The 144,179-nt window shown below is 35.6% G+C and overlaps 1 protein-coding gene across 1 annotated transcript; it reads left to right on the top strand.

Moving 5' to 3' along the window:
* The first annotated feature begins 34,716 nt into the window (after positions 1 to 34,716).
* On the top strand, positions 34,717 to 115,552 carry POT1 (protection of telomeres 1). The gene is made up of 20 exons (XM_047096412.1): positions 34,717 to 34,985; positions 35,482 to 35,666; positions 43,886 to 43,958; positions 47,803 to 47,894; positions 59,138 to 59,251; positions 60,008 to 60,055; positions 62,913 to 63,027; positions 77,129 to 77,259; positions 80,455 to 80,745; positions 85,167 to 85,322; positions 90,903 to 91,072; positions 92,196 to 92,284; positions 96,940 to 96,996; positions 99,084 to 99,240; positions 100,602 to 100,807; positions 104,055 to 104,190; positions 108,124 to 108,212; positions 110,068 to 110,159; positions 112,300 to 112,405; positions 114,421 to 115,552. Exons 2-20 carry the CDS (start codon positions 35,544 to 35,546, stop codon positions 114,531 to 114,533), a joined length of 2,358 nt encoding a protein of 785 aa, XP_046952368.1. The 5' UTR covers positions 34,717 to 34,985; positions 35,482 to 35,543; the 3' UTR covers positions 114,534 to 115,552.
* Positions 115,553 to 144,179: the final 28,627 nt, after the last annotated feature.

Genomic DNA, 144,179 nt, shown 5'->3' with positions numbered 1-144,179 from the left:
AAAACAATATTATATGAAACCAATATTACAATATCTGTTAAGTAACTAGAATTTAAATAAAAATTTGAAACAATACAAAATCAGTTGTATTACCTTAGGTATAAATGAACTCAATATGCTTATGACTAAGTGCAATGAAAGAAAGAATTTGATTATCACATAAATATAAAGTGTTTGCCATTAGTTTTCTTAAAAAGCCAGGATAGAATTGATGCATAATTACATCAAAAGTTGCAAAGCAATTTCCAGTGGTCACCCACCATTCAGTTAAGAGGACTAGGAGGCTACTTTTGGCCATCTTTCCAATGGTTGCCATTTCATGTTTTCTTATTTATTTATTTTTCTTCCTGGTTTTAAAATGAATCCTGACAAATTAACGAATTAATTAATTAATTAAATCCTGACGGCTAGTTTTAAAACTTCTTTCTCTCATTGGAAAACTTGCAAACAGAATCATTTGAAATAATAGTTAATAATAAAAGCATGCCTGGCATCATGTACTTGAAAAATAATTTTACACTGAACATTTTACTTTTCAGATATCCTTTTAAAGTCCTTATTGATATATCATACACTATTTTGTTTCTTAAAGATTGGTTGAGATGCACGTAGAACTTAAATGAAGTTGTTTTCATGAAAGTAAGGGTTAAGTTGTATTCAAATTCATTGGTACCCCTTCTACTTTTCACACATATTCAAAGTAAAATTGAACTCCAAAATAAGTTTATCAACACAAAATTTAAGATTAAAAAATATATAAGCCCCCAAATTGGGTAGGGGCAATTCATGAAAATATACATTTTTTAAATCATTCTCAAGAATGAAAGAGACAGAGAATCAGAGAAAGAAAGAGAGAGAGAAGGAGAGGAAGACACAGAGAGAGACAGAGTGCACAAGCATCCAGGGGAGCTAATTCTTTTTCCTTTAGAAATTGCTTACATTTCATTTTTGTCCCAAAGGAACAGAAGTGTCATATGGAAAGTTTCACTTTGACAGAACTAACATCTTAAAACCAAAGGCAAAATGTGACAAAAATGTTAACAAGAGTGATTGAGAACTCTTTTTAATTTGGAGCTGCATAATGAATCAGGATGCAAGAACTTACAACTGGAGGAGAGAACAGAAGAGTGTTTTCTCAATAAATATCTTCCCAAGAGCTTTCAGAAATAATGCTCTCCTCTATAGATTATATGTTGTACATTAGCATCATCTTCCTAATGACAGGTGGCAAATACCACAGAGGAAGTTTAGGAGCTGGACAAGAGAATATAGAAAGAAGTGAAGTAAAATCCTCTGAAGTATATGGCAAATATTTATTTAAAAATAAATAAATAAATAAATAAATAAATAAATAAATAAATAAAAGTAAGAACCGACTAGAAATAGATGCCCAAACTTTAAATTTTCTCTTTGTTGCTCAATCCATTAGACTATGTTATCTCTAGGGTGTATCGAATTGAGCAATTCTTATTCACAATGCTAGAAACAAATGGGGAAATGCTGATTCTGTTTTAAGCCTGAATGGGTGTGAACCGACGGGTAGTTTGATGAAGGTAGTCATATGATGACTCTTTGTAAGAAAATGTTTGACAAGCTGTCAAAACTCTTTTGGAGAAAAAAATAGTGGATAGAATTGCTCTAAGGAATACATGTCAAATCAGTTATCTTATTTCTACATCATATTTTGATGCTAGATGAGTAGTCTCTGTGGATCTCATGCTAAAAATCAGGTTAAAGTGACTCAGATTGATTTTGAAGCATTTTGCTAATGTTATCAGAATATTCATGCCAAAATTTTATCACAGGGTAAGCTTGGTTTTACTAAGATTCAAAACAAATATTGATAATATACAAATACAATCTTATGGCTTGATCAAGTAATTCAACACAAACCCTGTTGTTCAGAGTTTTATGTATCAAATGTCAAAAGTTAGAATCTGAAGAGAAAAACTGTCAGGGAATAGGGATGAAGGGTAATTCTCTGAAACAGACAAAAACCTGCAATCTGTCATCTGGGTAATGAGAACAAGAAAGAGTTGTATAGTTGACATCTTAAGTGGAATATGATTAAAAAAACAACTCTATCACTCACTAAAATTTTTTTTAATGTCTTATTTTACTTTTGAGAGAGACAGAGACAGAATGCAAGTAGGTTAGGGGCAGAGAGAGAGGGAGACACAGAATCTGAAGCAGGCTCCAAGCCATCAGCACAGAGACCGATGCAGGGCTCGAACTCAGAGCTGTGAGATCATTCATGACCTGAGCCAAAGTCAGATGCTCAACCAACTGAGCCACCCAGGCACCCCTCACTAAAATATTTTTAAGACTTGCCATTTCTCAAGGAATATCATGCAACTACTTTAACTTTGGCATTCTAGGCCCTCTGTGATCTCAATGCCATGTGTCTGTCCTCATTCCCAACATTCCAGCAGACACACTAGACCTCTTACCTGATGTCTACCTTTACTGTCTAAAGCCTTCACCGCTAGTCTCTTTGCCTGAATTCCTCTTTCTCTCTGATTGCTGAGACCTTACCTAACTTTTAAAGCTGAGTTCACATACTCAAATCTCATATCTTCAACACTTCTGATTTCTTAGTGAGAATTATGCTCTCATTGTACATACAGATGTTGACTCTGTAATTGACTCATCACATTTTGCCATAAATTATGGTTAATTTTATATATCTGTCCCTTTCCTATATCTAGTCCTAGAGCATAGGAACTGTATTAGTCACTTTGTATCTCATTTATATTTGAAAGGTTTGTGGAATTTGACTAGCACTGACCCTTGAACAACATGGGTTTATACTGTATGCGTCCACATATAGGTGACCTAGGGTTTCTTTTTAATAAATACAATACAATACTATAAATGTATTTTCTCTCCCTTATAATTTTCTCAATAACATTTCTTTTCTCTAGCTTTTTTCCTTGTAAGAATACAGTATATAATACATATAATATTTAAAAATGTGTTAATCAACCATTTATGTTATTAGTAAGGCTTCCAGTCAACAGTAGGCTATTAAAAGTTTTGGGAGAATCAAGTTATATGGGATTTTTGAGTGCGTGGAGGGGTCACTGCCACTAATCCCCATGTTGTTCAAAGGTCAGCTGTAAATGAATTAATTAGCAGATTAGCAAACCACAGATGATGTTTCATTAAAATATCCTGTATGAAACAAAAACAAAAACCTCAAAAGGGCTTTGCAGACCTTGATTTCCCATTTTATATAAAGGGGGAAACATCCCCTGGGGTCTTCGGCCCCACGTCTTCTTTGCCATTTGAACACCCAAGTATTATTCTAGAGAAATAATGTATCTTTGAAAAATTCTCAGACTTGCCTTATTTATCTCCTGGATCTTGACTATAGCATCACATATTCATTTCTGTTAGCACCACATATTCCTTCTCATTTGGGGTAACAATGGTCTCCAGGCAAAACACACAGACTATACTTTGAAGGCTGAAAATTAAAGTTGGAGGCACGAGATATTGACAATAATTTTTATATACTTTTATATCTATGTATGGTTTCAGACACTAGACTAAAATGAGGAGTATTTCTTTACCCTGCCATAACTGCAGGGTGTTTTGCAATAACATTCTGAAGTTTCCTCTGTAGTGAAAGGGAAATGTATCTTTGGGTTTACTGATTTAAAAAAAAAAAAAAAAGACTATGTTGGAGTTACAGTCCAACATAAACTCAGACCTCACCAGAGCTCTCAGCAGTTAACATCTTCTAACTAAGCCTTGTAATGTTAATATTTTATGAAGAGACTGGCTTAAATAATCAATATAAGAATTACGTCCACCAGAAAATTGGCAGATTGCTCTGGCAATCTCACAGTACTCAGTTATTTGTTTTTAGATTCTAATGCCTCTATAGGCATCCAGACCAGAGTTACTTAGGCCTGAAACATCTTTCGTGAGACAAGAATAAAGAAAGTTGAGATTTGGGGAAACAAACAACCTCGGCTTCAGAATTATTCCTTTTGTTTCTCATTTCTCTGGCTGTGTCTCCGTTCGTGAGTTACATCACCCTTGTTCCTTCAATTGATGAAGATGTCTGATCCATCAGAGTCGTAACCAACCCATCTCCTACTGCTGCTTCAGTTTCTTCAGATCTCCCTGATCCTGATTAATACATGAAACTTACACCTCCTGCTCTGCTTTGTCTCTTATTCTACTTACCTGGGCACTGGATACTTCCCTTGCCTGGACATAGCATGTTTGTCTGTGTTTGGCTTCCCTCATTACACTTCTTCAAGGAGCTTCTCTATCCACTGCTTGAAGAGGCAATCACAAATAATAGTTTTCACTTTCTCATCTCTTCTCAAATACCAATTGGCCATCAGCTTATTAAAAGCATTGATAAAAATTTTCACTGTAAGGAGAGGATAAGGGAGAAGAATGACATATTAGTTTTCCAGGATGGCATAAAAAAATTACCCCGAACTGAAGGACCTCAAAAAACCAATTTTTTCTCCCCCAGTTCTGGACGCCAGAAGTCTAAAACCAAGGTATCGACAAACTCTGATGGAGATAATCTGTTCCGTGCTTCTCTCTCAGGTTCTGGTGGTCCCTGGCAATCCTCAGTGAGCCTGGTTTGTAGATGCACTCGCTCCATTCTCTGCTTTTAACATTTCATGGTGTTCTCTCTGTGTGTCTTTGTCTCTATGTCTCCTCTTTTCTTCTTATAAGGACACTATATATATTGGATTAAGAGCCCACCTGACTCTAGTATGACTACATCTTAATTAATTACATCTGCAACAACTCTACATTCAAATAAAGTTGCATTCTGAAATAGTTGAGATTAAAATTTCAACATATCTTTTTGGAAAGCACAATTAAATTCATAACAAATGGTTATAGGCTGACTGGTCACATTTGTTAGCAGAAATTTAGGACTGTTCAAAAGTATTAGAATTTCTGACCTCAGATAAATATACCCCTGCTTCTATAGGTACGGTTTCTCTGCCTCAAATACAGTTCTGTTTTTTGTTTTTTGTTTTTTTCTTTTTGAGAAGAGAACTTCTCAAAGTCTTTGTCTTGGGTATATTAGTGGGATTCAGGGTGTTTTGTTGTTGTTTATTTTGTTGGCTGTAACTGCAAATACTTTCACATTTGTACTATAAGCAGGCATATACTTTATTCAACAAATATTTACATCTCTATTTATCATAAAATACTATTTTAGGAGAACAGGGGTTTACAAAAATATATAAGGGCAACTCATTCCTTCAGGGATGTTTTAATTTAGAAGACCACCTAAATTTTAATTCAGAAGACTATCTAAATTCAAAGGTATTTACTAAACTTCTAAAAATTGTACAAACAAAGCATTATAGATTCCAATAGAGGTGAAAATGACATCAGTTGAAGAAGTGAAACAAGCTTCCCATGACTACAGTTTTAAGTTTAGGTGTTAAAGAATACGTTAGGAGAAGAGCAATGATTACTGGAGTAAGTGCAAGTGTGTATATCTTGCCCCAAAATTCTGAACTTCTTTGATTCCACCATCTTACAAATATGAACATAGATTGATAACGGGCAACATTCCAGGCAGAAGAAAATCAAATTGTGAATCACTGAAAGACGGCAAGGAGGGTACATCTCAGTGTGGTTGGATTAGAGCTAAGGGAACTAATTGGAGATGAGACTGGAAAGGTGGGCTGTGCATGACCCAAGCTAGTTGCTAACAGCAACAGCTGAAACTTCTGCTTTCAGGACCAATCTCGATCAGAAATAAGAGTTACAAACATTTCCCAGCTAAAAATCTTAAGTCTCAAATCACCTTTGCTGTAAGTTCTGCCTGCTTCCTAAGCCCAGTCATGTCATTTGTGTCTCAGTTTGCAAAAACCTAAAAGAGCACTCTGGGGAACGCATAGTCCCTATGTATTACTAGTGAAAAGTTAAATTGTTAGATGTTTGCAGAGCAATCTTACAACATCTGTTAGAAATGAAAATATACAAATTCCTCTATCTCTTTAGCATTAAACAGCTAGTAGATAAAAATCTAATAGAAGGATACATGGTAGCATTGTTAATAGTGAAGAAAAGATTAAAAAAAAACAATGTGAAAAAATAACCATTAACGGAGGAATGATTGAATGGAACAAAATTTATTAATGACTTAATTTTGCAGGTATTAGGCTGTTTTTTGATCTATTCAAGTTGATCTGATTTCACCATTCTGTTTGGAAAGGATTACTCTATTACTATTATTAATAGTGTTCTTATCTTGATTAAAATCATGAAGACAATTCTTTTTCTGCTTTCAATACCCTTTATAGAAGAAACATGTATTATAGAAAATAGAAAATGATATAAGCAAAATTAGGAAAAACTTTACTTATTGATAAATATTATAACCCTTTCAGTGTATATTGTCCCAGGAATTTTTTTCCTCTGAAAAATATTTTTTCACTAATATAAGATCATACAAAATGAGATGTTGGGTGATAAATTAGTTTCCTATTGCTGTTGTAACAAATTATCACAAATTTAGAGGCTTAAAACAAGACAAATGGACGATATCACATTCCTGGAAGCCAGAAATCTTAAATGGGTTTTGCTGAGCTGAAATCAAGTTGTCTGCAGAGCCATGTTCCTTCTAAGGATCCTTAAGAAGAATCCACTTCCTCACCTTTTTCAGCTTCTAAAGGCTGCCTGGTTTCCTTGGCTCATGGCTCCTTTCTTTATTTTCAAAGCCAGCAAACTAGCATCTTAGAACCTCTCTCTGAGTATGACCCATTTTTTTAAATCATATCTCCTCTTCTGAATCTGATATTCCTTCTTCCCATTGGTAAAGACTCTTGTGTTTAAACTGGGCCCACCAAATAATCTCTACCCATTGTAAAATCTTAAACTTTCTCATACCTACAAAGTCCCCTTTGCCATGTAAGTAAACATATTCATAAGATGCTGGGATTACAACATGGATATCTCTGGGGGGGGGGGGGGAGTTGTACCACAGATGAGTTCTCCAGAAGCAGATGCTGAGATGGAGTTTTGGATGGAAGATGTTTTTCAGAATTTCACCTGTGAAAGTGAAGGGAAAAACAGCCTTGGGTGGAGGAAGAAATTAAGCTTTGTCAGGTCTGAAAAACCTCAGCCAACCCAAGGAGGACTTCTAGAGCAAATCTTACCTTTCAGGGTGGTTTATGTGAGGTCCAAATTGTCGAGTCCCTATACCCCAACCTGCATCAATCACTGGGTGTGGGCTGCCCCAGGAAGGGAGTGAGGTGAGGCTCTCCAAAGCTGAGCTTGACCCCAAAGGAATGGACAGCTGGAGGCTGTCTACCAACCACATTTCCTGTGACTGAGCAGGAAATCTATCCTTGAAGAAGGGAACTGCATGGCATGTCCCCATGTCATCTACATAATGTATTCAAGACATTATCTATGGATTACTCTTTCACAAATTACTTTTTTTTTCATTTAATATATTTTAAACATTTCCCAAAGGACTGCATAATTCTTAATGTCTAATACTCATGGTATCTATAACAGGTATCTCATAGTTGAACATTTGTGTTATTTTCTTTTTTTCACCCTTATGAATAATTCTGCCATGAACTATGAACGTTAGAAATATTTAATAATATTCACCTTATACTTGCTCTTTCCTACCTGCCTAAAATACTAATCACACACCTTTTTTCCATCTCTCATAACAATGAGACATTGGAATGAGACATGGTAAATCATTCAAAGCCTAACCTCGGCAATTTATCTTTCAAAAGTTGTATTTTAGGACAGGATGTTGTATTTTTTGTGGCATTAAGATTTGGAGTGTTCCTTATGGATATACTTTTACCCTAAAGAATACTAAGACAGGAAATCTTGTCCAAATTTGTAAAAGCTAAACATTAATTCTAAAAATAAAAATCTGTAGCAAATCTGACATTCCTTATTTATAGTCAACCTGCCTCTCTATTTTAGGTATTCCAGGTGCTCTCACTTCCCATTGACTCTGTTTTGTCAATCCCATTGTCATGATTTGTTTGTCTTAATCCCAGGGACACACAAAACACTGTTCTCCCAGTCCTTGAAATTTAAGCCTAGACCTGAGATAATACCTTAAAATCATGCAGACTAGGGATATTTATACATTCTCTTTATATTAAGCCTATCCTGAGTGCATGTTTATATTAACTGAGGAGAGCAAGAATTCTCCAAACACCGAGTAAAAAGTGGTTGGGAGATTAACAAACCTCATCTCTCTCTGGACCAAAAGTTAGTCATTTTAGGAATTATGTCTGCTTATCTTCCTGGCTAATGTCTTTATCCAGATGCACTGAGAAAATTAGAACACATTTGGGAACAAATTTGTACCAAACAGGGAAAAATTTGATAATGTTTTCAAATACGAATCTCCTTCTACATAGACAGTTACAGAAATAATTCTGCCAGCATTTGGAAGTAAAATTGCATTCATAAAAATAACTTTTTACATCCTTAAAAACATCCTACTCATAATTGCTCAGTACAGAATGTTTATTTTGTGCCTGTTTCTTTCACTTTTAAAAGAACACTAACTTTCAAAATTTAATTGGCTACTAAACTGTCATGTCACAGATTATATGGCCACATGTAATTTTTAAGAATACTATAAAGAAACATTCAGGGCAAATATTTATAATGTTAAATGCTTAGTGAACATGTATTAAAAATAGTTTTAATTTTGTATTTTAAAAATTTCATGTGCCTATACTGTCCTTCACTTAGAAAATTAAAGTGAAATATTTCTGAAGACACATAAAAAGTTCTATAAAAATATTCTTGAGTATGAGATAATTCATTAGCAAAGTAAGTGCAATTATTTTTTGCTAGAATTTACATGTCTATGTCTGTGTACAGAATTTTTTATATTCCAAAGTAAGGAATATTACACCTGAATATAGAGCAGTCACTATGACAGATTATTGATGAAAACAAACAATAAGCTATTGCTTACTTTTATGGAAAAGCGTTGGGTGGAAATGAAACTAATTGAAGTAAATACGATCTGACAGTAGGATGATAGTTTTGAACTAATTAGTGTAACACTAAATGAAAAGAAGGCATAATTGGGTGCCAAAAAAAGATATCTCATTTTAAACAAGTGCTTCTGCATTCTTTTAAAGTATGTAAAGGAAATGACAATCTCCAAATGAATCTCTCACCTACCTTATAAGTTAAGACACTAACGGTGAAAATGGAAAAAAAAAAAAGGATCACAAGCATCGGTGAGATTGTGGATCACTTAGCACTTCTATTTAAGTTGCTATGTTTTTTTTTTCCTCATTGTAAAGCCACTTTTTAATAACCAGTAAGACAGTAATACCTTGAAACATAATAATTGTGTAATTATTGTTATAACCTGCTAAAGTTTTCCATCAAAGCAACTGTTATCAATGGAATTTATTCAATATATGGCCATGGTAGACCCGAGCAGTATACAGGTGAAAGATGATCATTCTCTTCAGATCCTGGTTCTCAAGGAGATATTTATGGTAGGAGGAATATAAGCCCTCATATACAAGCACTCTAATTCCCCATTTTTAGTTGTTGGAACAGGTTATAAATGTCTTGAGGGACCTCATAGAGGACTGGTTGGCAAGGAAGGACAGACTTATGTTGATAGAGCATTTCTAGTGATAAATGTTGCTTTGGCTCATTGTTCCCACAATTCATTATAGAACCAGGAATTGGTCCCCAAGTTCGTAATGGTATTGGTTGGTGCCAAAAGTTTGGCAGTTTCTTAAAGCCCTGGACCTTCATCTGAGGCTGACTCACTCCTATATTTGTATCTAATGAGGTAGAATTTTAGTTCTTTCATCCCTGTTAATGGCAAAATGTCTGGACCTTCTTTTCTTGCTCTTTTCTCTTTTCTTTTTTCCCCTTGAGATCTATTCTTGATTTTATTTGGCTCTTCCTGCTCCAAGAGTGTTGCCCTGGAAGTTACAGAAGACAATGGCTTTGATATTCACCCCTTGTTCTCCGACTCCCTTTACCTCTGGCCGAGCCAGGGAAAGAATGAGAATCAGAATCAAGGAAAGTTTGCAAGCAAGAAAATGATGTTAAATAACAGTCAGGCAAGGCAATAAAGACAGAAAAAAGATGTGAGCTCAAAATAGTGAAAGATTAGAGACAAATTAGAATGTGGTGGATGTAATATTAGGATTCAGTCTTTATGACAGTTACCAAGAAAAATCCAAGGATGCTGCTGACCGCTTATGTGAAATGCCAACTGCATGTCACAGAAAGGAGCCAGACAGCGTGTCCCTTGGAATGTATTTGTTTACCCCCACCTCATCTGCCTGAACAACTATACATTCCTCAGCTTCCTCCAGTGGTCGGTCTCTTTCAATTATCTTCTTATTTCTTTGATAGGCTTTGCCACCATTTGAAATTAATGCATTTTATTTATTTGTGATATGTGTTTATTATCTCTCTTTCCTAACAGAGTGTATGCTACGTGATGTTAGGAGCCTCTTTCTGGTTTACAGCTATAGCCAGCAGTAATGAACAGTGCCTGGCACAAAACTGATGTTTAATAATTTTGATAAATGCATGCATGCATGCCCAAATGGATGAATGAATGAATTCAAGATCTAGTTCAAGCATTATATCCTTTGTGAATTTTTTGCTATATAGCTTAGTAATTTCTTTCTTGTTACAATGATGGCACCTTCTATATACAATGGTATTCTGCTTTAATAAACTCATTTGTTTACTTCTTATCTCTAATAAAATGAGTCCCTTAAAGATTAGGTCCTGTATCATTCTCGTTAGAACTCCCAACCATTTAGTATATAGTTTCGTGAGTGAATGAATACTTTTGAGAAAATATTATTAGGTTTCCAGAGCCATATTGACCACATGAAAAAACTTAAATTTTGTAAGTTATCAGATGTGGAAAATACAATTTTTTACAATTCAGATAGCAGAGAGGTTTATATTATTTGCTTATGGAAATGTATCATAATTTAACTACACGTTTTCTCCTTACCTAAATTCTATAGTTAATTTTATCCACTTCTTTGACCAAAAAAAAAATAGCTGTTCAATATAGGCAAATGCAAGGTTAAGAAACATTTCTGATGTATTCTTTCTAAGAATTGGGTACTAGTCTTAGAATTTCTTTACCTTCTTCAACTTATCAGATGCTGTGATGTTTGAAAATAATTGTTTCTCTAACATACTTAATAAAAATTCCAGGAATACCGGAGACTTCCTGACAACAGATGTTAGTTTAAAGCAAAAGTCATTTTCCACTGCTTTGCAAAGTTTTCACTTAATAGAATAGATACCCTACATTTAAACAAATTAGAAAGAGGCTACAAAATATGAACATTTTTTAAACAATAGAAATAGAGAGCTCAGAGTAAGGAAAACTGTTTATATTTTTCTCCATTATGGATATTAAGTTCTTGTCTTTTTGCCTAAACATTTACTTAAGTGAATTTTCAATCAAAAGTGTAAAATTTATATGCTTTGGCTTTCTTATAAGAAACGTGATATTATTGAGCAACCACGAATCCCCGGTGCCTGAAGAGTTTCTTGGGATACAGGACTTTGAGTGCTAAAATCAGGCAAACCAAGATGGTTGTTCACCCCAGACTGATAGAACAATTTTTTTCTTTTTAACTTGAATAATATACTTGAAAGAGTTTTTAGAATTTTACAAGAATACATCTCTAAGGTATAGTTAAAAAGAGAAAGGTAACTCATTTTTGTTTGAAAGGTTGACACTTTTATGTTTCATTTTTATCCCAAGATGATGATGATTATTTATTTATAATAGTTGTAAGGGTACATGGCACTTACAAACACATAAAAGACAAAGCTCCTGTGAGATTTCCCATCTAACTCGATATACAATATGCCATGTAAGAGCAAAAGGGGAGACAGAAAAAGGTTGGAGAAAAATCAATACTGGAAAGCTTAGTGAAAGAAATGTGTTCTAAGCTTTCAAGGAGAGATGTCAAGGAATAAAAGGAAGTTTATTCAAGTAGGACTAATCTAGTTTTAAACCTTTTGAGAATTATACATGCATAAGTAATAAGAAAATGGTTTTCTAGATCTTTTTTCTTATTATATTGTCTTAGTAAAGTAGTTTTTTTAATTTATAATTTTACAATGACTCTCTTTAACCTTACTAATGTTTTCTGCCTTAAACTATTTTCCCTGGGAGTTGTATAGCTACACCAGCTTCTTATGGTTAATATTTTTCAGATATATAATTTTTATTCCTCTTACTTTCAAATTTACCATGTTACTATGTTTTAGATGTGCCTTTTAAAATAGGATACAGCTAGAAATTTGGAATCCAGTCATCAAATTTTCACCTTTGAATTGTCAAGTTTATTGCAGTTTCCTTTACTGTGTTTCTTAGTATTTTATTTCTGCCAACTTACTTCGTATTTTTATGTTCTTTGTTCCTTTACTGTCCCAGTTGCACTGACCAACGAACTGTCTTTATTCCATTTTTTTCCTCTAAACTATTGGAAGTTACACATTATTTTTCTGTTATTTAGCAATTCCCCTTAAGTTTCTAATATTTGTAACCTATGCTGACAAAGTCTGATATTAATATTCTTATACTCCTCACCCATAATATAAGTAACTTCTAATCCCTCCCCTGTAATTCATGTCTAATGTTTTAGTTGTCTTATTTTTAAACCACATGCAATTAGTTATTGTTATAGTAATTTTAATTTAGATTACCTCATATTTTTCAATATCCATTCTTACCATCCATTTTAAATCCTGCTACTACCTTCTGGGTATAATTTTCTTCTTCCTACAGTAAATTGCTGAGTGGTAATTTAAGTGATGGAAGGTCTCTGGTGAATAAAAAAAAAAAAAATCCAGCAAACAAAAAGTCCTCCTATCTGGAAATATCTCCACCCACAACTCTTGAAGAATTATTTAGTGAGGTATAGAACTCTAAACTGGTAGTTATTTTCTTGAAGCACTGTGAGACTATAATTTATGCTTTATTTTTTGAGCTTTTTTATTATTTTTGACATACCTGCTGTGGTTCAAATGTTATTACTGTGTAGTTAATCTCTTCCTCTCTCACCTTTTCTTTCCTGGTAACCTTCTTTCTCCTGATTGTCTTTATTTTCTCATTGCCTCTAGGGTCCAGCCATTTCTACTAGACATTATTGGTAAAACTTTATTTTTATTTAGCCTGGTGAGAAATCATTTTGCTTCTGGACTGTAAGAATTCTTATTTTTCTTCAACTGGGAAAAACTTTTAGCCATTATCATTTCAAATATTGCCTCTCTCCTACTTCTTTAACTTATATGAATATATATGTTGGATCTTCTCTTCTGTCCTCTATGTGTCTTAATCTCTCTTCCATTTGTTTAATCTTTGCATCTCTATGGGCTACATCCTGAGAAATTTCACCAGCCATCCAATTCAACATTGTCTCTTTGGCTTTATTTCATCTACTATTTGGCCTGCTCATTGCTCATTTTCATTTCAAGGGTCCGTAAATTTTTTTAATTTTTAGAAGTTTTAAGTGGTGATTTTTCAAATCAGTCTGCATTTTTTTTCCTCGTGTCTAATTCTTTTCTTATGGTTTCTGTTCATAGATGGATTTAACTATATTAAATAAACTCATTTTATTTTCTGTCTCAAACTGTTTTATTATTCTTTTATATATTTCAAATATATCTGCTGGGTCTCAGGTAGATCATTTCCTTGTGATTTTTTAAAATATTTGATTGTGATCTTAAGTTGCAAACCAACTACTCCATAGGCATTTTGTGCAGCGTAGATTATAGAAATATCTCTTGGAAGTAGTTTTACATTTATTTTTTCCAAGTGTGTCAGGAGAAACGCTGACCCACAAATAATTTTTTAAGCATCTTTACTGAGATACAGTTCACGTACTATAAAATTCATGAGTTTAAAGCGTATCATCACAAAAAGAAAGACTGTACACACATTAGAAGTTACTCCCCATCCTTTCCCCTTCCCCAAGCAACCACGAATACACTCTCTGTCTCTAAGGATTTGCCTATTCTGGATTTTTTTTATATGTAAATGGAATCATGCAGTATGTGGTCTTTTGACTTCTTTGGTTGATCATGTTTTCAAAATCCATCCATGTATCAACACTTTATTCCTTTTTATCACCAAACAATATCCTGCAGCATAGATATACTGCATGTTGTTATTCTTTTTTAGGTGATGGATATTTGGGTGGTTTTTACCTTTTGACTATTATGAATAATGCACTTATGATTATTCATGTGTAAGTTTTAGTGCAGATGTATGTTTTCATTTCTCTTTGAGTATATACCCAGGAGTGGAATTACTATACCATATGGTAACTCTATGTTTAGCATGTTAAGGAATTACCAAACTGTTTTCTACAATGTTCATAGCATTTTATGTGCCCATCAGCAGTGTTTGAGGGTTCTGATTTCTCCACCTCCTCATCATTTGTTATGATATATTGTTTTTATTATCAGCCATCTAGTGAGTGTGAAGTGGTATCTCATTATAATTTTGATTTGCATTTCCCTAGTGGCTAATGATGTTGACCATCTTTTTATTGGCCTACTGGAATTTTGTATATCTTTTCTGGAGAAATGTCTATTCAGATGATCATCCCATTTTTTGATTGTGTTATTTGTCTTTTTATTATTGAGTTATAAGTGTTTATATATTCTGGATACTAGTCCCTTATCAAATAAATGATTTACAAATGTTTTCTCCCATTCATTGTGTTGTCCTTTCACTTTCTTGATGGTATTACTTTCAGAAAAAGCAATTTAATTTTGATGTAGTCCAATTTACCTATTTTTTCCTTTCGTCTATGTTGCTTTTGGTGTCAAATCTAATAAACCATTGTCTTATCCAAGTTCATGAAAATTTATGTCTTTACTCTTATGTTTCCTCTAGGAATTTTACAGTTCTATCTCTTACTTTTAAGTCTATGATCCACTTTGAGTTTATTTTTGTATATGGTTTAAGGAAGGGGCTCAATTGCACTTTTTTGCCTGTGGATATTTGTTTTTTTCAGCACCATTTGGTGAAAAGGCAATCTTTGCTTTTGACTTGACTTGCTATCTATGATGAATTTTATGTGTCCACTCGGCTAGACCATGGTAACCAGATATTTGGTCAAACATTGTTTTGGATTTTTCTTTGGAGGAGTTTTTATATGAGATTATTATTTAAACAGGTAGTTTTTGAGTAAAGCAAATTACTCTTCACAATGCCCATTAACTATAGCCAATCAGTTGAAGGCCTTGATAGAACAAAGACTAATTCCCACCCACCCACCCCATCCACCCCCTCAGCAGGAAGGAATTACTCTAGCAGATTGCCTTTGGACTCAAGCTGCAACTTTTCCCTGGGTCTCCAGTCTGCAGGCCTACCTGAAAGATTTTGGACTTGTCAAGCCTCTACAATTGTGTAACTGAATTCTTTAAAATCTATCTGTGTATCTGTGTATCTATGTATCTATGTATCTATCTATCTATCCATCCATACACACACACACACACACTCACACACTCACACACTCACACACACACACACACACACACACACACACACACATCTATATTACTGGTCCTCTTTCCCTGGAGAACCCTGACAACCCTGACTAATAGAGTACCATTGTCAAAAATTAACGGGCCTTAATTGTAATGGTTTATTTCTGGAATTTCAATTCTCTTCCTTCTATTCCATATATCTATATGCCTGTCCTTATAACCCAAACTACCAATTTTAATATTTATGCTTCTATTTCACGATGCACACACATAGGATTCATGCATATAAACATTAATTTAGGATCAGGCTTCAAACGCATGCATGGCACACACTTGGCTTTGAATTCTTGTGAGATATTTCTGTTTTCTATTCAGAGAACTAAACATACACATGATAACTCGATTCATTAGGTCACTGGAAACATTTTGTAATCCCTTTATCACCAAAGGTAAAAAATCAAAGGACCTCAGATATGTGCGGGTGCCTTCATTCCAATTTCATGTCTTAATTGCTCCCAAAGTCTCACCTCTGTCTCTGCATGGCTATTAAACTCAAGACTTTGGGCATTGTAACTCATCTCTGAATTTGATAATCACCTCCTAGATGTACAGCAACTTGTGTTCTTAATTGATCTGTATTTTTAACACTTCAAGATCTGTATTTATTCATTGCAAACACACTTATAGATATATGTTTTTATATTTATATCTGTATCTATCACTTTGAGTTGCAATTTATTATGTCTTCTAAGTATTTATGGGAGTAGAGACATTTTGGTCAAAATCTTTGCTGGAAGCAGAGTTCAAATATACTGATTATTTTTCTTTGACAACTTCAGAGGTCCACACTGAAAATTCAGATGAAACACAGATGAAAATGTTCAAATATGGATTATATTCTCCTATGAAGACAAAAAATAAGTACTCTAAATTCTATTAACATGAATACTCTGAATTATTTATATATTGAATATGCAAAGCTATTATCAGGATTAAATGAGATAGTCTGAGCCGGTGTATTAGTAATTAGCATAAGTTAGTTGCCACTCAGTAAATGGAATTATTATATTAATTTTGTTATTAGTGAATTACATGTGTGTCTGATTTACTTTAGGAGTTACTTAATATTATATTTCTTTCTTGATAGGAAAAAATGCATTCTGAATAAAATAACTAATTTACAAATGGATTTTGAAATAAAAAAAATTGCTATCTGTCATTCTATAGTATATATAAGGCTCTATTTACTTGAAGCCATTTAGTGAAATACAAAGGCAGGTTATAGTGTAGTGAAGCATACAATTTCTAAATGTTGTTTCTCCCTCATTGCAATGAAACATTCATAGAGATGCATGATTTGAATAATTGATTTTTAAGGTCTCAGAACAAAGTTTCCAGAGAGAATTTTAACTATTTTACTGAAAAAAATAATTAGTTATGGAAAACTTTCCAACTTCAATTATTAGTGCACTGAAGTGATGCAACAAATCACACTAATCTTAAGAACATTTATCTTTAATTTTTGAGATGGACTATCCATCCTTCATTTCTAATGAAGGGACAAAAAATAAATACTTATTTCTAATATTTCTAATATTTTAAAGCCCTAATTTTACTTATATTGATGACATTATTCTAAAGGTTCATCTATGAAATATATTTTTAAACGTTAAAAAAATTCTTTAACATTTATTTATTTTTGAGAGACAGAGAGACAGAGGATGGGGGGGGGAGAGGGGCAGAGAGACAGGGAGACACAGAATCTGAAGCAGGCTTCAGGCTCCCAACTGTCAGCACAGAGCCTGATACGCGGGGCTGGAACCCACGAACTGCGAGATCATGACCTAAGCCAAAGTTGGACGCTCAACCGACTGAGCCACCCAGGTGCCCCATACTAAATATATTTTTAAAATAAAATTTTAAACATTTAATTTTTTTCTTGTCAAAATGTCTTCATTTCTGGAAAGCCATTCCTTTGTTGTATGCTGTCAAAAGCATTTTGAAAATAAATAAATCAGCATTTTAACACCAACATTTATTTTTTCCTAATAAATATTCTAATAACACATTAATTACAAATCAGAGGTTTTCTTCCAAAGCACAAGTGATTTCACATAGCCCAAGAATATTTTCTAGCCATGCAACAACTTTGACTACTACCATCTTACTTGGTTAGAGAGCTAGCAAGTTTGGTATCTGTATTAGATTTCTATGGGTTTATTCAAGAAAGACAAGCAAAACCAAAGAAACAAAATGCACTTACTATGCATCAATTTATCAATATGGCTTACTCCATCAATTAGAACAATGGCTAAGCTATGCATCTCATAAGTGTATGTACTATATTGCATAACCAGAATTTTTCTTAGGTTCAACACAAAGATTTTACAGGAGCAGATGGCTGTGTCTATGAAATGTAAACCTGTCTTATTTTACATAAAATGTTGAAATTATTTCATGCATTTTTGAACTTGTGGTTTGGACGAAAGTTGATCTCATTTAAGCACACTTCCAGTTTATTAAAATAGATATTTGGCTTTCCAGAATTCTATATGTTTGATGTAGAATGAAGCTTTAAACACACTTTCTCAACATGATTAACAGCTGATATAGTCTGCCTTAGCTGTGTGAACTTATTTCATAAAGAATTGTTTTGTTCTGTTGCATTTCCCAATAGATGTCATTCTCATTTTCTCATAATTTAATCTTTTAAAATCTTTAGAAGTGCCATTTTTATCATGTTAATTAATTTCTAAAGAACATTCCCAACCCCCCCCCCCGCCCCCGGGGAAATATAATCTGCTCATTTTCACATTTAGGTGAAAGTGTAAGATTTTTATTTTTAGGATATCTGTTTTTGTAGCATATTTGCTTTTTTATCATTCATCATTTGAAAGTTTCCTTTGAGTTGTTTGATGTCAAATAACAATGGTGCCATAAAATAAATATAAAGGGATTTTTGTTAAATATATATAAGATCTAATAGTCTATCAGTTATTGATAAATAAAAACTACATTCTCCCCAAAATGCCAGGAAGAAAACCCTCACTATATATATCCTGGAACTTTTTTCTGTTAAGATAAAGGGAAAAGATATGACTGCCTGCATTACCCATATTTTTTTTTTTTTTTTTTTTTTTTTTTTTTTTTTTAAATTTTTTTTTTTCAACCTTTATTTATTTTTGGGACAGAGAGAGACAGAGCATGAACGGGGGAGGGGCAGAGAGAGAGGGAGACACAGAATCGGAAACAGGCTCCAGGCTCTGAGCCATCAGCCCAGAGCCTGACGCGGGGCTCGAACTCACGGAACGCAAGATCGTGACCTGGCTGAAGTCGGACGCTTAACCGACTGCGCCACCCAGGCGCCCCTGCATTACCCATATTTAATAGGTGAAAATTCACAGTGAAAAGTTAAATATCTGGCCCATCCCCACAGAGATTTTGAAAATGATGACTTCATTTTCTAGACATTAAAAATTAGTCCTAAAATAATTCTTAAATATGTTGAATTAGCAGAACTGCAAGAATAATGTCAAGTACAAATACAACATATGAGTTTTTGTCACTTGTTATGTTTACATTTTTTATAGCGATTCTCATTGGTGTTATAGCTTACCTAGCAGTTTTCCTGATACATGTGTTGACAGATTTTGAAGGTTGGTAAGAGATAATGGCTAACCATTAGAAATGAGAGTATGACTCTGTTTTCATCTTAAAATAGCTTCATTTTTCAGATGATTTACTTTAAGTTTCACATGAGCTCTGAGTATGAACAACAGATTGTGCAGGCATGCTCTTCTCTGTATAGATTTTGCTGTATTTTCAGTCTAACATTCCAGTTACCAAATAGTAAAATGGCGAGCCTCTCTGGCCGCAGAGATGGGCTTTGTGTATCAATCAATGCACTCGCTTCTTGTAAACTGCTATGAAGCCAGACAGCCTGGAACAATTTAATACTGAGAGAGAGGTGTGAATTTCTTCTACTTATCTTAATAAAGTGTTAACTTCAGAATAGTTAAGTGCTTGCAGTTATATTCCAAAATAAAAATGCTCAGATTCAGTTGTGGAAACTTAATGAAATAACTTCTCATTTCTTAGTTCTTCCTTAGGTTCTGCTATTTAACTACTACTATTTTGGGGGCACCTGGGTGGCTCAGTCGGTTAAGCATCTGGCTTCGGCTGAGGTCATGGTCTTGTGGTTCGTGAGTTTGAGCCCCGGGTCAGGCTCTGTGCTGACAGAGCCTGGAGCCTGCTTCAGATTCTGTGTCTCCTCTCTCTCTGCCCCTCCCTTGCTCATGCTCTGTCTCTTTCTCTCTCTCAAGAGTAAATAAACTTAAAAAAAAAAAATTAACTACTACTATTTTTGAAAGGGTTCTTAAAGTAATTGGTAAAATAGATTTCTGAGCATAAACACACAAAAAAGAATTTTGCAATACTGACAAAGGTTTTATGAGTAGTGAAAATGAATAATAATTCATCTATCATGTAATAAAACTGCAATGTTACTATAGAATAATACATTGGCATAGAACAGGAATTTAGCTTGATTTTAAAGTGATGAGTCTGGAGTGAGATTTTCTGGTTTGAGATCTTGGCTCTAATATTTACTATCTAAGACTTTTTTTGGGTAAATTATATAACCACTTTGTACCTCAATTTAGTCATCTGTAAATGGAATGATAACGGTACTACCTCATTGAGCTGTGATAAAGGTTAAATGGGCTCATATTTCTATTTGGAACAGTGCCTGGCATATATAAATATTCTATATGAGTTCAAGATGTACTTGATCTAATAATTTATTATTATATCATGCGTCGAATAACATACATTTCCAAGTCTGTGTTTTCTATCATCTTTCTGGATATTGGATTATTCTAGAGAATAACTAATCCTAGTCAATCTTTTATTTAGAAAAAAAATAAAAGACAAACTTATCAAATCTGTTACTAACCCAGAACTGAAATCACAGCTCACACTTTGGAGAACACACTGACATTCAGAAAGAACTGCTAGGAAAAAAACGAGCTGATTATAACCAGCTAAAATTGAATCAAAAAAAAAAATGTGGTTCTATGTTCAGGTTTTTAAAAGAAAATGCCAAGTCTAGAATGGAGGAATTTTGTTTACCAAGAAAGAGAACTTGACAGCACTATTTGTCACCATACATAGTTCATTCTAAATTTACCTGGTAATTGATGTGACCATCTGTGTTAGTTAACTGGCTGTATCCAAAGGAAAAACAAACTTCTTATATATTTATGATAGGAGGTAGTCTTGCAACTTGGAGGGAGGCAGCCACCTAAGTGAAGCTACAGAAATGGGGAGAAATAAGGGTGCTTGATAATTATATTTTAGACATGGCTCTCAGGTCCTTGAGAGAGACAAGTTGTGCCATAAAGCTGATAGGGGGTCTATTTTTCATCTAAAAGATGTATATACATTTCAAAGAGACAGAGAAAGGACTTACAAGTTTTCTCAGTAAGTTCTCTAAGAAAATGGTGAGGCAGTCTCTTATTTTCAACATGGAGAATTGAATCTGTTATTTTTAATTTATATTTGCCCTTGCAGTAGAAGAGAGAAATTGGAAATGAAAAGGAAAAGCAAAGACAGAGTCCCTGCCATATATCATCAGACTTAAGATGCAGAAAATACAATTGGCTAAAGAGAGAAATCAAGAATATTTATTTTTAACTGCTTATAAATGAGTGATATCAAGGCAGATGGCTTTCATTAAGAAAGGAAATGTGTACCATAATGTAATTTAACATTATTTGAAATATATACCATTTATATCTAAGGTAAGTTCAGCCCAATAAAATTATGCTTACAAATGTGGTGGGGAGGGGGGATGGGGACGGGGAGAAAACTTTCTTTATTTGTGTCCAGGCTCCATTATTTATTTTCCCAGGAAGGTAACTGACATGCTAAAAAGAATTGCATTGGGAAGATTTGTACGTATTACCACAAACCCACATCTGAAACACATTTTCAGAAGTGTGCTCTGGGAAAAGAAGAATGCATAGAAATAGAAGAGAGTAAGTGGGAGAAACACTTCTTTTACCTTCCTGTGTTGAAGGTTCACAAGGCATATTTCCATATTAAAAGCTTCTATGAAGCTTTTAAGAAGTCCTTTTAAATTTGTAGAAATAAGATAGGCTTATTTTTTTCAGAGCTAGCTATACTAAGGGAGTCAGCCACTATCATTTGTCTGCTGCCTTTACAGATAAACAAGAATCTAGAATAATACAAAATATTTAGTCACACTTCCTCTACTTGAGGATTTTCGAGAATTGTTTTACTTTGCTCTCACGCTGAAAAATGCTGTAGAGAAGGTTGAAACCAATCTTATGAGTGCTTCAAGATGAGTTGATCTTTTATTTTACTTAGTTTTGGTTTCTTGTGTGCCATAGAAATCTTTCTTTAGTTTTAAGTCCAGGAAATTTATGTGAAAATGTCACAGTGTTAATAAGTCTGAATCAATTTTAATTAGTCCACCTTCAATTTATTGAGTCAAGTGTCTTTTTAATTTCAGGAATTTTTTCTTGATTTATATTTTCAAGTCTACTTTCTGTCCTAATTGTTGTTTTCTTTTTTATGTGGACCCTGGGTGTGTGTATAATGGATCTATTTTGGGCAAGTTTTCACATCTTTTTCTTCCTAATTATTTAAATGCTTTTTTTTGGGGGGGCGCCTGGGTGGCTCAGTCGGTTAAGTGGCCGACTTCGGCTCAGGTCATGATCTCGCGGTCCGTGAGTTCGAGCCCCGCGTCGGGCTCTGTGCTGACAGCTCAGAGCCTGGAGCCTGTTTCAGATTCTGTGTCTCCCTCTCTGACCCTTCCCCGTTCATGCTCTGTCTCTCTCTGTCTCAAAAATAAATAAACGTTAAAAAAATAAATAAATAAATGTTTTTTTTTCTATTACATAATTTAAGGTACTAAAATTTGTCCTTCGTTTAGGTAGATATTTATTTTCAATGGTGTGGATGCTTCATCTGTTGCATCACTTATATCACTTATATCACTTATATCACTTATATCACTTTGTTCCCACTTTTTTTGTTGTATTATTATTTCTTCTCTGAGTTCCTGTATTTTCTGTCTTGACATCTTCATGCATGGGGAACTCTTTTTTTTTTTTTTTAACAAAGCTATTTGATTCCATAGGAAAATACTTCACCAAGGTTTTTATTTACTCTGTGTTAAAATATTTTGTTGGCCATCTTTGTTTATGGCTTTTCATGGTTTTTTTCTTAATGACTTTTTGCCTTGTATGTTCCTTTTATAATGCTGCACACCTGTGAACGTGAGACATTCTTTCTGGCCCCAGTTATTTACAGAATTTGAAGTGGGAAGAGACCATATGAGTACTTTGGGCTAACATGAAGAAGAGCGTGGTAAACAGCTTTGTTGCAAAAATGGAACATACGTAGGTTTTTTTCCCTTAGGCTCTAACTCCCTTGCCGCTCCATGAGAACAAAGGATTGGGAAAGCTTCTTCAGCCCACACATTTGAGCCTGATTTCTAACACGAGAGTTAATTTCCCACTGGCTGGCACCAACCACTTTGGAAACCTGCTGCTCTAACAGGTTTGCTCGAGATCTGAAGTGGTCTGTGATCTCTCAGCCTTCTATCTCAAAATGGTCCCTTGTTCAATGCACATCGTATCCTTTATTAAAATTTTTTAAAGTTTGGGATTATCTGTGCTAAATGTCATCTAACATAAAATCTCTACTTCCTATTTGTCATTTTCTTTGTTAGAAGTTGGCAGACATTTTGTTTCTCCTCCAGCTTAAAAGTGAAATGTCTTCATTGTGTATTTTTTAAGAGTAGTTCTTTTATTCTCTTTTCCATTTTATTTATAATGGCTCATTAATTCAGTTTCTTTCACTCTAGAGCCCATTTGAGCAATTTATATTTCCCCCCAAAATTATCCATTTAAGTTAGCCTTTAAATTTTATTGGTGTAAATATTAACACCAATTAATGTTGTTTCTTTGAGCTTTTCTTTAATTTTTAATTTTTATTATTTTTTTTAAACGTTTATTTATTTTCGAGAGAGACAGAGAGAGCACGAGCGGGGGAGTCCAGGCTCTGAGCTGTCAGCACAGAGCCCCATGCAGGGCTCAAACTCACAAACCGCAAGATCATCATTACCTGAGCCAAAGCTGGACACTTAACCGACTCATCCACTCAGGTGCCCCTGAACTTTTTTCTCAATACACGCATTATAGCATAAATTTCACTCTAACACCTGCTTTGGCTGCATTCTGTTTTGAGACATACCTTTTTTTTTTGAGACATATTTTGATTTGCCACTTGATTTCTTATTTGGTCCATTGCTTGTGTAGCAACGTGTTGTTTAATATTTACATATTAGATATTTCATATTTATAAGTAATTTTTACACCAAGTGTTTTATACTCATTTAATATTCTACGTCTATAATAGGTCCCTTTTTTCTGATATTTTTATAACATCTAGACTTACTTTGAAGATGTTAATTACATTCCTTTTAAAGTCTACTGTTTGTTCTCTAAAATCTTGAGATTAATTTCTTGTCAAATTGGGTTTGGTGACTTATGTTAAAACATGTTTTCCTCAAAATGTTGGTGTTTTTTTTTCACTGGCTCCTCATATTTTTGTTTGATGATTTGTTTTTGCCTGGCTGTGGATGTACATTCTGACATAAGAGCTGGCCTCAGGAGATTGTGGGAGCAAAGTGCTGGTAGACTATGCCAGAAATTTCTGTCTGATTATGTCTGGCTTCAATGATGCAGGCGCTCACCCTTGACACTTTGCTCCAAGGGCAAATGTAGCTGATGCCCAGGGAAGGAGAAGACTCTGTCCAGCTATTCCACATTCACTCACCCAAATAATCCCTTCTCTGGGGGCCTCCCCAACTGTTTGAATGTGTTGCTCTGGGCTTGAAGCAACCTTTGGTACCATTTCACATCTGCTGCTCAATCCCATTCTGTAAGCCTTTTGGGTTGTGGTTTACATGAGCCTCTTTTCTCTGTTTTCTCTATTTAATGGATTCCTCAAATGACAAGACTAATTGATAAAAGATATTCTAGTTTTCCATCACCATTTTAGATTTATTATTTAGTAATATCTTTGGGCACTTAAAGGTGATTTGGGGGCATCTGGGTGGCTCAGTAGGTTAAGTATCCTACTCTTGGTTTCGATTCAGGTCATGATCTCAGTTTTGTGAGTTCAAGGCCCACATCGAGCTCTGCACTGGCATCACAGAGGCTGCTTGGGATTGTCTGTCTCTCCTCTCTCTGCCTCTACCCCACTCATACTATCTCTGTTTCTCTCAAAATAAATAAATAAATAAACTTAAAAAAAATTAAGGTGATTTGGTTTGGAGAGAGTTCTTAGATTTTGTCAGCCATCTTCATCCAATGTCCTTGTTCAGCACTTCTGTGACTACTGATTTGAACCTGTTTTACTTTTCTGTGGCCTGGATTAAACGTTTCTAAGAAGGTAATGTAGTGTCTGTATAGATTTATCTTTTCTAGGAATCTGGAGGTTTGTTTTAGTGGCATTTTTTTGGAAGGGAATTTGTCACTGGCAGAATGTTTTTCCATGTCTGTTTAAAGACAAGGCAGCTTATAAAGGCCATAATGGTAGAAGACTGACCTGATTTTACCTTATGTATAATTCATGGTGCAAAGATCTGAAAAATGTTGTTAGATATTTTATTATCTAACAGTCCTAATTGAAAGGGCCTTTTGTAAATTTTTTAAAAATTATTTATTTTTTAAAACTTAATTTTTTTTTAATTTTTTAAGTTTATTTATTTACTTTGAGGTGGGGGGGGAGCTCAAGCAGGGGAGAGACAGAGAGTGAGAGGGAGACACAGCATTGAAAGTAGGCTCCAGGCTCTGAGCTATCAGCATAGAACCCGACACGGGGCTTGAACCCACAAACAGCAAGATCATGACCTGAGCTGAAGTCATATGCTTAACCGACTGAGCCACCCAGGGACCCCGAAAGGAACCTTTTTAAACTTTTGATTTAGGTTACTTGGGGGCTTTTACATATTTAGTGGTGCCCATGTTCTTCATCTCTGTGGTAGTCATCACCACAGAATGCAAATATTAGGGTGCAGACATAGTACAGAAGATGCTATGAAAAATGTGGCTGTTTGCACTCCAACTTAAATGGCTGTTGTTTTTGTTTGTGTTGAGAAGGAAAAACTTTCTTCTACCATTGAAGATTCTTTTGTGTAATCTAAGAATCAAATTGACAAGAGACAGATTAACAGGAGAAAATAAAATTTAATTGTACATATACAGGGAATCCACATAAACATGAGAGACTCTAAAGACAGCAAGGCAAAGTGAAGTATATATATATATATATTTTTTCTAAACTAAGGACAAGGGGGTAAGGAGTCCGGGACTTCAAAGGGAAGGAAAGCAATTCACAGGAAAATAAACAAGAATGATCAAATGTTTGCGGATTTGGTAATCAAATTGTTGCTGGGCCATTCTGAAACAAATGACATACAGAGAAATTGTAATAGATTTTGCTGAATGCCTTTCTGTCTATTATACTCAGCTCATATTATACTGTAGTTATTTATGGTAACAGCTCACTTTCTGGAATATGTCCTCTATCTGAATTCTTTTAGGCAGTTGGGGAGAAGGTGAAAAGTTCATCCTGAGCCTTCTGTTTCTTAAAAACAATCAGCCTAAAATAATCCACACGCCAAAGAGACATATTTTGGGGTGCCAAATTTTGCTCCCACACATTTTCTTGCATTAAAAAATGGGGGATATGCCAAAGATAACTTGGAAAATCATATTAAATCTTGGAGCTATCTGAATATAATCAAACTATGCAATTATAATTAGAATATACTTAAACCATCAATCTACAAATGTGACTCTAGCTGTACTGTGTATTTTACTATTTGGTTCTGAAGAAAGCTAAAAAATTGTAAAGTTTATATAGGCTTATAGAAATTATCCCATGTAAAATTTCTGGGAAGTCTTAGAATTTTAATATTTCATCCTTACATTAATTTTTAAACAGGCTTTCCAGGATTTATAATTGTACTAAAATACTATGATAAATAATTGTATTTACTAAAGGGTCCTATGAAACTGGAATTAGATTAACAACTCATCACAAATCCCAGTTATGTCCTGAAAAGTGTCTTTGTTCCTGTTTTCTCCCAGATTGCTTATTTACCCTCAAAAACAACCAGTTTGAATTAGGTTTGCTTTGCCTTGAGGTACTCACTGTCTGGACTTGTTCTTTTTTATTCAGTAATCCCTAAAGGGTAAATACTTTACCTCCTAATTCATATCCTGAAATAGTTTCAAAGTAGTCTTCAAAAAGTGGAAGAAAGATTCCTCGAAAGACATGCCATATATTCTCCCTGTGTCTTTCCACACCTTCTTGCCATTCTGTTTTGACCTGCTGCCCGGTTCCTGAGAAGGCTGACAGGTACAGACCACATTACGGCTATCCCATATCCTCTGGCTTCTGGATGGCTTCAGCCAATGGTAGCCCTGGTCGTAGATCTTAGGGACTATGGATCTGTGGGGTGGCCTGAAGTCAGCCGCCTTACTACATTGAAGTCCTATCTGTGCTCTAGGCAGCCTCCATTTAGCAGAGAGATTGAGGGGGTTATTTGAATACAAAGGTGAAGAGGTGGTGGGAGGCTAGATTCTTTCTTCTGGGTTGATAAATTTTTTTAAAAAATATTGCATAGAGGAGTGTCATTTTCTAATTATATTATAATTTATTTATTTAATGTTTATTTATCTTGAGAGAGAGAGAGAGAGCGCGCACGCACAAGTAGGGTAGGGGCAGGGAGAGAGAGGCCCTTCACTGTCAGCGCAGAGTGCAATAAGGGCTGGATCCCACCAACTATGAGATCATGACCTGAGCCAAAATCAAGAGTCAGATGCTAAACTGACTGAGCCACCCAGGTACCCCTAATTACTTTTTAAAAGACCACTCTGGGTCTTATGTAGAGCATCAAATGTAAGAGAATAAGAAGTTTGGAAAGCATCCTGGATCCAGGATGGATATGTTCTGAAGATAGAGACAACTGGACTTGCTTACAGATTGCTTATGGGCTTTTATAAGAATTAAGTGTATCTTCAAGGCGGCTTGGACTAAAGTGATTAGTTGCATGAAGGTGGTGTAGTTTGTTGAGTTAGGGAAGCACAGTATTAAAGAGGAGCAATTTATTTATTTATAAAATAAGATCGAGTGTTCTTTTTTAGGCTTGGTATGGTTTGAAAGTTGGAAATATCTTCTAGACATCTGAGTGGAGATCTCTAGTATGCAGTTGAAAATATAAGTCTGGAATTCATAGCAAATATGAATTTTGGAAATATGTCTAGCATAGAGGACATATATTGGGAAGTCATGAGCATGTAACTGCTTTGAGAGTGGAAAGGGAGGGATTCAAAAATAGAATGTCAAGGTGTTGTAGGATGGTGGATGGACAAGAAGTTAAAATCAGAATTCTTAGAGGCTATTTTTTTTATTCTCTCATTTAGTATTGGATTTTGCTAAGGGAAGATTTTTAGTGATGTTAGATGTCTTGTATCTATGAATTCAGGTGCTCACCTGATTTGACAGCCAACAAACAAAAACCTGAAAACTCAAAATGATTTAAACAGTAAGGAAATTTCCTAGCTCATAGACCTAGGAATTCAGAGAAATGTCAGGTTTCAGAGTTAGTTGATTCAAGGGCTTAATACTATCATCAAGTTCGCATAATTAAAAAACAAAATCCAACATTCTGCAGAGTCACCATAACTGGCTTCATCTTAAATTTGGTTCCTTTTTAGTCATGGAATGGGTGTCAGGGGTCACTGGTCTATGGGTTTCCTCACTTAGTACCAGGAAGAAGGGAGGCTGATATGTCATGTTATCTCTACAGAGAGACCAAAAAAAAAAAAAAAAAAAAAAAAAAAAAAAAAAAAGCCTCAGCCAGTAGTCTCCAGCAAATATCTCTTCTTGGATTGCATTGGGTCACATGCTCCTTCCTGAATCTGTAACTGTAGCAAAGAAGATAGGATTTTTTTAATGGAGGAATAGGTAATTTAATATAAAGAAAATCATGCAGAAATGGGAGGTGGGGAAGAGGCACTTCTAATATAAGGGAAAATTAGGGAGGAGATTGATCAAGCTTAGTATCATTAGCACTTGGAAGTATAAAATGAATAGAATTAGCAGATTACTTGGAGTCATAAAAAACTCTTAATGGTCAGATATAAATGACAAAACAAAAAAGAATATATTTCGTTTTTATCTTTTTTTTAAAACTCTAATACACTTACGAGACTGTTAAACAAACATGCCTCTAGACCTTGGACCTGTTTACACCATCTTAATATGAAAATAAGTAGGAATGGCAGAGTATTTGTTTTTATCCATCTGTTCTATTTCTTTGGCTGTGCCAGACTCTGACACTGCACTCTGGTTTGAATGTACCCTAATTAAACAGAAGTTTTTCAAATGTGATTATATAGTAATCATTTCTATTCTGCTCTAATTATAGGAAAGATGTCTTGGACTAATTTTTTACTATTGAGAACTAGATAAAAGTAGGGCCAACACAAATGATATTTTATCCTCTAATTAATACAGTAGCTACAACTTTATCATCCTAACAACATATAATCTTTGATGGGCAAGTTGTGGGAAGAAAAGATACCCTGTCACTTAGCCATAAAAAAGTCTGTTATTGTACACAAGTGAAAAATGAATAAAATACCCTCAATGCTCATCAAGGGAATTCTGTGATGTTAACTTTTCCATTTCCGAAAAAAGGTGTGAATATAATGAATAAATGCAGATTCTATTTAAACTAATAGAAGATCTGACAGAGTTACAAAATGTCTTTCTGTGTTAAAAATGCATTTTGAACCTAAAGCAAATGGTTCTCAATTATTCCAAATAACTGTGATGAGTTTAAAAAAATATGCAACTTCCTAATCAATTTTCCATTACTTACAACCTTTCGTTATAAAGGGTTTTAAAAGTGCCTATTTTGGGTCACCCAAAAAAGAAGGGAAAAAAGAGAAAAATATCAGGCTAACAAATAGCTACCTGCTATGGTGCTCTTCAACTTCTAGACCATTGACTTTCCAAAACAAACATCAATGCAATTATTTATCCTAAGATTGCCTAGAAATAAGGTTCTAAATGTGAGTGTTATTGTATGATTTTTCGGGACACACCCTCATGGTATAAAATATAGGGCATGTAGAAAAGAGGTACTCCAAACGCTAGACATAAACCTTTACTTTTACAGTGTTAAGAAGTTGAAAGATCCTCTAATCTATCCTACATGTCTGTTAATTTCCAGCAGGTCTTTTCCTCTTATTTTTCTTCATCTGCCTTTTGTGTATGCTGCCTCAATTATAACTGGATCAATCGGAACATAAACCAAGTTCTTCACTTCCTTACTATGAGCTGAATAACTTCAGTAAAGATTATTTTTTCTTTTCAGAATGGGTGAATGGAGGACAAGACAAGCATCAGAGGGTATACACCTTCTAGCTTTCTTATGGTTCCTCCTCAATTTCTCTCTTCCCCACCTCCACAGAGAAACCTGAGGAATCAACCATATTCTTAGGCAACATGGTTCTTCTCACACATAGACCCCCGTGAGTCTCATTTTTTTCTATAAGCCAGCTTGTCAGAGAATCTTTTTCTGAATTAATACTCATGTTAATGTTTGTGAATGCAGGTTTTTTTTCATCTCAACATGTATCATTGGTGTAACTCAACAGAAGGCTATCTTTGTTGAATCAGCCTACCTCAAACTTCTTATACACTGTGAGCCACTAAGTGCCACATGGCATGGTCCAAAACAGGAGAATGACCCCTTCCTCTTCATGTGAAAATTTTGGCCCTTCTTGCTCAGTCTGGGCCTTGATTTACACACTCGGATTCCATATTATGCTACCTTGGTGTTTAGTCATTTATTTTCTGTTTTCACTAATTCACTTTTCCCTTAGTATATGGCTTGTCCCTTAGCATTCCTCTCAGACAGGGCTTTTTGCCAAATTTGATTTGAAGGAAAATGGAAGTTATGCATGTAAAATTTCAAAACTTTGGCGCTAAAATACATAAGTTTTGGGGTGATCTCTTCAATAGACACTGATGTTTTTCTCAGTTTATGGTACTCAATATTATGATTTTAAAAAATCTTTATCTTCTTAATACACCCTGATTACAGACTTCATTTAATTGTAAATTAAACTTATAACTTACACCTAAATTTGCTATAAATTTGTTTGAATTATCTTGTTTCAAACATAGAATATAAAAAGCTGATACTTCAAATAGGATTTTATACATTGATCTAAATGTTCAATAGGATTGGACAAAAACGCCATTAGGTCACCAGGAAATGAACTCCAACTGATGTAGACTAGCTAGGAAATCTGCTAGGAAATCTCAGAAAACAGTAGCAAATGATATTTATATTTCATATTTCAATATCATTTGCATCCATGTAGGGATGCAACATGACAACAATGGCTTGCAGAGAGATAGTAAATCACAATGGGAATGGGTTAATGATGCAGCAATTATTGCAAAGAAAATAAATATAAAGTGTTGGGTGATTAGAACATGTAATTCCAAGTCTCAGGTTACAAAGTAAATAGTAAAGAGCATTTTGAAAATACTAAAGAGGGAAGAAGTATATCAGGGAGACACTTAGCATGTCTGACTCCAAATCGCTTCTATTTCTTTTGCTGCTGTGACCTATGGCTTAGAAACTTCTGCTTAACTCTGCACATAGGCATGTTACAGCTAAGATCTGTAAAAACTGCTTTTTACCCAAAATCTATCTCATCCAAGGAGATAAGGAAATACATACAGAAGTGATTATGCTATGTTTAAGATTTACAGAAATGGCATGACCAGATTTCTGTATGCAAAGATCAACTGACCAAGGACAAAGAAGTTACACAACCTTTACTTGGATGTCTACAGATGTCAGTCACCTTTTGACTTGAACTTCCTCCTACTTTCCTCTTTTGCTAACATCAAAGATGCTGGAATTTCATGCCAGGGGAGATTATAGTTTGGGACAATACTCCACCATCTCCTCAGTTTGCTGGCTTTCCAAATAAAGTTGCTTTCCTTACCCCAACATCTTGCCTCTTGACTTATTGGCTTATTGTGTGGTGAAAGAAGGAGCTTGGACTCAGTTACAGAAGTACCAGATATTTGCAGATTAATTCCTTTAATCTCTGCTCAATTACTTATAAACAGCACCGTATCTTTATATTTATGCTTTTATTAATAAAAATACCCACCCACTTTTAATGCTTATTATTTATTCGTGAGAATCTCATTTTAACTTTTTAAAAATTAAACATTTCACATTGTAGTTTGAAAACTTGACATGACCGCAGCCATTCTGAAATAGAGCTCGAGTGGCCACAGCAGAGAAAGTGCTTATGCTGTCTTTGTTTGAACTGGGCCATAACTTTTGCACTGAACAAAACAGAAATTGTTCTAAGCAATTGCTTGAGAACAGACATCCTGATTACCAACTGATTGTTTGAACTTTCTGAAGATACAATTAGTAGCCAATGTTAAACCTAGAATTACTTGTTAACACCCACTGATAACTTTTTTTCCCTCTTCAACTCATGTAATTGGCTCCCTTTCTTTCCCTCATAAAAACTCTTATAATCCACAACACTAAAAGTCAACTGACAGAATGGGAGAAGATATTTGCAAATGACATATGGGATAAAGGGTTAGTATAAAAAATCTATAAAGAACTTATCAAACTCAACACCCAAAAAACAAATAATGCAGTGAGGAAATAGGCAAAAGACAAGAACAGATATTTTGCCAAAGAAGACATCCAGATGATTAATAGGCACATGAAAAGCTGCTCAACATCACTCATCATCAGGGAAATACAAATCAAAACCACAATGAGATACCACCTCACACCTGGCAGAATGGCTAACATGAACAACTCAGGCAACAACAGATGTTGGTGAGGATACGGAGAGAGGGGAACCATTCTGCACTGTTGGTGGGGATACAAACTGGTGCAGCCACTCTGGAAAACAGTATGGAGGTTTTCAAAAAATTAAAAATAGAACTACCCTATGACTCAGCAATTACACTTCTAGGTATTTATCCAAAGAATACAGGAGTGCTGATTCGAAGGGGCACATGCACCCCAATGTTTATAGCAGCACTATTGACAATAGCCAAAGTATGGAAAGAACCCAAATGTCCATCAACTGATGAATGGATAAAGAAGATGTGGTGTGTATATATATACACACAAGGGAATATTACTTGGAATAAAATTTCACATATGAGTAAAATCACATGATATTTGTCTCTCTGACTGACTTACTTTGCTTAGCATAATGGATTGCTTTAACATTTAATCTCAGTGCCTTAGTTGGTCCACTCTTGTGTTTCTCTCATTATCTTAAGTTGTATTGTATATCCATATTTAATGTTCAATTTTCTTCACTTGTAGAACAAACTAATTGCTAATGTGAGGGAAAGCTGTATAGGCTCTGGAGTCATATGTACCCCGGCTCTACCACTAACTGGGAGACAGTAAAGAAGAAACAAGACTGGAAGTTACTTGGATGTGTATGAAGTGTTTAGGTCCTAGAGAAAGAGAGAGCAATCACAACCAAAAAACCAGTTATAGATATCGTCATCAGGGCAGAATATGAACATTTATAGGCTAACTGGAGGAAGAGAGAAAAACTTTAAAAGATTCAGTTGATATAGGATGAGGTAAACTAAACATGTCAACAAAATGAAAATGTTCAGAAAGATAAGAAACACTAAAGCATGTAAAGAGTGCCCTTTGGCTTAGCAACAAGGAGGTCTTCAGTGAACTTGGCAAAGGCAGATTCAGTGTAATGGGTGTGGAGGTAGGGCCAAGATGGAGAGGAGGAAGCCAGAGGTGAGGAAAGAGAACACTTTTTTCTGAGCATTTGTTCATTCAACAAATATTCAGCCCCTGCAGTGTGCGAAATACTGAATAGGCTCTAAGCATATAATAGTAAACAATTCTCCCTGCCGGTAAAAAGCTTAGGCCGTGGAAGAATATGTTTAAATGCCAATGGGAAAGAATAAGACGTTGAAAATATGTTGAGAGAAGATACATAACTGATTGTAGGAGGTGAAACAAAAGCGGCCAGAATCCAGAGCCAAGGTGGAGGCCTTCACTTAGGGAGAAAAAACAGTATTTCTAAGCTGGGTGAGGCTAGGGTACGAACAAGGAGAGGATCTAAGCCTCACTTAGTCTAGTTTTCTACAAATGGAGAGCTCAGCTTGCGAGTTCAGACTCCCGTCACCGCGGGTTTATGCAGGATATGTGAATACAGGGGGGTGAGGGGAAGGTGCGCTAACGGAATGCTTCCTCCTAAGAAAATAGTTTAAGCAGCTATTTCCTCCTGCAAATAAGTATCTGCAGCAGATATTTTTGTCCAAATTAGCCTTGGAAATATTTATGTAATTATTACATCAGGTCTTTGCACTGAGGTGGTTTCACTTTCATCAAATGATCGAGAAATACAAATCAGAAATTAGCAAAGAAATCACATTTAATAATACGTCTTATTAATTATACTCCCAAACCATAGCCCTATAGATCAATGAAGAAGTTAATCCGATCTATCTAAAAATAGCATTACCCACTGATGGAATTATTTCTTCGCAAAACCTGCCTTTGGTTAATTGTTTCTGAGGTAGAACACCTGCAGTTAAAGGAAGTGCCCTGCCCACAGGAGCTTCTAATTTCAAATCCCGCCCGGGTTTGGGGAAGACTTTTTATTGGTTGCGGGATTTATGAATCGCGCTGCGGACCGCCCCCGCTTCCCTGGCCGGCGCCTACAGCTCGACCCCAGGCGGAGCTAAAAGGGAACCGGACAATTCCGAAAAGATACTGTGCCAGCCCCCCACGCCACCCCGGGCGCGGCGCCGTCTACTTATCCCGTGAAACGTCCAGGACACTTTATGCCTGGGAACCATCATGCAGTTTGTCCTCCGCGGGCGTAGGAGCAGTAAGCGTAGCCCTGCAGACCGTGTACGCATGCGTGAGACCTGGGCCGTCGGCGTGCGAGTGGCGTCACGCGCGCGCCCTTCTAAACTTCCTTGTTTTTCTCTAGAGTGGGTGAGTGAAATTCTAAGTCGGTTTGCAGCTCGTTGTCTGAGTGCAGGGTGGTTCGGGTTGTGAACGGGTATCCCAAAGAGGCTGATTTAGTTTAGATCAAAAGGTGGTGTAGTTATTGCAGAAAGACCCTTCATACTTATCTATAGCGTGAGCCTGCTGTGGTTAGTAACTTGCTTGGCATTTTGTGAGCAGCTGACTTGAGTTCATCCAAGTCCCCGCCCTCACGGAACTCAACTGGCTTGGGGAACGTTGGTGCGCACACATTAAAATTAATATTGACACTGGTGGCTGTCCCAGTCAAGAGGTATGACAAGTAAGATTGAACCTAGGAAGCACGATTTAATATCAGTTCAGTAGTTCTTTCGATTATGTATAGGGGCTGGAGAGAGGAGGCAACCGGTATGTTTTGGAGTAATAAGCTTTTGGTGCCCAGTTTGCCTACACAATATTACCATGGCCAAGGGGATTAAAAAACAAAAATTCAATTCCCCTCCCTTTCCCAATAGTTTGTACATTTTAAAGCACAATTTTGGTAAGAGACATTGTTAGTGTGGTTTTCGCAGATCCTAAAACTGGCTTTTAGAGGTAAGTCTTTAAATAGAAAACTAAATAGAAAAGGCTGGAGTCTCAGTGTCCTAGGGGAATGAGTGTATTGATCTTTGTAATAAAATTATGGACTAATCCACCCCACCGCCAACAGTGATTACTAACTTAGAGGAAAGGAAAAGCAAAACTAAGTCAACGAAGCTTAAAGCAATTTTTGACTGCTTTTTGGATAAAACGTTGGTCTTTGTTTTCAGCCGCAAGCTGTCAAATTCCCTAGTTGAATTTGCTCTGGACAGCATTTTGAAGCAGATCTGATATGCCCCTTGAATTAATAAAAGAAGTGAATGGAGTGCCCGAAGTTGAGCTGCTAAGTGAATTAAACAAAGTAGATTTCAGATCTCTACAGCCAGGTTGTGATTATAGCAAGAAATACATCCAGGTAAGAATTTTCATAACTCACAATGCTTTTTGTCTTCAAAAAGGGAATGCTAATTTTTATGTTGAGCTTATAATAGTTGTTTTAGAAATGGTTTTGTGTGTGTCATAACGTGACTATTTTGATGCTGTTATTCTTACTTAGCAAACATTTATTGAATTGTTTTGTGATACACTGGAATAAATTTTGAGGGTACAGAGATGAATGAATATGGTCCTTGAACTAAAGGGGACTGAATTTTTGTGGGTTTGGACAGGTAACCTAATCTCTAATTATAATAAGTTGGTATTAGAACTATGGTATGTGAACATTTAGGAGGGAACTTGTGGTTCTGACAAGTTAGGTCTGGAAACTAGAGCTGGAACTTAAAGGGTGACTGAGAGTATACCTTTTATTTTGGGTGTAATAGTCCTAATGTGCATTTTGAAGAACTTAGATGTTACCCTAAAAACTATGGGAGACCCTTAATAGATTTTAAGCAGGACAGGGACATGATTCATGTTGAGTTTAAATTACTCTGCCTTCTGGGTGAAGAGTATATCAGAGAGGGCAAGATTAGAGGAAGGATAATTAGTTAAGAGGTAGTTGCCATAATCTAGTTTAGAGTTGATGCTGGTCTGAAGCAGGAACAGAGGAGATGATAGGAAGGAGACAGACAATATCATAATAAAATTATAATAACAAAAATTAACATTGAGCTCTTTCTAGGAGTTAGGTGGTATTTTAAGTGTTTTGCATATATCAATTCATTTAATCATCACAAAACCCTGTGAGTTAGGTCTTATTATTCTTCATCTGTAAGTGAGGATACTGCATTTCCAAAAGGTTAAGGTTAATGATTGGCCTGAGATACAGCTCGTAAGTAGTAGAGTTGGAGTTACAATCTAGACCTTCTGCTTTGGAACTGACAGAATAAAGAGGTAGAATCAACAGATCTTGGAGAGCAATTAGATGAGAGAGGTCAAGAGTTCAGGAAATTTCCATGTATTTAAGTCCTGTCAGCCTTGGGAAGATAATAGGAGTCACACGTTTAGGAAGAAAGAGGAGTTAGTTCAGTTTTGGATGTCTTCATAGGTTTTTGGAGGTATCCAAGTGGTGATGTCCTATAGGCAAATGGATTTGGGATTCTGGAGCTTAAAGGGTTTCCTTCTCTGGGAGATTTGGTCCAAAGAATAGAATGAGGAGTGTTGAAGGATTTCAGTGAAAGAAGGTAGCATGAATAAGAGTCTGAGTTGATCCAGAGGTGTAGGAGAAAAACTAGGAAAGAATGGTGTCTTGGATATTTAGTAAGTTTCAAGGAATGAGTAATATTAGTAACTTTTACATACATTGCCATATTGTAAGCACTCTTCTAAGTGCTTTACATGTATTCCCACTTTTAATCCTTGAAAGAATCCTGTAAATAGATATTATTATTCCCATTTTATAGTTGGGAAAATGGATACAGTTTAAGTAATTCATTCAAGGTTAGATCCAAGGTTAGATAGTAAGTGGCTGAGTGTGATTTGAATTTTCATTGTCTTTGCTAGTAACCAAAGCATTATATTGCTGCTAGATACTCAGTCTAGTCTGAAAAGAATGTTTGATTTAATAACCAGAAAGTATAGATCATTTGGAAAGACTAGTGTTGCTGGGTTGGCTTTTTAGTGGTTTGAGAATTGAATGTGGGGTGAGAAAGTGACAGCAGGAAATGTCTTTTGAGGAATATGTACTGGTATTTTGATATTTTAATTATGGTAAATCATAGTCCTGAAATGGGAGTGGAAGACTTTAATTTTAGCCAAGTCAATTTTGCAGTTGGTTAACAGTGACTGGCTTTTGCGCCACCTAAAATCAACTTCATAACTAACGAATGCACTAAAGTGAAATAAATTCAATTTTTAAAAATTTATCCGCATTTCCTTTTCTCTTCTGTTCTCCTCTCGTCCCATCCCTCTTCCACCAACACACTTCCAAACTCAAACTCACAGGCCCTGGTCACAAACTTACTCCTATAATAGTTTAGTATTCTAAAAAGGAGTGGAGGTCCTGAAGATATGCTGACTGGATTTAAGCACAGATCCACCATTTACTAGCTATGTAATTGGAAGTGATTTTACCTGTTGATACCTTATTTTTTTCATTTGTAAACTATGAATTATAATAGAACCTACTTCATAGAAATACAATGAAGATTAAATGTAACTTGCTTACTTAGTAAATTCAAAGCATTTGGTAAATGCTGGTAAAGATAATGATATCATCAACAACATGCCTTCGGGCAAGGAATTTACCTGGTATCGGTTTTCAGTGAAAATAATGTACCATAATCCCATTGACCAGTGACAAAATTATTTTGCAGTTAGTAAAGTTGAAGCTTCAAAGACTACTTGAACAAGCCCTTCTAAGCCCATGTTAGGGGTCTTAGAAATGAATTTACATTTTCACATATTTGTAAAATTTACACAAATGGGATGTTTTAACCTAGAGTGGTTAAGATTGGTGTCTCTTTCCATTTTGACTTCCCCTCCATCACATTTTTTGTCTTATCGAGTGGCCTTTGGAGTGGCTCAGAACATTTTTGGAAGGTAGTTAAGGGGAAGTTGACTTATGGAATAATTTTAGTGAGATATATTTGTGTGGTTTGCAGTTACTTCTGCTTATAGGTAGCATATGCCAGCTCTTCTGGTGTAGGAATGTTTTCCAGGAACATTCCAACTCACTGGGTAGTGTAGGAGAAAAGTATGGGGACCGAAGTTGTACCAGGGTATGAATATATACTGTCACACGTAGCATTGGGTGTGTGTGTAGTTGGTGGACAAAAATAAGTACTGAAACTATGGAATCTGAAGCTACTTTGAGGACAATTGTTACAAATCTTACAGCTTATATAGGAAAGAAACTCAATAGAAATTTTTTTCAAACTTGACAACAGTCCTAAAAATTTACACGAGGTTACTAATAATGAGTGGTGAAATTAAATACAATTGTTGTAAACTGTCAATAAAAAAAATAAAATTTTAATCAACTATGCTATAGGAAAAACGGAATTTCTTTATATTTTATGTAGAAACCATACAGGGCTTAATCCCACGAACTGTGAGATCATGACCTGAACTGAAATCAAAAGTCAGATGCTCAACTGACTGAGCCACCCAGAGGCCCCCTATTTTTCAATGTTAGCCCTTTATTACAATAATTCCTTTTAGACATAAGTGAACATGTTAGTATTCAGTAGGGTTAAACCAAGGAAACACCTTTTACTCATTTCTCATGATTATCACATTTTCATGAACAATGCTCATTTTTAAAAGTTAGGTCAAAGTATATAACCTCCATTCTTTCATCTATCAGAATGAATCTCTTATTTTTCATATCTCAGTTTGAATCCTTAACCCTTTTTTAAATTTAAAAATACTTTATAAAAAAGTTTATTCTTGAGAGAGAGAGAGCACTCCTGCGAGCATGGGGGAGGGACAGAGAGAGGGAAAGAGAGACTACCAAGCAGGCTCTATGTCAGCACAGAGCCCGACACGGGACTCCATCCCATGACTGAGATTATGAGGGGAGCCAAAATCAAGAGTCCGATGTTAAACCGACTGAGCCACCCAGGCGTTCCACATAACCTTTTTTAGCCTGCAAATATCTCTTACTTATGTTTCTTGAATTTTATTAAATGCATTTTACCGCTAAATTCACTTTTCAGTATACAGTTCTGCAAGTTTTGACAGATGTATAAAAACATATAACCACAAACATAATTAAGCTGCATAACAGTCCATCACCCCCCAAAATTTTATAGTCAGGTGCTACTCTCAATTCCAACCCCTGGCAACCACTTTTTACCAATTTTCTGACCTTTCAAGAATGCCATGTAGATGGAATCCTGCACTAAGTAGCCTTTTGAGGCTGGCTTCTTTCACTTAGCATGATGCATTCAAGATTCTTCCAGGTTGCTGTTTATTAGTACTTTTCCTTTTTATTGGTGACTAGAATTCCATCACAGTCCATTTCTTCGTTCCTCAGTGTAGCAGTATTTGGATTCTTTCCAGTTTTTTATAATGATGAATGAAGCAGCTATAAATGCTCATACAAATTTTTACATAAACATAGGTATTCATTTCATTTGGGGTAAATGTCAAGTGGCCAAATAGTTCTGAAGCAACAGTGTATAATCCAGCTTTTGAGTTGGTGTGCAGATTTGGTTAGTCAGGAGACAGGGAGCCAAATAGATCAGGTTCCTACTGTGCACAAAAGCATTTGTATCCCTTTTGAGAGGCACTGACCTTAAAAAACCCCACTCTTATAATGATGGGATGATACATTTTTAATATCTAATACTAATTGACTTTTATGCTGGAAGCTAGCAGATTTCTGGAGTATAAGCCAGCTATTATTTTTACTCTCAGCAGTGACTGCATCAGTTTTCTATCCCCACCTTCCTCATTCAAGACAGTACAGTGAGGATCAAAAGTCTTCCTGTGTGTATAAAGGGGATTTCTTGTGCTGTAGAAAAGGAACCTTGAAATTATGAATCTGGGAGTTTATATAGGATAGCTACCCAGCTTTACCTTCCCCTCCTGAGAGACAGAGAGAAACCTAATCTCCCTAATGTACATACATCGTTTGCAACGTAGAGAAATGTCTCTAGGTTTCAACCACCCCTTATTGAAATGAAATGTAAACAACTGGGGACATAAATCCCCCCTGCAAGTCTCTCATTATACAGTCATCCTTAAACTTCAAAGCTTAATCTTTAGTTCAGCCTCCATTTTTCTCTGCTCACTTCAGCTGAAGACAGGAACAAATTTTGTATTATCGTTCTAATGGAATAACTCTTACTGTGAATAAAACTGCCCACTTTATATATAACTGGGGGCCGCATAATCAACTGAGGGTGTTTTCTTAAACTTTTGAATATTTTTTATAACTATCCCTAGGAGCAAATCATACTGTTTGTTTTTAGTTAATTTCTGCTTTTCACACAGGAAGCACGATACTAAGGGCATACATGCTACCCTTGGAAACAAAGAGTTTACAGTTGTTAGGGGTCCTCAAGAAAGGATGTGGATCAATCAGGCAACATAAGTTAACAGGTCCTCTGTGTGGTCTGCCAGCTGGGAAGCCCTAAGGCCCCCAGTTTATTCCTAGTACTTCAGTTTAGTCCTTGTGTTCAGAGAGACTGCTTGAGGGCAGTCACTTAAATCTGGCCTACTTGTCCAGTTCATTTGCCCTGTAAGTTGTGGAATCATTTGAAAGTATCTTCTATTGAAGGTACAGGAGCTGGGCCATGCCCCTCAGGTGGGGATGCAGTTAGTTTTCAGAGTTTCCTATAGTTTGTGAGAGCAGCTCCAGGACCTTTCCTTTGTGGTGAGGGGACGGCTTCTGGAATAGTTATGAAAGACAAAGATTAAAATTCCTTCTTTCCCCTTTACCTCCTGATGTTTAAGGAGTTCCTTTTCCAGTTTGGGGGGCTTCTCCCCAGGTGCTGGACATCTCTCCCTAGTTGCTTGAATTTTTTGCTCTCCATTATTATAGACCTGTGTATCCCATTCCAGAAAGCATAACATCACATTTTTTTCAGTCATTCTGGACTCTCACTTAGAGCGTGCATCCGGTGGGATCAGGTGCAAGAGTAACAAAAGCATCTGTTTTGAGTTCAGTTTGATTTATTTAACCTGATTGAGGTTCTCTTGATTGCTTTGTGTCTTGACAGTGTTCTTTCCTGTTTGTTTGTTTGTTTGTTTTTTTAATGTATGCCTCTGTAATTTGTTGTTGTAAACCCTGGCTCTTGTGAAGAGCAGTGGAAACCATATTCAGTAGTTTTTATTCCTGGAAAAGTGCAGGCCTTTCTGCTCAGCCTTTTGTGTGGTGTTGAGTTAATCCAGTTAGAAGTTGAGCGAGGTTTGGGATTTGTTGTTGTTCTGGTTACTTTGGTGCACTACAAGCTTTTAATTCCTTTAGAGTTACTTTGTATGTAGGATGGGGTCTGGTTGGCCAGAGGGGTTTTCTCATTGTCTAGTTTTAGGTCTTTTCTTTGTGCTTAGCCTCAGCTAAAGTTTCTCTCCCAGTTCTTTGCTTCTGTCTCAATAGTGGGTCATGTTGATTTTTACTGGACACTTGTTAGTCCTGCGATGAGTGGATGTTCTCTGTTCCGGTTTAGCCTCAGTCTTGTCGGGCAGTGCCACCTCACTCTTGTGGGTGAGGTCTTCTTAGTGATTCTGGCCTGTCCTTAGTTGTAGCTCTGGCCCTCAACACCTGTATACTTTTTCCTGCTTATCGCTTGAAGGGGTAGAGAGTGGTTTTTTTTCCTACAGGAGGTTTTCACTGAAGCTCTAGTAAGATACGTAAGTTTGTTGCTCTTCTCCCAGAAGTTCAAGGACTTTGTTCTGAGAAAGATGGGGAACATCCAGGCAGGGTTTCCTACTGTAACTCCTACCATCCTTGTATCCCCACCCCCTCTTGGCCTCATCTTTGTCAGGTTTGTGGAGAACAGCTTATAAGCGGGTGAGTTCCCCTTGTGTTTGCAGCTCCCAGAAGCTTCATGTCCTGTCACTACCCACACTTGGCCTTTAGCAACGTATTAAAAATGTTAGACAGGGGCACCTGGGTGGCTCAGTGAGTTACGTGTCTGACTTGGGTCCAGTCATAATCTCGTCGTTTGTGAGTTTGAGCCCCCATATTGGGCTCTCTGCTGTCAGCGCAGAGCCCACTTTGGATCTTCTCTCTCTCTCTCTCTCTCTCTCTCTCTCCCTCCCTCTCTCCCTCTCTCTCTGTCTGTCCCTTCCTCCTTCACACTCTCCCTAGTTCAAAAATTAATAAACGTTAAAAAAAATATATTAGATGAATTTTCTGACACATGTCAAGCAGCTTTACCTCAGGTGAGCAAGTGGTTACCGCCCATCTCTCCCTGAAGATTTTCCCTTTACATTTCTGGTAAGTTGGTTGCCTTGTGACCTCAACTCCCTGTTGCCCCTGTCTTATTGGAAGTTTTTCTCTTTTCCTAGATTTCTGATTAGTTGGTTGTCTTTTGACTTCAGTTCTCTGGTGGGTCAAGAAAGATGTTGAAATTTGTACATTGTCCACCTTTTTGTTGTTTTTTCCAGCTTTCTGCCTCCTAAGTGGAACTATTTACTTTTACTTTTGACCAAATCCCGCACAACTGATAGCGTTATTTTAATTTTTTTCGAATTCCTATCTTATAAGTAAAATTGGTCTACACACATAGTTTTTTGTTGTTGGTGGTTACATCAAAGTCTAGAATATTAGCATGGGAGATATGTTTTACGTGATCCATTTTAAAAGTCTTTTAAACTTTTATTTCTATATGGAAGTTTTCAAAGAAACCTATAATGTATTTATTGATAGAATCATTACATTATAGAGCCAGAAGAAATTACAGAAACTACCAGGTTAAATACTTCATTTTGTCTGAGGAACTCTGATTAAGTAACTTTTTTAAGCAGATAGCTGGTTCATTACAGAAAACCGAGGACTAAACTTGATGTGTGCCTTCGTCCTTTGCGTTGTCCACACAGACCTTACTTACGAGATGACCATTCTGCACTTTTTAACCCTTCTTTATGTATTTAAAAATTTTTTTTTAATGTTTGTTTATTTATTTTGAGAGAGAGAGAGAAAGAGCACCAACAGGGGAGGGGCAGAGACAGACCTGTCTCTGTTGTATAAGTACTTGTACACATATATATATATACACACACACACACACACACACACACACACACACACACACATATATATATAAGGACGTTATATAAAGTAGGACAAGTACAAAGAGAACTCAGAGAGAGAGAGACTGTTGATCTCCTGAACTGTGAGATGATGACCTGAGCCGAGATCAAAAGTTGGACACTTAACTGAGCCACCCAGGTGCCCCTTCTTCAAATTAGTGTTTCTTTCTTTCCAGGAGCAAAATTTTTGTTTTTCTTTAGTAGAGTATAACTTTTTAGGTTAAAATGGAACTGAAGGTGAGCCTCTTCACTTTATCTGTAAAATGAGGTATTGGATAATATTTGACTAACAAGATTGTTTAACAGTTAAATTGTGAACCTAAATAATTAGGTCTTTGGACATTGCTCTAGTAAAATCACTTTCATGTCTTAAATATGGTGACATGAACACAGTACCTTGTTTTTTTGGGTTTTTCCCCCTTTTTTCCTTATTTCTTGCTGTTATAATAAGCTCTTTTGGCTCTTCTGTATAACTATTTTTTCTCATTTTAGGGAAAACTCTCAATTATCTCTTCTTTAACTTCTGGTGGAAATAGAACAGCTGTTTTGAAGATTGCATTACAAGGTATACAATATAATACGACCATTTCTGCTTAACCTTTTGCTTGTAATCTGCAAATGGATAACTTCATATATGTACATACTCACATAGGCACAGTAGTGTAAGAAACTATAGGATGAAATAATTTTTTTCCATTAAATTTTCCCCCACTATCTATCCTCTCTCCCCTCTCCCATTGCTTCTGTTTCATTTCAGATTTCTTTAATCTCATATCTAGACTGTTAAATAGCTAACTGATGCCTCTACCTTCTAGTTTCACTAGTGTGACCTAAACAGCCTAGCAAACTTAACTTTCTTAAAATACTACTTTCAGCATGTTATTTGTTACCTAGATATAGTTAGGAGATTATTCCTTCTTCCTACTAACCTTCAAATAATCCTAGTAAGCTAGGAAGAGCTACCATGGAGTATTTGAGGACCAAAATAGATCTCATCTAAAGCCTGAAATTGGTTTGAAGAAGGGTCTGCAGCAGTGAATGGGAAACAGACTTTGAACTACAACATTCTGTAACTACTGAAAACCAGTTACATATGAGATACTGTTTTAGATATGGGAGATACAGCAGTGAGTGACCAAAACAAAGCCCCTGCTTTCATGATGTTTACATTGTAGGGGAATAAATAATTACAAAAGTAGTTAGTATTAAGTATAAATGTCTGAAGAAAAATAAAGCATGATCAAGTGGTAGGCCTGATGTATCATCCTTTTGATATATTGTTAGTTTGATTTACTAATATTTGGTTAAACAGTTTACGAAGGATGTTGTTCCAACTCTGTCTTTTCTGTGGTGATTTTGACTGTGGTATCAGAGTAATGCTGTCCTCCTGAAAGGAGTGTTAAGTGCCTCCTCTTATTTTCTGGATGAGTTTATCTGCTTTTATTTCTTCCTTAAGTATTTGTAGAATTCATCAGTGAAGCCAGCTGTGCCTGGAAATCTCTATGGGAAACTTTTAAACCCTATGTTCAATGTCTTCATTTTTTATGGGGCTTTTTGGGTTATCTTTTTTCCTTAAGTAATGTTGATAGTTTGTTTCTAAAGGAATTTTTCTGTTTCATCTTAGTTGTCAAGTATATTGGCATAAAGTTATTCCTAATATATTTTTGAAATACTTTTAATGTTGGTATGGTATACTTTTAATGTAGTGATGTCCTGTTTCATTGATTCTCTCTATCATTTTTTTTCCCCTGATCATTCTGGCTAGAGATTTGTTTTGTTGATCTTTAAAATCAACTTTTCATTGATTCTTCTCTGTTTTTCAGTTTTCTGTAACAGTTTATTCATTTTAATCTGTTCACTCGGTATACTATTAACCTCTTTTTTTTTAATGTTTTAAAATTTTTTAATTTTAAAAATCATTTTTTTATGTTTGTTTATTTTTGAGGCAGAGCGAGAGATAGAGTGCAAGCCAGGGAGGGGCAGACAGAGGGAGACACAGAATCTGAAGAGGACTCCAGGCTTCGAGCTGTCAGCACAGAGCCCGACGCAGGGCTCGAGCTCACAAACTGTGAGATCATGACCTGAGCTGAAGTCTGATGCCCAACCAACTGAGCCACTCAGTCGCCCCAATTCTTCTTTTTTTTTTTTAATGTTTGTTTATTTTTGAGAAAGAGAGAAAGAGTGTGAGTGGAGGAGGGGCAGAGAAAGAGGGAGACACAGAATCCGAAGCAGGCTCCAGGCTCTGAGCTGTCAGCACAGAGCCCAATGTGGGACTCAAACCCATGATCCGCAAGATCATGACCTGAGCCAAAGTTGGTCATTAACCGACTGAGCCACACAGGTGCCCCATATTAACTTCTAATGTTATATTTTTCTACTCAAAGTTCATTTTGAGATTTTTTTTGCATCTTCCATTTTCTCTTCACGTTCATGGCTGATAATTTTTTTTATTGGATGCTGGATGCTTAGAATTTTATATTGTTTAATGTTGGGTTTATTTGCTATCCTTTAAACACTATTTGTCTTGATTTTAGGATGTATTTAATTTTCTTAGAATCAGTTTGATTAGCTTTGTTGGGGTGCGTATAGAACAGCCTTTATCTTCAGGCGAATTTGGCCTTATCACTAAGAAAATACCCTTCCGACAACTCTATTCTAGGCTTTGCGTATGAGGATTCCATTCTGTCTGGTTGGAACCAGAACAGCTCCTAGCTCTATGTGAGTGTCAGAACTGGTCTGCCTACTCCTTTCAAGTGGTTCTTCCGCTTCTTGACCTTCTTGCCTTCATGCCATTGGAGATCAATATTCCACCAAAGATCTGTAGGCACCCATCTTCCTATCACCAGGGCACTCTCTGTCTGTGCTGCTGTCTTCCATTCGACACTCTTCTCTGCAAATTCTAGCCACCTTAGTATCCTTGTATCTGAGCTCTTCTGAATTCACTGAGGCTGCTGAGCTTTGTTTGAATTTGAGCTCCACTTTCTGCTGCCTGGAAACTCTCCAGGAATTAAGCTAGGGGTATTGCCTTATTTTCCTCCTCAAAGAGATTGCTCTCTGGGGTGCTTGGGGCACTTGGGGCACATGTTCAGTCCCATTTGGGCTCAGGTCATGATCTCACAGTTTGTGGGTTCAAACCCCAAGTCAGGCTCTGTGCTGACAGCTGCTTCAGATTCTGTGTCTCCCTCTCTTTACCCCTCCCCCGCTCATGCTCTGTCTGTCTGTCTGTCTCTCTCTCTCTTTTAGAAATATTAAAAAAAAAAGATCGCTTTCCTACACTTACTGTTGTCTGATACCTGAAAACTGTTGTTTCATATTTTTTTTCTTAGTTTCCTAGTTGTTTTAAGATGAGAATAAATCCAGTCCTTATTAGTCTATGATGGCCAGAAACAGACCTCTGATAGGTCGTTTCAAATATTAACAAAGTGTGTTATATTTTGATTAGAAGCCACTATGTGTTTGAGAAACATTAGTGTTTCAATTTATGTATATCCTTGCTTTGAGGAGTTGAAGAGGTAAGTGAAGGGAGGTAATGTGCAGCCATGTGTAGTTATTTGACTGCTCGGTGCCACCAGATCTGACAGAGTAGCAGACTCAACAGTTCTGACTCACACAGAGGACTGTCAGTTTGGCAAAGGTCTTTCATGCACTGCATAGATTCAAAAAAATCTGAAATGATGGCAGTTTCTTGGAGTAGTTGAGTACTTGAAAGCTGATATGAATGAGACTTTCCTCAGATGGTGTAACTGAGTCTTAGCATTTGGCCCTACTGTACTGGTTACAGGAGGTGACCTCTGGAGAATGCAGATTGTGCAGATTCTTTTCCAAAGCCTAGAAGATCCAAATGAGGTTACTTGTAGAATATTCATTCCTTATTTCCCAAGTAAATTTCATTTTCAGAGTCACAGATACTTTGGTCTTTACACACACTCTATTCTTTTACTCTTCCATTTGTGAGTGTGGGAGGAGAAAATCACTTCTCTAGAATAAAACTTAATGTACTGACACTGTGGATTACTAGAAGTTCAGTAAAAGTGAACTGCTTTGGGGATGATATGTTATACAGTATAAAAATTGAGTAATTTTTGTATTTCATTTCCTTTTATTACAAACATGGAAAATAAATAGAAAGTGGTTATTGTGTGCTGTTAATGTGATATTTATGGAAATTTATAAAGTATATTCTAGTTGAAACTTGTTATAATTTTGATTTTGGTACCTAATAGCATTCTGTGCATTATTTTTGCAATACTTAAGGTTAACCTAAAAGTGAATGATAAAATTTTTAACTCTTCATAATTGCATTTTGAATTAACTATTGTTTTTAGAATATAGCTGTCATCAATTTTCTTGTGTGTGTAAAACTGCTGTATCTAATTTTTTTTTTTTTGTATGTGTGTTTCTCTTTGTAGAACAAGAAAATTCAGATTCAGACATCAACACCATCAATGTATTATTTTTTGGAAAATTAGCAAAGGACTGTGCAAAAGTTTTCTATGAAGGGGTAAACCATTTTCATATTACTTTATTGTTCTAGAAGTAGATTGAAAATTATTGATACTATATTCATCCTATAGATATTTTTTTAATAGATTCATTATATATTTGTAGTTATGTAAAAAAATGATATTAAGCAACATCTTTAAAATTGCAACATTCTTAAGAGATTGTAAAATTTATCATTGACATAAAAAGCGACAAATTTTCCTCTCACTTCATTTTAATGTTTAATATTCAATATTGAATATAGTCAGTATTCAATATATATGTACATAATTAAAAATAATTCTTAATAACTAAAAAATAATATAAGCTATAACACTCTGTATTTTTGAGTTATTTTCTAATAATTGTTTCAAAATACATGCCTCCTAAATCCAACAAGATACTACCAAACTGAACCCAACGACATATTAAAAGGAATTGACAATATGACCAAGTGGGATTTATCCTAAGAGTGCAATTTGATTCATCATACAGCAATCAATCCTTATAATACATCACATTAATAGAACAAAGGGAAAAAACAAATAGTTGTCTTAATTGATACACAAAAGGCATTTGGTAAAATCCTAAACCCTTTTATAATCAAAACACTCAGGAAACACCACGGGATAGAAGGGAAATCCTCAACACAATACAGGGCAATTATGACAAACCCAGAGCTAACACCAAACTCTGTGGTAAAGGAATCAAAGCTTCCCCCTAAGAGTAGAAACAAAACAAGGTTGCTCATTTTACCACTGCTCTTCCATGTTCTACTGAAAGTTCTAGCCCCAAAACAAAAGGACAACTATTGTGTGTTTCCATTCATATGAATATGTGGAATAGGCAAATTCAGAGTCAGAAAGTAGATTAGCAGTTATCAGGGTCTGGGGATGGGAGGAGGGGATGGGGAATTATTGCTTAATGGTTAAAGAATTTCTGTTTGGGATGATGAAAAGGTTTTGGAAATAGTGGTGATGGTTGCATGCATCGTGATTGTAATTAATGCCACTGAGTTACACACTTAAAAATAGTTAAAATGGCAGAGCTCCTGAGTGGCTCAGTTGGTTAAGCGTCCGACTTTGACTCATGTCATGATTTCATGGCTTGTAGGTTCAAGCCCCACATCGTGCTCTGTGCTGACAGCTCAGAGCCTGGAGCCTCCTTTGGATTCTGTGTCTCCCTCTCTCTGTCCCTCTCCCGCTCTCTGTCTCTCTGTCAAAACTGAACAAATATTTTTTTTTAAAAAAGAGTGTTTTAGACCAGGAAATTGCAAGTACAAACACTCTGAAGTATGAGTGCATGTTCCAGATGCAGTAGGGGGTCAGAGTGTCTAAATCCTAGCAGGTGTGACTGGGGCAAAACACTTAATTCCATTCAGCCTTTTTTATTTTAATCTTTAAAGATTAAAAAAATTCTTAAAAATTTTTTTATTAGAAAAATCTCAAGTTAAACAATAAAAAATAATTTAAAAAAATCTTTAAACAAATCGTAAGATAGGGATAATAATACCTACCTTTCTGGATTGTTGTTCGGATTAGAGATAAATGTGCCTACTGCTGGGAATAGGTGGGAACTCAGTACTGGCAGCTGTTGTTACGACTCTTTTTATCTTCTCTTACTGAAATTAGGTGCAGCCCCAATGAGGAAGAGCAGGGTGGAGAAAGGGCAACTGAGTCTGAGCCCCAGAGTGTGGCTTCCAGTTAATTACTGGATTTTGAGTAACCATTGATAATCTCCAGATATACATTTAATCAAATATGAAATGAGAATGTTGGATTAGCTGTGAATTCTGAATCAGTCCGACATACAGTAGTTTCAGAAACTGGTGATGTATAAATAGTTCTGTGGACTTGAGAAATGGTGCTATTTTGTAAAATCTGTCTTTGGAGTCTAGAATAAAGATCTATGTCAAGGAAACTGTAAGAAAATCTGCCTTTTATTTATTTTTTTTTCTACAAGCATTTTGGGAATAGATTGCCAAACTCAAGTTTTGTCTTTTTTGCTAAAACTTCTGTGAAGAGGTGGTAAATCGGTTAATTTCTTCCTAATTTATAATGTGAAAGAAGGGAAGGAGAATCAGCATAGTGGTTTTTCCCTCCTGTGAAAAGTTGTTATTACATCACTGGTATATTTTAAAATCTTACTTTTAGAATTTAAGGAAATAAGGTTTTGCTGTGTAATTTATGTACTGAAACTCCTAGTACATTTCATCAGACTTTCTCTCAGAATGATAGCTAGAGTAATTTGGGGTACAGTTTTAAAAATTTGAGATATATAGTTCTAATCTATTTGATGTGGTACAGCAGAGTTCCAGAAGCAAATGTACTTAAAAGTGAAGTGTTACCTGACTGTCTGCTTCAGGCCGCTTGGGTAGGGTAGTAAGCAGTTGCTCTATACGGCTGTTTGTATAGAGCACTTTTGTGGGTGCCTCCAGTAAAGGCATGTTCTTCTTCTAGCCCTTGAAGACATGACTTTATTTCGGCTTAGGTAAAATAATTAATATTCAGGATGGCAGTTCTAAAAAATTCAGTGCTTAAGATCTGAAATCATGCCATTTTTTAAGGGAGATATTCTTCAGAAATGATGAGGTGAAGGAGAAAGGAGAATATGGATGAAAGCGAGAATATTAAGTAGGTGTTTAACAAGGGAAGTTTCACTTATTTGGGGGAAAAAAAAACCTTACATATCCTTTTTCCTCTGAACTAGAAAATGGTATGTTACAGTACTTTGTTAGATAGGGAAAAATGAAACAATGCCAGTTTGGTGACTAATTTGCATGTGAAACTAGCTTTAACAGATAATTTCTCTGGCTCTTCATCCTTGCAAAAACAAAACAAAAACAAACAAATGCTGTTAATGCTTCCTCATTTTTTATGCTACTAGGTATGCATAGGCAAGTTTTGCTCTAATACATTGAATTAGTAATATTTAGTGTTCGTGGATTACAGGGGATATGAAATACATATGAAATGTAGTTTTATGCTCTTAATTCAGATGAACTCTTTCCATCTGCAAAGAGGTATACTTTTAACAGAGAGATTTTGGAGATTTCACACACCAGGGCCAGGAAATTATAGTCAGCTTCCTTTCAACTTGCTCAGATCATTAAAGTTGCCTTTGCTTTCTTCTCTCCTGATATTTTTTAATAAGTAAGACATTAAATTATCTGCTTTAAATTCCTGCTGCAGAGAAAAGACAATTTTAATGCATGATCAGGAGGGAGGCTCTATTATCCTTTTTAAAGAGTCAACTAGCTATTAAATTAAAGCCTACTTAATTTTTGCGAAAGGACCATTAGTTTGTAGATGAAGATGAGTATTCTAGGATGCAGAGATTTCCAGTGAGCCCCCAGCAGTGTATAGATCATCAGAAGATGCTTTTGAATCAACTAAATGTGTATGTAAATGTACATGTGCCCCCCCCCCCCCCCAGAAGGCCATTTATAACTCATTCTGAGAGATCCATGAACGCACAGCCATTAAGAACTGCTTTTTAAGGGCAGAATTTCATATGATTCTATTATGGTATATAGTTGTGTTAATATTGAATTCTTTTTTTTTTTTTTATTAAATTTTTTTTTTCAACGTTTTTTATTTATTTTTGGGACAGAGAGAGACAGAGCATGAACGGGGGAGGATCAGAGAGAGAGGGAGACACAGAATCGGAAACAGTCTCCAGGCTCTGAGCCATCAGCCCAGAGCCTGACGCGGGGCTTGAACTCACGGACCGCGAGATTGTGACCTGGCTGAAGTCGGACGCTTAACCGACTGCGCCACCCAGGCGCCCCAATATTGAATTCTAATAGTAGTCAGTTATGTGACCACATTATACAGAAATGATAATGATTTGATATTAGAAATGAGTATCTTGTAAAAATCCTGTATTATTTTTAGAAGAATTTGTGAAAGGTAAGTGCTAATATGAATACAGTGTTTTACATTCTTAAATTCTTGGAGCGCCTGGGTGGCTCAGTCGGTTGAGCGTCCGACTTCGGCTCAGGTCATGATCTCGTGGTCCATGAGTTTGAGCCCCACGTCCGGCTCTGTGCTGACAGCTCAGAGCCTGGAGCCTGCTTCAGATTCTGTGTCTCCCTCTCTCTGACCCTCCCCCATTCATACTCTGTCTCTCTCTGTCTCAAAAATAAATAAACATTAAAAAAAAATTCTTAGAAACATTTTTAAAAAACAATACAAAAGTGTATCTTTGAGGGAAATGTTCTAGGTAGAGTTTGTATGAGAAAAGTGTGTGTTATATTTTTTATGTATACATTTAAAAAATTATTTTACTTAAGTGTATGGATCTCTATCTTATACTTCCTCTTTACTCCAAGGGTGTTTCTGTGACTGTGTGCACATGCATGTGTGTGTTTATGTTTTTATAAAGGGGTGGTTTAGAACTTTTAAAGAGGTTTTCTGGCTAGCATAGTTGGTTGCCTTGAAGTACAATGATATAAAGAAATTGTAAATATTGATTTCTAGTGATTTAAGGAAAATGAACATCGGTGTCATCTATTTTTTATTTTACATAGTTCAATAGCCAATGATAATGGCTATACTTAGGAGACTGTTAGCTAGATTTTGCTTAAGAAGTACGTAATAGAAAACATTTTTTCTTTTTCAGACATTTGTGATAGCCAGCTTCTACTGTTTAACTAGTGTTTTTTTTTTTTCCTAATCCTTTTATTTAGGATATTAAATTTGTATGGAATTTTATGGATTACAAAGTGCTTCTATATATGTTTATCATTTGAACTTTTGATAACCCTCTCTGCTAAGGGTCATCATAGTTTTAAGAAGATAACCACTGTGAAGCTAAGATTTGTTACAGGACTTCTAGTAGTAAGTGGAGACATGACTCTCTCTCCACGACTGTATTCTTTTCTTGCCTCAGGAAGATCATGTGGACTTGGGTTAAATCTTGTAAATATTTGGTTTAGAAGATTGTGTTTTTCTTGTCTGGTCATGGTTTTATTTATTTTTATTTTTATTTTTTAACGTTTATTTATTTTTGAGACAGAGAGAGACAGAGCATGAACAGGGGAGGGGCAGAGAGAGAGGGAGACACAGAATCTGAAACGGGCTCCAGGCTCTGAGCTGTCAGCACAGAGCCTGACGCGCGGCTTGAACTCACGGACCGTGAGATCATGACCTGAGCCGAAGTCGGACGCTTAACCAACTGCCACCCAGGCGCCCCATGGTCATGGGTTTAAAAAACATTCAAGTGCTATGGAAGGGTATAACTGGGAAAGCCAAAGCTGCCCCTTTCCCAGTGCCTAGTCTCTTTGTTAGATAAAACCACCACTGTGCTGCTTCTCCTTTCATCTTTCCAGCTGTCCTGTATGTGTATAGTATGTGTATACTTCTGTATGTGTGTATCTGTGTGTGCACACAGATGAGCTCATATATGCACATTTTTCATCAAATGACAATATTATTCATGTTTTGTGAGTTGCTTTATTTTACAACATATCTTAGACATCTTTAGAGAAGAAGGGTTTTAAAAATAAATACACGGTATTAAATATTAGAGGTCTAGATTTTTTATTTTATTCTATTTTATTCTATTCTATTCTATTTTATTATTTTATTTTATTTTCATTTAACTTTGAGAGAGAGTGAGAGCACAAGCAGGAGAGCGGCAGAGAGAGAGAGGGAGGGAGAAGAGAATCCCAAGCAGGCTCTATGCTGTCACCACGGAGCCCGACACAGTGCCCAATCCCACCAACCGTAAGATCATGCATGACCTAAGCTGAAATCAAGAGTTGGTCGCTCAACCGACTGAGCCACCCAGATGCCTGGATCTGTTTATATTTTAAAGACATTTTCATCTTTCTTCTTTAAGTTTTTTTAATTAAATTCCTATTTGGAAACAAAAGAGTTCTAATATAATGGATTAGCAGAACATGGGCAGTGCATCTACAAAACATGCACAATGTATGAGATATTAGTATTTTACCTAACTGGCATATGAAAGGTGTTTTCTGCAGTTGAAATATATTTTAAACAGGTATTCATTAAAATAGAATAGAACTACACTAGCTAATTAGTACTTGTCAGATAACAGAGGATGTTAATGATAAGTCAGAGTTTCTCCTTTTTAAAGTACAATGGTGAGAAGTCTGAGGTCACAGTTTACTTTAAAATCTTTCTGGGTTTAAATTCATGAATGCTGATCATTTGGGAGGTCTAATTAGGCTATTTATTTTAGAGTTTGTAGTATTAAGGTTAAAAATTGTTGAAAATCAAAAGTAAAACTTTTTGCATAAAATAATGGATTTTCTAATTCAATTCTTAAGCCTTTCTCATTTGTCACTTGCTTATTCCCTTAAGGTTAGCTCCATATTTGATTACAACAAAAATCCTAAAACATTAAAATGAATTTTAACAAAACTATAATCCTTGCTTTGCTAAACTGATACATTTTGTAGGAATACACATACAGTAACTGAACCTCTCTCCATTTGAGGCATTTTTTTGAGTTTAAGCTTTCCTTTAAAGTGAGATTTAACATTTAATATATGCATATAAAATATGAGGAAAGACTTTCAAAGTATTTTGAAAGTTAAAAAAAGTTTTGTCACAAAACCATCAGAATTATAGATGTTTATCAGTACATTGTTTATCATCCCTGTGAGATTTAGTTCTGAAAGATGTAGAATAGTGAGGAGATTGGGATTCTTGTCTTAATCTACAACTCGTTAGCTGGATGTGACCTTAGACTTATCCTCTCTGGTCCTTATTTTCTTATCTGAAAAATGAACATGTTTGAGTATATGATCTCTAAAGTCCTGTTTTCAGTTGTGAGATGCTAAGATTCTATGCAGTAAGTTTTGTAGTACTTGCACAGTTTATTTAATGAGGGTTTTATATATATATCTCCCTCCCCCACCACGTATTTGATTATTCATTTAGTTGTCCAAACACTTGAGTGTTTTTGGTCTTCTGTACCGGATGTCAGAAACATCTTAACTGAATAAGAGGGTTATGGACCTTGCATCGTGGGAAAGTGCTCAGTGGAGTAGAGGGACTTAAACAACTGTTATGTGATTATTTTATCCAGATATGATACATAACTAAGAAGATTGAGTAGTAGAATGAGAAAAGTAACAGAAAGAAGGAAGGTGGGTACCAAGAGAGTGGGTTAGTCAGAAAGAACAGCGTATACAAAGGCCCTGAGTGAGGATCTTGGAATATTCAAGTATCATGAGAAGGCAGAATTCCAGAGTGGGTCACAACAATATATGGCTGGTGAGATGGTGGGCATCCGATCATATAGTGGTTTCTAAACCATTTAAAGATTTTGGGTTTTATGCCAATCTGACATATATTACTTCCAATTAAGTTCTTGGCATTATGTGACCAAATAGATGTTAATGCTCATGAAATATGTGTTTTATATTAGAAAAACATTTTCTGTCAGTCACTACCCTACCAATGACGTCAGATTCCTGGCTTCTCCCTGTACTCTTTCCTTCTTTAATGGTGTTTTGAGGTATGATAACAAGATTTGCAAGGTCACTATAGTAAAAATTACTTAATGGCTATTAAATAAGTGTTTTTCTTTTTGGACTATCAATTTTTTCATATTTTCTCTTTTCATTTTCTACTCAGTAAGTGTAACAGCTTGAGAATTTTGGATATACCATCTATTAAAACTTAGCAAATTAATTCACTAGTCTTGTAGTTTACATTTTTGTTAGTCACATATTAATTTCTTATTCCACCACTGATTATAAGATATTGGCATATAAAAATCACATTTGTTAATATGCAAATAAGTTGCCTGATTTTTTTTTTTCTTTTTAGGTTTACTGTTGATTATTAAAAAACACTTCTTGATGTTAAAAAACTCCTGTGCTGATTTCATTGATTTTTCTGTGAAACTGGTTTGCAGTAGATGTATTCTTATTGGCTAAACCCAAAAGGAAATTGTTTAATAACAAAGGCTCACTCCTTTTAAGGCACTGTGAGAGAGTAGGTCACACACAAAAGGGAAATGACCCACTTGTTGATATCTGAGTATCCTGAGTAGGTTAAAAGATTTCAGGTATACCAAATGTGTTTTTATTTTTAGCGTGTTCATGCACAGATACTGATAAAGCCTTACCACTTTAAGTCATATGGTATTCTTCTCAGGCTGGCTGCCTCCTAATACTTTTTTCAGCAGTTGGAGATAAATACCTGCTTTGTATATCAGTATACACTCTTAGCACTGAACTGTGTAATTCCTATTCTTGTTTGAATGGCTTCAGTATGCTCTTTTCAGAAGCCTAGAAATTAGAACAATGCATATTAAATCTCATTTTCAGCTCAATCTAATGAATGTTTATACAAACTAATACTGCCTATTATATGGTTATCTTTCTTATCCTCTGTGCATTTGAATTAATTTAAAAGCTATTATGATTTGTAATTCATGGGAACTGGATTCTAAGAACTGTTCATTTTTTCCCCTCTTTTGTTTAGATTTGTACTTTAATTTTACCAGTATTAATTAATTTATTTAACATATACTCTTTTGAGCACTCGCTATGAACAGAAGCCCCTTCAGTCGCTTGTATGGGATATGTAGGTAGATAAGACATTCTTAGTCCCAGGGATCTTACAGACTTCTAAGAGCATTACAAACATTAAGAAATCTTTGTAAATAACACACAAGTGAAAAAATAAAATAAAATACTGCATAAGTTGAGTTCAGAAGAAGGGTGAATTTTTTTTTCTCAGACAATCTAGGATAGACCACATAAGAAAAGAAGCATTTACAGTCCAGGCTTTAAAAGATAGATAGGATCAGCCATATGCAAAAGAGAACAATGCTATTTATTATTAGTGGGGGCTCAGGATAAGCAAAGAATGTATGTGAAAAAGCAGTAGGCATATAAGAGAATCTGATTTGTGTAGTATTGTATAGACGTATCTGGAAATAAAACAGGCCATGTTGGTGGGGATGAGATCTCTGAGGGCCTTTAGCAGTTTGTGTGTGTGTATATATACATATATTCAAATATAAGTTCATCTTTATAAATATAGTAAATAAACACATTGCTTTTCTTTCCTTAAAGAATTTTGGTTGTTATTCTATGTTGATTTTGTCCTAGAAGAAAAGTTTTCTTATAACCTTTTACTGAATTGTATTGCTAATGTTAAAGTAGAATTACTTTTGAAAAATTTTTTCTTACTAATGCTAATGTCCTGCTTTTAATGATGTATTCTATTTAAAATGTTTTCGTTATTAGATATTCATTATTCTTAAGTTTATACATAAAAATAGAAAAATATTCATCTGTAGCACTAACACTTGTATTTAGTAGATTTCTTTTCATATAATATTTAAGATATTTTCAAGTAAAATAGCAAAGGACATGAGATAGGTTAGTTTTTGTGCTTTTAAGAGAATTTAGAACTGATAAATCAATGATTCCCTACTTCTGTGTATCTTCCTGTGTTAGTTTGATGAAACAACTTTAAATCTTAGACTAAAGTCATAAGTTTTCATTTAAATCAGAATATATTGGTCTGAAGTTGAAAGCATTGCATATTTTTCAGTTTATAAAAGTAATTTATTCCAGAAGCAATCTTACTGCTTATTTTATTTCCCATTAAAACTGCCTAAAAACATGGTAAAAACATAAAGAATATTCAGTGAGGATAATTTTCTCCCATTTAACTATGAAGAGTTGTGTGTATTTAGCATTATCAACACAGACAATTATGTTTGCAGTCTCATGTAAAGAATGGAAAAAATGCAGAAATTTTCAGACTTAAAATATCTGAATAGAGCTAGAGATCTTAGAAAGGCAATATAAGGTCTATACTTTGATTCAATTTGTTCATGGAGGGCCTACTTTGGGCCAAGCTCTATAAATACAGAGCAGAATAACACATGACCCCTGTCTTCAAGGTGTTCACAGCCTTGTTTAATAGGTCTAAGTAGAGAATCCTGGGATTGACACGGGACCCTTTCTTGTATGTACAAAGCAAAAAAGTCAGTAATGCAGAAGGCTTCCATTTGGTGGAAATTAAGATTATTGAAGGAAGCTGCCTGAAGCCCAGGAGTTTTTATGTATCTTCAGATTTTGGTGTTAAAATTAGAAGAGTAGAATAATACATATAATGCATAAATATAAAACATGTTGAATGTATATGTTCCAGTATTTAGAAAATAAGGCGGTTTGGGGCGCCTGGGTGGCGCAGTCGGTTAAGTGTCCGACTTCAGCCAGGTCACGATCTCACGGTCCGTGAGTTTGAGCCCCGCGTCGGGCTCTGGGCTGATGGCTCAGAGCCTGGAGCCTGTTTCCGATTCTGTGTCTCCCTCTCTCTCTGCCCCTCCCCCGTTCATGCTCTGTCTCTCTCTGTCCCAAAAATAAATAAACGTTGAAAAAAAAAAAATTAAAAAAAAAAAAAGAAAATAAGGCGGTTTAACTAAAGAATGAGAGAGGCAGGAATAAATGGGAATTGGCTTCTTATTACTATTATATTTTTTCAACGTTTTTTTTTTTATTTATTTATTTTTGGGACAGAGAGAGACAGAGCATGAACGGGGGAGGGGCAGAGAGAGAGGGAGACACAGAATCGGAAACAGGCTCCAGGCTCTGAGCCATCAGCCCAGAGCCCGACGCGGGGCTCGAACTCACGGACCGCGAGATGGTGACCTGGCTGAAGTCGGACGCTTAACCGACTGCGCCACCCAGGCGCTTATTACTATTATAAACCTAAATAGAAAGAAAATATTATTTTCATATTAGTATATAAATGGAAATTTCTCATTTATTTTCATATTCTGGATTTATATGTACATACGTTAGCTTTGTGACAGTGTGGAGTTTTTACACTAATGAAATGTCTTTCTCAATGTAGTCTCTCAACTCTGATATTTAGTTTCATTTAAATTTCATTCTTATTACTCTTGGTTCATCTCTTGTCTCTTCATTATTTGTGCAAACTTAAACAAATTGAGGTAAGCATTGATTTTTGAACTCTCACTAAATAGCAATTTTCAAGTGATTTAGTTGGTGTTTTCCTGGTCCATGAATTAGGACATTGCACTAGTCTATGGCTACATTGTTGATGCCCTTTCAGAGGAAATGATAGTCTCAATCTTATATTCAGAAAACATTAAACATGTGTAGGCTAACCTATAAAAAGTTTTCCATTTTATAGAAATCATTCCTGTTTTTAAATAATAATAAAAATAAAAATTTATATGACATTCAGAATTACAGATACTTTGATGATTTAAAACCATTTTTTTTCCATGTAGGACACCATTGCAGTGGCTGGATTTTCTGTCTTGTCAGCGTCTTCATCTACAGGCAGAGACGGTAAACATTGCTTATTTTTGAAAGCATTTGAGGACTTCAGATCAACTGTTTATGTAAGTGTGTAATTTTTAGTCTAATCATATCATGAGTTCAGGTGATGGAATAGGAGTAGTATTTCTATAAATCTGTAGATAAACAATTTAGTCTGAATTTTGTTAATTAAATATTTTAAGTTTAAAAAATAGAAATTCTTTTATTGGCTTTATGTTTAGAATCACTCCAGGTAGAAAAGAAAGATCCTTTAAAGTTAATTATTTATTAATGGAATTTTTAAAACTTCATAGGTACTCTAGACCTGATATTATTCTTTGCAGTTATACCATCAGACTCTTGATGGTGTACTTGATTTTGCTTTAAATTTATCAAGTGCTCCTTTTTAGGTAAAACTGATTTCCATTTATCTTACTCTTTATGAAGATGCCCATTCTCTACCTCCTGCTTCACCCCTCCCCCCACAGCCTCTATTGTGTGTGCACACACAGAGACTACCTGTTTGGTCAAGGCTGTCAGAGAAGTAGAGTTGGGCCAAGCCATGTGCCTGCAGGCCACTGTCTGCCTGTTTTCTCTGGTGTCCGGAAGGGCCTTGTATAGGCTAGGGGTGGTCCTGTGATATTTCAAATTGATAAATTAGACTTAAGCTAAGCTTAGACAACTTTACATGTGTCAGTCTTAATTTGTAAGACATAATTTTATGCTATTCTAGTGAATTTGAATATTATACAGTTAAGTGTGTAGCTTTATTGCAATTAAAGGTCTGTAATCACATTGGAGGTTATTTGTATACAAGTAAATCCTCTTTCTGTTTTCAGGTTTATGTTAAATCTGTAAGAGATTTTTCTACAGAATCAATGTCTTTGGTAAGATGACATGCAGTTTATTTATTTTTTTTTATTTTATTATTTTTTTTTTAACTTTTTATTTATTTTTGAGACAGAGAGAGACAGAGCATGAACGGGGGAGGGGCAGAGAGAGAGGGAGACACAGAATCGGAAGCAGGCTCCAGGCTCTGAGCCATCAGCCCAGAGCCCGACGCGGGGCTCGAACTCACAGACCGTGAGATCGTGACCTGAGCTGAAGTCGGCCGCTTAACCGACTGAGCCACCCAGGCGCCCCGACATGCAGTTTAATATAGAGTATGCACACATCTCCCACTCACACACACATAAAAATGCACACATGTATATGCATACATATATGTATTTTTTTGATCCACTTTACAGTCTGATTTTAAAATACTATCAATACAGTGGGAAAACATAATCTCTACATTTTTGATATCTAATAATGTTAAATTTGAGTTATGTATTTACCTGGTAATTAATACCTGGTTGTTCTATTGTCTGGAATATCTACTGATATTTTGTATAAGCTACATATACAAGAAAATTAAAAGGGAAAAGAAGTTTTATTGTGAGAAGATAATGGGATAAATACTCCCCACCCCCCCCCCACCCCGAGAGAGATTGAGAGAGAGAGAGAGAATTTATCTTAGCACAGAGCCCAACGTGGGGCTTGATCCCATGACCTGAGCAGAAACTGAGTTGGACGCTCAACTGATTGGGCCACCCAGGTGCCCCCATCCATCCATTTATTTATTTATTTATTTATTTATTTATTTATTTATTGTATATTTTTTATTAGATTAGTACTACTTTCAAACCTCAGGCAAATTCTTTTGTTTCATCATCAGCTATATTTATAAGCAGATTATCAGGTGCCAAGTTGCGATTTGACAAATAATTTAATTTAAATTTTTTTTATTTAAAAAGTTTTTTCTTTAACGTTTATTTATTTTTGAGAGAGAGAGGTAGAGCACAAGCAGGGGAGGGGCAGAGAGAGGAGGAGACACAGAATCCAAAGCAGGCTCCAGGCTCTGGGCTTTCAGCACAGAGCCTGACACGGAGCTCAGACCCACAAACCATGAGATCCTGACCTAAGCCGAAGTCAGACACTTAACTGACTGAGCCACCCAGGGGCCCCTAATTTTAAGGATTTTATTATACTTGTGATACATTTTTAATTTTTATTTTTTTAGTATTTTATAAAATGTTGTTATAGCTGTAGGAAAGTTCCCATTTTTATATGTAAGGTACATGTAGCTGAGTGAGACTGGATAAAAGGTAATATATTGATGAAGTTTAATGTAAAGTTTGCCTTCTACCTGTGTTCTTAAACCTTTTGTTTCTAATGGACAGAGTCCAGGGACTTTGTTTTAGTTAACAATGATTATGGGGTATAGATTTTATATTCTGAATAATACTATATGGTAGAATAATTTAAATTTGTTATTTAGGGAAACGGTAACCAATTAAAGGGTCGATATACTTTTTTAAAAGCACGAATTAGCCCCAGGTATTAGTATTTGTGAAAATTGTTTTAGATTGCTTAGCTTCAAATATTTGATACATCCATGAGCCTGTATATAAGGAAGAAGTAAACAAAAGAGCCTCTGAAATTGGCAAAAATGCTTTTTCAGAGAGCCCAGGTATTCTGAACTCTTCGAATATAACTTCGATGCTGTACACAATATACTGGCTTCTTTACATGGAAAGTCAAATTATAATCAAGAAGTTGTTTGTTGTCCATGAATTAACAAGCACATTACAGGGATGGCCGGAATGGTTGATGTCACTGAGCTGTGCTGGCCTACCCCATTCATCTATACGTTAGGGAGATAACTTTTGAAGATAATATCTTGGGTCTAGTTATTTTGTCAGCTGAGCACATATCTTCTCTTTTCTGTCCCGTATGCTGATCATTATTTTTCTTTCATCATTGATGGGCTACACCTTTTTCTCTATCAAGGTTTGATGAGATTTCTAAGCGCTGCCTTTTCTTGTGTTCGAACTGAGATAACAGTTTCCTTGAAAAAGTCAATTAACTTGTTTTGATTTGATTTTTAAAAGTTTAACTCAGTAGTGTGGTAGATAACCTTATTTCCAGTTGTGGATAGGATGGATGGGTGATGGGACTAGATGTCTGACTGCTTTTAAGGATTATTTTACTAATACGCAGACATGTCCTTATAAATCAGTTTCCCTTTTCTTTCTAAACTTATGTGCAATTATTAAAGAAAACTTTTGTTTCTATTATTACCATTAAAAATTAGTTTTTAAGTTTATTTATTTTGAGAGAGACAGAGACAGTGTGAGTGGAGGAGGGGCAGAGAGATAGGGAGAGAAGGAATACCTGGCAGGCTCCATGCTGCCAGCACAGAGCTGGATGGGCTTGAACTCACAAAATGGTGAGATCATGACCTGAGCCCAAACCGAGAGTCGTATGCTTAACTGACTGAGCCACCCAGGTGCCCCTCTGTTATTACCATTTTTAATGTCTTTATACCATTTATAATGAAAACCTGGCTTTATTTAGGCCTAAGTAAAATCTTTATAGTGTATAGGAAAAGAAAAAAGAAATACATATCACAAGTTTTGTTATTACTTAAGATTAAAATCCAGAACCCAAATCTCTTAAACTGCATTTCTTAGAATTGTATACAAATTGCATTATTTATAATCAAAGTTCTTTCTAAGAAAAACTGGGTGGTTTATATAGTAACCTTTATAAACTGTGTATATCCTTTTTTTCAGGCTATAGCCTCTTTTTAGACACTTAAAAGGAAAAAAAATGCAATTAGATGGATTTGTTAATTTAAAATTTTAATCAAAACATCATTCTCAACACTATATATATTTACTGTCTTCTCTTTCTTAGGTTCCAACAACACATTATATATATACACCCCTGAATCAACTTAAGGGTGGTACAATCGTCAATGTCTATGGTGTTGTCAAGTTCTTTAAGCCTCCATATCTAAGCAAAGGAACTGGTAGGTATTAAAATTAGCGAAGATTTTAATGGACTGGAACTACTTTATTGGTTTCAGAAACATAGCTCCTTCAGTACCCTAAGTCTTAGAAGCTCGGTTCTGATTTATAATTGCCACACAACATGGATGCATGTGTTTTGGCTTGGCTGTTTTATAGAATAAGTATGGTCTTAAGATTCTGAAGACTAAGTTAAGAAAAGGATGCTAAGGGGTGTCTGACTGGCTCAGTTAGAAGAGCATGTGGCTCTTGATCTTGGGGTTGTGAGTTTGAGCCCCACGTGGGGTATGGAGATTACTTAAATAAATAAAACTTAAAAAAAAAAAAAGATGCTAACCTGCAACATGACAGCATATGAAAGTATAAAATAGGCTAGGAAAGGTAACTATATAGACAAATGTAGAATATTTTAATACTGTACCCCTGGTATATAAATCACTTCTAATTCTGGTTATAGAATTTAAAAAAGACAAAAGTATAAAAAAATAACTGCCTGTAAACACTTTAATGAATACACAATATAAAAAGATACAAATTACAGCATAAAGTGTATGTGAGGAGGAGTAGAAGTATAGTTTTTGTATGTGGTATTATCAGCTTAAGATAGGTTGTTGTAACTGTAAGATGTTTTATGTAAACTCCGTGGTCATCACAAAGAAAATACCTGCAAAAGGAAATGAGAAAGGAATCAGAGTATATCACTACACACAAAAAAATCAATGAAATACAAAGGAGGACAAAAGTGCTACAAGACAGAGAACAGTTACCAAAATGGCAGTAATAAGACCTTTCCGATCAATAATTACTTTAAATGTAAAAAAAAAATTAAACACCCCAAAGACATAGTACTTTGGTGGTTTTTGAAGATAATTAAGGTTAAAAAAAAAAAAAGATAATTGAGGAATAAGCTAATTAATTCTGTATAGTAATACAAGCTTTTAAACAGAATTACATAGAAAAGAATAAAAAAACATGGATTTCGGTTTTCTGAGAGTTAATATGGTGAACACACCATTACACCTTTACCTTGGTTTAATTCAGTTTGACTAAATTTAACAGTCATTAATCCATTTAATCTGAAACAACATTTGTAAAAGGCATCATTATTTATGTATCATTCAGAAAGCTCTGCCAGTTGAGTTATGCTTCACTGTCCATTGTAAGATGTAGCCATATTTTAGAGATGTTAAAAACGCAAAATGGTGTTGTTGATGAAATCCTGTCTTTATCTGCTGCATGCCCGCCCCTGTGGCTCATGCTTAGAGACACAAAGATGTTCTCGTTGAGTTCATATTTACAAACTATTTTATTAAATTACACATATGTACATTTTATAATTGTGCAGTGAACTTGAAGTGTACTCTTTCGTGGGGAGATGGGAGAAACCTCTTATTTTCATGTGGTCAGAGTATTTTGTTAATGTAGACCGTGAAGACTTTGTGTGGAAACGACTGTGTGAAGACTGTTAAATCTAGAGAAGTTTGAAATCAGTGGTACGTAAGTCTGAAGAGGGATGTTTTATTGGAAACTGATGATGGGGCACCTGGGTGGCTCAGTCGGTTAAGCGTCCGACTTCACCTCAGGCCGTGATCTCATGGTTCATGGGTTCGAGCCCCGCATCAGGCTCTGTGCTGACAGCTCAGGGCCTGGAGCCTGCTTTGGATTCTGTGTCTCTCTGCCCCTCCCCTGCTCGCGTTTGTTCTCTCTCTCTCTCTCTCTCTCAAAAATAAATAAACATTAAAAAAAAAGAAAACTGATGATTTCTGTTTTAGCAGAAAGGGAAATATTAAACATTAAGGTTGGAGCGAGAAGTTATTAAGTATTTATTTCTTAAATATTTTCATTTGACTTTACTTTCTCCCAAAGTCTGTGTTCCCCGCGCCATCATACTGTTCAACATAGACTTGCATACTTCCACCTTGGTGATTTTTTCTCATCTTCAGGTTTTGTTCCCCCCTGAATCTTAATATATGCCCATTCTGGGAATTCGCTTATAAAGGTGCGATGACTATGATCCTCTTCCAATTGCGGGTGTTTTCTGGTGGCCTCTAATTAGCCTGCTGAATTCAGGAATAAGCTATATTACTGCAAATAAAGGTCCACCTGACTTGGTAGAAGGTATAATTTTAAAACTTTTTGCACTTGATATGTTGCTAATTCTTGTCATTGAAAGTTTTTGCTAATCAGCAAGTATATTCTAAAATAGCAAATGATAATGTAGAACAAAATGATAGCTGTTTTTATAACATTGATGACTATTAATTTTAAGCTGTTATTAGACAGCATAATCATGTTTTCTTCTGACAGTGTTGTTAAATCATATGTATATAATGAAAGCCTTGGGGAGCTATAATATTTATTATATATTCATATGTATTTTATATCTCTCTCAGATATGTTTAGTTGGATCCAGTCCCTAAATAAAAAAGTCATGAGTAGTAATAAACCATCTGTTATTACAATGATAATATGTTTCTCTGTTTCTTCTGAGATACTAAATTAAAATGAATCTCATCAATTTTATCACAACATATTGAAACTAAAGTATATTTTAACGTATATTGATAATGTCTTTACTACTAGCAAGATGGTAAAGTTTTAAATGATCTATCTTATATAACTTTAGTTACACTTTTTATTTCTGTTGATAGAACTCATCCTTCAACATACTGCAAGAAAGGGAGTCAGACGGAATAGCACTTTTTGTGTTGAGGAAAAGATCAACTTCATTAGTATTACCACTGAGATGGCCCTGAACAATCCACAGCTGCGCCTTTTTTATATTATGTAGAGCAACTTTATTTTGCAAATATGGGGCTGCAATCTTAAATACTACATCCAGATGTACATAACTAGTTCTGTGGAGGAAAATTACCTTTATGTAACTCAAATTTAGGTAAATGGAAAGAAGTTTATTCTGTTCTATATCGTTTGCTAGAGTTTTCATTAAAATTTCTTTTAAAAATGTTAAATTTAGTGCCATACAGGCCATTTGATGCACTCTAGCGTTTGTACTTCTTGACTTAAAACTTCCTCTCCATAGTAATAATGATTACATACGACCTGTAGCACGCAGCTGTCTTCTTTTTGGTAGCAAACACTTCATTTCCAAGCTTTATATTCAGTCTTGAACAAGTTGTAGCTTTTTATTCTTGCTGAAGTCTGTCAGTCCTGTTGCTAAAAGGACAATAGATACTTACATTCTTCTTCAATTATGATCACATTCATCATGAAAACTGAGAATTTCTGAAAGATTATGGAAACAATATATATTAAAAGATCTTTGTATCATCGGAATTGATTTTAATAATGACTCATCAGAGGTATGTAATATGTCCTCATTTGTGTAGGCAGACAAGGTCATTGCTGCCTTCTTAGGAATTTGAAATTTTATAGCAGTTATCTTTGAAAGCCTCACATTTCCTTTTGCTTTAGAGAGCTGGCTAGACAGGTATGTACGTTTTTTTGCCTTAAACAGATAACATTGATTATATTTTTTTAGGTAACACCGATGAAGAAGTTTAATTTTAGCTTTGTCTCAGATTTTAAGAAATAGCATACAGCTATTTTTAAACGTGAGACACATTTACTCTGTTCTCATTGTCTGTTCTTGCTAAATATTATAAATGTATGCAGGCCATAAAACACTTCCAGGCTTAATAGTATGGGACTCATGCTTGCTTGTTATTGATAACATAATGTCTGCTTGCTTTGTGAGCAAATGGGAGAAGTAAAGGGAACCCTGTTTGTGCTTACTTTTCTAGTATTTGAGTCCAGAGGAAGGGAGAGGATGACCAAAATACTTATATCATGTTTTTGCTGTCCACCTCTCCTTTTTTGTCTTTTTCTTTTTCAAATTTTGGGACCCTGCAGCTCTCCGCCTTTTTGTGCCACATAATGTGGCACATTGCCTGTGGCTCCCTAGCCTATTACTTCAAGAATGCTTTATGTCCCTAACTTCTTTGTTTTTCATACCCTGCCTCCCATTAAAATCCTCCATTTTTGGAAAGTAGTTTGATTAACCTCAAACAGCTTTAGATGTTACAGTGTTTCCAGAAGGTTTCCAGACCTTTCGTTTGCTGTTCATTATCTTATGAAAGGATACCTGTTTTAGCCAATAACTGAGTATAGAATCCGATTTCTTAGAGGAGTATCCAAAACATTGCACTTCTGAGAGCCCCTAATCTATTTTGCTTCTTTTAGTTCTTGCGATAGAGTGCTAGGACATAGGGCCCTGGGAGTTTCTCTTTTCCTGTAAAACATCTCAGCTAATGCTAGAATGCTAGTCGTGGCTGGGTAAAAATATTTTCACTTATAGGAATGAATGACTCGCCATGTATACATTTATATCAAGTAGCATTATCGTTTGAATGTTTTTGTTTGGTGGGAGTGATAATTGTTGCAGGTTAAATGATTATGTAGTTAGTGTCTTTTAATTTTTTTAAAGCGTTAAACTCCTTCATATTTTACATTAAAATGGTTAAAAAATAATTTAATTATTGAATAATTAATAACTCATTGGTGTTACATAATATCCAGAACACTGCTGATTCATCAAAGAGAGATTAAAGCATGTAGTACAATTTAAAATTACATGTATGTTGAATTATATTTTTTATTTTATTTTTTTACTTTTTTTAATGTTTGTTTATTTTGAGAGAGAGAGAGAGAGAGAGAGGGCCCGTGCAAGCAGGGGAGGGGGAGAGAGTGAGGGAGAAAGAGAATCTCAAGCAGGCTCTGCGTGGGGCTCAAACTCATGAACTGTGAGATCATGATCTGAGCCGAAATCAAGAGTTGGATGCTCAACTGATTGAGCCACCCAGGCACCCCTCCCCTTTTGTTTTTAAATTTATAATGCATCTTTGGGAGTTGTAACCCTTTTGCTGTCCTGCACCCTTGTGCAAACGAAGACAGCTATAGAGCTTGTCCTACAAAAATGCACATGCATGCCTAAAGACTTAAACATGCCATGTGGAAGTTCACGCCCCCATTCTTTGAACCCCATATTGCAAGCTCCTTATCTGTGTTACGTTCATATGTTATTTGAATATTCAGCTGATATCAAGACCACAGCGTACGTTTTTGGTTTAATGTATGGCTTTTAAAATAAATAGCTTTTTGGTTCACTCATCTGTTCCCTTATTCAGTAAACATTAAGTACTTTCTATATGCTGTGTATCATATTAGACATGGAAAATTCAAACATATGTAAGTCATTGTTTCTACCCTTGAGGAATGTTTAAGACAGATAATAATTACAGTACAATGATTATAATTATTTATGATTTCACTTTGTTTTTAGTCTTTCCTTAATTTATGAAATTACACTTTTATTCATCTACTTTATTGTTGGAGGTGTAAGATAGAATCTTCATTGTAAAACACACCATGCTTTTGAGTTTATATGTTAAAGTTGAATAATGGATTTACCTATTATAAAGGATGGAGGTTGTGGATTGGGCAGGCGTGGGGTTTTCCATTTCCTAAGAACTAAAAAATAACATCAAGTTGAGTGAGGTAAGACTCTTCTCAAGTGTTTGGCTATCTGACTTTCGGGATCAGGAAGGCATCTAGGGCATGGTTAGTCATCACTTAACCTCTTTAACGATTTGGAAAGGTGAGCTACACCTCTCTTCAAAACTATTTCCAGCTGTTTTGTCCATGCCAGTAAGAAGTAGGTTTCCACTCGGACGATGAAGGTGGAGAAAGAGGTCACTGAACCTTTGTATTGCCTGCTTGCTTATATTCAGGAATGACTATGATGAAGCTTGAGGCCTCTATCTGGCTTTCTATATATATCCTAGAACTGACTCTGTCTTTTATGACCTTTCCCTCAAACAAATTATTAGCCTGCTTATTTAGAGAATTATCCTTATGTTTCATTAGTTTATGATTTGAATTGCTTTAATTGATCGTAAAAATCAGTACTGTTTCTTTGTTCTTTCTTAAAACTTAAGTTACATTCTTTTATTCATTCAATTAAAAAATTTCTTTGCCAGCCCTGTGTAGCCTTGTACTGGACTTGGTTGTTGTCCATAGTGGTAAAATGATAGAGTCTCAGAGAGTTTTTCCTGAGGGAGATGAGGAAGACCTGAATTGAATCAATTCGCTAAGGCACAGTTGTATGCAGTAACTAAAGAAACAAACAAAATGCTTTGGGAGCAAGAATGGAGAGATTAATGCCAACAGGGGAAAGGCTACTAAGAGATACGGCATTTAAGCTGAACTTTTGAGGATAAATTGGATTTTGATGGATGAGGAAGAAGAGGCCAGCATTGCAGGTGTTGGAATAGCAATAAAAGTTGTCAGACTTTTATAATGAAAATGTGAACTTTCAATTTCAAAATCTAACTGCTGAAGAAGTTAAATAATAATTTTAAGAGATGGAACATCTGCAGTATGTTGATGCATAATTTTATGCTCTTGTAGGTCTTTTTCAGGGATCATTATTAAAGACTTATAATACTTCTGTTTTATACACTTTGTTTATATTCTAGATCAAAATTTAAAAAGTATTTTTTTGTATTTAACTTTCTGTATGTGGTAAAACTGATTGTTTTATGTATGTAATGAGCAACTTTATGATAAAACTATAATACAGTTGGTAGGTTTTTGAAAGATTATGTATTCAGAATTATTACAAATAAAATGTTTTAAGTGGCCATCAGTGGAATGCTTTGCTACATTACTTATCAGGTCAAGTGGATTCTAGTAATATTTAAGTCACAAATATTACTTTCAAGTTATAAATTGCTTTGATTTCTATCTGCATTTTTAAGATCTTTTTCAGTGTACTACTTTTCTTCCACTTTACCCTCATTGATTAAGGTAATCAAAATATATTTTCTTTTTCAGTTTGGTTGTCTTTTGTCAGCAATTTCTGGAAGCTTCTCATATATTAGTGGTATTAATCTCTTTTTTGTCCTAAGTGTTAGATGCTTTTTCCAGCTTTTTAGTTCTGGTGCTGATAGTTTTCAAAACACAAATGTTTAACATATTTTTGGAGTCATGATTTTGTTTGGAAGGGCTTATTCATTGTAAGATTTGAAAAATATTAGTCTGTATTTTCTTAAAATTCTTTAGTTTTTTTTATTAAAGTTTATTTTGAGAGAGAGAGCATGTGCACAAGCAGGAGAGGGAGGGAGGGAGGGAGGGAGGGAGGGAGGGAGAGAGAGAGAGAGAGAGAGAGAGAGAGAGAGAGAGAGAGAGAATCCCAAGCAGGCTCTGCGCTGAGAGCATGGAGCCCAGCATGGGGCTTGATTCCCTGAACAGTGACCTGAGCTAAAATCAAGATTCGTGGACGCTCAACCGACTGAGCCACCCAGCCCCTTAAAATTCTTTAATATTTTTAAAAACAGATATATTGCATATATTACCAGGAATTTTGTTTTGTATGTGGTGTATAATGGTCTTTTTCCTGGTAACTTTCATGTTGTTTCAAAATCAAGTATTAAATAATGTGATGTGTGAGTCACATATAATATGTGTACTTGTATATAGAGGTCTGAGGAGCAACGCCTAACAGAACTCCAGGTAAATTTTCTTCTCCCAATATGTGACTCTGTGATGGTTCTCCTTAATTAAGAGGAGGCCTGTTCAGCTGTCCAATTTTTAATCATTAGGCAGAGTATTTGCTACAATCTCCACGTGAACTTTTTGGAGATGTTTGGGTTGGTAAGATTCTTTATCTCCATTCTAAGTTTTCATATAATAATACAGTCTTCTTGTTAATCTTAGTTTTTGGTTTCTTCATTTATCATTTCGGTATTTTTTAAGACTTGCAGGAGTATGTTGCTTACCTCTACAATATTCATACTAATATGCTTTCTTTCTCTGTACTACCTTTCTGGACACTTCATATAGATAGACTCATATAACACATGATGTTTGCTTCTGGCTTCTTTCACTTAACATAATGATTTTGAGGTTCATGCTGTAGCATGTATCAAAATGTGTAGTCAGTCGTAGCATGTATTTTTATTGCTGAATATTAATACACTTTGATAGTTACTTTAAAAATTATTGTTGTGCCTTTCTTATTTTAAATACAAATGCTGTGAAGATAGAGGCCATTGCTAGTCTTAGTATAAATCCTTGCACCTAGGTATACCATCTACTGTGGTTTCTCAATATGTGGGGTAAAATGTAAAACTCCTCCAGATGTAATTCCAGAATGACACTTAGGAACTCACAGACTATCAGCTTACATACCTGCCTACCTAATTCGTATTTAATCTGTATGTGTACTCATACAAGCATGTGTATCTCTAATATAATGTTTATGCTTTCTTTCCTGTCTTTCCTTATCTTTACCAATATGATTAAAACATGAGGGAAAATTAATGTAACTTCACACCAGCATAATTAAGGGAGTGCTATTATATTTTGTATAGTAAAACAGATAAACTTGTAAAACAAGTAAGATTGTAGCATATAATATTGTGTTGATTTAGCGATTTGCCTTTTATAATTTTTAGTTGGGTTTTCAGTAATAAACTTTTATAGAAATAGAAACTTACTGAAATACTGATTGGTTTATAAATAGTACTGTAATTGGTAAAAGGAGATGAAATAACTTTCATGGAGGAATTTTTTTTGTGGATTGTATAATTTATGCATGTATGCTTCTTTGATTAGACAAACTACCAGCTTCCTCTTATTATAAAACTTCAAGGCAGTTTACACTTAATCATATTGATGAAATTAGGTGAGTTACTCAAGATTGCAGAATATAGGACCTAGTTTATCATTTGTTATCTTCTCCAGATTTATATCAGGTTACGTGAAGTTAGAGTTAAAGTAAATACTTAGTCAACGGTTTACATATGAAGTCTTGCTAAAGCATTAAAGTCAAGACTTTCTCAAAGGTTTAAATATATATTTTATTATTTTAAAACATTTTAAGGAATTTATATTTATTTTTATATTAGCACCTAAATGTACTATGTAGGTAAGGTAAGAATACTGATTTATTAAAGTTCTTTCTACTCTTCCTATCTTTCCTGCTGGTGTTAGCTATCAAGAAAACAATTATCTTTTGGCTTTGTAGCTTTATTAAAATATGAAGTTGTAAGTTGTAATTTCACAAGTTATTTTTCCTTCATTTGAGAATGAGCCAAAAATGAGGCATGGGGAAAATAAGTACTTTTATTATACAATCATTTTTGATGGATTATTTGGTAAGACACTTTGAAGCAGGAAAATAAAACATTTAGCAGTTTGCCTCGTTAGTATTTGTTAAAATGGGTAGCTTGGTTTCTAGTCATGTCATAAATCAAGTGCTATTTGAAAGAACCTTTTGAAAGCTATTTAATATTTCATTTAGATTGTTGTTTTTATTGCAATTGAGAGAAAATTATAGGACAGATTTTTTTTTTAATGTCTTTTGTTTTCTTGAATGTGAATTTTTGTTTTCTTTCTTTGTTAATAACATTTTATTAAAGGGGTGTGCTTGGGTGGCTCGGTTGGTTAAGTGTCCAGCTCTGGATTTCAGCTCAGGTCATTGTCTCAAGGTCCTGGGATTGAGCCCCGCATTGGGCTCCGTGCTGGGTGTGGAGCCTGTTTAAGATTCTCTCTCCCTCTCCCATTGCCCCTCCCCTGCACGTGCATGGGTGTGTATGCTCTCTCTCAAAAAATAAGAAAAAATAAAATATGAACACATGGTGGGTCTGTTTGGCTTAAACTTGCTAAAAGTCACAGATGATACTTTAAAAGGAAAATATATAAGCCAAGAGAAAGAGTAAGGGGGACACCTGGGTGGCTCAGTCGGTTAAGTGTCCGACTTTTGATCTCACCATTCGTGAGCTTCTTTGAGATCGAGCTCCGCATCCGGCTCAGCACTGGCAACACGGAGCCTGCTTGGGATTCTCTCCATGTCTCTCTCTCTTTTTCTGTCTCTCTCTCTCTGTCTCTCCCCTGTTTGCGCTCTCTCTCTCTCTCTCTCTCTCTCTCTCTCTCTCTCAAAATAAACAAACTTGAAAAAGAGAAGAGTAAGGAACAGGCACTTACCATATGATAGCTCAGATATGTGGTGCACAGTGTGCTCCGTTTAAGGAGATGCCACTTTCATCCACATGGAACCACTTACATGAAAACATGCAGGTGTGGAGATTTCAGGCCCCCCAGTCAAGTCCTGATGCAGCTGGGGAGCACTCTTCTGCATAAATCTGTACCAGTATGTGGCCCCATTTCATTTATGGACTCAGAACTCTAAGCATACACCGACACACCTGGCAGACACACACCTGTTGCGATGCTCTTTGGGCATCCCCTGAGGTTTTCTCTCTCGGCCTCCATTCCCACCCCAGCTCTAAACCTGACACCCTAACCACCCTCACTCTGAACCTGATTTCTAGGGAGCCTGGGAGGAAAGGCCTGGAGAAGGAATGTGTACATTGCGAGTGGCATATCTGTTCCTCTTCGGGTTTATGTGAAAAGACTGGAATGCAGATGCACGTGTAGGTGCAGTGAAGACTGCTTCTCTCTTGGGCTCAGTAAAATTCCTCTGGAAAGCTCTTCAGGTTGTGTAGTATTTCTTTTTGAGAAAAGGGGAGGCTTTTTTCTAATTTGCAGGAAGGCACTGCAAAAGCTAGACCCTATAGACGATGGGCCTATGCAGTGTTTTTCAGGACTCAGAGTGGAGTCCTTTGTAGCCCACCAAGTCATTTTTTAGGAAGCTGACATTTTCTTAGGAAAAGTAAAACAATGAGACAGGTTCCAATATTTTGAGGTTTAGATTAAGCCTTTTTTAAATTAATATTTTGGTTTTTTCATTTATTCCTCAATATTGTGTATGTGCTGCAAGGCGGTACTATGTCACTTCATCTTAGCTAACGTTTAAATTCAGCTATTATTACTTATGCCTGCTAAATGTGTAGTTTTGTTTTTGCTTTGTAGCCCCAGTTTACACGTGGCTCGTTTTGAAGCATTTAAAGCAAGAAGAATGTTGCAGGATTACTACAACTTAAGATCACATCATGAATATAAGTAGTAAATAGTTCTCCAATACAAATATGATGTGTGAGATTGCTCATTCTATTACATACGAATCTGCAATGTGTGATTTTGCAGAAGCTGTCAAGAAAAAATGTAAAAAAAAAAAAAAAAAAAGTCAAGTTTGATGGTGCATACCTGAATCGGATTTTGATGGATTTGTCATTTCTTTGCCCTATGTTTTGTCTGTCATGGAATTTTATGAAATTTAAAACCTTTGGAGCATTTGTGTTTTATTCTAAGTACATTCATTGTTAGCAGTGAGATCTAAAGTGCTCCTGTCTTTGCGTTTAGCCTTTGATTCATCTAATCATGGTGAAGGGACTGGCTCTGTCAATTTCCTTCCCGGTGACTATTGGCAAAAATTTCTCAGTAAGTGGCGGAGGGTCAGAGAGAGAGGGAGACACTGAGTCTGAAATAGGCTCCAGGCTCTGAGCTGTCAGCACAGAGCCCCATGTGGGGCTCAGACTCATGAGATCAGACCTGAAAAGAGGTTGGACACTTAACTGTTCAGTTCTTAATTCTTAACAGCATTTATATAAAGAAGAAGAAACTCCAGATAGTGTCTCTGAACTTTGTCTCCTTGAAAGGTGTTACAATACTTGAGCAGTGCAATGCATTGGGGATGCTTCATTTCACTCTTGTGTCTGTCTTCTAAGCAGGGCCCTCATTTTTCCATTTAAAAAATCAATTTAGTATTTTATAGCATAGGTAGGAATAATGAACTAATTACTAGAGTAATGAAATAGCAAAATATTTCAACATATAGAAATATAGCTAAGGTCTCTTAATACATCTTAGATTTATAAAAGGGTACAATAGGGCCATATGATAATTGCAAACAAGAATGTTTATATTCTATTAAAAATAAGTAAAATTGGTCTTTGATTTTTTTGTAAGACTGCTAAGAAAAAAAAAAAACTGTGAAACAACACTCCTCATGAGTAGAGGTACTAAAAAAGGAAATTCTGAATATAAATTTGGGTCCAGTGAATCCTGCTGGTGTATCAAGAAATGAAGATGTAATAATTTTTGCTCTTTGAAGATGCTTATCAAGGTTTTGATTTTATTTATTTTTAAAATGTTTATTTTGAGAGAGAGAGAGAGTATGAACAGTGGAGGGGCAGAGAGAGAGAGAGAGAGGGCGGAGAGAAGAGTCCCAAGCAGCCTCTGAGCTGTGAGGCCCAGAGCCCAGAGCCCAAAGCCAGGCTGCATCTCAGGAACTGTGAGGCCATAATCTGAGCCAAAATCAAGAGTGGGACACTTAACAACCAGCCAGCACTCCTGATTTTAAGTTTTCTTTTTTTTTAAATGTTCTCTGAATTATTTCCCCCTCTTCACAGAATCAGGTTTCTTTTTCTCCCTCCTTCCTTAACTCTCTCTTCCCCCTCTCCTCCCTTTCCCCTCCCATTTCTATTCCCTGCCCCTCCCTTCTTTCTCTCCCTCTGCCTCCCTTGGCCCATTAGTCTGTCTTCCCTCCTTCCTGCCTTCCTACCTTCCTTCTTTCCTTCCTTCCTTCCTTCCTTCCTTCCTTCCTTCCTTCCTTCCCTCCTTTTTATTTTTGCCAGATATTTATTTTACCATAATTGTTTCCTGGCTTTACATTTTAAAATGTAGGTATGGCTTGTTTTAGGTTATAAACATTCATCTTGTTTGCTTTGTGTATAAGTACTTTGTTTTTCCATACAGTTTTGATTAATACAGCTTTGTAGTCTATCTTGAAATCTGAGATTGTGATGCAGTCTTAGATTGTTCTTTTTCAAGATTGTTTTTCCAATTGATCTCCTCCTTGAATGGGAAATCTGATAGAGACAAATAGTACTTGCATAGGGCATGTTGATTGACAGTGTCATTCTAGGGTGGGTGAAAAGAGAGCTGCCCATCAGGCTGTAGGCCCCCTAAAGTGCTAACATGGAAGGATTTATTCTGTGTGATAACACCCAGGTTGGAAGACTTAGCACCCTCTGGTTAATCAGTGAAAAATGTCCTTGGAAAGCAGCCTGTGTTCCTGGAAGTGCTAGGTTTAAATACAGTACCTTCCTACCTGAAATCATTTTCCTGGGCAATAGAGGTCAGGACAAGTGGTTACTGAAACAGTTCTGTATGTAAACTTTTAATTAACCTTGATTTGGCTCTACTTTTCACTCCCACCCTTAATCCCGGTGGCTTCTATCTTTATTCCAGCCACTTTATACTATCTTCTGGATTTCAGCCTCCCTGTTTATTTTATCCCTAACCATTTGTTTTCCCATCTTCCTGTAACATGTTGCTACCTTCTCCCCTGCTCTGTCACTCCTTCTCTCTTCTCTTCCTTCACGTTCTGGGTTTATTCTTTTCTATCCCAGTGCTGTAATTACTAGGGTACTGGGAAGGGCTAAAGTCAACACATTTCCTCAGTGTGCAACTTTCTGAAACATGCATATCTCAGAGTAGCATCTATTACAGTTTTTACTACCACCAGTATTTGAAGTTTTCATTTTCATAGCAACCCAAGTATTATTAGTGGTTTCTCTGGTTTTTGGTTTTTTTTTTTTTTTTTTTTTTTTGCCAGTTTCTTGTTCTAACGTGTAATCTTCTGTAAGGAACTGGCAAATCCTCATTTTTTTCTTTTGAGTTTGTTTTTGTTACTATAATTTTCTAGGAATTTGTTCACTTGAATTACATAGTCACTGTGAAATTCTGGGTTTTATAATCAGTTTTCATAGGATTTTCATGCAGAATATTGATTTTCCATCACATTTACTTCAAATACCTTCTAGTCTTTTGTTTTCACCCTAACTTATTATTTTATAAATTATGTTATTTGAATGTTTCATGATTTCTAAACTTTGAAATAATATAAAAGTCATACCCCTCCAGATGATTTATATTAATTAGGATTTTTATTTTTGTTTTACTAAATTCTCTAAAATTTTTGTGGAATACTGTTGCAAAATAATTTGGCAGTGCATTTTGAGAGCCAAGAAAATGTCCCTATGTTTTGATCCTGTTCTCAGAAGGCTTAATTAAAAGGAGGGATAAAAATTTGTTTGGTGTTTTGAATTCACCCATATTCTTATTTTGTCAAATTCTTTGAAATACCAAAAGGTAACATATTTTTATGTTTTCCAGATTATTGCTCAGTTGTAACAATTGTGGACCAGACAAATGTAAAGTTAACTTGCCTGCTCTTCAGTGGAAGTTACGAAGCCCTACCAATAATTTATAAAAATGGAGATATTGTTCGCTTTCACAGGCTGAAGGTAAAATTCATACTGTCCAAACTCATATGTATTTGAAGAGGGCTCTGTATTTTTCATTAGTTCTAGTTAGCACTAATTATGTGGTTGCTGTGGTGGAACATGGCATCAGCCATTTCAAGAGGTAAGAAGAAATGTAAATAATACTAGACTTCAAATAATGAATATTAAGAAATCTCCTCATTTGGACAAACTGTGTGCCTTCCTCCCACAGAAATGTGTTAGTTGCCATGATTAAGACTAGTTGCATTTCCTCTTCTCACTTCTAAAGATAGATTGATGGTTTAAAGGTTTTCCAGGTAGAGTTGGGTTTAAAAAAAAAAAAAAGCCTTAGGCCGCTGGGGTTTTGTTTTGTTTTACTTTTTTATTAAACATTTACACAAAGATTGGGAGATTGTGTTAATTCAAGTACAGTGAAAGCATTGAGATGTGAGTATAAAATCAAAGTAAGTTGATCTTTATGAAAAATGTATTAAAATATGAACATATTTCAGTTCTTACAAAATTATGCTAAGCAGTTAAACAAGTAAAGGTAAAAAAAGCCCACCTTTATTATGAAAGTACAGCTATTAAATACTATCTGATTTTTTAAAAAATTCAGTACTGTAATATTTTCAGTCCGTAGGTTTTAAGTAGTTTTGTCCTTTCATCTTTTCCTCTTGTTACATGAAGATTTCCATGCAACTCTTTCATTATCTTGATTGTCTTTTTTCTTCTCATGCTTCAGTTATTCTGTGTCCCTCATGGTCAGTGAGATGAAGTGAGCACAATATTCTGGGTGTGTTCTATTCTTAGTTTCGGTAAGAATTAGCTATCTTGATCTCTTAAGGCCCTTTTCCTGAGAATAGAAGAGTAGTAGAGAATATTTTTGTAATGTTAAAAGAGAAATAGAAATATTATCATCGGAGTGTTACCATTTCTCACATACTGTTGTTTCCTATAGTATTTGTATTCCAAGAGTGCCCTCTTCCCTCCTAATGTTTTTAGTTGTTATTCTTGCTGTTGTTTAACTGAAGTAGACTGTACATCTCTCAGTTCACAATATAAGTATAGTCTGTAACTAGCACTCGGAAACTTCCTTCATACCCCATCCAGGAATAAATATTCTCATAACTTCAAACAACATACATTAGTTTCATCTCTGTTTGCTCTTTATATAAAGAGAATAGACTTTAGGTTTTGTTTTGTTTTTAATGTCTGGCTTATGCCCGTGTGATTCAACCATGTTACTGCAAATAATTTTACTTTGTTCACTTTCACCGGTAAGTGGTATTCCATCGTGTGAATGCATCAGAATGTATATATTTTGTGGAACGTTTAAGTAGTTTTCAGTTTGAGGATATTATGCTGCCATAAACAGTCTAATATCTTTTAGTGAGTATATATATTAATATTTTTATTAATGAAAATTTACTAGATAAGCTAAATAGATTAGATATTTAATGAAAATTTACTAGATAAGCTAAATAGATTAGATATATCATGTTTACTGAAAGATTGTGGAACAATATCAAATGGTGAAACCTGTCATTTGAGATGCACAAGAAAACAGTGTGAAAGGGAAAAAATATATTTATAGAAATAAATAGAAAGGACTAGAATTTTTCCAAATTTGATGGAAAACATTGACTTACAGATGTTAGAAACTTGGTGCACTCCATGCTGGCACCTCAGAGAAAAAGCATATCTAAACAAGTCACTGTGAAATCATTGAAAAAGATTTAAAAAATCTTGAAATGAGCCGGCAGAGAAATAACACATTCCACATAAGAAACAATACCAGCCATCTTTGATTTCTTATCTGAAATGATGGCGCCTGAAGAACAAAGCAATGATAAAAGTGGTGATAGAAAATGTATTCAACTGGAATTTTGTATCCAAAGAAAATATTTTTCAAAAATGTGAATCCCCAGCCAGTGTATCTTCAGCACAAGTAAATGCTAAAGGATGGTATTCAGGACAGAAAAGCATGCTACCAGCCAGAAACTTTTGATGGTTAGGAAATGACCAAAACTAAAAAAAGAAAATGGTGAAAGATAATGTTTTGTATTTCTTCCCAAAATTTCACTAAAAGATAAATGGCTATTAAAAAAATAATAATAATATTGGAAGATGGAGTTTATAAAATAGTAGAAAAATATGAATGATAGCACAAAGGATAGTTAAAAGGAATTATACCACTGAAAAGTTATTATCTTCAGATAATACTTTCAATAATACTTTCAGTAGAAAGTGTAAAACAGGATATGGGCAAGTGGAAATGTGACCTGGAAACTAGTCATTATGTAGTAGAACAATACCGATTCCAAACAGACTTTGCGGTAAAGATTCATTCGTAACTCAGAGGAAGTAAACAGAACACTAATAAGGTCAAAATAAGATGGGAAAAGAACAGTAGAAGAACAAAATTTTTAAAGAGCAAAAAGGGGGGGGGAAGATACAAAAGGAAAACAAGACAGTAGACTTAAATATAACCGTATCAGTAATTTTATGTAAATGGACTAAACATTCCTTTTGCAAGGAAAAAAAAAATAGACCAAATAAAAAAGCAAGAACAAACACCACTCCCTACGCAAAATGAAGACACAGGCAAGTTGCAAAACTGTAGAAAAGATATACCAAGCAAACAATAAGCATAAGGAAAATGAAATCACTATATTAATATCAGAATATTACAGATTAAAAGGGGGGGCATTTCATAAAGACAAAACGATTGCTTTATGAAGATGTAAGCATCATAAATGCATATGCATGTAATAGCAGAGCCTCAGAACGTGAAAGCCAAAGTCTTTGTCACTGTCTTGCCTCTCAGTCAGACTGATGAAACCTTAGCCTCTTGCGTTTTGTTCACTTTGAAGTCCTGTATTTTAAGTGTTCTAGTTTTCCTCGTAACATTCATAAGTAATTGTCACTATCCTTTTTCCTTTTGTAAATTATACCTTAATAAGAAAAGTAACAATTGTGAAAGTGCAAGCTTGATAGGATCAAGGAGTTGACCACCTAGACCTTTAAAAAATAGAAATAAATGTTACACAGTGGATCTTGATATAGCCTGGTTGATTTTATAATTTCATATGCTAATTAAATGAAATATATTAATTGCTTACATTCTTTATTAACTGTGCTGGCAAGATTTTATAATCCCTCAAGTATCTTACTTTTCGGGTTCTGCATCAGTAAGCTATTCTGTTTTCTTAGATTCAAGTATATAAAAAGGAGACTCAAGGTATCACCAGCTCTGGCTTTGCCTCTTTGACATTTGAGGGAACTTTGGGAGCTCCTATCATACCTCGTACTTCAAGCAAGTATTTTAACTTCACCGCGGAGGACCACAGAATGGTAGAAGCTTTACGTGTTTGGGCATCTACTCATATTTCACCTTCTTCAACATTAGTAAAATTGTGTGATGTTCAACCCCTGCAGTATTTTGACCTGACTTGTCAGCTCTTGGGCAAAGCCGAAGTGGATGGAGCATCATTTCTTCTAAAGGTAGGTATTTTAAATACTTGAAATTATAAGTTAGCACCACCTACATATCTATAAAGAGCTTATAGCTCAGCATTCTGAAGGAATAAGTATGCCCACTATTGTATTATATTAAGAACTTTAAATCTAACTTACCATTTTTGATGAGCATAGATATTCATGCAGCTCTACTCTTGAACTTCTCTTTTTTTATGCATCCAGAGAAAAATAGTATTGTCAACAGTTTAAATATAGTTTATGGTTTATTTATATATTTCTCATTTTAATATTAATAAAATATGGAGTTGTTTTCTACTGTTATATTTCAGTTACAATTTTACGTATGCATATTTCTGCTTCCCTGTCAAGGTAGCCTTGCTTCTCATTTATTTTCTTGGCTCATTGATGTTGGCTTCTCTTCCCATGTCATTTCACTGCCTGCCTCATGGGTAGATCACAGATGGTTTTGAAGTGTTTATTTTTGTTCTTGTTATGTTTTGTTTTTAAATCAGAAGGATTTTAAAAAGTAAAGTAAGACCTATCTAATCTTTCTTTACACCTGCCCCAATTTACTCATGAATAGCTTCTGAAAAAGACAGTTGTCCAATATTAACCTCACCTACCCACCCTAGTCAGAATGCATTTAAACAAACACTGCTTCAGCTCCGCACCTATGGTTATTTCTTTAGCTTCTGACTCTGAAACAACAGGACAAGAAACTGTACCGTGGCACTTGGACAAGTATTGGGTTTAGCATTATTATCATTTATACCTTGCCCTTATTGAGGAGTTGGTGAAGATAAAAGTTATTGAATGAAACATGAAGTTTTTAAAGTTGAAAATAGCATACATATATACATGTGAAATACTTTGAGAAAAGTAATTACATGCTGTAAAAAAGGTAGGTAAGTCAAGTATGACATCTGAAGTTAAAGCAAAGTAAAATCATCCAAAGTTAGAAGAAATCATAGGTCAGCCAGTCATACTGATCACACTTTGGATGCCCAAAGTGACATCCTTAACAGTTGAACATTTGATAGGCACTGAATACTTCCAATGGCATATAATATGCTGTGCAGAATATACTCCATCTTTTCACTGCTGTGTAGAAAATTCTTAAATTCTGGGATAAAATCTGCCACCTTTTAGCTGACATGGCAGAATGTACGTTCATTCTAAAGCAACAAAACATATGCCTGCATTCCATTTTTATAGATAGCCTTTTCAGATAAGTGAAAACAGCTTTTATGTAGATGTTATTTTAAAACACAGCATTCGGAAGTGAATGTAAGACTTTCTTGAAGACAATTTAAATCTCAGAAGTCTGTGTATATTCTTTGACTCCACAATTATTTTTTAAATTTATTTTTGTAAATTTTCTAAATTTACTTCGTAAATGTGGAAAAATGAATTTAAGAGAATATTCTTATATTGCAGTAACAAAAATTAGAAAACTCATACTAACAATAGAGAATTAATTGTGTGAAGTGTTTCCGTATTATGGAATACTCTGTTACAATAAAATGACATTGTAGATGTATAGTTACTAAGATAGATATTTATAATATTCTGTTTAGAGATTAATGCAGTTTTATATACTAAAATGTATTATATGCATAGTAAAAATATATTAGGAAGAATATATAGCAATATTTTACTCATTACCTCTGGAAAATTGAATTTTGAGTGATTTGTTTTTCTGAGATTGATTTTCCTATCACACAGCAGAAATAACTTTTTAAATTATGTTTTAAGCACAAAAGGAGCCAGACATTATTCCAAGTGAGTTGTGGAAAGCATGGAATGCAACAACATAATTATTTCCAGTGTTTGGGCATCTGGTCTCATATCCAGTCTGAACATGGATATGATACCAATATTGATTCCTTTATTAGTAACTATGATACTAGTTCATTTTAATCATACCAGTAGACATGTTACACCAATAATGTATTAAAACAGTAATACACTGCAATCCATGGTTTATTTTAGAAATCAGAAATTTAAGGAATTAATTTTAGGATAACTTTAGGAAAATTACATTCCTCTTGGTGAATGTTCAATACATTTGTGAAAATGTTTAGCAAATTATGTCAAATGTTTAGAATTAGAAGTATGCCTCCTTAACTTGATAAAAAATTTCTCTTGTAATCAAACAAAATATTTAGTGTTCAAATTTTGGAGTCAGTAATGCCAGGAACAAGACAAAAATACCCACTATTTTCTGTTACCTAATGTTTTTCAAGAAATCTTAAGAAATTCACTAAGAAAAAAAAGAGCTATAACTGTTTAAAATTTTTTTTTATGTTTATTTTTGACAGAGAGAGAGAGACAGAGCATGAGCAGGGGAGGGGCAGAGAGAGAGGGAGACACAGAATCTGAAACAGGCTCCAGGCTCTGAGCTGTCAGCACAGAGCCCGACGCGGGGCTCGAACTCACAGACCGCGAGATCATGATCTGAGCTGAAGTCGGACGCTCAACCGACTGAGCCACCCAGGCGCCCCAGAGCTAGAACTCTTTTAAAAGAAAGAAAAAGAGAATGTCATTAGTCACAAGATGTAAAACCCAAACAATGAACTGAAAGGCTACTTGGATTAATAAAATTATTCAGTGAGATAACTGGTTTAAATATTAGTAAAATGTAGCTTTGGTACCTATCAGTAATAAATAGAACATATACGTGAACAAAAGTTCTTTCAAAGTCACATCAACTGTGAAACAAGCCAATTCATGAAAGAAATCCCTGATATTCTGTGAAGAAATCTATAAAACTTCATTGAGCATATTCAAATATTTTTTTATTCTTTCTTAAAGAATAAAATGCCATTTTAATTAAAACCAAATTTTCTAAATTGACTGTAATTCTAAAATTTATTAGAAACATTAAATGGTCAAGAATAAAACAAGAAAAGCTTGATTAAAAAAACTCAGATATCTGATATTAAAGCATATTATGAAATTATAGTAATTGAAATTATAGTGTGATTAATCAAAAGATTAGGAACCTCTTACACTGTACATACAAGACATACATGATAATAACATTTCAAATTGATGAAGACAGATTGCTAAATGGTGATTCTTATCTATTTAGAAAAGAATCAGATCTGTAATAAGATACAGATTCCTAACAGATTAAGTTTTGATACAAAATTACAAAAGTTCCAGAAAACATTAAAAAAAAAAAAAAAAGACTTCTAGGTGATTAGAACTGAAGCATAAAAACAATGTAGCTACACTCTACTCTCTCAGCCCCTCCCCCAAAAGGCTGGGAGATTCATCTGTAAAGTTATTTTAAAGTCACAAAAACAGTATGCACAAAAACAGTATGAAAGAACACATTCCAGGTGGAGAAAAAAGTTCGTGACATACACTGTACCTGCTCCCAGAGTGTGTATCCTGGCTCTTTGAATAATTTAGGGAACGGTGAGTGACCCAAACTCAGTGATTGTTTATTTGAAACTTGGAATAGTTACCAACGTTATTCAGTACTTCCTCTGTAAGCTCACGCTGGCAGACAGCTGAAATGAGTGTATTCTGTTCAGAGAGCCTGTTTCTCTTGTCCAGCCAAATTTCTCACGTGCAAGGGCATTCTTATCTTGTGCCAGATGTCTTTTGTCATACCCTTTTATAACAAAGCACAGCCATCTCTTCAAAGCCTAGCACAACACAGGCTAGCTCACACCCTAAGGATAGGGTAGCACATACTCCTCCTGTGCCCATGTTCCCATCCTCATCTTAATGTAGCATACATAGCAATCCAAGATGTCCTTTCCTTTTCCAGCACCCGCGATTTTCATTCATTTGTGTTCATAACCTCTAACTTGAACAGAACGTTCCTATCTGTACTTTTAAAAGCCTCTTCCAAATGAAAACAAAGTGAAAAAATAAGCAAAGGTTAGAATACATTCCTGAAAGTTAGGGATTTATACTTAAGAAAATGAGCAGATGTAGTCATAAAGGTGTATTTTAAATTATTTAAAATAGCAAATCACCAGTACAGGGATCAGTTTAATAAATTTTTGTATATCCACAGCATAAAATGAAAGAAGCAATTGATGATCATATTTTAGAAAAATATTTATATTAGCTGATAAATTGCTCAACAGTAAGCTAAGAAATGCAAAGCAAAATATAATGCTTTTTCCAGTTAAAAACAGGAAAAGACACATAAATACACAGAAGAAAAAAAGATAAAGAAATTCAACAATGTGTTAGCACTTTTTTTCCAAGTAGTGTGAATTTTTTTCTTTATAGTTTCTACATGACCTATATCTATGTAGTCCTTTTACAACCAGAATATACACCATTTTTAAAGTTTAGCAGATATTTGGGGGAATACATTTAATACTTGTAAGTTATATTACTGGAAAATAATGTTCTTTTTAAAGTCTCCACTGTTGCTCAGAAAGATCATTAAAGTTTGCTTTTCCCTGTTATGGCAGGTATGGGATGGCACCAGGACCCCATTCCCATCTTGGAGAGTCTTGATACAAGACCTTGCACTTGAAGGAGATTTAAGTCACATCCATCAGCTACAGAATCTAACAATAGACATTTTAGTCTATGATAATCATGTTCAAGTGGCAAAATTTCTGAAGGTGATGTTGAGTAGCAATTGTTTTCTATTTTGTGTTTTTATAAATGTGGGGGTAAATCACATTTATAGATGATATTTGAGGTCTAGAAATTAACTCCAAATTTATTTTTCTTTAATTTTTATTTGTAAAATGTATTTAAAATAAATTATTAGAAAAAGGAAAATATTAGAAGATTTCATTAAATTATAATGGCTTGAATAACTTTTAAAAATTAAACAACATTTCCTGGATATTTTAAGACTCTACACAACTTTACCATAAAAGTAGTAAGGAAAAATGTTCTGGTATATGGTTGTATAAAATGTTTGTAAACTTAAACATTTAAGCTTTATAAATTGGGTTTTGAAAATTTAGCCTACAACTTTCTACTCATTAGTTTAAGAAATTGTTGATCCACCTCTAATATATGTCATAAATTGTGTGTATTTATACTGTACAGTTTATTAGAATTTGCTCACTGCTTTTGAGTTACTGGTTTTTTTAGGTAAAAGCTCACTGTTGATATGTGGCACTTCTTGATTATTAATATTTTAGGGAATATTTTTCTTCATTATATTGTGTCTTTTATTTGGAAGTATCTTTTCTAGCAACATATGGCATCATTGTAACAACAGTGATAATAGCAACATTTGTTAAACACTTCAGATGTATTTAGCACTATCCTGTGTAGTCAGTATTGTCACCATTCCCGTTTTACATATGAGAAAACTGAGGAGTCAGCTGTTAAGCCCAAGATTTCACGGCTACTTGTGTGTGAATCTATAGTGTTTGGTTTCCAGAGCCAGTCCTTTTAAGCAGTATAAAGAAATGATTTTCTTTATTGCAAATAGCTTCGATCCTACCTTTAGGGAGTTATACAGCCTGCTTATAGAAAGTTATATGGCCTACTTATAGGAAGAAAACAGTAAAAGTGAATTGCAGCTGTTTTCAGTCTGAATTTTATGCCCAGTCTCCCTTTGTAAATAAATGTTCTTGGAGAAGGAAATAGTTCCTCTAACACTGCGTTACAAATAAGCCCCCCCAGCTCATCGATAAATGAGGCTAAAGTCTGGGTCCAGGAGGGGTAATAACTGAACTTGCTTGTCCTTTATGTGTGTGTGTGTGTGTGTGTGTGTGTGTATACACGTTTTCATACCTAACAGATCAGAGAAAATTGACTGTTGAAAATACATTTTTGATGCTTCTCCCTGATTTTGTCTACACTGATTATTTCAAAAATACACATAATGATAGAGTCAATTCAAAGTCTTATTTTTATTTATTTATTTTTTTTTCGCGTTTATTGATTTTTGAGACAGAGACAGAGCATGAACAGGGGAGGGTCAGAGAGAGAGAGGGAGACACAGAATCTGAAACAGGCTCCAGGCTCTGAGCTGTTAGCACAGAGCCCGATGTGGGGCTCAAGCCCACGAACCTTGAGATCATGACCTGAGCCGAAGTCGGACGCCCAACCGACTGAGCCACCCAGGTGCTCCTCAAAGTCTTTTTAAAATACAGATAGAGTTCTTTTTTGAATGAAAAAGATTTGCATTTTTTTTTAGATTCCGCTTTCACAATTTAATTTCCTCTCTTTCCCTATGCTGCATTTATAAGTTTTCCTATTCCCTCTCACCTGTCCAAGACTTGAATAACACCTAGCACAGTGCTTTTCTTACAGTAAAGATGAAGTAAATAGTATTTGCTAGTGAATGAACAAATCAATGAGAGCTGTGAATTTTTTTCAGGTCCCTTTTTGTTTACCTTATCTTACCCACTAGAGGGTGCTCTGAGCGCACATTGCTAAGAAAATATAGGGCACTTAATCTTTTTCTAAAGATATAATATTACATTATTTATCTGCACTGTAATAGAAAAATGGAAGGGATTTTCTCCGTATAAGTAAGGCAACTGTAAGCTTTTAATGTATATTGACATCACATTTTATTTATACTAAGGAAACCTCTATACCATTTCATATTAACTTAAGAAATTCCCAGTCAGATGACATTAATACAAATGAATTCTTATCAACGCTTGAAGACAACTGTTTGAAATTGCATTTTTATACTGAAATACATGGAACACATGTATTTTTGTTGCATAGGAACAGGAAAAAAATATATTTTTAATAAAGAGAAGACAGTGAAGGCAATCTAAGTATAATATAATTGGCTTTTATATGCAGTAAATTTTACAGTTGAAATCGCCCTTAACATTCTTCCTAAATTTTGCTTTTTGAGTGTTACACATTCACACATTCACAAACCCACCTATATGTGGGCACACACACATGTGCACAAGCACACACACATCACAGACTTTTTGTCTAGAAATTAAAGCAGTGTATTTCTAATCCCCAGTCTTATCCTGACACAATTTAAACATAATTATAAAAAATATATAGTCATAATTATGTTTTGGCCTTCAGTGACCCAAGAGCTATATAGTTTGGTTATTTTCAGACATATACAGGTAATTAAAACTATTAAAGGGAACTTCTCCATAGTTTATAGGGAAGATTTAAATTATTTCTAAAGGGATAGTGATTTCTTAATAGCTACATTTGCTTTGCTTTTTTATTTTGCTAGCGGGAGGGACAGAGGGATAGGACAAAGTCTTCAGCAGACCCCTTGCTCAGCATGGAGCCCAACACAGGGTTTGATCTCACGACCAACCATGAATGAGATCATGACCTGAGCTGAAATCAGGAGTTGTAGGCTTAACTGACTGAGCCACCCAGGCACCCCTGCTTTACTTCCTTTTTGATATTCATTGAAAGGGATATTTATCACAATTTGTGAAAGTATATTTTTATAATTTTTGGTTATGACTCCCTCACTTGTAATTTTAGAATCTTATCACATTACTGACAAGACTAAGCAATGTGTGTCTATTATAGTAGAGCATCTGGCACATTTCATGGTATATTTAGCCAGCTTAAAAAAAATACAATGCTGCCTCCAGAAGGAATTTGTGGAAATAACAATTTGTCATCTTGATAGCCTATTTATATAAATAAATTCTTTCGTGGTCTTTAAGTATTGTTTTATTATGAAATATAGTAGTGGAAAAGATAGTGTAATAAATACCCATGTGCCTACCATTCAAACTTAATATTTTTAAATGTTTTGCCACACTAATTTCAGGTGCTTTTAATTTTTAGGACATAAATCTCTACATGTTGAGTCTTCTTTGTACCTCTGCTCATTCTCATGTTTTGCTCCTTAGTATCTTTCTATTTATCCTAACATGTAGGTATATACACCCAGGTTTATTATGCTTTTATTTTAATAATGTACTTTTTTCTGAAAAATGCATAAGGTATATATATTATTCTGTAATTTACTTTTTTCTTTTATATTTTTAAGATATATCCGTGTTCATACAAGTGTCTGCGTTAATAACAGAGAGTCTTAATTATTACAGCTTTATTTTTAAATGATTCTACAGATCAAGCAAACCTTCCCCACCCCCACCCCCCACTCCCGCAGTTTAGTCTTCAAACTTGACTTGCTGTTCACGTCTGTATGCATTTTCAGGTCAGCTTTTCAAATTTCATGTAAGACACTGGAGATTTTGATTGAAATTATACTGATTTTAAAAATTAGGGGCGCCTGGGTGGCGCAGTCGGTTAAGTGTCCGACTTCAGCCAGGTCACGATCTCGCGGTCCGGGAGTTCGAGCCCCGCGTCAGGCTCTGGGCTGATGGCTCAGAGCCTGGAGCCTGTTTCCGATTCTGTGTCTCCCTCTCTCTCTGCCCCTCCCCCGTTCATGCTCTGTCTCTCTCTGTCCCAAAAATAAATAAACGTTGAAAAAAAAAAAATTTTTAAAAAAAAATTAATTTGGGGGGGAAATTACTATCTTTATAGTGTTAAAGCTTGTTATTTATGAATATGATATCTTTCTCCATGTTTAGGCCTTTAAAAGCATTTTTTTAAAATTTACATGGAGCATTTTATTTAGAGGGAGGTGGTTTTTAATTTGTTTTTTTGTTTGTTTGTTTGTTTTGTTTTTTTCCTTACGTGACCTCTTCCCCCAGCATGGGGCTAGAACTCAGGACTCCAAGATTAAGAGTTACGTGCTCTACTGACTGGGCCAGCCAGGTCCCTGCATGTTTTAGGCCTTCCCTAAGTGTTTTTTTTATATGTGTACTAGTGTATTACCTACTTTGAAAAGGAATCACAGAATAATAAACATCCAGAAAAAGTGAGATAAAAGTAAATAGAAATGGACTGTTTTTGTTTTTTTTTTTTCTTCTAGTATCTCACTTTAGAGACCATGAGGAAAACTAGTTTTGTCTTCTTTTCTTTTGGAGTTTTCTTTCTCTGACTCTTTTTACCCTGCTCCTCTGCCGTGTTGTAGATGTATGTCAGTGGAAGAAGTCAGAGAAAAAAACACCTAAATGTCCTATCTCCTTCTCACAAAAACATGACTGGGTTGGAAAAAGGTTATGTAGCTTCTTCCTTTGAGTAGGTGTCAATTTCTTTTATAAACATTCTGCATCTGTCATTTTAAGTCTTCTCCCTTAAACACATACTCTATAGTCAAAGACATTTTTAAGACTAAATAAAACATCTAAAATTGTAGAATATTTAGTTAAAAATTATAATGTTTAGTTTTGTATTTGAACTCACAGAATGTATTTCACATTATGGTGATAAGAGTTCTTATTACAAAAGTTTTCTTTCCATAAAACTTGTGGAATAGGGGGATATTTTTGCTATTTCCATAGAACTTGTGGAATAGGGGAATATTTTTGCTATTATAGTGCATTAAAAAATATTTTCTAGGGGCGCCTGGGTGGCGTAGTCGGTTGAGTGTCCGACTTCGGCCAGGTCACGATCTCGCGGTCCGGGAGTTCGAGCCCCGCGTCGGGCTCTGTGCTGACGGCTCAGAGCCTGGAGCCTGTTTCCGATTCTGTGTCTCCCTCTCTCTCTGCCCCTCCCCGTTCATGCTCCGTCTCTCTCTGTCCCAAAAATAAATAAACGTTGAAAAAAAAAATTTAAAAAAAAAAATATTTCTAGTATTCTCATAATGAGAGTATTTTAGCAACCGTATTTAATGAAATCTTACCTTCAAGTAGCTAAAGCAAGTTAAGAAACCTTAAACAGGCTTCCAAATCAAATAGAGGGCTTGAGTTTGATTTAGGTTATAGGTTTCTTAACTAGTGTATTTTATCACTGCTAAGATTCAGTTTTATTTCACACTTCAGTATCTCTGAAATGTCTTTCATTGGAAAAAACATACGGATAGATAGATATGTAATATGCATATGTACATATACTTACATACTACATATACACATCTACATAAATACATGGGTCTACATATATGTACGTATATACATATAAACGTGACTAAATATACACGAACACGTATATGTATATACACATGTGCGTGCACACATAAAAACACATTTTGGTTTTGATAGTGTCCTTGAGACTGATATTCAGTACACATCAGTATCGCATACCAGTATCCTTTCTAATAGGTCAACACTTTTGACTGTTGGTCTGTGCCCCATATTTGTTGTTAAGTATTTTATGTATCGGAAATTGTTTGATTTTTCTCATTTTTTAAATCCTAAATAATCTATTTTTAGGTTGGAAGCTTTCTTAGAATTTATAGCCTCCATACCAAACTTCAATCAGTGAATTTGGAGAACCAAGCAACATTGTTAGCTCTAGAGTTTCATCTCCATGGGGGTACCAGTTATGGCCGGGGAATCAGAGTCTTGCCAGAAAGTAACTCTGATGTGGATCAACTGAAAAAGTAAGCAAATTATACACCTATTTAGAAGTTGTAAATAAGGTATTAATTAAGCTGATTTCCAAGATACTATTGTTCTGTGCTGGGGTGGGTGGATTTGATAAGTTCTTTGTAATCAATCCTCATAGGCTACTGTGCCATTATCCATTTGTCTAAATAGGTGAACCAAATGAAACCAAACTCAAGTGATTGCAGGTTCAAATAGCTAAACAGTAGCAGAGCTAGGGGTGTAATGTCAGGTTTCCAACAGTTCTTGTGCACTTATGTCTACTCTGTGTGCTTATTCTCTTCTTCCACCATGGGTCACATTCCCCACGTAACACCAACAGACAGTTGAAACTGGAGCTGAGCTCAAGTTTGGAAAACTTGATACATATCTAGAATTCCAAACGTACTTAGTCCTGCCATGAAAAAATAATTATCTTTTTAAAGTGCCTAGAACTGATCAAATAGGTAACAGAAATGTTTTAGAGTATATTTTAAAAACTTTGAAATGTGCCCAGAAAGTGAATAATGCCTTAGGTCCTGCTACATATGCAGTTCCCTTCTTTGTCAAGTGTTTCTGGTGCTCACTGTGTACAGAAACTTTTTGACCAGGATTCTAAAGGAATAAAAAATAAATCTTCTGCATGTCTTCAAAGAGCTCTAGAAAATGACCTGTTCAGTAAGTTCAAATGAAATAATATTTTTATGTTTTAATATATTGAAATAGTATGACTTTTAAAGCCAATTAAATTAGCTATTTTAATAATCTTCTATCAGTTGTACTTCTTTATTTCTCATATTTCCATATATAGAGCATAGTATTTTACTTTTTGAATCCGGAGTAAGATTGTTCTGACAGAATGCTATCCAATAAATCCCTGGTTTACTTTTGTTTGCTGTATTTCATCATCCTTCTGTTTCACTCATCTTTGTAGAATCAGGTTTTTTAAACTGGGGGATCTTAGAACTCCCAGATGCTCTGAAGAAAGCTGTAGACTTTCTACTGAAGAAGCTGTACTACACACATACGTAATTTTTATACCATTTCAGTGATTTCTTATATTCTAAGGATAGAATGGAACTGATCATATTGACTTTGTTTTATGCAATTTGATTTGAAATTATATTCTTTCCATTATAGGGTTTTAGAATCTGCAGATTTGACAGCCGGTCAGTGTTTTGATGGTATATGTCAGTCAGAACATGAGGACAGCTTTCGGTCTCTTTCAAGTAAGGACAGTTTTTAATGTTAACAGTTTAGTCTCTGCTAAGTAAAATGGCTTTATCAATCAATATTCTCTTTTTTTGAATATCTTCCCATCTCTGCCTCTTTCTCTTTTTTGTTAAATCCATATTCATTGTAAAGGAATAGGCTAAATCTTTACCTGTGTCCTATGCAAAGTAAACATTATTCTTCCCTTATTGTGTAATTGCATTTTCAAATTGGGATGGTAAGGATTACTTGATTTGTGATATATGTAGTATTTATATGTATATATTTATATGTGTATGTATATATATTCATTAAAATTTTGTATTTCCTAGGCAACCATTTTGCTTGTCAGTTTCTAATATGAACAGTGATTGTTTTTGCTGCTTTATTTCAAAGAGCTCAATTATTTTTTGATCATACATATTTCAGAGATGCATATAGATCCCAGTCTTTATCAAGTTAATCAAGTACCTAGATACAAGATCTTAAACACACACATAGTTCTGTATTATATATTATATTATTGTATACTGTTCAAATCTAAATTTTAAAAATCTGCAAGATTTTTGTCCTTTACTATTTTGCCTTACTGTCTTAATGTACAAGGGTACATTCTGGGACCTAGAATCTATGCCATTTATATATACATACACACACACACATATATATATATATATATACACACGTAAGTTATGTATAAATATAATTACATGATATATATGTGTATATATATACACACACACACATATATTTACAATCTATTTTATGAGTATTTTTTTTTCTATACTAGTAATAACAAGCATTAAAATTAACATGTATTGCTTGGTGTAGGAACTTACTAAGTGCCTACATGCATTAATCCTAACAGTATTCCTTTGAGGTCGAAATTGTTTTGTCCCTTTTACAGAAAGGAAACAGGCTTTGAGTGACAGGGGTCGTGTAAGTCACTCAGGGTTACTTAGCTATTAACTAAAGGCAAAGTCAGATTCAACTGCAGATTATTTGATTTTTTCGTACCTTTTTAAGTTGAGAGAGAGAGAGAGTGCGAGCAGGGGAGGGTAGGGAGAGAGCGAGAGAGAGAGAGAGAGAGAGAGAGAGAGAGAGAGAATCTTCATCAGGCTCCATGCTCAGCACAGAGGTTGATGCAGGGCTCGATCCCACAACTCTGGGATCATGACCTGACCTGAAATCAAGAATTGACATTCAACTGACTGAGCCACCCACGTGCCCCTGATTTTTTGGACATATTTTAAATTTATTTCTTTATTCTCTCTGCCTTAAAACTCTCCACATTTCCTAGCACCTAGCCAGATCTGTGATTAAACTACAATTAGGAGGGCAATTTACTTCAACTGACAGTCATTTGGAGACAGCATAATTTGTAATTACACTTTTTGAAATTTCTTTTCTCCTTTTTCAGAGATTTTTAAATTATCTTTAAACTATAAAGTTAATAATACATGTCATGATACCAAGTGACACAGCTTCCTCATGCCTTTATGCCCACTACTGAGGTAATGTTAACAGTTAGTGTGGTTTCTTCAACACTTTCATGTTTATAGAAATATATATGCCTGTACATTAACAGATATGACTTTCCCCTCTGTTTAAAATATTTTAAAAAATGGGACATACTACATAGTTGCTTTGTCAGTGTATCATAGATCTCTTCCTGGGCTAATCCATCTTAAACTCATTTTATTGTATTTTATTTTATTTTATTTTATTTTATTTTATTTTATTTTATTTTATTTTATTTTATTTTATTTTATTTTATTGTATTGTATTTTTAAAATTTTTTTTTTAACATGTACTTATTTTTGAGACAGAGAGAGACAGAGCATGAAGGGGGGAGGGTCAGAGAGAGGGAGACACAGAGTCCGAAACAGGCTCCAGGCTCCGAGCTGTCAGCACAGAGCCCGACGCGGGGCTCGAACTCACGGACCGCGAGATCGCGACTTGAGCCAAAGTCGGCCGCTCAACCAACTGAGCCACCCAGGCACCCCAAATCTTAAACTCATTTTAATAGTTGCATAATGTTTTGTAATGTGAGTCTAACATTATAAATGTAGTTATTTTCCATTTGATACACCTTCAGGTTTCCAGTTTTTTGCTCTTACAAATAATGCTTTAATAGCTATCCTTGAACAATTATAAATTCCTGCTTTTCTTTCTCTAAAATAAACTCCTAAAAGAGGAGTTGACAGATCAAAGGATAAGCACATCTTTTATTTTAATAGATGCTGTCAGATTATATGACAAAATGCCATAGAATTCATATGCAAATAGCAGTGTAGCAAATATAAGGTGATATCTTACTTAGTTTCCTTGAGTACTTGGGAAATAGAAAATATTATATATTTTATCAGCCCTTTTTACTTCCTCTTCTTTGAATTGTCTGCTCTTACCTTTACCTGATTTTCCACTGGGTTTTTAAAATTATTTTAATCAGTTTGAGGGAGACCATATATATATTTTACACATAGTTTCTCTGATTTTCTTCTTATTCGACTGCTTTTAAGGTTTTTACAATTGTTTTCACTTCATGCAGAATGGCTAATACTGGGTGATCAGATTCATTGAAATTCTACTTAGCCAGCTTATGATGTCCAGTCAGGTTCTCTTGTCATGAATTCTTATGCCATTTATTAGTGATGTTGAGGAAGAAGGACTATTAATGCATGTTTGTGTATGATGCCACATAAAAAAAATTATAAAAACATACTATAAAATTGTTTCTAAGTTTATTTATTTTGAGAGAGAGTGTGGGGGGAGGGACAGAGGGAGAGGGAGAGAGAGAGAGTATCCTAAGTAAGCTCCACACTGTCAGTACAGAACTCAATATCAGGCTCGATCTCATGAACTGTGAGATCATGACCAAGAGTCAGATGCTTAACCACTGAGCCACCCAGGTGCTGCCCAAACATACTATGATATGCAATAGAATGTAAGCCAAAGTAATTCCAAAATATGGATACTTTTTTAGTCTCAAATTCATTTTAGAAAGCACTATTAAAACTTACTGCTATGTTCACTTCCTTTGCTTTCTTGTTTTTTTAATTTTTTTTTTATGTTTATTTTTAAGAGAGAGACAGAGTCAAGCAGGGGAGGGACAGAGAGAGATGGAGACACAGAATTGAAAGCAGGCTCCAGGCTCTGAGCTGTCAGCACAGAGCCTGATGTGGGGCTTGAACCCTTGAACCGTGAGATCATGACCTGAGCCAAAGTCAGACACTTAACTGATTGAGCCACCCAGGCGCCCCTCCTTTGCTTTCTTGTTAAATTAAAATCCTATTTTATGGTGTTCATCAAGCCACCATCTTATTAAATTTAATAACTTTATTGTCTTATCCACTTCTCCATTTATTTCTTTCACAATGTGTTTTTCCAAAATAATAAAAATTTTCAAACATGCAGAAAAATTGGAACAGTTGTACAGTGAACACTCATATACCTGCTCTCTGGATTCTCTTTGTTCTGTCATATATTTCTCTCTCACTCTCTCCTAATCAACCCATCTTATAATTTGATCCATGTCAAAGTAAGTTGCAGAAATAAATACACCTCCTCAAAACTTCAGAATAACATCATTAACTAGAATTCAATTCAATATTTGTTGATGAACCTTTTTGATTTTTGATGTAAAGTTAAACGCAGTGGACAACTGAAGTGTACCATTCCACAAGTTCTGGCTAATACATAAACCTGTGTAACTTAAATCCCTTTAAAAATGTAAAATGTCACCCTTGTTGCAGGAAGTTCCCTCATGTTCCTTCCCATTCAGTCCAACCCCAGAAGTTCTGATTTTTTTCCACCATAGATTGTCTATAACTTCAAATAAATGGAATAATATATTCTCTCTTATGTACTGTTTTTGAAATTCATCTGTATTGCCTGTATTGCTAATTCCCTTGTAATACCCAGTAGTACCCTATGAGGTAGACATTGTTTTTAATATGAATTTCCAGTCTTTGCACCATTAGTTTTTTTGTTTTTTTGTTTTGTTTTTTGTTTTTTTCTATGAGATGGCTTGGGTGTCTTTGTCAAAAATCAAGTGAGTGTAAATGTGGATTTATTTCTGGGTTTTCCAGTCAGAAATACTTCATAGTATGGTATGAAGTAAACTTTTTTCTCCTTATACTAATTTCCAGTTTTTGTAGCACCAGGGTTGTGCTTTCCCTTTGGGTTGTTTCCTGCTTTATCAGAAATCAAAGTGACCATGTAAGTGCAGGTTTATCTCTAGGCTTTCTATGTAATTCTCTTGATATGCTTGTCAGTTTTTATGCCAATATCATATTGCCTTGATTACTGTAGCTTTATAGTAAGTCTTTAAGTCAGGTAGCAAAAGTCTGCCAGTTTTATTCTTTTTCAGAATTATATTTTATATTCTGGATTCTTTGCATTTCCACTTAAGTGATAGAGTCTCTTATCTTTTACTGTAATAAAGCCTCTGCAATTTTGATTAGGATTATATTGACTCTGCAGATCAGTTTGGGGAGAATTGATGCCTTAACAAACAGTTTTGAGCCTTCTAGTCCATGAACATGGCATGTTTTACTATTGTTTAGATTTTCTTCAGTTCTTATAAACAATGTTAATATAGTTTTCAGTTCCATATGGAATTTTTCATGGATCTTAAAACTGTATAATTCTTCCTTTTTCTTTCCTCTAGGCTCTGGATCAGTATCACTATATGAGGTAGAAAGATGTCAGCAACTATCAGCTACAAGTAAGACTATGTTTCATTTTTGAAATAAGGGTGTAATAGTGTGCATAATAAAGTCTGTCCTTACATTTATCAACTAATTTGTTCCTATATATTATTGAGAGCAGATATCCATGAGGGCAAAAATATACACATATTTATCTTTCATTTCCGTGCCTCATCCTAACTGGCATAAAATGGAACTCAGAAAGATACATGTTTTTACATTGAACATATATTTTAAGTCCTACAGGTATGAGGTTTGTAAAACATATTCTACTATTTAACAGTGCAGTGGGGCTTATTTCATTTTGAGAATGTGATAAAATATATGACATAATTTTTATCTATTCACACTATGAATTTAGCAATGTGCCCATAAAGGCAGTATACCCCAAAACTTTAATGTTAGCAATGATAGTAAATCTGTCAGATGCCCTCTTTTTGTTAGTTCAGCTAAGATGAAAAAAATTAAGAAAAAAATTTTTTAAGCACGAGGCTATTAAATGAAGCTCTATAATATACTATTATAATAATATGAGTTTCTCATTGGAGAAAGAACATGTAACTGTGAAATGAGGGAAAGCCAGAAGAAAGAAACTTGTGGTGTTGTACTGGAATAAGAAGGGTCAGTATGGACTCATGATTTTATAAATAAATGTAGAAATAGATGTAGATGTCTGTGTGTGTGTGTGTGTGCAAATATATACATATGTATATATGTATACATTTATACATGTGCAGGTGCGTGTGTGGAAGTATAAGTATGAACACATTTGCATGTATATCCTATCTCTGTCCAGTTAAAGGGCTTCAAAATAATGGCAACCCAATAGCAATGGATGCACGTCATGCACAGATCTTGGTTTATAAATGATATTCCCCCTTAAAAAAGAATCAGGGCTGCTTGGAGAGATAGCAGGCTCCAGGATTGGGACAGGAAAATTACAAGATGAATCCAGAACATCTTGTTGTGCCAGAAGGTAAAGAAGTTCTCAGTTAATTATGGAGCATGTCAAATCTGATACAATTTGAGCATCAAAATAAAAAATACTAGTGATGGAGTAAAACCGAACAGTAGTAGGGATCCATTAGTCCGTGTGGATAGTAAATAAAAGAACAAATGAATGAATGAATAAGTATGTGCGATTGAGTGGAGAGCTCCTAGTTATAATAGAATGACAGCTAACAAATGTAAAAGGAATGATAAAGTTAGGAAAAAAAATCATTCTGCAACCATGATAGTAATAACTGACTTAGTTGTAAATCACCAGTGGGTCCTAAACTAGCAGGATCCTAAATGTTTACTGAGGAGTGAGATACTTCTATTTCCCCAAGTACTTTCTTATTAGTTATAAAGGGGGAAATAATAAATTTATAGTGGAGAAGAAACCTGTTGAACACCACTATAACCAAGTGAGCCAAGTCAACATCCCCAGGAATGAAAACGCTGGTGACTTGTATGCCTCTTGTTCCGATGCAGAGAGGGACGCCTGTATCACTTGCAGTATACTAGACTGCCAAAAGGGCATAATCTGTATCTGACCATGAGCAGAACCAGACACACCCAAGTCAATGGCCTCTGCTCAAATATATCAGTGTCATAAAAGACCAAGAAAAGCTGAGGGACCGTTCTACATTAAAGGAGTCCAAAGAGACAGGAAAAATAAATGCAATGCATGGTTCAGGACTGGATTCTGGACCCAAAAATAAAGATCTAAGGAAGAACATTATAGGGACAGTTGGAAAAATTTGAATAATGTCTGTTGATTCAGTGATAGTGTTACATATTCTGAAGTTGAAAATTGCACTGTAATATGCCAATCTTCAGAATCTTCTGAAATACACACTGAAGTATTTAGGGATAAAAGAGCATGATATCTGGAAATTATTCATAAGTGATTCATGTATACATATGAATATGTAAGGAGATATATATGGAGAGGGAGCTACCAGATGGAGATGATGACAAATGTGGCAAAATATTAACAAGGTTGGCAATAGAACTTAAATAATTCAGTTTTATTGTATCTGGTGTAGGGGAATTCGTATTATAAATACTCTTATTATTCTTGTAGGTTATTCTGACTTAATCTAAAAATTATTTTTAGTACTTACAGATCATCACTATTTGGAGAAAACCCCACTATGTGCTATTTTGAAACAAAAAGCTCCTCAACAGTATCGTATTCGAGCAAAATTAAGGTCATATAAGCCCAGAAGTCTCCTTCAGTCTGTTAAACTTCATTGTCCTAAATGTCATGCACTGTAAGTATTTTCTGTAATAAAACGGAAGTTTTTAATTCATAATTTTGTGAATATACATTTTCATATATACCAATCAGTTTAAGTCCTGGCAGTGTGTAAATTGTGACTTTGTATATTATATTTTGAAACAGTGGTAACATTTTTAAGAGAAAATACTAAATTCTTAGTAAATCCTTCTGATGTTTCTTAGTAGTAATAAATAAAAGTGGGTGCTGTTTTCAGATCTAAATTCAGTTTAGTAGTTTTAATACATGCATGAATACATACATTTATATATTTATATAAAATAAATTTATATTAGAATGATTATGTACTTACTAACTCAAGACATTCTGAATTTATTTTTAATCTTTTTTCTTTTTTATGCAATTTGACTGTCTTCCCTTTAAATATATAATGTGTAAATATAGTACATTTCCTTTATATTTGTGTGTGTGCATGTGTGTATATATATTATAAAATTATATAATTACATAGTCCATTATATTTGTGTATATAAATATAATTTGTGTATGTACATTAATATATGTATATTTTGCCCTCCACAATCTAAGTATAATACTATTTGTAGACAGTTTTGATCATCAAACTTTAAATAAAATGGGGACCATCTTCTACCCATTTGAGCTTAAAATGATGGTCGGAATTAAAATATAAATACAGATTTTATATAATTGTTGAAGAATTATTAAATTACAGTTTGTTAAATTCTGTAAAGTCATATAGCTTTGCCAAACAAAACTACCGTCTATGAGCATTTTTTTAGACAAATAAGAGAATCACGTCAAAAAGGTGAAGTGGTGTTACCTGAAGTTACACAGCTGGTTGGAGACAGAACCAAGGCAAGGACATAGACATTTTGGTTCCAGATCATGCCATTTCCATTGTATACATACTTTACCACGTGACTTTTTAAAATTATTAGTCTAGGTTAAAAGGAATTGAAAGGAGTATTGGTTTGTAAAGTGGGTGCCCTGTGAAAGAGATTACTTAGGTGGTAAGTGGATATTTAACAGGAAGCTGTATCTTTTTCTCCCATGGAGAAGTTTAACATTCCTTACAGAGGAGAATGAATTGGTGTTAGAAATAGTTATAGGATCCTTGGTATCACAAAACCAGATAAGGAAATTGCTAGCAGTTAATATAGTTATGATATGGATCTACTTAGTTGTGAAGTATCATCAAATCTTTTTCTGTGAATAAGAGTCATTTAATCTGCAAAGTGAATTATTTCCACATTTTAAAATAAGTAGCTGGTGCATCAGCATGTAAACAAATTTGTCTTAATTGGATAATTGTTAAATTTGAATTTCCAAGCTTATACCAATTGTTTTGTATTATTTCATTGTCAATGATTTTAGGCAAGAAGTTCCACATGAGGGTGATTTGGATATAATTTTACAAGAGGGTGCAACTAAAATCCCAGATACTAAACTACAAAATACATCATTATATGATTCTAAAATGTGGACCACTAAAGATCAAGGAGAACGAAAAGTAGCTGTTCATTTTGTGAAAAATAATGGTATTCTCCCACTTTCAAGTGACTGTCTGATTTTGATAGAAGGTAAGGTATTTAAGTTACTGTTTTATTAGAATATAGCTTTTGCTTGTGTCTTTCTCTGGTTAATGATTGTTAAATATATTTTAGGGGCAACCTAGGACATACAAAGTCAAAATATTATTAACTTAAATTACATAAAATAGAATATATTATATATAACAAATAGATTTAAATCTATACACACATATAAACTAATCTGAATTACATTTGGAAATCATATATTGAACTCAAGTGTTTGCATTTGTCTATCTTGTTGAATTCGGATAGAATCTTAATCAGATTCAAGCTCATTGTCGAGCAGTGTTTCATCAAGAGGCTGCTTGTTATGTACAGTTGTTGTTACCTTGGCCTCTGGATGTCACTGTTGTTCCATAAAAAAAAAAAAAAAAAAATGAAAGTCATCTATTGATATTTAGGTCAAGGAAGGGACCCTGGAAACAAGTAAAGATAACTTGACAGGTTTTAAAAGGAAGAAACTGCATCATATATATTTTTGCATTTCCTTTCCACTTTTCACTAATTTTAATATCTATCTAATACACACACACACACACACACACACACACACACACACACACATAAACTTATTTTTCCCCATGCCAAATTTAAAGTTTCATAATTTTCCTTGAGACTTTTCTTCCTCAGTAATATTCTATAATAGAAGGAAAACATCATCTTTAATTTGCAGAGAAATCTTTAGTTTTATTTTATAAATGAATTAATCTTTATTATAGTGGATTATGATCATTTTTGTTAGTGACATTTTTCTATTTATAAAAGTAATATGTACCTGTTTTAGAAAATACATATATGTAAATACATATGAATATGACCATTGGTCTCCTTTCATGAACATCTCTTAATACACTTACAGCATACCAGAAATGATTTTAATTTCTATGTATTAATTAACCATGATAATATTCCTATTCATTTGGTCCTATTGTAAGCTCTTTTTTATACATGAGAAAACTGAATCATAGAGAAGTTGTGGATCTTCCCCACTACAGGTAGTAAGTGGAACTGAATTGTTTCGGGTTTTTTGATATATTAACTCTGTGATGAAGTTTCTTCTCCCTGAATGAAATGTAATTGGGGGGTGGGAGAGGGCACAAAGAATTAAGTAAATGTTGCCCAGTTACTTTCCAGTAAAGCTGTCGTAGTATTCATATGCTTTAGTAGCATATGAGATTATCTGTTCCCCCATCTTCATCATCATATACTAGCACTTTAAAAAATGTGTCCACTTTGATGAGTGAAATGTGGTATCATCTTAGTCCATTAGCAATACTGGAATCTCTACCAGTAATAGATATAAAAACAAAGCACACAGACACATGCACACACCCAAAAAGGGAGTAAGACTATTCGTATGCCCTAAAAATAAAACAAAGCTTTGAAACTATCAGTTTCTATAAGTATTGTCCTTATAGGGCCAACTAGGAGGATATCCAGTACACCTTAGTGTTCTCCTGTGAACTGCCTCCCAGAGAATTCTGTGTTAAAGCCAAGTTGACCTTGAGGGTCCAAAAGAAGCTTGAATGAAGAAGTACCTTTAGCTCCTGATCCTGTCACTCATCCCACAAACTTTCAGTCTCACCTCCTGCCATTCCTCAATTTCCATTACACCCTCCAGCCATATTGAACCGGAGGCAATTCCTAAACCCAGGGTATTTCTCTGTACCTCTTTGCCATTCCGTTGCTATTCTCCTGAGAATTTCTGCTCTAATGTTCATAAGTAACTTAATAATTCCCTTTACTCAACAATTCATGTGAAATACTTAATGAACACCTACACCTACCAAGCACTCTTGATTCTCAAGGCAGATTTGAGTGGTTTTTATTGCATAGTGTATGAACTTTCAGTAGATCACTTTTCTTCCTGTATTGTATTTGTATTATGTCTGTTTATAGACTTGTTTGCTTACTAGACTGTAACTAGGATCCATGTTCATTTTAATCTTTGTATCTTTAGCTCCTAGGGTAGGACACTAGGCATGCAGCTGGCTCTCAGTAAATATTTATTGAACAAATAAATATATCCAGAGTAATAACACTGACTTACAGAGCTTTTTAACGAAACTCAAATGTGAAAATATATCTGAAAGCACTTTAAAATATAAAAGGGTTTCATCAAAATGCAAGCTATTTTTATTTTATCATATTTCTGAGTATTATAACCCTATCCAGGGGCAAGGACCTAACTGCAGTGCGACACGGCAGAACTGTGGCTTCCAGCTTCGCAAAGCTGTGGAAAGAGGAATGGGAGCTGGGCAACTTAGAACACCACAAAACTTGTTCTTACCAAGATTTCTCTGCTTTTTCTGAATAAACACTCCTTGGATTATTGCAAGGCTTTGGTTAATTTCTAGAGTTCCAAAAAAAGTCAAATTTGACAGTTTTTGCCAGTGTTCTTTTTCCTTGTATGGAGCAGTGTATTTTTGGACGTCCTTATTCTGCTGTGCTGGGAGTGCTTTCCCCTCACAATTGAATTTCACGTTACAAGTATTAGGAAATACACAAAAGTATTCTTATAAATCATATTCTCTTTCCCTAAGAAGGAGGAATGCTCAGTCTAGGTGAAAAATACACCAGGAAAGGAACCAGTAGGTTTGAGTTATTCTAGATAATCCTGCCTTCTAGTAGTATTGCACCCCTGGGCTTACTCTTTCTTCTCAGCTAGTGATGGCTTTCATGGCCACTGTGTCATACAATTAGAAATGTAATGATTTTTTAGGAAAAGTGAACAAACACTATACATGAATTGTAATTACACAAACTTTTCGCAGCTATATATAAATTTAATGTTGACCTGGAAGTCTAAAAGACTTATTTCAAACTCAAGACTTAATTTACCTAGACATTATTAGTATATAGCAAATTTAATAATGAGAATCCTGTTATATTTTGGCTCTCAATTTTATTTTCTTTTGAATACTTAAACCAAAGTGTTATAGCATAAAAGAGCAGTTTGTATAAATTTAGGAAGATGGTTAAAGTTTCACAAGTCTTCTATTTTGCTCAAGTCTCAGCATTTCTGTGTAGTGGTTTCTTTAATCAGTGCAGGATACTAAGTTTACAAATTATTATTTTTTATAATAAATGTATTAATCATCTAAATTCTTCATTGTATTTTTCTTTCAGTCCTTTTAGTCTTTTACTATACTTCATGTGTTCCTTTAAATACACACTCAATTTTGCCTTCATTATATTTGTACTACTTGAAGATTTATTTATTCTGTGTTCATAGGAGGAACACTCGGTGAAATCTACAAACTCGCAAATAAGTTTCATAGTGTAATTCCTGTGAGATCTGGCTATGAAGACCTGGAAGTCCTTGATCTTTCAGTACCATTCCTTATACAAGGAAAAGTACATCACTATGGGTATGCTTTCAGATCTGGGAATTTTGAGAATTAATAACTGCTTAGGAGTAATTATTATTTTATCCTACTAGTTGCTATATATTCAGTGGATACTTATTGAATACCAATTTATATGTACAAGATTCTAGATTTTTCTGGTATATATTTTATTCTTCTGATAGCATATATATCGAATACCAACAATGTGCTAAGTATAAGGCTAGCCCAGAGGTTAATATTCATTTGCTTTCTTTCACAAAGATTTAGATACTAATACAGAGAAAGGTTTAGAGCTGTATCCTAGTAAAAGTTAAGTGACTGAATTCCAAAATTTCTGTGCCACGAAGTTACAGATTAGTTGCCACTGAGGAACTGGAAGATACTAGGATATATTGGGAGCTAGAAGTAGACATGCATTTCAAGAAATTTACAGCCTCTCTCTTGTACCTTTTTAACTTGATGGTTTCTTTTGTTTTACGAATTTGTAAAATATTAATACAGTCAAATTATTAAAATGCTTATAAAACCTTAAAGGTTTTACTTTAGGTTTTAGTTATTTTGCTCAGATTTCTGGACCTGATTCTTTGTAAACAGAATTTTAAACTAATGCTTTAGTTTATTTAACAGTTATACATCTTTTATGTTTTTTTTTATTTCTTGAATCTATTTTATTAATGAATTTTTTAGAGTTTCATTTCTTACGTAAATTTACATTTATTGACATAAAATTGTTCATAGTACTTTTGATTATTTTTAAATTTCTACTTTGTTCCTGAATCCACTTAATATTATTTGCACCTTTTTTCCTTGACTTTTTTTTGCCAAAATAACTAGCTTTAGCTTTGTTGATACTCTCTGTTGTTTTATTGTTCTTATCTTTAGTTTCTGCATTTACTTTTTCTAGATTTCTTCATTTTTTTGTTTTTTTGTTTTAAGTTTATTTATTTATTTTGAGAGAGAGAGAGAGCAAGTATGCATGAGCAGGGGAGGGGCAGAGTTAGAGGGAGAGAAAGAATCTCAAGCAGTCTCCCCATTGTCAGCGCAGAGTCTGACAGAGGGCTCAAACCCACAAACCATGAGATCTTTACCTGAGCTAAAATCAAGAGTCGGACGCTCAATGGACTGAGCCACCCAGGTGCCCCTAGGTTCCCTTGGTTTTTCTTTTTCAAATGTTTTTAATCGAATGCATACCTCACTTAATTCATTAATTTTAGTATATTTTTTAGTATTTATATTTAAGTCCATAATTTTTCCCCTGAGAAAATAGCCATAGCTTTAACCCAGGATTTGATATGTAGTAGTTTTTTGTTTTTTGTTTTTCTTTTGTCACTTCTAAATGTTTTCTAATTTCTCATTGTGACATCTTCTTAGGCCCATGAATTACTTAGCTGTGTGTTTTAAAAATTTCACACACACAATTTAGGTGCTACATTTGTTTGTATTTTAGTTAGATTACTTTTTAACCAAATCGCTTGATACACTTCATAATGATCTTTGAGATTCATTTATCTTTGCTGTATCCTAGAATATGTTTGTTCAGATTTTGTATATATTGCCTATATTTTAAAAAGAACGTGTATTCTTTAATAGTTGTGTTTAGTCTTTAAAAGTGGTTACTTGTGTCCATTAGACAAGCTTGTTAATCATATTCAAAACTTCTTCTTCCTTTGTAACTTTGTTTAATCACTTCTTAGAGACTGTGCTTAATGTCCTTTGTGGTTGTAGGTTTGTGATCTTTAATTCGGTCAGTGTTTGCTTTCTACATTTTGAGGTTCTTTTGCTGGTTTGCTTTCATGTTTCTTTGTGTTCTATTTTAGGAAGTCTCATAAATAAATAGGACTAGATTTTAGTTGTTTTTTAGTAGATAAGTTTAAAATATGTTCATTACTGATATATTTAGGTTTTATTTCTACATCTTATTTTGTTTTCCACTTACATTATTACTTCTTCCATCTCCCTCCCCTTTTTTGGTTATTATTTAGCTTATTTTTTTCCTCTAATCTTCTATTGGATTCATTTATAAAAATGTTCTTAATTTTCCCCTTTTGTCTTTTATTGCTTTGGAAATAATAAATCTCTACTTAATTTTTACTTGTTACCCTTAAATTTTAATTTATATACTTAATTTTTAGTTTACATACTTGTTTTATCGATGTCTAAAGTTAATATCCTAGTCTTTAAGGAAGTAATATTTCTTTATTCTATTGCCTTTTTTTCCCCCATAATTTTATTTAAATTCTAGTTAATTAACATGTAGTATAATATGGGTTTCAGGAGTAGAATTTAGTGGTTCATCATTTGCATATAGCATCCAGCGCTCATCATAGTAAGTACCTTGCTTAATACCCTTCACCCATTTAGCCCATTGCCCATCCACGTCCCCTCATCAACCCTCAGATTGTTCTCTGTCATTAAGAGTCTTTTATGGTTTGCTTCCCTCTCTTTTTTTTCCCATCCCATATGTTCATCTGTTTTGTTTCCTAAATTCCACACGTCAGTGAGATCATATGGTATTTGTCTTTTCTCTGACTTACTCACTTAGCATTACTTCTGTAGCTCCATCCATGTCATTGCAGATGGAAAGATTTCATTCTTTTTTATGGCTGAGTGTAATATTTCACTGTGTAATATATACCACATCTTCTTTATCCATTCATCAGTTAATGGATGTTTGGGCTCTTTTCATGGTTTCACTGTTGATAATGCTGCTGTAAACATTGGGGTACATGTGCCCCTTCAAATTGGTATTTTTGTATCCTTTGGGTAAATACCTACTAGTTTAATTGCTGGTCTTGGGTACTTGTATTTTTAACTTTTTGAGGAACCTCCATACTATTTTCCAGAGTGGCTCCACCAGTTTCCATTCCCTCCAGCAATACAAGAGGGTTTCCCTTGTCTGCATCCTCGCCAACCCCTGATGTTTCCTGTGTTGTTAATTTTAGCCATTCTGACAGGTGTGAAATGGTATCTCATCATGGTTTTGATTTGTATTTCCCTGATGATGAGTGATTTTGAGCATCTTTCCATGGATCCTGTTAGCCAACTGGATGCCTTCTTTGGAAAAGTGTCTATTCATGTCTTCTGCCCATTTCTTCACTGGATTATTTGTTTTTTAGGGTGTTGAATTTGTTAAGTTCTTTATAGATTTTGGACACTAACCCTTTATCAGATATGTCTTCTGATATTCAATATCAGAAGACTCAAATATCTTCTCCTATTCCATAGGCTACCTTTTAGTTTTGTTGATTGTTTCCTGTACTGTGTAGAAGCTTTTTATCTTGATGAAGTCCCAGTAGTTCATTTTTGCTTTTGTTTTCCTTGCCTCTGATGATGTGTCTAGTAAGAAGTTGCTACGGCCAAGGCCAAAGTGGTTGCTGCCTGTGTTCTTCTCTAGGATTTTGATGGTTTCCTGTCTCACATTTAGGTCTTTCATCCATTTTTTAATTTATTTTTGGGTATAGTGTAAGAAAGTGGTCCAGTTTCATTCTTCTGCATGTTGCTATCCAGTTTTCCCAACACTGTTTTTAAAGAGACTGTCTTTTCTCCATGCTTTTTTCTCTTAAAGAATAAATTTATTTTTAATTTTTTTTTTCAACGTTTATTTATTTTTTTTGGGACAGAGAGAGACAGAGCATGAACGGGGGAGGGGCAGAGAGAGAGGGAGACACAGAATCGGAAACAGGCTCCAGGCTCCGAGCCATCAGCCCAGAGCCCGACCCGGGGCTCGAACTCCCGGACCGCGAGATAGTGACCTGGCTGAAGTCGGACGCTTAACCGACTGCGCCACCCAGGCGCCCCTGTAATATGTGTGTTATAATGTGGAAGGTGCAACACTATTTAATAATTAACTTTTTAAACTGTGCATTTTGAACAGCAAAGGTAAGTTATAATTAAATGAGTTATAATAAATTATTTTTCAATCTGTATGGTTTTTTTTTCTGTCATTAATTTCAGATGTAAACAGTGTTCTACTTTGAGACCAATACAAAATCTAAATTCTCTGGTTGATAAAACACCTTGGATTCCTTCTTCTGTGGCGGAAGGTTAGCTAAATTTCTGTGTTCTACAACTGCAACTGTCTTTGTGTAAGGTGATCTCACTGATTATATTTCAGTGTTTGTGGATATAATAAAACCAGACAAAGACTGAGCTAACGTTTAACTTTACTTAAGCAAAACTGTTCACGGTGATTATAATAAGAGCATAACATAGTTTAAACGTATTTGAAAACTTGAATTCAGGCATCTGCCAGTATCTTTAATCATTGCTCACATTTTAATGTTCAGTAATTTGTTTTAGTGTTAATCATTAATCACAAATACAGATTCTGAAAAATTCCTCCAGTTCATAGTATCTTAGGATTCAAAACAATTTTAGACACAGCTATTACACTCTCCACCCAATACACATCTTTAGTTGGAACGACAAGAAGCTTTTTATAACCTGTTCTTAACTGTGATCATCCAGCCTTGGCTTAAAACTCTTTCAGTGATAGGGGACTCATTACATTGCAAAGCAACATATCCCTTAATTTTTAAGTAGTTCTTAGCAGTGAAGCAAAATCTACCTACTTAAATTTTAACATGGCCCACGTTCTATCTACTAGAGTTAGAGTATAGGTCTTGTAGAAGATCAACAGCTTCATGCATTTGAAGATATCTGTCATGCCTTCATTGAGTCTTTATTTCTCCAAGTAGGCACCCTCACTTCATTTGGTATTCACCACATTCCTTACTATTCTGTTTCTCTTCCTTAGTAAACATTTCACTTTACCAATGCTCTTCTCAAAGTTTGCCCTTAAAAGCTGCAAATAGGGCTACAAATATTGGCCAGTTCAGAATATAAAGAAAACCTTTATTTCTCTAAAATTGGATACTTTGCTTCTACTAGCCTGAAAATTTTATTGTATATATAGTTATTTGTATACTTGGTTTTGTTTTCTTTCTTTTGTAATCCAGCTCTGTGGTACTTCTGTTTCCTGTTTTGTTTGTGGTCCAGCCATGTGAGCCCCTTGCTATCCCGTTTGGTCTCCTCATCCCATTCTAAAATGCAATTCTTCGTTTGTGTGGTCCCTCAGAGTAGGTTCTACATTCGCCCTTCTTGGTTTTAGCTCAGTTTTAACCTGTCGAGAACTTTAGAATCCTAAAAATCAGTTCCTCTGTATTAACCACTTTTTGTCATGTCTATGTGCTCTAATTCATTTCTCTGTATGCTGATTTACTCTTCTATTTGCCCCTTAGTTAATCCTTTTAAATATGGATTCCACAAACGAAAGACCGTATTTCATTTTTTAAACATATAAATGTCTCCCATTTCCAAACACAAAGTAACATTTTAACCCATGGATTTTTGTATAATTTAGTATCTCTTCAATTTCTTTTTCCTCATCTTACCAAATTATTAAATCCCATATTCTGACATTTTTGGCCATTCAACCAGATGAGATCTCTTAACATACGTGATCCTTGTGTTTATAATATAAAGGGGAGAAACATTTTACAAAATCATAAATATTGAGCCACATGCTATTCTTTTTAGAACATTCTGGTATTTTAATTTTGTCTTTCATGTGGCTAACGTGATGAACTGTAGTTCATGAATTCGTTTTTGTGTTTTCTATCAAGTTATCAACTCATTATAAAGATACCTTATATTAATATTTAACCAGAAAGGTAGAATTGCTCATGAGTCTTTGTCACTACATAGGTATGGTTTAATATTCCAAAGTGAACCTGCTAAATGAGCTTAATATATTGTTACTAGAGAACAAAAGGCATATATTTTTTTTATCTCAAATTATTTTAGTAAACAAAATTAACATCATAAAACAATTTTTATCTTACTTTGATCATAAAGAATAGAAGATTCATATGGTTTGATCTTTTCTTCCTTCACTAGTGCTGGGTATTGTACCCCTTCAACATGTGTTTGTAATGACATTTATTCTTGATGATGGAACTGGGGTACTGGAAGCTTATCTCATGGATTCTGTAAGTAACAGAGGGAGCGTAGATATTTCTAACTAACAATATGTTTTTGATTTTAACATGTTTATTCATACCAACTTTATTACTGAGAGGATTTAAGGCAACTTAGAAGGACAAATAAAATGCAAGCACATAAATCTTGAATTGTCTGTATATTTATCCTGTTCCAATCTGACTCTGTAAATTTAATATCCAAATAATGAAAAATCAAAGAATAGGAATTTGAGGAGAGAGTCTTCAGAAGTTTTACTCCAGGAGCCAAAGGCAGAGGTATGGCTGCACCTTCTGGACATTGTCTAAGCAGCATTTTACCAGGTTTTTGGAGTCTCCACATTTCCGTAGTAGAGGGAATGAAATTACTTTGGAGGAGAGATGGTTACAGCATACGAAGCTAGAGAGCTATCCACAAACCTCTCTCATTTCTAACAACAGTTCTAAGTTTGGGAGTTCTCAAGACCACCTTAGTTTTGATAATCCCCTAGAAAGACTCATGGAACTTACTGAAAGTTATTCTGCTATTATCGTTTGTTACACCTAAAGAATACAAATTAAAATCATCCAAGGGAAGAGGTACGTAGGGCAGAGTCCAAGAAGTTCCAGACATGGGGCTTCCAGTTGCCCTTTGCTGTGGAGTAGCAGTCAGCGTTACCAGGCTAGCAGTGATGTGAAACAGGACACAAGCGGTACTGCCAGCCAGGGAAGCCTCACCAAGTCTTGGTGGCTAGAGTTTTTATTGGGGCTCCATCATGTAGAGACATGTAGACAGCCCATAGGCTCATCTGGTTTGAGTCCTTCCAGAGATCGAGCTAATACCACATGCCCCAAACTGTGTGCCCTAAATCATGCTGATAAACTTAGCTAGTAGGACAAAGACATTCCTAACAGGCCTGATATTCCAAGGGCTTAGAGGTGATTTCCAGGAGCCAAGGGCAAAGACCAGATTTCTTTTCGCAGTAAGGTCAAATTGGTTTACTACACACGTTGGGAAACAATCTGGGGTAGGTTTGAGAGAATGTTTTCTCTTGCCAAAACAGTTCATTGGCCCATTTATTGAATAAATATTTAATGAGCACCTGCTATGTGCCAGATACTGTTGTATGTGATGGGGATTTAGCAGCGAACAAAAGCAAACAAGATCCCTTTCTTCTTTTGAGAAAGTATAACTTATAATCTGATCGAGGAGAGAAAAATTAAATATACACTATACGTTATACTCTTAAATTTAAATTTTTTTTTTCAACGTTTTTATTTATTTTTGGGACAGAGAGAGACATAGCATGAACGGGGGAGGGGCAGAGAGAGAGGGAGACACAGAATTGGAAAGAGGCTCCAGGCTCCGAGCCATCAGCCCAGAGCCCGATGCGGGGCTCGAACTCACGGACCGCGAGATCGTGACCTGGCTGAAGTCGGACGCTTAACCGACTGCGCCACCCAGGCGCCCCTATACTCTTTTAAATTTAACACTAGATTTTTTTCCTGTACACAAAGAATGATAAGCCTCACTCTTTTCTAATTACTATTCTTACTTTCATTTATATATATATACATATATACATACACATATATATGTATAAATATATTTATATATGTATAAATATATATTTATATTAAATATATTAAATATATTAAATATATTAATTACTTATAATTAATTAAATTATATTTAAATTAATTAAATATATTAATATAATAAACATTAAATATATATTAAATATAAATATATAAATAAATATATATTAAATATATATAAATATATAGTAATATAATATAAATATATATAATATATGTTATAAATATATATATAAATATATAATATAAATATAAATTTATAATATAAATATAAATATATTTATATATGTATAAATATATATTTATATATGTGTATGTATATATGTGTGTGTATATATGTATGTACATGTATGTGTGTATATATATATATATATCAATGCTGTTTTTAGATTAAAGTAGTAAACCAGATTTTAGAGTTTAGACTAGAACTCTAGTTTATGAAGTCTACAATCTTCACAGAGTGAAATAGTCTAGATTATTTTAATTAGATGATATTGAAATGCTTTTATATTAATTATGGCTTTTAAAAAAGATTAATATAGTTTCCTATTTTCTCCTATAATTTTTCTTTAAGGACAAATTCTTCCAGATCCCAGCATCAGAAATCCTCATCAATGATGACCTGCAGCAAAGTATGGAAATGATCATGGGCATGTTTTGTCCTTCAGGAACAAAAATTGGTAGGCACGAATATTTTAACAATCTCATTCATTCTTTTTCTTGAAATAATACCTACCTAGCACATATTCAATCTGTAGACATAGAGGTTTGGAAAACTTTAAAATCTGAGTACTGTTACAAAGTACTAAGTAAATTATTGTCTGATTTGTCTTTTCATGAAGACATTGGCAGGGAGAAGATAGGTAAGAATCATAATTCCTGAAATGAAAAGATTTAGAAAATATTTTTGAAATATAACAAAAGGAGGCAGTTTTGCTTGATCACAAGCACATTTGATATGATGTTTATGTATACAAGCATTTTCATTGAAATTATACCAACAAAGATGAAATTTTGAGAAGAAACATTTTTCTGTAACAGACTACATACAGCCAGTGTAATTCATTCGTGAATTTTCTTTCTCTCTCTCTCTTTTTCAAATGTTTATTTACTGAGGGAGAGAGAGAACATGAGTGGAGGAGAGACAGAGAGAGGAGAGAAAGAATCCCAAGCGGGCTCCAAGCTGTCAGTGCAGAGGCTGACGTGGGGCTCGATCCCATGAACCATGAGATCATGACCTGAGCTGAAATCAAGAGTCAGACCTCAACTTACTGAGTCACCCAGGTGCCCCTCATTCATAAATGTTCTATTAATATTAACTAGTTTCAGATTTTATGCGTTTTTATTTTACTAATCATTTTTATCAACTTTAGTTGTTCTCTGGATAACATTTGATTAATCAACCAGATCTTCAGGTCAAATGGTATTGATTCCATCTACTGCCACTGAGTTTTCCTTTTGTGGTCATTATTTCTGTTTACATTGAAGTTTGCAAATCCCTCTCATAGTTAGTTAGTTTGACACTATTAACAATTTTTCATCAGTAACAAATTTTACCAGCTGCAGATTTAGCTGCTGTCAGTTTACCTTTTAGAGGTTATTATTATTATTTTTTTTAAGTTTATTTTGAGAGAAAGAAAGAGCATAAGCAGGGAAGAGGCAGAGAGAGAGGGAGAGAGAATCCCAAGCAGGGTCTGCACTGTTGGCACAGAGCCCGATGCGGGGCTCCAACTCACAAACCGCAAGATCATGACCTGAGCCAAAAACCAAAAGTCGAACACTTAACCCAGTGAGCCACCCAGGTACCCCTTACAGGTTATTTTTAATCAGACTCTATTTTCCCCTGGTCAGTCTTTGCATTTTATAACAGTTCCAGAAAGATAGCTTTTATACATCTTAACAAGGTTTAATTTACACACTTTTTATTTGGTGTCAGTTTTAATTTTTAGTTTCAATTCTTTTGGATAGATAAAACTGCCATATCAAAAAGGATGGGTTTGGTAGGCTTTTGATACATGCTGCCAGATTGCTTTTCAAGAATATTTTTACCTATTTATAGTTCTTCCAGCAGTAGAGGAGAGTGCCTATCTTGCTCGACTCTTGCCAAGATTGACTATATTAAGTATCTTTCAAAGTTGAACTTGAAGAAGCGCTAAGAAACTTTTCTAGAAGTTTTAAATAGATTTATTGTGGTCATAATCAGAGCTTGGGAATAGCATCTGCATTGTCTGGACTAAGTGCTTGGAACTTGATGGGGAGTTTCAGCTAGACAGGTGTTAAGGGCCTGAGCTGATGTGAACTTGGGGTTCACTTTCTTTGCAGTCAACCAAGAAAAAAAGAAAAAAAAAAAAACACCTGGGGAGGTCAGTAAGCAATCAGCAGAAATAAAGAATAAAGAAATAAAGAATGGGAATGAGATGGCTGCTACCTTTGCGATCAGACGTTTGGGAAACTCCACATTTGATTATTGTGTCCTGTGGGGGAAAAGATTAGTTAGGATTGTTACACAATAATAACATGAACCCAGTGTGTATTTGGAAGGGTAGATAATAATATATTTGGTAAGTGTATTTTATTTACTTCTCCAGCTAAATTAAATATGTTAATTTTTCTGGCTAATCATTATGCTCAGCTACCTATTTTAAAGATATTTGTTTAGTTTTAATGCATAAATAACATTTTTTCTCATCTGTAGATGCATACCCATGGTTGGAGTGCCTCATCAAGTCGTATAATGTCAGAAGCGGAACAGAGCAGCAGATTTGCTATCAGATTTTTGACACCACAGTTGCGGAAGATCTAATCTAATATTGTCATTTAGCTTAGCACATGTAAAATACTATAATTTTAGAAAACATCATTTTCTGTGAGATTATTATAAAGATTTAGCTGTATAGTTTATTTTCCACTTTAACCACAATTTAAAATTCTTTTGGCAAATAGACATTGTGTTACCAAATGCCTACTTGTGGGTAAGTTAAAAATGGTCCCGTTGCTCAAAATTTCCAGTATGATGGCTGCTAGGGATATAAAGGAAGAAGTGGAAGAAATAAGGACTGTGTTTTCATTTGCCCCTTGCAGCCCTTTCAGAGAAGCTGTTTTGTCATCCTGCTCTAAGTTTGTTTTTCCATATGTCAGCCACTGATTTCTCTGCCAGCCATCATCCTAGGCCTTCCTTCTTTCCTGCCCTGATTTTTGTATCAGCAGTGTTAATGATTTTAGCACAGGTATGGGGTTAGAAAATGTCCTTACATTAAATTACTCAGCTTTTACTGAGTGCGACGGGTGTAGCAGCTGAGTCGTTTTGTTTTGTTTTGTACAAAGGGATCTGCTTAAACAAGCGCTCTTGTTGAGAAGTGCTCTTCTGAGTGAGCTACAGCATACTTAAAGGAATGATTTACTTTAAGTGTACGTGGCAGAATTGCTTTCTTTCGGTACTATTGACCAATTTAGGATAAATCCATTTCTTAAGACCTGAATTATGTTCTTTTGATGGCTCGTTTCTCTACGTGAAGTTATTGCATTCCACCTCGATCTAATAAAGCAGTCAGATTTATAATGTTAGTGACTTATATTCCCATTTTTTAATAGTCTTATGTAATGTGTACTTCTATTTCAGGTTGAACACAAAATGAGGTATTAACTCAGTATCATAGTCCACTTTTTACCTGACAGTGTTTGTGAAGTTTAAAATCATGAATATTCAGTTTTATACAAATACTTCCATATATTTGTATGTATGTATAGATTTATGTATATTATTTGGTAAAGACTAAGACATACAGATCTGCCTAGTTCAGTATCAGTGAAGAATAAATTAACGCACATATTTCAGCTGTTTTCTTTGTTTGCCCTGTGTTGAGTTGAGACATGATTGGAGGCAAAGAAAGCAGGAATGTCACTATAATAGATATTTAGGACCGTCTATACACTAGGTACTGTACAAAGCGTTCAACATGTATTTGAGTTTCATAAAAACCCATTTTCCTAATAAAACTGATTTCCTGATAAAACTTGATTGATAAGCTGACTTCACTAAGTTCACACAATATGCTAGTCAGTACTCTCATTCAGGTAATCTGTGTTCAGAGGCTGCTCTGCTAACCACTCTAGGATTCTGGGGCAAAAGCTAGCATGGGTTTTCTACAACTGCGTCCTCTCTTAAATATTTGAAATGACGTTGGAAGCAGATTATGAGGGGAGTCAGTGTTACATTTTCTTACCCTATCAAAAAGCTTTTAACATTTTATTGGCAAAAAGGGTCAAATACCTGATTTCCTGTGTTTATAATAACTCTAAATTATTTTTTTTAATGTTTATTTATTATGAGAGAGAGAGGGAGAGAGAGAGAGAGCAAGCAGGGGAGGGGCAGAGAGAGAGGGAGTCAGAGAATCCCAAACAGGCTCCACACTGACAGTGCCTCATGCCCAGCCCAGAGCCCAACGTGGAGCTTGAACTTACAGGCTGTGAGGTCATGACCTGAGCTGAAATCAAGAGTTGGATGCTTAATCGACTGAGCCACCCAAGTGCCCCAATAACTCCCAAGTTCTAGTTGCTGAGTAAATTAGCCCATCCCCCAACCTAACTACCCATCTCCCATCACTGAATTATCAGCTTTTTGGAGATGGTGAAAGAAGCTGATGCTGCTTTTTGGGGGGATGTAATCACTTGGTTCAAAAACATCTTCAGGGAAAAGTTTTAAGAACCGTATAGATGAATAGATTTCAGTACCAATGGTATACTGAGGATACAAAGGTGAGAGAGCCATTTTCTCTACAGGAAGTGCCCAGAAGAGGAGAGGTCAGAAGGTAGCGCAGGTCACAGTGCTGGCTCCAAGTTATCAAAGTCAGATGCCTCATATGAGTCTTTACAGTGATAGGTCACTTCTCTCTTTTCTTTTTTTAAATAGCCCCCCACGTTGTCATCATTTGTTTTCTTTTTTAACTTTTTAGCTTTGAACAAACAAGAAGAGTTCTGTCAACACCTAGTGTTTGTCCAGCTGTGATGTATGCGCCATACCTGAATCAGGAATCCAGAATGCTAGGAGAATTCTATTTCTGGAGCAACAAGTAGACAGTAGTTCATTGTGCCCTGATTTGAGCCATGTCATCTTTATTGTACATGTGAATCCTGGTACCTTTCCGGTCAGACTCAAAATTACATAAATTTAAGAAAATAGTTTGTGTACAGCCTCTTTGCTCAATTTCCAGTCCCTGCAGCATCCATTAGATACTACCAGACTGTCTCTTATAACCCCTGCACTGTTTTGTGGGAGGAAGAGAAGGCGTAGCCTAGACAGTCTGAGGCAGTCGATTATACAGTAATGAGAAGTGCACTGCTCACACGCCCTTTCCTCTGTCCCTACCCTCCATTTTACTGCTTTCTTTGGGGGAACTCGACAGGCCGAGATGCAATGCATCATTCCCCCTCTTTTTTTTTTTTTTTTTTTTTTAAACCCCTGGTCATGTTGCACTTCGGGAGTTGTTTCTGAATGAATATAGAAAGACTGGTGTTGAAATAGGAGCTGAAGACCCCTCTGTCTCCCTGAGAAAGCCGTCTCCACGCACTAGGGTACTGGCTGCCCAGGTTTTGAGTCCATCTATGTCCCGTGCTGCCACTTTTTGCAGGTCACAGGGATGGACCATCCCTGTGCTGTTTGGTTTCCAAAGTTAAAGCATGAGTTTGTCACGACTTGTGACTCTCATTCCAGCCAATTCTCTTCTACACTTTCTGGAAGCTTTCCTTGGGATCTGGTGAAGTAGCTAGATTCTTATTGTTTTCACTGTTTTAAATTTTGACGATGTGTTTCATCAAGTTTTGTTTTTATCCAGAATTTTGTAAAATGAAAACAGTATGCATTTGTAAATATTGAAGCAACAAAGTATATGAAGTTGGACTAATGCTGACTCTTAACTAGTACCCCAAAGCAAACTACTTTTAACTATGTGGTATATGCTTTTCAAGACTGTTTTCCCTAAGAATGTGTAAATATGTGTATATATACGTTTTAAAAATAACATCATGTTACAAATATATTTCTGCAACTTGCTTTTGTCACTTTTATAGAGTTTGTTTTTTTATGTCAATACACATAGGAGAAACTTGTTTTTAATTACTCAGCATAAGTAACTTTTTAGTGGGAATTCTCTGATTATTTGACCTTCTATTTTTGTCGTGGTTTTGGGTCTGTTTATGTGTTTCTATTATTGTGACAGTTTTGGAATTTTATATTTTTATTGTTACCTATTTTGTTGACTTTGTTGCCTTATACTTATTCATAATAATATTTTGTTATTATTTTAGTCTGTGTTTTTGTTTTCTGGGTTTTTTTGGTGTTATTTTCCTTTTAAATAAATCTGAAGCCCCTGGGACCTGGTTTCACTGTATCCACTGGCGGTTGGTTCTTAGGTGATCAGAATTTTGAAGTCCTACCCAACTTCTAGTACAGATTAGGACTATGCCATGACAGAATTGTCTTGAAATATGCTTTAAAAGACTCATTGTAATATATATATATACATATATGTGTGTACATATACACATATATGTATATATATGCATATATACACATGTATATATGTATATATACATGTGTATATATGCATATATATACACACAGATATATATACATGTATATATGTTTAAATATACATAATATATATGTTTGTTTATGTATGTGTATATATACACATCTATGTTAATGTAAGAAAGGAGAATGCCTCCTGTAATGCTTTTCATTATGAGAAAGGTGCTATGATGGCTATGATGAGTCACCCTAAAGTTGTAAAGCATCATTTTAGAGGAAATAAAGATCTCTCTTCCTGTGCTTGCCCTTCAGGATCTCTGGATGGTGTCAAAGCCTTCTACCCACTCCAGGAAAAAGAACTAGTCAGCTAGTAAAATCTGGGCCTAGTGATATTCCTTCTCTTCCCTCTGATACTTGGAAATAGTATCAGAACTCCCTAAACAGGAAGTCACCAGTGTGTTCAGGTATGTGAGATCGTATCTTGCCTTGGCAGCCAGGAAATGAATTAGTAGCACCATGTATTATTTTTCTCTGCAGAAAGTGATTTAAGCTGTTACGAAATTTGAGATCATGTAAGGTTTCGAAGTGATGGTCATCTTACATGGAGATAAACGTCCTTCCATTTAGGACTGCTTTTGATGGGTTGAGAAGTGTTAGGTATCAATTACAGTGATAAGGATAATGCATTAATGTATATGGGAGCTCTCCCTCAGATGCTCCAACCGATGAAACGTGGATAGTTCAGAGACTCCTCTGCTATTTTTGGACTGTAGCAACATCTTAATGTCTATTTTTTCCCCTTGAAATCTAGGCCATAAAGGCACATTGGTACAGTGTGTGCATATGTGTGTGTGAGCACACGTGCTGCTTTTATTCTCTACTTTGAATTCACTTTGCAGGGTACTACGTTAGAATTTTCCTAACAACCTAGTCCACAACTACCAAAGAAAGACATTTTCAGCTTGAGTGAAAAGTTTCTTTTATTTCATCTGTTCACAACATTCTGAAGATTTGGAGCGTGTATTTGTTAAATACCTTATTATCTGTTAATATATTCCATCAAATATTGTTAACAGTTTCTAAACAAGTACCCTTTTATATACAACCTTAAATCTATGGTATATACTTTTTTTTTTTTTTTTCTATACCTTCAGAATGATTGTTCCCTTCTTTGAAATATGAACTCCCAGGGGCGCCTGGGGATGCTCAGTCAGTTAGGCTTCCAACTCTTGATCTCAGCTCAGGTCTTGATTTCAGGGTCATGGGTTTGGGTCCCATATTGGGCTCTGGGCTGGGAAGGAGGCCTACTTAAAAAAAAAAAAAAAAAAAAGACATAGGAACTCCCAGATAAAAGCCAATTTGTTTTTACATATGACTCTCTTCCTCAGCAGATTTTTTGTCCTCTATTAGAGGGCAAAGTCCTTTTAGAATGTAAAACTTGTATCAAGTTTAGCTACCTCTTAAATGACTTTCTGTCGCAGACTTCCATAACAGTAAATAGAAAAGACAACACATTTGAAAATCCAAAGTATTCATTTGTGAGTCACATGAAAACATAGCTTGCAGTGGATAGGCATGGTGGTGGCTTTTATTTGGTTGGTTAAGAATCCTATGTGTTCATTCCCATTAGATGAGGTTCAGGAGCAATAAACTTAATACTTAAATTTTGGAATCATTGGCAAGTATTTCTGCACAATGATCAAAGCTTGAATGGAGGTTAAGCAAAAGAATACAGAGTACAAAATAGGTATGTATTTAAAAGTCAGCTGATACATTTATATTCATTTATTATTCATATGGTGTCTGTCTCCATAAAGGATTTCATGTGGTTTACAATAAAAGACAGACATGAGACACAATCTTTAGAAATAGGGCAAGAGGACAAGAGCTAAATAGAGGAGTAGCTATTAACTCATTATCCCTAACATATGGGATAGTTATAAAACCTAAGCTATGGGTTTTGAACAAAACTCATACATGAAAATGCGACCGATTTCATGGCTCTTATTCACAAAGTTATCTTATTAGGAGATACAAGCCTTTTATTTATCTCAATATTAAGAGTAACAAGGTGGATTTTTATACTAGGCACACTAAACAACAATGTCTTTTTGTAGTGACGGTTATTTTAAAATGCAGAAATTTGTTCCAAAATGGTAGGATGTAAACTCTGCAGGTGGAAGAAATAGAGCAAGGGAATTTTCCACTGGCTGTCCACTTTTTGGCTCTTCTTTGAGGCACTTTCTTGTTTTGTTTTTATTACTAATGATGAATGTAAAATGTTTCCAGTATCTCCACATACTCAAGAATTATTAGAACAATTAATTACTACAGGACAGACTTATATTTTTCTGATATTAAATCAGTTCTCTTCTGATATAAATATCACTGAGAAAATTAGCTTTTCTTACCTTTTCCTATTGTCGTTACAGGTAATGAAAGAATTGTCTTGTTTTTAGTGTTTAATGTCCGGAAGAATACGGGTTTTAATGAATCACGGTCGTTTGGAAGATGTGTACTCCCATATTTCACCCTCAGTGCCTCATGGGAAGTGTTGCTTAAGTCCTAAGTAAAACAAGCTGCACACCGGTGTCCAACTAACTGGGAATTTGCTGGGAGGGTATTTTACCTATGCCAAATTTCCTAAGCTCTAAATTCCCAAACGTTAGATCTAGTCATCCTTGATCCCTCTCTTTCATTCATGGCCCACATCCAGTCCATTTGAAAAATCATCAGGATGCACTCTTTAAAATATATCCAGATTTTGACTACTTACCACTTCCTCTACTACCATGCTGGCCATGCTGCCATCTTCCCTTGCCTGGACTACAGCCTTAGTTTCCCAATTGGTCTTCCTGCTCCTACAGCTTCCCCACAAACTGTATCTATCCTCTATACGTAGCTAGGCTGACCCATTAAAATGTAAGGCAGATAATGTCATTTTCCAGTGTTTTCTAATGTCACGCAGAGTTGAGATTACCGTGGCCTTCACCACCACGTGATCCATTTCCTTTCTACCTCCCTGACATATTATGACCTTTCTCCTCTCACTCTGTCCAAACACTGGTCTCCTTGTTTTTTCAACATACCAGTAAACTTCCCCTTCACAGGCTTTGTACTTTCTGTTGTCACTTTAGTCTGGACATTGTTGAGCTATTCCAGGTTCCATGATTCACTCTCTCACATCCTTTGTACCAATGTGACCTAATTCAGAAAGTCTACCCCTGACCATGTAAAAGACCATTCGGTTCCATCATGCCCCCCTCCAACTGACTTTTCTCCATTGTACTTACGTAACATACATTTATTCACTTGTACTCTGTTTCCCTTCCCTAGCAGCATATGAGCTCCTTGGGGAAGGTGTTAGATTTGTTCCCTGATGTTTACCCAGTGCCTAGAAGTTCCTTTTTTATAACAGATGCTCAAGAAATATTTCTAGAACGAATAAAGTGATCATCTCATATTTGAGAGCCCAACTCAAAATCTGAGACTACTAGAATGTATTAGCACGTAAGGTGATTTTAGAGCAGTGGTTACCAGGGACTCAGAAATTTGTGCTTAAACATAAAACCAAGATAATTTTGATATAGATCGAACGAAGATTTTATGAGGCTGGGGCTTAATAATTTGCATTTTTAACAATCTCCACAGGTGATTCCTTTGCAGGTATAAGATTTAGTACCTTTATTATAGAAATCAGAGTATGGGATCTATATCTGCTTGCTTCAGACATTGTATTACCTGCCTGATCCTGAAAGCATTTGAGCTGAAGTAGCTTGATATGGAATCTGGACCAGTCAGTGCTTCTTAACCTTGGCTTCATATTATAATCATCTGGGGAAAGAGCTCTCAAAGCATCAGATCCTGGGATGTCCCCCTCAGCTGTTGTTTAAGACTGCATGGATTCAATCTCCAGCTGCACCTCTCACTGGCTTTTTGACCTGAGGCAAGTTGGTTACCTTCTCTTGGAAACTGTGAGTAGTAATAGTGCTCCCTTCAGAAGAGCATGGAGGGGCCCCCAGTAAATGAAATCAAATTATATATGTAAAACACTTAGAATCTGGCACGTAGGAAACCCTCATAAAGGATTAGATAGTATTACTAAGGTTTGGTGACAGAAACTGATCATCTTTATTGCTATTCTCTTACAAAGAAGATTTGAGATTTATTCTATTCTACTTTGCTGATTCCTTAACTTCCAAGCAAACCCAGCTGCAGTGGTGACAAAGGGAAACAGCTACGTTCTCGGGTCATTTCAGGCCCAATCTAGTGAAGCTGCTACCTATATGGGAACGGAATGGAGTGAATGGCAGTGGACCAACTGACCAAAGAATCCTCTCCTGAGATGGTCATTTTGGATAGTTTTATTTTTTCAAATCCCATTTTCTCAAATATCTCATTCTTACTGGGAGAAATAAGAGAAATAAAATAAATTCAAGAGAAATATCTATCATTATGTACCAGTGGGGCTGATACTTATTTTAAAATAGGGGCTAGCTTGACTGAGTAACAAGGGGAGGAATCTGAAAATAGCACAGTGTGCAAGCGCTAAAAAAGAATGAAAATATTCTTGTTCCGTTGAAAAGACACAGCTCTGAAACAATGGTAGAGATGGAAGAAAATGTCATGGGGAAATTTCACGGAGAAATTATTGGGCAGTATAGTGTGTTTATAAAAGTCTCTTCGGTTTCTTTGAGTCAGTTAAAACTAAAATACAAGTAAAGCTATGGATTTCCCAGTGGTTTTGTCACTCAGAAGTGGTTATATTTAGTGCCATTGACTAGCTATTAGTTGTTTTTCGGAAAGTCATGAGAAAAGTTTTTAGTTAATATTTGGTAAGATCTAATTTTGGAATGGGCTTCTATGACTCCATGTACCTGTCTCTTCTTGTAACAGAAAGTTAAACAAAGAATAATGATGTAGTACACTACAAGTGTTGAGTCCCCATGGTTTTAGTTAAATCTAAATGCAAATCAAAATGCATTTTTTATGCCAGGATATTTGGTGAGCTACTTTAATGCTTATTTTATGGTTCCACAGACCATAACTGACACCTATTTGAAAGCACTCAATTTCCAGTATTGAATGTGCAAAATTGCTTTCTACTCTAAGATCACAAAAAGGGCATGTGACGCATACCATAATTTATCTGCCTCAGAAAATAAGATTTGGTTCTTATAAAGAGGACACATGTTAGGTACTTAAAATTTACTGAAACCTGGCTTGCATGTATTCCTTAGGCTTGATGATACAACATTTGGTTATCCTAAGGTAGTAAGACAAATCTTTCAGACAAGACTACACCCGCAGGATCATGGCAGAGGAGGTCAAACCACATGGCGTAATCCAGTTTCTTCCCTTTAATTATAAAGGAAGTCAACTCTGCAGACATTCAGAACCTGATATGTACTTCTGGGTCTGATTTAATACAACTAGTGCTAGTCACTGAATTCATCTAATCCTAAGCAAAAGTAGGGAATCAGCACAGATTTCTCATGGGTGATTGTATAATTTTTAAAGCTTTTTGTAATGTTGAAAATAGTTTAAGACCCTTACGTTCTACCTATTACTTTTCTAATGCCCTCCAATAGTAAACCGGTCAATCAGATGATGCTTAAAATAATTTCTTTCCTCTTCTAAAGTGAGAATTTCTCTTTGGCATCTGAAAGATCTTTCTTGGAAAACTTTAAGTCATCCACAGTCATTTCAGTATTTTAAGGAAGAGGCAAATCAATTACTTAGCTCCTCCTTCATCTGAATGGAGCTGTTTCTATTGTTTTTGTTTTGTTTTTACTCTTGATTTTAATCTGTAGTGGGTGGGTCAAACACTAGTGTTCTGGCAAACCAAAATGTAATCATTAATATTGTTTAAGTTCCCTGGCAGTTCATTTAGGAAGTAGGTGATATTTTAAATGGAAAATTACAGACTTAAAGAAATAATAGTGTACATTCGAATGACCCTTTACAATTTACAGTGCACTTACACAGAGTCCAGATTGGTGGTATTGATCTGCTCCAGATTCTCCTGTGTACCTCCTCCAACCTTGGAGCAATGATTAATTTGATTTTCTTCGTTTGTAGAAAGAATTTGCAAATACAATTCTAGGTATGTGGAATGTGGTTTGAGTTAAGTGGATAAAGAGATGAATATGATATTACAATGTTTATTTAGAGTCTACCTCTTCTAGTTTAGGGGATTATGAGGAAACCTTCAAAAGGTCCTTCCTCCAATGAAAATGATAAAAACTATTGTGCTCATGTGTTCCCATCTTTGTATTAGAAATTTTTTCTGAAGATATATTAAAAAAGAAAAAAATAGCCTCTAATGGTGTTAGGGGTTGAACTTTTTCTGTAAGGTTATTTAGTGGCACATAGTTAAAACTTTTAAAAAATTGTCCTCTATATGCCAGTTTTTCCTCTTTTATGATCTGCAAAAAATTGAGAATGACTGTAATGCCCAAAAAATGATGTTTAAAAAAAAATGGAAACAACTATAATGTCCCCAGAATGCTGATTAGATAAATTACCGATCACCTTTAAAAAAAAAAAAAAAAAAAGTATAATGCAAACTTCAAAGATCATGTTTTAGAATACTTAGAAAATTCTTCTATTTATTCTTGCATGAAAAAAGTATATCAACAGTTTGACCCCAGTTCAGTCTGTGTGTCTATGTATTTATTCAATGATCAAAGTTCACTGAGCATTTACCTTGTTCAGAGCTCTGTGATGAGAACTGGGATAGCAGCAGTAAATAAGACCGTCCCTTCCCTCAAAATCATACGCATGCCAAATAGTACAGGCAGAACCAGTCAGAGTGCTAATGGTTTGGGATTTTGGTGTCCATTTCCTTTTTTAAACCTGACTTGACTTCTCGGAATCCTAGCAGGATCATGTATCAACTCATATTCAGACTACAGCATAAACATGTTTTTGTAACTTTATTCACTTCATGCATATTCAAGGAAGACCCTAGCAGAATAGAAGTTATTTTCTTAAGCAGCTGAAGAAAAGCAATCTCAGTGTAGCATAGCATTTATGATAGTCTCCACCACATGTTGCTACTCTCTAAGATAAAGAGCGAAACTAATGCAAAGAGCACTGTGGTGTCTGGTATTTGCATTTTTCGACTAAGAGAGGCATTATTTTAAAACCTAGTCAAATGTTTCTAGGGAGAATTGATAGAAAAATAGAAGAACTCTAGAATATTACTAATGCTTTGGCTGTCCAGAATTTGTGTAAAATCGCTAATTTAGTATCTATCCAATAAGTCAAATACTGTGCATGGTCTGTCACTTTTAATTATGCTAAAAATCCCAAATAGTTTAAGTATCAATTCATAATTTTCCTTAGAAAAACTCTTGATTCCACTGGGCTTCTCAACGTATTGCATAATTCAAGGAAACAATTGCTGGTTTTAAGTTAACATTATGTAAAATAAGTCACATATTTTTCATAAGCTTAACATTAAGCAGAATTTATTATTTCTTATGTCCTTAGTGACGAGAAGGTTAATTTTGTTACGACTTTATGGATGAATAGAAGTTCAAGTTAATATTAAAAGATTTGACAGGAATTTTTGCTGCCTTTTTAGTTGTGAACTCAATGATTAAATTTTGCTCCCACCTAAAAAAATCATCAAAATCACGCTACAGAGATAATCAAAATCAACACTTATATTTGTGACTTTAGATCTTAGAAGTCTTCACTTACTGCTTAAATGGCAGTAGGCCATTTAAGCCTTCCTCACAAAATTATGATAATTGATATATGTCATTGCCTTCACGTTAGCAGTTTTGGATTTGATAGGCAGAAAACAATCCATTTGATAGATCTTTTCTGCAATACTCAAATTTTTGTTTCACTTATTCTGATCAGATGTATGTGGTTTGTATACTTTGGATTTGTTTATTCCTCCATATGAAATCTATTTGAAATTGCTTTCCAAAAGGAAAAGAGGATGGATTTGGGGCTTGTGAATGCTAAACAGAAACTTATTACACATGTAACAGAGATGTGCTTTTGACTTCAAGCTTTAAAATACTGACTTCGTATCAGTATACATATCAGTATACATCAGATGCATAACATTTGAGTCATGAGTATGATGGAGAATGTCAGAATACTAATCAGTTTTGCTGTATAGCCACTATCCATATATCTCTTTAGAGAGCAACTCCTTTTGATGCCAAATAAATCTGAGTAAAAGTATCCTAAGTTCAATGAGATTAGTCTGGCATTAAACCCAAACCAAATTGTCCTTGCTCTTGCCCTGCCTTACCCTGATAAAGCAAATAGTCTAAAACAAGAGCAACAAAAAGAAAGAAAATTATCAATTGGAAAGTCATTATTCATCTAAAATTTGAAAACCAGACATGAATTCACATAAGTTTAGGAACGTTTGATTCCATAGTTTTAGTCTCGAAAGTGAATTTTACTGAGTAGTTTATGTGGTCTCTTTTGTCCTTTCATTGAACACATATGCGTGAATATCTGCTGTGTCAGAATAATAATTCATCATCCACTATGATTATCAAGAACAAATTGAGCAACTCTCTTTGAGATTCCAAAGAAGAATAGAAATCTCTACTAGGCCCAGAATGTTCTTATAACTGAGAAAAGTCAGCTGGACTGAAATGTCTTATTGGTTCTGGCATTAACTTAGTGTGCGATCTACCATAAATGACTCTGCTTCCTTGGGCTGCGTTTTTTTTCCAGGTTCAGATATTTGTCATCTTTTGAAGCACTATTAACTACCTGTCTTCTGTAGTGAACTTTTGTAAGAATTAAAGAAGATGCTCCTGTGAAGCTTTTCAGGGTATTTATTTGTCGTAAAATCAGTGCAAACCACTTTCATTAAGGTCAGCAGAAAACTCTTCTCAAGATTTTAGAAACCTTCATTTTCAGATCTCACATGCAAATATATTTGGCCTTTAAATTTCCTCCACAAATTAAAATAACAAAGATTATTTGCAACTTTGTCCTAAATGCCAGATTTTGGGCTTCTGTAGTAGTAGGACAAAATAGCAAAATAAATACTTTATGGATGTGTAACTTCATGTAAGAAAAAATGTGTTGTGGTTGATTTTATTTCAAATAGGCAGAGGCAGAGATAGTCTAATTTAGTTTGATGGTTGTCATCCTTTTTTAAAGTCCAGACGTATAACTTTGTGTAAAGGTAAGGTGTATGATGTATATTGATGCACCTACATATTACAAAATAATTACTTCCATAGCATTTAGTTAACACCTTCATCACATCAAATAAGTCCTCCTCATATGTTTCGCACCACACATCACAATTGATGAGACCTCTCTCCATGCTCTTAATGTATTTAGTTGAAACTCGGGTTCTCTCTAGTATGTCATTCTCTTCTTTCATGACGTTTTCTTAGAAATGAGAGATTATTTGATTAAAATGAATCAGATTAGGATTTCCAGGGAAGATGGTGGAGTAGGAAGATCCCAAGCTCATCCCGTGGATGCAACTAAAAACACCCATATTCGTGTAAATAACTCAGAAGATGACCAGAAGACTGGCAGAACAAACCCCCCACAGCTAAGTGTAGAGAAGAGGCCACGTCAAAGTGGGTGGGAAGGGCAGACATGCGGTCGGGAGCCAAACGGACCTGTCAGTGGGAGAGAGGGATGCCGCGTGTGCATACAGCGGGGAGGATAAGATCCTCAAACCAGGCTCCACAGGCACAGGGAAGACGAACCTCCATGGCATTTGGCTTTGAAAAGCAGAAGGGCCTAACAATCCATGGAGTTTAACGTGTGAACTTTAAAAATGAATAGGCTCTGCCCTGGGGGAGCAGTGAGGAAACTGCCCATAAAGAGAGAGCACAACAGCCCCTCAGAGATACAGCATAGAAGCAGTAGTTTGAAAAACGCCCGGGCTATACTGGAGGGACATTTGTTTCCTAATCTCGGAGCATGTGCTGGAGGAGCAGGGAACTTTGGAAGACTTCGGGAACAAAGAAGTTGGTGGGCACTATTCCTCCCCCCCCCTCCCCCGCCTACCTCCCAGCCTGAACACACAGACGCCTGCAGGAAGCAGCTCAGTGCCACCACACCACCTAGCCTGCTAACAGTGTGCCCGTCCCCATTCTGTGCTGTGGACGTGCTCCCTCCAAACCAGCACCTGGTGGGAGCTCTCCCCTCACACAGCAAACCAGCAAGGACCTTGTGGCACCATGAGCTCCACCCCCATGGTCTCCTGGGCACTCATCTCTCCAACCCTGGAGTTTTCTAAAGCGGCTCCAAGTCCCCTCCACAACAGACGTGCGACTTTGTTAACACCATGTACCCTCATGTTCTCCAGTAGTCCTGCTCCCTCCAATACACCATTGGGTGGGGCCCATCCAAAGTGGTGTCACAAGTCTGGCAGCATGCACGCAGCCCTGACAGGGGCCAGCACAGCTTCAAAGTGACTCCCGCCCTGTGGAAAGGGGAAGACAACCATACATACCAGTCCGACTGAGGCCTCAGTGGCGGGCTGGAGCCAGACATCTGGTCTGACTGCAGGCCCCTCACACCAAAGAAGATTTCTCAAGGGGACAACACAGGAAAAATGCCCTGAAGGACCCCGAAGTCCAGTGCAACTGCATCTCTGGCAAATGCCTGGTGTGACTAAACTCAAGCCCAAGGTGGCCCCAGACTGGCCCATTAACACAGGGACAGAAATGCCCCCAACAGGCAAAGAAAGCCATTGCAAATGACAGTACTGAAGGCAAATGCGTCTCAGCCACAATAGCAGGGTACACACAACATACATAGGAGACACCCTTGAAGTGCCAAGTTCTAATTAATAGGAGACATTGCTCTTCAGGACACTACAGGCCTCTTCTTCATAAGGCTGCTAGTTTCAAGATCAGGAAACCTAGCCGACTTTGCTAACAGAAACACAGAGAGACAAAATGAGACAACGGAATATGTCTCAAATGAAAGAACAGGACAAAATCAGAGCAAACATCTAAATGAAACAGATGACCAATATGCCTGATAAAGAATTTAAAGCAGGGGCGCCTGGGTGGCGCAGTCGGTTAAGCGACCGACTTCAGCTCAGGTCACGATCTCGCGGTCCATGAGTTCGAGCCCCGCGTCAGGCTCTGGGCTGATGGCTCAGAGCCTGGAGCCTGCTTCCGATTCTGTGTCTCCCTTTCTCTCTGCCCCTCCCCCGTTCATGCTCTGTCTCTCTCTGTCCCAAAAATAAATAAACGTTGAAAAAAAATTAAAAAAAAAAAGAATTTAAAGCAATGGTCATGAAGATATGCACTGGGCTCGACAGAAGAGTAAAGGACTTCAGTGAGACCCTCAACAAAACAGGAAACCAAAAAGAACCAGAGATGAAAAAATAAGTGAAATTAAAAATAGACTACATGGAGGAAATAGACTGGAGGAAGCAGAAGAATCAATGAGCGACCTGGAGGACAGAGCAATGGAGAGCAATCCGGCTGAACAGGAGAGAGACAAATAATAGTAATAAATGAAAATAGACTTAGGGAACCCGGTGACACCATCAAGCATAATATTCCCATTATAGGGTTCCCAGAAACAAACTTCATAGATACAAAAAAGAGGTTGGTGTTTGCCAGAGGCTGGGGTGGGGAGGAGGTATGGGGGTGGAGGATCAGTGAAGGTGAAAGCCACTGCTAAGTGTTTTGGTTTTTTTTCACTGTTGCCTTTATGGGGAGAATTGGTTGATGGACCCAATACCCATCTACTAGCCCCTTCTCTCCACTACATTGTAGCTAGTGATGACCATGTGATACATTTCTGAGTCATAGATATAAGTTTACTATTTTAGGGGTTTGCTTTCCTGATAAGAGAGAAGCTCAGCTAGCACCCCACTCTAATTTTATGCCTTTCGCTCCTTCCTGCTTTTTCCTGTTTTCTAATGGAGAGGTGATAGCCAAAGATACAGCATCACTCTAGAATCATGAGGCAATAACTATGAGTACAGAGACCTCCACACTGAAGATTGTCGAGTACAACATCAAAAAAGAGCCTGTGTCCCCGATAGCATCTTTGGGAAGCTGAACTAATATCCCACCTCTGGACTTACTGTTCTGTATGAAAAATGGATTCCCATTTGCTTGAACTTTTATTTTTGTTTTTGTTTTTGCTATTTGCAGCTGCGTTCATTCCTAATCAATTTACAATTTTAAATCTTTCAGTTATCTGCCATTGAGTACCTGTGTGCCAGGCACTGTGCTAAGTGTTTTATATATATCAATTAATTTCAGCCACATGACAGCCATGAGGAAAGTGACACTTCGCTACAGATAACATGCCGGCATATGGGCGGATGGATCCCTGTGTGACTGGAATGGATTTATCAAATGAAGGAACCAGAGCACCAAAGTGTTAAGCGACTTTGCGTAGCTAGTGAGTGGCAGTACTAGAATTCAAACGATGTCAGTCATATTACCAAATTTCATGATTTTATAATTTCCTTGACTTAAACTCATTTTTGCTTAAATTTGATTTATGGCAATGCTGAGGTTCTTTTCAAATGCATTTGTCTTTATCATGAATGTTGCCCACTTTTCTATCAGGGCATTCCTATTATTAGAAATGGGTCTGAACCTCTTCCATTCTTTCCTATTTGTCATTTGTCATTTTCAGTTTGCTCAGAGGTTTTATTTGTCATGCAAAATAATTTTATTGTGAAGTTAAATTCATTAATAATCTCTTTTATACTTTCTGGTTATTATATGTAGAAATTTCTTAGACCTCTAAGAAAACCATATTTATAATTTTATTCAAATACTTTTATAGTCTAATTCTTTGATTTTATATCTTTGATCTACCAAGATGTTATTTTGGAGTAAGACATGGGGTAAAATTGCAATTTTCCCAGTTTTCTAGAATGCCACATCTATCATGTGTAAAAACTGAACAAAAACAAAAAAATCCTGCATATTTTGTCTATAACTGAAGTTTCTGTTCCTTTCTATCAATCTCTTATGATAAAGGATATCTCCTTCATTACTGGGGTCAACATCATAAATATCATAACTAATAGAGAATTATGTGAAACCTTTTTGTTTTATTTTTAAAAAATACAAGAATGTGAAACAATTCTATACCTTCTTAAGATACTGGAGATTATGGCCGATGTATGAAGTTATGAAGCAGACCCAGTAGTATAAACACAGAGAAGGAAAACAAAATATAAATATATGCAAAACATTCTATGATATTAGAAAATCCAAGCATTAACTGGAAATGTATTAGAACTAATCAAAACAACTGAGTAAATTGGCAGAACAAAATTTACCCTCAAATCATTAGTTTTCTTAAATATCGTTGAGGCTAGATAATGTTTCAAGATTATGCTTTATGTTTCTTCTTTATCTACCCCCTGACGATCCACAATTTAAGTAAATTTGAGTTCTGCATTTCATTTCCTCAGGGGAGCATTGACTGAGCAGGAAGCGAAGACTTTTTTGTCCAAAGACTTTTGCATAATACTTAGGAGAACTTGGAGGGTTTATGGGGAGGGTAAAGGGGATGTAAAGCCAGAGTGCCTTGAGGTGTATATTATCAAGATATTGGAGGTCTATCCATAGAAAGTTATAATCCATCTCCTTTCTCCTTTTTTATGCATTCTGCATTGCAGGTTAGGATTGTGGTCTTTTTATTATTATTATTTTAGAGAGAGAGCACGGATGTGCAAGGGGAGGGAGGGGGCAGAGGGAGAGAGAGAGAGAGAGAGAGAGAGAGAGAGAGAGAGAATGAGAATCTTAAGCAAGCTCTATGTTCAGCGTGGAGCCTGACAAGGGCCCTGAAACCACGACTCTGGGATCAGGACCTGAGCCAAAATCAAGAGTTGAACACTTAACCGACTGAGCCATCCAGGCGGCCCCAGGGCACGTGGGTAGCTCAGTCGGTTGAGCCTCCAACTTTTGAAATTGGCTCAGGTCATGATCTCAGGGTTGTGGGATCCAGCCCTGTGTGAGGCTCTGTGCAGAGACTGGAGCCTGCATAAGATTCTCTCTCTCTCCCTCTGCTCCTCTCCCCCTCCCCCCCCCACTCTCTTGCTAAAATTAAAAGCATACATACACACATACATACATACATACATACATACATACATACATACATATGACACCTACTCCTGAGGGTGGAGGGAAGCAGGACTTCATGATGCTGTCTTGAGGCTGATGCGTGCCATGAGGGCCAGGGTGCTTTGAGTTCTTTGCCTCCTTTTAAATTTCTGCCCTTTTCATGCACTGGTTTTAAAGACCTAAGAGAGGCTCTTAAAATAAGGCTGTGTGATTTTTCTATGCAATACATTCTGATCTGTTTCTAAAACAGTTCTTTTTTTTAAATTTTTTTTTTTAATGTTTCTTTATTTTTGAGAGAGAGACAGAGACAGAGCGTGAGCAGGGGAGGGGCAGAGAGAGAGGGAGGCACAGAATCCAAAGCAGGCTCCAGGCTCTGAGCTGTCAGCACAGAGCCCGACACGGGGCTTGAACTCACAGACTGTGAGATCATGACCTGAGCCAAAGTCGGAGCTCAACCGACTGAGCCACCCAGGCACCCCTGTTTTTAAAACAGTTCTTAATGTGACTACTTAAACATTTAAGTCTTGTGGGACCACCAAAAAAATCCCCAAATAAATGGGAATAGATTTTTTTAATGTGTTAGACTATCTACAAATTTATTTTTATTATTACAAATTTAAAACTTGTGCTTCCTGTAGTTAAAGTTCAGTTAATGGCACATGTTTGCTAAAAATATGGATAAGAATTAGATCTTCTTGTCTTCATCTCTCATCAGTAAGCCTGAGTGGGTCTATGAGACTATCCATTTTTTCCCTTCCCATTTATAACCTCAAGTTTCGGGTTTTGGTTAACTTGAAAGTTATTAAAAGCTCTTACATAGTTTTACTGCAATTCTGGACTGCCTGCAATGTTTCTTTTAGCAATTTTAGGCAAACAGAATATGTATCTACCAGGCCATGTGTATTCATTTATTCAATCATGTGTAGCAATACATCTTTTAGCATCTACTATGTAGCAGGCATTGTGTGATTGACTTTACAAAGGAAATGTTAAGAATATACAGTCTCATAATCCACTTAGGCAAACAACATAGCTTTTTAGGAAAAGATGGCCATAATAATGGTTCTAGGCTCCTCCAAACTGGGGCTCATGCAGTTGTTTAAGGTGTAGCTATTCTTTCACTGATTCATATGGTTACCCCGGAAGATTCTTTGCATTTAATTATCTGTAAACCAATCTGTAAACCATGTAAACATGTAAGAACTATATGCAAACTTAAGAATCAGACAAACCTCAAGAAACCCGTCCTGTTTATTGCAATTTTAATCTCTTAATGATTAGGATAATTCACTTGACCATGAATCTAAAATGTATGTTTGAGCTCTTTGATTCCATAGATCATCTTCCTGTTTTTGATTTAGATGTATTTCATCTACTACATACAATACTGGTGGTCTTATAGTTTCTTTCTTATATATATCTGGTTAAAGAATTTAGTTTTAGCAGAGCATGATGACTTTAAGCAACATTTTAGTCAGAACATCTTAGAAATGTTATCACCGCTTTTTAGTGTGTGTGTCTACATGGGTTTTTACTGATCTATTTTAAAAAGAAAAATTTTTAAGGAAAAAAAAAAAAGACAGTGTTATTGTACTCCACTAGCAGAGTGCTATTGTTTAGGGACCAAGTGAGAAAAAGAAACCATTCTCAGTATTTAAAATAAAGAATTTAGTGTAGGAAATGGATGGAATGGGTGATGGAAATTGCTGAGAAGCTATCCAGAGCCAAAGAGGCTATCCAAACATTGGCAAAATCAAAGCTCCCACCATTTGCAGACTGAAGGACAAAGGAGCAAGAGGTATGATGGTAGCCCTTGGTCATGGGTTACTGTATGAAGTGTGAAGCTAGAGGGCGTCTCTGACAGGAGCTGGAATCTTGAAAGTGAGGGTAGCTACTGCAAAGGCAGAAAAAGCAGTTCCTTGACTTTTCCCTTCCTCCTGCCCTCGAATCTGCAGATGGTCCTGGAGCCTGGGAAAAGCAGATCGCAGAGGTCAGCCTCCCTGAATACAAAGCAGAACTGGGTACAAGAAGCAGTACCCAGAGCTTATGACCGGAGCAGGCACAGAGGGCATGCAATTCAAGTGGTTTCCAAAAGTGGGGGTGGATTCGCACTGGACAGCGCATGCTATTTCTCCTGTGAGTCCCTTACCCTCACTCTTCTCATCCTGTGGGACAGCAAAAGGGAGGCGTGCAGCAATGATGTCAGAGCCCCTTGGAGCTTAAATCAATGACACTTGTCTCACTGATAATACTGTGTCCTGTCAAACAAACCAAGCCACATAGAAAGTGACTTATTTTCCATAGCTTCTTTTTGGAAAAAAAACGTACATTGCCTCTTCACCATGTACCTTAGCAACAGCCACAGAGAATACTTTCGGACTATGGTAGTACAAAAGAATTCCCTAATTAAGAAATGTATTTATTCAAAAAAAAGTGTTTATTTATCCTCTTAGTTCTTTAATTTATAGTTTTATTTATGTGTGACACATGGAACAATTGAACTAAAATGAAAATACAGAAAAGAGTTAAATGATGCTGAGTTTGGAACTTGAAAGTTGGATATCAATCAAAGGGAAAAAAAAGCAAGTAAACTACATTAGTTGCACTGCTATGCAAAAATAGTTAAATCATCCTCAAGGAAACCATGCTATGACATGTACAAAAACTACATTAATAGCAATGGCGTAGGATAGTCTGCTGTTCAGGAAAAGATTCAATATAGACATCAATTACATGCAAGATGCTTCATGACTTGACAGCAAATATTTTCTGCCTGTTTTCCTGCTACTTTCTCATATATATCCCCTACATCATTTTGCAGTACCATAGGTTTTGAATCAAGCAGCATTCTTTAATATAGAGGTAATGCCTTTAAGTTTCTAAAGAATGTTCAAGTATTTTAGAAGGGAAAAGGAACATTTTTCAATACAAGATGACATGATGTATAAGTGTGTATTAGAATATGTTAACCATTGCTGATGCTAGAACTTCCAGCACTATGTTAAATAACAACGGTGAGAGTGGGCATCCCTGTCGTGTTCCTGATCTCAGGGAAAAAGCTCTCAGTTTTTCCCCGTTGAGGATGATGTTAGCTGTGGGCTTTTCATAAATGGCTTTTATGATCTTTAAGTATGTTCCTTCTATCCCGACTTTCTCAAGGGTTTTTATTAAGAAAGGGTGCTGGATTTTATCAAAGGCCTTTTCTGCATCGATTGACAGGATCATATGGTTCTTCTCTTTTTTTTTGTTAATGTGATGTATCACGTTGATTGATTTGCGAATGTTGAACCAGCCCTGCATCCCAGGAATGAATCCCACTTGATCATGGTGAATAATTCTTTTTATATGCTGTTGAATTCGATTTGCTAGTATCTTATTGAGAATTTTGGCATCCATATTCATCAGGGATATTGGCCTGTAGTTCTCTTTTTTGACTGGGTCTCTGTCTGGTTTAGGAATCAAAGTAATACTGGCTTCATAGAATGAGTCTGGAAGTTTTCCTTCCCTTTCTATTTCTTGGAATAGCTTGAGAAGGATAGGTATTATCTCTGCTTTAAACGTCTGGTAGAACTCCCCTGGGAAGCCATCTGGTCCTGGACTCTTATTTGTTGGGAGATTTTTGATAACCGATTCAATTTCTTCGCTGGTTATGGGTCTGTTCAAGCTTTCTATTTCCTCCTGATTGAGTTTTGGAAGAGTGTGGGTGTTCAGGAATTTGTCCATTTCTTCCAGGTTGTCCAATTTGTTGGCATATAATTTTTCATAGTATTCCCTGATAATTGTTTGTATCTCTGAGGGATTGGTTGTAATAATTCCATTTTCATTCATGATTTTATCTATTTGGGTCATCTCCCTTTTCTTTTTGAGAAGCCTGGCTAGAGGTTTGTCAATTTTGTTTATTTTTTCAAAAAACCAACTCTTGGTTTCGTTGATCTGCTCTACAGTTTTTTTAGATTCTATATTGTTTATTTCTGCTCTGATCTTTATTATTTCTCTTCTTCTGCTGGGTTTAGGCTGCCTTTGCTGTTCTGCTTCTATTTCCTTTAGGTGTGCTGTTAGATTTTGTATTTGGGATTTTTCTTGTTTCTTGAGATAGGCCTGGATTGCGATGTATTTTCCTCTCAGGACTGCCTTCGCTGCGTCCCAAAGCGTTTGGATTGTTGTATTTTCATTTTCGTTTGTTTCCATATATTTTTTGATTTCTTCTCTAATTGCCTGGTTGACCCACTCATTCGTGAGTAGGGTGTTCTTTAACCTCCATGCTTTTGGAGGTTTTCCAGACTTTTTCCTGTGGTTGACTTCAAGCTTCATAGCATTGTGGTCTGAAAGTATGCATGGTATAATTTCAATTCTTGTAAACTTATGAAGGGCTGATTTGTGACCCAGTATATGATCTATCTTGGAGAATGTTCCATGTGCACTCGAGAAGAAAGTATATTCTGTTGCTTTGGGATGCAGAGTTCTAAATATATCTGTCAAGTCCATCTGATCCAGTGTCTCATTCAGGGCCCTTGTTTCTTTATTGACCGTGTGTCTAGATGATCTATCCATTTCTGTAAGTGGGGTGTTAAAGTCCCCAGCAATTACCACATTCTTATCAATAAGGTTGCTTCTGTTTATGAGTAATTGTTTTATATATTTGGGGGCTCCGGTATTCGGTGCATAGACATTTATAATTGTTAGCTCTTCCTGATGGATAGACCCTGTAACTATTATATAATGTCCTTCTTCATCTCTTGTTACAGCCTTTAATTTAAAGTCTAGTTTGTCTGATATAAGTATGGCTACTCCAGCTTTCTTCTGGCTTCCAGTAGCATGATAAATAGTTCTCCATCCCCTCACTCTGAATCTAAAGGTGTCCTCAGGTCTAAAATGAGTCTCTTGTAGACAGCAAATAGATGGGTCTTGTTTTTTTATCCATTCTGATACCCTATGTCTTTTGGTTGGCGCATTTAATCCATTTACATTCAGTGTTATTATAGAAAGATACGGGTTTAGAGTCATTGTGATGTCTGTATGTTTTATGCTTGTAGTGATGTCTCTGGTACTTTGTCTCACAGGGTCCCCCTTAGGATCTCTTGTAGGGCTGGTTTAGTGGTGACAAATTCCTTCAGTTTTTGTTTGTTTGGGAAGACCTTTATCTCTCCTTCTATTCTAAATGACAGACTTGCTGGATAAAGGATTCTTGGCTGCATATTTTTGCTGTCTAGCACCCTGAAAATCTCGTGCCAATTCTTTCTGGCCTGCCAAGTTTCAAAAGAGAGATCAGTCACGAGTCTTATAGGTCTCCCTTTATATGTGAGGGCACGTTTACCCCTTGCTGCTTTCAGAATTTTCTCTTTATCCTTGTATTTTGCCAGTTTCACTATGATATGTCGTGCAGAAGATCGATTCAAGTTACGTCTGAAGGGAGTTCTCTGTGCCTCTTGGATTTCAATGCCTTTTTCCTTCCCCAGTTCAGGGAAGTTCTCAGCTATTATTTCTTCAAGTACCCCTTCAGCACCTTTCCCTCTCTCTTCCTCCTCTGGGATACCAATTATGCGTAGATTATTTCTTTTTAGTGTATCACTTAGTTCTCTAATTTTCCCCTCATACTCCTGGATTTTTTTATCTCTCTTTTTCTCAGCTTCCTCTTTTTCCATAACTTTATCTTCTAGTTCACCTATTCTCTCCTCTGCCTCTTCCATCCGAGCTGTGGTGGTTTGCATTTTGTTTTCCATTTCCTTTAAAGCGGTTTTCAGCTCCTCGTGCCTGTTCATTATCAAAGGCATCAAAATTGGCAAAGATGAAGTCAAGCTTTCGCTTTTTGCAGATGACATGATATTATACATGGAAAATCCGATAGACTCCACCAAAAGTCTGCTAGAACTGATACAAGAATTCAGCAAAGTTGCAGGATACAAAATCAATGTACAGAAATCAGTTGCATTCTTATACACTAACAATGAAGCAACAGAAAGACAAATAAAGAAACTGATCCCATTCACAATTGCACCAAAAAGCATAAAATACCTAGGAATAAATCTAACCAAAGATGTAAAGGATCTGTATGCTGAAAACTATAGAAAGCTTATGAAGGTAATTGAAGAAGATTTAAAGAAATGGAAAGACATTCCCTGCTCATGGATTGGAAAAATAAATATTGTCAAAATGTCAATACTACCCAAAGCTATCTACACATTCAATGCAATCCCAATCAAAATTGCACCAGCATTCTTCTCGAAACTAGAACAAGCAATCCTAAAATTCATATGGAACCACAAAAGGCCCCGAATAGCCAAAGGAATTTTGAAGAAGAAGACCAAAGCAGGAGGCATCACAATCCCAGACTTCAGCCTCTACTACAAAGCTGTCATCATCAAGACAGCATGGTATTGGCACAAAAACAGACACACAGACCAATGGAATAGAATAGAAACCCCAGAACTAGACCCACAAACATATGGCCAACTCATCTTTGACAAAGCAGGAAAGAACATCCAATGGAAAAAAGACAGCCTCTTTAACAAATGGTGCTGGGAGAACTGGACAGCAACATGCAGAAGGTTGAAACTAGACCACTTTCTCACACCATTTACAAAAATAAACTCAAAATGGATAAAGGACCTAAATGTGAGACAGGAAACCATCAGAACCTTAGAGGAGAAAGCAGGAAAAGACCTCTCTGACCTCAGCCGTAGCAATCTCTTACTCGACACATCCCCAAAGGCAAGGGAATTAAAAGCAAAAGTGAATTACTGGGACCTTATGAAGATAAAAAGCTTCTGCACAGCAAAGGAAACAACCAACAAAACTAAAAGACAACCAACGGAATGGGAAAAGATATTTGCAAATGACATATCGGACAAAGGGCTAGTATCTAAAATCTATAAAGAGCTCACCAAACTCCACAACCGAAAAACAAATAACCCAGTGAAGAAATGGGCAGAAAACATGAATAGACACTTTTCTAAAGAAGACATCCAGATGGCCAACAGGCACATGAAAAGATGTTCAGCGTCGCTCCTTATCAGGGAAATACAAATCAAAACCACACTCAGGTATCACCTCACGCCAGTCAGAGTGGCCAAAATGAACAAATCAGGAGACTATAGATGCTGGAGAGGATGTGGAGAAACGGGAACCCTCTTGCACTGTTGGTGGGAATGCAAATTGGTGCAGCCGCTCTGGAAAACAGTGTGGAGGTTTCTCAGAAAATTAAAAATAGACCTACCCTATGACCCAGCAATAGCACTGCTAGGAATCTACCCAAGGGATACAGGAGTACTGATGCATAGGGGCACTTGTACCCCAATGTTCATAGCAGCACTCTCAACAATAGCCAAATTATGGAAAGAGCCTAAATGTCCATCAACTGATGAATGGATAAAGAAATTGTGGTTTATATACACAATGGAATACTACGTGGCAATGAGAAAAAATGAAATATGGCCTTTTGTAGCAACGTGGATGGAACTGGAGAGTGTGATGCTAAGTGAAATAAGCCATACAGAGAAAGACAGATACCATATGGTTTCACTCTTATGTGGATCCTGAGAAACTCAACAGGAACCCATGGGGGAGGGGAAGGGAGAAAAAAAAAAGACGTTAGAGTGGGAGAGAGCCAAAGCATAAGAGACTGTTAAAAACTGAGAACAAACTGAGGGTTGATGGGGGGTGGGAGGGAGGGGCGGGTGGGTGATGGGTATTGAGGAGGGCACCTTTTGGGATGAGCACTGGGTGTTGTATGGAAACCAATTTGTCAATAAACTTCATAAAAAAAAAAAAAAAAAAAAAAAAGAATATGTTAACCAACTGATCGAGAAATATTTATAGGGAGCCAACATATCCAACTCCTTTGTGAAAGGCACTGGACAATATAAGTAGGTGTAAGACTATAAATGTTTATTGGGGAAGCTTACAGCCTATTTGTGGAACAAGGTATGGGACTGACAAGTAGTGCAAAGAAAGTACTGTAGGAATTCCTGTGTTAGATAAAACCAGATCTGATCATACTTCTTAGGCTTAGAAACTGTTAGTCAATAGGATTTGAGTTCAGCCTCCTTGAAAAGACATACAAGGGACTTCATCACTGGTTACAAATATTTTCTCCATCTTTGCCAGTTACCTTTACCGCCTCACATTTAGCCTTCTCTGCGCTAGGTTTCTCATTGTATCTAAATGCAGCAAGCGGAGCACACTTTATGTGCGCGTTAGCATGATGTGCCTGCCCTCTGCAGGTCGTGTCCACTCCTGTCATCTTTTTTTTTTAAACCAAAAAAATTTTTTTAATGTTTATTTATTTTTGAGAGAGAGAGAGAGACAAAGCATGAGCAGGGATGGGGTGGGGGGGGGGGCGGGAACAGAGAGAGGGAGACAGAATCTGGAGCAGGCTCCAGGCTCTCAGCCCTGAGCTGGTCTCAGACCCATGAACCACATGATCACGTCCTGAGCCAAAGTCGGATGCTTAACCGACTGAGCCACCCAGGCACCCCTTCTCCTGTTGTCTTTTGGCGTATGATCACTCATCTTTCAAAGGTTATTTCAAATGTCATCTCCTTTCTGTCATTTTCCATGACCAAATCTCCATGAAGGAGATAGCTTTAATAGGCCTGTCTCCTGTACTACTTGGTTCGTGCTAACTTAGTATACTGAATTGTGGTGGTTGATGATGAGTCTGTATCTCCCACTAGATTCTTTTAAGGATGGAACCTACCTGGATGGTCCCTCCCTATGTTTTAATCTCTGGTCATTATCACAGTGGTAGTGCATAATAAATGCTTATTTCATATTTGCCTGGCTGAATGGAAGTGTGAGAGAGAACACTATGGACAGAGGAGTACGAGGGCAATCCTCAGAGTGATCATCCTAGAGGAAGGGGAAGAACTGACTCCCCAGAGTGATGGAGTGAAGGCAGACATGGAGCACATGTGAGCCAATGAGAATCATGGGGAGTAAGGACTTTAGAATATTAGATAATTAAGAGGTGAATTGAACTGGGAATCTTTACGTTGTCTCCTTGCAAATATGGAGTAACAAGATAATGTTATGGTTAGTTTTATAGTATTTCAAATAATCAGCATGACACAGTTTGTAGTTGTTATAAATACCTGTAATAAGGTGTTTTTAAGTTGTAACATTAGATTACAAAATGGCTTTTAACCATTTTGATTTAAATGCTACCCTGTGCCTATCTTATTATATGCATTTTTTATTTTATTGTAAAGGTTTTGATGATTTCTTTTTTCAGTAATGTGCATAAATATTTGAAGGGAGAAGAAGAATAGGTATACCTCTTTATTCTGTTTTAATTTTTTTATGGAACTTATCACTAGACGACATTACTTTCTATTTTTATATATATTTTTCTGCCTCCCTACTTCACTAGAATTTCAGCTCTCAGAAATGGGGGAATTTATCTATTTTGTTCACTGTTGCATTGTCAGGAAGAGTCAGGAAGAGTCATCAGCATTTAAGATGTTCTCAGCAAATAAATGTTTATTTAATGAATGAAGCAAAGAGAAGTTTTATTTAAATTTTTTTTTCAACGTTTATTTATTTTTGGGACAGAGAGAGACAGAGCATGAACGGGGGAGGGGCAGAGAGAGAGGGAGACACAGAATCGGAAACAGGCTCCAGGCTCTGAGCCATCAGCCCAGAGCCTGACGCGGGGCTCGAACTCACGGACCGCGAGATCGTGACCTGGCTGAAGTCGGACGCTTAACCGACTGCGCCACCCAGGCGCCCGGAGAAGTTTTATTTAAAAACCAACCAGCCAACTGACCAAACAGATATTCTGGTTCTGGTAATGGTGGAGTAGGTTGTATTTGATTGACGTTCCCCACACCCCACCTAATGTAACAATTATAAAATCTTTTTTTTCCAGCGTTTTGAGATATAATTGACATACAATATCGTATGAGTTTAAGGTGTACAACACGATGATTTGACATACATATATAGATAGATATAGTTAGATATAGATATAGTGAAATTATATTAACATCCATCACCTCACATAGTTACAAATTACAAAATCTTAGAGAAAAATAATGAAGCCACTAGAGAATGAGCAAAAGCAGAGTTTGACCTTTGACGTAAGGGTACTGCACTTGTCCTTCTTTCCCACTACTTGGCGTAGTACAGGGCAGCAGGAACTCAGCAGACAGCTGAGTGTCCAGGGACAGGATTTAGGGCTGCCTAAGTGTCTGAGAATTTCTCCACAGGAAGGAAAGGGTTACAAAGGAGAGAACACCACTTTATAAAGATAAACTTTGCTTGGAACTGTGCAAGTGTGAGGGGAGAATCCAAGATCAGTGGAAAGCAGAAGTTTAAAAGGCTCAGTAGAGGTAGAGATGTTAGCAGGGAAGACAAACCTTTGGAACGAGTCATGTGGCAAATTAAAGGGCTTAAAAATACCTTTTTTTTTAATTTATTTAATTTTTAAATTTTTTTAATGTTTATTTATTTTTGGGAGAGAGAGAGAGAGAGAGACAGACAGAGTGCAAGTAGGGGAGGGGCAGAGAGAGAGAGGGAGAAACAGAATCCAAAGCAGGCTCCAGGCTCTGAGCTGTCAGCACAGAGCCCGACGCAGGGCTCCAGCTGACAGACTGTGAGATCATGACCTAAGCTGAAGTCAGATGCTTAATCAACTGAGCCACCCAGGTGCCCCACCTTAGGGTTTTTACTGACACATCGTACTTTCAGACTAAAAACTGTATTGTGGGATTAGCCCTATGGGATTTTCCCTGAGATACAACAAATCTAAAATTATGCCTGCTTTAACAATATATAAAAGCAAACATTCACAAGTTCAAGGTGAGCAACCAATAATGTAACTGCTAGAGGAAAAAAGTAGCACTCAGAGAACAACACAGAATCCAGTTTCTCACCAGTGTACCATCCATCATGTTCAGAGTATTACGAGCATCACTAAATAGGCAAAATAAAATTATGACACTAGATCAAGAGGAAAGCAATAGAAATAGACCAACTGACCCAGAGATGGATAAGATGCTGGAATCATTTTAATAATTTTAACTTATTTAAATTAATTTAAAAGCACCTTTGAAGTTGCTTTTATAAATATGTTCAAGGGCTGAAAGAAAAGATGGTCATATTGCGTGAACATGTGGAGAAACTCCCCAGAGAAATGCTGACCATAAAACAGAATGTAATGTAAACTTTAGAGCTGAAAATGAAAATATCTGAAATAAAAATATCACATGATGGGTTTAACAGTACATTAAAGATGGTGGAAGATCAATTAAAAATTATCCAGTTTAAAGAACGAAGAGAAAACAAGATTAAAGACAAGGAACAGACATTAAGAGATATGTGGGATAATATCAAGTTGTCTAATGTATGCATATGTGAAGTCCCAGCTGACAAGAGAGAAAATGGGAGAGAATGAATTCAAAACATAATACCTGAGGTATGAAAACATACCTCAGATTTCAAAATCTTAGTAGAATTAATACATAGAAAACCATAAGTGTACACATCATATACTCATGATAACAAAAAATAAAGAGAAAATCTTGAAAGTTGTCAGAAGTATGTGTGTGTGTGTTAGAATATTAGTATATACAGGGAAACAATGATTCAAAGATGAATTGAGATGATTGAAACCCCAACAGAAGACAATGGAACAAAACGTTTAAAGTGCCAAAAGGGGATCCTCTCAACTCAGAATTCTTTCTTCAGAAGAAATCTCTCTAAAAAATAAAGGCAAAGATTTTTCAAATAGATAAAAGCTGATAATTTCCTACCAGAAGACATACGCTACAAGAAATGCTACGGGCTTTTCTTCAGGTTGAAGAAAAATAATGACTGGCAAACTCAGATCTCCAGGAAGGAATGCAGGAAGAAAGATGA

The sequence above is a fragment of the Lynx rufus genome, unplaced genomic scaffold, assembly GCF_022079265.1.
Source record: "Lynx rufus isolate CCGP_SWC_20201006 ecotype Redwood Valley unplaced genomic scaffold, mLynRuf1.p SCAF_4, whole genome shotgun sequence".
NCBI classification, from domain to species: Eukaryota; Metazoa; Chordata; class Mammalia; order Carnivora; family Felidae; genus Lynx; species Lynx rufus.
Note: the sequence above shows the minus strand (reverse complement) of the source record. Positions and strands in the feature narration are given on the sequence as shown.

What these genes read in the sequence shown, in the direction of transcription:
- POT1 (XM_047096412.1), top strand. Translation starts at nt 35,544, where the DNA reads ATGCCCCTTGAATTAATAAAAGAAGTGAATGGAGTGCCCGAAGTTGAG. An exon ending in CTGTCTGATTTTGATAGAAG is followed by an intron (nt 100,808 to 104,054) that starts GTAAGGTATTTA and finishes CTGTGTTCATAG; the next exon opens with GAGGAACACTCGGTGAAATC. An exon ending in GGAAAAGTACATCACTATGG is followed by an intron (nt 104,191 to 108,123) that starts GTATGCTTTCAG and finishes CATTAATTTCAG; the next exon opens with ATGTAAACAGTGTTCTACTT.